Raw genomic sequence first — 144179 nt, forward strand, 5'->3', positions numbered from 1 at the left:
AATGAGATGTCTGGCAGATGACTGAGTAAATGTCTCAGCTGTGATAATAGTAAGAGACTCCAGAGCCCACCGTGAGAAACTGCATTGTGCTAATCTTGCTCACCCGTGAAAAGTATTTATGAAATATTTCTGCATGTATTGTTTTGCTCAGTACTATAAGGAAACAGTTACATTGAGAAAGACACTATTTGCTATAAGATTAAAAACTGAAGCCATACTGATGTGGACCGACAGAAAGCTTTAACTAGTGATTTTTGGTGCCTGGGGCAAGCAGCATTAAACTAAATTTTAAGCTAGGTAGAAGAAGGTAGGAGAAGACTACATGTACACATACACATACACATACACACATACAAATATACATATGTATATTCCATTTACAAGGGGGGAGAACTAAGTAGAGATGAGCCTGGGAGAAGCTCACAAAGTGGTCAGATGGTAGAGGTGGAAAGGAAGCTTGCCAATTGGTGGATTCCCAGTTTAATATATTGATTTTGCTAACTAGTTTTTATAAAGCAGAAGTGAAAATACTGTCAAAATAGCAATATTTAAAATTGTACAATCTATAAAATTTTGTCCCCTCTAAATTTCAGTATGCTGGAAAAAAAACTCCAGTTCAACCCTAGTTCTCTGGCTCTAGACCCACACATTTAAAAGAGAAAAAAAATTTGAATATAGATGCAAAGCCTGTATGGTATACCCAATATAGGTGCATTTTAGTAATGGTCACAGTGATAAATGAAGTGGAAAGAGAACTCTGGAGAGCAGGCTCCAGAGTTTCATGATTATACTATGTAGTTCTTTTAAAGCAATGTGGTAATAACATAGATAAATTAATGGACATGGAGTCATGGTGACCTAGGTTAAAATTTCACCTCACAGATTATTTTTGTGACTATGGCCAAGTCTTTTAACCTCTATGAGCCTCATCTCTACAGATGTTTTCACATCCGTAAAATGTGGGGGTTAAACTAGACAAACTGTAAAAGTCTGTTCTAGCACTACATTTTTAATCTGGGAGTAGGGTGGGGACAAAATTCATCATCATTATTCCCTCATTAGAGTACCGATGCATGCTGGTAAAAATATGTATTATTATGGCATTTTGGTTAAACATTTGGGAAAGAATGAATGGAAAAGGCCACAAATGCATGCTGCTGAACCTAAGGAATGATTCACTCCCTAGACAACACAGTCATTTCACTTTGCCATGTCATAGACAAAAGTATGAGAAAAAGAGCTTCATTTGTTTTGACCTATAGGTCTGTCTGAATTCTGGAAACATTTTTCTGTCATTCTGGTGATGTCTAGCTTCGAAGGATAATGCCTAGCAATAACAGAGAATTATGATCTGACATTAATGAGGGGGGCGGCCTGGTCAAATACAACTAGGTCCCAATAGTACGAATAATAAATTCCCTAAAGTGGGAATTAGAATTCATGTGGTTCACAGTTATAATTATGTAAAACAAGGTCATTGATTCTAGCTCAATGGAAATATGCAGTGACAACTGAAATAATGACATCACTTTAGAGATTCATTATTTGCATTAATTGGGACCTAGCTGTACTCTTTCTGAATTTTGGATGGTATGCATTGAAGATATAGAATTTTGCAAGAGAATGCTAAATGCATATTGAATGTAGAATCAGATTACCTGGTTTATCAAATCCTAGCTCTGCTAATGACTACTTTTGTAATTCCCAGAAAAAGATTTGGTTTTTCTCTGACTCAGTTTGCTCCTCTGAAAAACAAGAAGGTTATACCAGGTGACGTTCAAGGTCTAGATTTCAGGATCCTATTTAAGCCCAATGTCTGGCTAGGTACTGCTTGGCTGAGGCTACAGGGGCTGGTGACCTATCCTTGACCTTCAATTGCAGTTTGGCCAGTGTTTAAATCTGGTGAGGCCAGACCTCTTAATAAGGGAAGTAAGCTGCCAGCTCTCACTGTCACTAGCTCTTAACTATGCTTCTTCCCCTCATTCCAGAGACAATTCTATTTTTTCCTCTTATCTAATATTTCCTCAAAATGTGGGGAAGAGAGAGTCAAAGAAGTGCCCAATGAATTCTCTGAATCAGGTAGGGGATGGGTTGCATGATAAATCGAACCATTAACAGAATGACTTAAAAAAGGACTTAGAATGCAACTGGCAGCCTAGTTACACTGTGCTGGGATACAAGGGATGGCTGACTATAAATTTCATCAGACACAGTACAGTTTGGTAATGCTTCTAATTCACCATATCATGTTTTACATGTACTGAATATGGTCCAGTCAGGTGCCATACATGAGTAGGCCCTGCCTCTACCTCAAAGCTCATTCTTTATGTAGAGCCTACATCAGATTGCATGCTGTGTTGAGGCAGGGGGTAGGGGAGGGAAGGGATGGAGGGGGAGAAAATTTGGAACTCAAAATTTTATGGAAGCGAATAAATAAATAAATGTTTTGGTTTTTTAAAATAAAAGCTCATTCTTTTTTTGATGCCAACCTGGGGCTGCTGCAATCACAACTGACCACTCTAATGGACACTGAAGCCGCTGCCTCATAGGCTTCCAGGTCCTCAAGACTTTCTGAAACTCACAAGGTCTCCTGGTCTTGTCCATCTTGAAGTTGCTGCCCAATCACATGAGTAAGAAAACAGTGGGGGAAAAAAGAAGTAACCCCATGCCAAGCAAAGGGTTGCCCTGGTAGAGCATGTGCTCAGGACATTCATTGTATGACTGTGTGGGGTTAGATAGAGGCTAAGGCTTCTACCATTCTCCCCACACCATCTCTCCCATAACTCTCAGAATAGTCCACTCACTATGATCCAGAAAAGAAAAGCAGCCTGAGAGCCATCTGATTTTTGGCTCAGCAAGCCATGGGGGACACAAACCAGCATTGAGTCATACTTAGCTGGAAGCAGGCAGACTCAAGTTTCCCTGTGGTCACCAGAAATGGGGATTGAGTATGCTCCAAAAAGGAGGGTAAAGGCACCCAATTCAGTTTGAGCTCTGTTAGGTTTCATTTAACCCCTGGCATTTTGATTTTCTCTATGTGTATCTTATAATACACGATACAATTCCTGTCCCTTAACCATTCCAGCATTGCTTCTAAAAACTGCAATCTGAATACCAAATGAGAAATTGTGTGACCACTTCCTTTAAACACACTTTAAAAAATTAAGGATTTTCTGGCCCTTCTTTGGGTATGATTAAGGAAATCAGAAGAAATACTATTCTTAAGAGATAGCCCCTATCATCTGAGAAAATAAGACCTTTTTCTTAAGATTAAAAAATCTCTTTGTTGTTGTTAAATAATTAACTTTGTTTAAACATCCTTGCTTTTCATAAAAACTGCTAGTGCTTTAAAAAAAGGCAGTTTGCTCAATCATCAACCTAGCTTTAACTTGAAGGATGTAATTGAAATCAGCTGGGCTAGTGGCTTCATCCATATGCACACACATCTATAAAAATGGCAACTCAGAGGGTATATGTTTAATCTCCTCCCAGAAGCAGAGAGAAGACTCATCCAGAGATCTTGAAAAAGACAAGTCTGATTAAGAATGAAGAAGCATGGAAGGGTATTTTTTTTAATTTAAAAAAATTGTTTATTCCAGGCACAGAATATCAGTAAGGGCTAAAAGCGCAGGTATACTGGCAAATGTTTAAAGCTCTGTTTAAAGGATATACTTTTTTAGTTTAATTTGAATTATTAACATTCTTCCTATCACTTTATTAAGCCTAGGCAATCAACAAAACAATAACTCAATCCCTGATTTGGAATGTTTGCTGATTCTGGAAGTGTACATAACCACACCACAAATTTAAACCCACTAATATTTCCAGCTGACTTCAGCACACCCTGAACTGAAAAAGGATCTCAGGGGTCATCTAACTGAATCCTCACGTGCAAGGACAATGTAATTCATATTGCTTTATGAGCTTATTACATAGATGGAAAGATCAGATGAGATACAAATAAAACAAACCCTACAGTATAAGGCATTCTATGACAAATGCTATGAAAGGTGTGGCAATAATGGTTACATTTGCATAATCACAGTTGTATCTCATTTACCTAATATAGTTAATAAAACCTACGATGCTTACCTCACAGGGTTATTGTGAGATCAAATGGAGTTAGGCATACAAAGAATGTTGTCAACTACATAAATTTTAGTAATTATCATTATTATAGCAATTATTAATCCCAGTGCTATGTACATAATAAAAGAAATAAACTCCAGTGGTTTCCTGTTACCTCCAGATCAAATATAACATCTTATTTTGCTTTCAAAGCCCTTTATGACCTGATCTTTTTCTACCTTTCCAAGTCTTCTTAACCCTTTCTCCCTTCCATTTACCCTTCAATCCTGAGGCCTGGGCCTCCTTACTGTTCTTGAAACAAGACATGTTATCTCTAAATTCCAGGATTCTTTACTGGCTGTCCCCCATGACTGGCATTTTCTTCCTCCTCATCTCTGCCTCCTGGCTTCTTCCAGTTTAAGTTTCACTTTCTGCAACTTCCATTTCTCTAGTCCTCCTTAAGATCAATGCTTTTTTTTCCTGAGATTATCCCCAATTTATCTTGTATATATCTTGTTTGTACATATTTATGCATAAATGTACATACATACTTATAATTTGTACATAGCATATCATTTTTCCCATTAGACTTTGAGCTTCTTGAGAGAGGGACTTAAGGATTTTGATTTTTTTTTATCTTTTCTCTGTATTTTCAGTGCTTAGCAGATTGCCTGCATAGAGTAAGTGCTTAATAAATGCACGCTGACTTGACTTGACCTCAATGACCTATTGGTACATTTAACTTAATCTTTATCCTGGTCGCTCCTCAGGGTCTCCCCTTGTCTTATCCTCCTTCTGTTAATGGTATGACTCATCTCCTAATGGCCTAGAACCCATCCCTCCAAGTCATTTACGATGCTTCCCTTACCCATCCACCATCCATCTCTCACTCTGCTTGATTCCCCTTTCCAAATGTCTTTTCCATCTGTCTCTTCTGCAAATACCCTAATCAGGCCCTATTACCTCATGCCTGAGCTATTGTACTAACCTCAATCCAGCCTACACACCACTGAGAGATAAATCTTCCTGCAGTACTCTTTTGATCCTGTCACTTCCTTGCTCAAAATTTTTTTAATAGTTCCACATTGCCTACAGATGAAATCCAAACTCTGGAACCTGGCGTTTCAAGCCTCCATACAGCCTGGACCCAATTTTTCTTTCCAGTCTTATTTACTAAAAATCATTACATGAAAGAGCTACTCTCTTCCTCTTAAAATACACCTTGAGTTTTTCTAACTCTGTGACTCCCATTCTCCCAGGCTTCCATGGTCTCCCTTTTCCTCTATCATAATCAGACTCTACTTCAAGGCCCAGATTGAATCAAACCTCTTCAGTGAAAATTTGCATAAACATTCCATTCAGAAATATTCATATTCCTCTGAAATACTGGAGAAAGAAGAAGTCATGGAGTTGAAAAAGCATTCTAGATCATGAACGAGAAGGCCTGAGTTCCATTTATGATTCCTCCTTTTATTTGCCATGTGACTCTGGGCAAGTTTGCTCATCTGTAAAGTGAGAATAATTAAGTCCTGTCTGCCTCACATGGCTGTGAAAATCAAAAGTTATACAAGTATAAAGCATTATATGTTTATTCATCAAACATTATTAAAGGTTTACTATGGGGGACAGAGGGTGTGACATTGTCACACTTGTGCTTTAAGAAGATCAACTTAACAGTTGAGTGGAAAGCAAGGAGGTGAAGCAGCAGGCTATTGCAGTAGTCCAAGCCTGATGAGGTTCATAAGGGCCTGAACCAAGAGTGGAAGGGTTGTGAGAGTAGAGAAGAAGACAGATGCGAAAAATGTCATGAGGACAGAATGTTCAGTGGGCAGTCAGAGACAGAGGACTTCCCAAGGGAAGATTGTGCTTTTAAATGGAGGTTGAATGAAGCCTTTTTGAGAAAGCAGACTAGTTCTTTAGAAAACTCTACAGAAGCAGATGATTAGAACATTCCTGACATTGTAGCCATTAACACAGCAATGAGTAGAAAAGAAAAAAAAAAGAAAACATAAAACAGTGATCATTTGGAATTCTCCATAGGATTGGGATTTTAAGACAACAGGACAGCAGCTGTGAACATTATACTGTGGGGTATACGTGGCAGTGAGTCAAGGCTGGCCAGGAGAATTGGGACCAGAAGTCTAGCTCTCAGGAAAGGTCATGGGAGCATAGGACTTTAGATGTAGGGCTTATAAGCTTTGCCCCATGGACCCCTGTGGTAATCTGGTGAAGCTTATGGGATTTATTCTGAGAATGATGTATTTAAATGCATAAAAGGCCTAGGATTACCAAGGAAACCAATTATACTGAAATACATTTATCAAAATATTTTAAAATTAAAAACCCCTCAAAATTAAAAAAAATGTTAAAAATTATCTTTACATGTAAATGGGAGAAAATAAAATATTATTAAAAAGATTTATAAAAACCTTTTTCATTGACCCCAAGTTAAGCATATCTGGTTTAGAGCTTGGTAGGACCTAAGAGACAGTCTGGTCTGGATTCATCATCTCATTTTTTAGATGTGGTCCAGAGACTTAAAGTGTCTTTCTCCAATCAAACTTACCATAGATAGCTGAGCCAATATTGGCTTAAAACCCCATCTCCTCTGTCTCCAAACCCAGAGGTCTTTGTATATTATACCAACCTGCTTAGAAGATCCTACAAGTCTAAGAAGAGGAGGTCTAATGATGATAGCTTGCATTTATAAAGCATTTTTTAGAATGTAGTCTTCACAACTACCTTGTGGAAAAGGTATTGAAAAAATTAAAATACCCGTTTTTCAAATGAGGTTATGATTTGGCCAAGGCCAAACTGAAAATAAAATAAATGGAGGACTAGAACCTTGTAACAACAATTCTACTTGCAGCTGCTGTGGTGGTGTAAGACCAATGACAACAACACACAGGAGGGTTGCTAGCACAGATTCTTTGATCTGCTTTTCTAAAGGAGAGCAACTTTAAAGGGGTCAACAATCTTACTTTAATTGAACAAATGTATTATGAAAAGTCAGCACCCTGAACTTCAGAGAAAACACATACAGAAATTACAAACAGAAATAAAGACCAACAGACAGGGTTTATGTCTGAAAAATTAGCACAGATTAACAGACATATATAACTGTCTGACCAACATCATACATACATAGTTAGCAGAGAGAGAAGCACCATGGGTTTTCAAAGGGGGGGGGTGGTGTCCTTAATGGCTACCCAGAGTGTCCTCTGACCAAATCACAGGAATATTCTTCCAATGAGTGAGCCCCAAAGGAAAATGCTAACCTCAGAATATATATAGATGGAGAGGGAGAGGGAGAGAGAGGGGAGGGGTCTAGCTGAAACATCCATTCCTCAACTTTTCCATTTGCAGACTAAAGGACCATGATTTCTTTCTTTTTTCTTCATAGGCTGTTTGTGTGTGTGTGTGTGTGTGTGTGTGTGTGTGTGTGTGTGTGTGTGTGTGTGTGTGTTCATTCCATAGACCCCAAGTCCCTTTCTCTTTCATATTTCTCCGAATATTCTTTAGATCATTAACACTGTTACCAATGTTAACATATCAATGAAGGGATTTCTTGTAGATACTTTATTATGTTTGCCTCTCCCTGGGCAGTTTCTTAGTTATTAATCACATTTCAATTTAATATTTTTATTTTAGGACCTATTGATTCTTTTTTAACTAAGATGTGAAAATAACTAGATGGTCTTTTTCTAAGTTCTATATGTGTCTTTGACTAATTTTGTGGACTGTATCTATAACTTGCTCTTCTGGAAAATGTCCATGTTTTTACCCGTATAGATCATTCTATGGCCGTGTGCCCATGCTTATAAAATGTGCCTTGGACTAGAAGAGAAAGTAGGCTAGAATAAGGTAAGTGACAGGCAGTTCCAACTTTATTAAAACATGAAATATAACAAGAAGGATCAGAGAAAGGAAGGACGGCTCCAGGTGATTTGTTTTCCCTTTCGGAGAAATTTTCCACAAAGAACTGAAAGAGTTTAAGTGATTCCACAGTGTTCCAAGCCTTCTGAATTTGTAAATTTCCTTATTGATAGTGAGGAAGAAGAAATATTCATGAGACAATAAAACCTTCATTTTATAAGGATTTAAATACACGTCAAACGTTTTCTTTTATATGGTGATGAAACGTTGCCTCCTGGATTAAGGTGAACCATTCTTTCTCAAAGCATGGAAACTAGCTGGGTCCCAATTCAGTCAAGGTGACTAAGGCTGGGGACGAGAATTGAAACTTGTTGGGCAGTGAGCAAAAAGTCCCAAATTAGGAGTTAAGAGACCCTAAAATTCAGATCCTGACTTTGCCTTGGGCAGGTTACTTCACTTCTCTGGGTCTCAGTTTCTTCATTTGTGAAAGGAGTGAGTTGGTTTTTGTTTTTTTTTGTTTTGTTTTATGACCTTTTAAACAATGATCCTTTCAGATCCTCTGAATTCTGGTCCAGTACGGGCCTGCTAAAGTCCAGAAAATTGGAAGTTCCAAATCTGGTCCCACTCGCACCGAAGCCAGTCCCTACTTGCCCACCCCGCCTCCTTTTTTCACTCCCCTCCCCAGGCACTCAGAATTGCTTCCCTGAGTCCAGGCAGATCTGCGTGCTCTGCTACACGTAGCTGCCGCCAGCTCTTTAAATAATGTCCGCAGTGAGCAAATACAACCCAGACACCGGGAATGGAAAGTGAATGGGAGGGAGACAGACATGCCCCACACCCACCCACCCACCGACCGCCCAAGCGCACCCGGAGAAACTTACACAGACGTTTCACTGTCAGTCCGGCGGCCAATAGCCGGGAGGGAGGCGGTTGAACTGCACCGGGATGGGGGAGGGGAGTGTAAAGGAGGGGATGGACAGCCTAGGCTCTGACCCCTCCCACTCTCGCCAGGGAAAGTTATAAGTTACCCTTCCTCAGGGAACCAGGAGGTTGGAAGTTAGCCTTTGCCTGTTGCACCCAGCTAGGCTGGGGGAGATATTTCTACCTTTTGCAGACAGGACTAAGTCATCTGACTCTACCTACCCGCCCCGTCCCCATATCCTTCAGTCTCCCCCATTCCCATTCTCGGCTCCTGAACCAAGGGGTGGGCAACGCTTGCAGCCCGCCTCTCGCACCCCACCCAGAGGCTACACAGCTGGACGCCAGCAGCTGTCAGAAGGGCCGGCGGGCGGACTTGGGGGTGGGGTGGGGTGGAGTGGGGGGACCTTGTCTCGCGAGAAGTACAGCAAAGTAGGGGAGTAGGGGGGGCTTAGGAGAGCTCCCGGGCTGCTCCAGCTGCTCATCGCACACCCGAGGTGGACCTCTCCCTCCGGAGGGGCGAACATGGCGAGAGACAAGCTCAAGCCCCCCATTATTCTCTTGGCCCTTTCCTTACACCTCGTGAAGCCCTGCGCTGCTGCGGAAGACCAGAAGCCGTCCATCATCCCCACAGGTGAGTGCTCCCCACCTTCTTGGGGAGGGGGAGCTCATGCACTCCCCGGCTGCTGCTGCGGCGCAGCTTAGAAGGGAGCGCTCTTCTGGAGGTGATGCGATGGGTTTCACCACCCAGGTGATGTCTGCAACTCTACTCTTGGGAAACCTGGCCGACTCCAGATGTGGAGGCGAAGTAAAATACCTAAGTGATGCCTGACTTTGCCTGGAGGGTTCCATATGAACCACAGCTGGGAGGCTTTCATTCAAGTCTTCCTGTCCCCAGGACGCACATGCCTCTTCTGGTCCCTTCCTCTTGTCTCCTCTTTCTGCTGTCTTTTTTGGTCGTGGGGTAACACGCAGCAAAACCCCCTTTCTCCAATTTATTATACACGCCTCGCCTTGCCCAGAGGCCTTAAACTTGGGAGATCAATGAGCTGATTGATGGTGACACATTCCTCCCGGCGCCCCAGGAAGCAGCTTGTAACACTTAGCTCTTGCCAAGAACAACCCTCACCACAGGGCTTGTTTTCTTGTTAGGCTGCCTTGCTTCCCATCACCTAGCCGCCGCGGTTTAGCTCCTGGGGGACCCGGCTGGCTGGAGTGGAGACTCTCTACCCCTCCTTCCTCCCTCCGACCTTTATTTTATTTCTTTCTCTAAGGCTTGGATTGTAGCTTGCCTTCTTCCTCCCCCCTCTCCTCTCCTCCTTCCCCTCTTTCATTCTCCCCCTCTCCCTCTAATTTTCTCCTCTTTTACTTCCCCTTCCCCCATTACTATCCTTGTTCACAGGAGCTAGATTACAAGCGAAGAATCCAGTCCAGTGCATGTAAAATAAAACTTTCTGCATTCATGTAGTTTAAAGGGAAGCGCCCAACACATGTTTGTCAAAACATGTCCCTGTGCCATTTGTTGGCTGTGTGAAATCGGCGGAGTTCCCTGCCTTTTCCCCAGCTCCTCAGAACTCCAACTTTCAACCCCGATCCATTTCTGAAATTAGATCTCATTTAAAAATACTTCTCAGCTGCACTGATTTTTTTTTCAAATCTGGTAATACTTTCTGACCCAGTCTTTTATGGAAGTTAATAAGGGCTCTTGTCTGCTGAAGCAGTCTTTAAACATGAGGAAGGAAACTTCAATTTCAGGGTTATTTAGTAGGTAGCATATGGGCTAATACATGTTGCAGTCACTTTTTGTTCGTTTGCAAAGGATCCCGAAGACATGAATGAACTCAACTGTTCATTCTTCTACATTCCTGACCCACAGTGCCAACTTTGTTTGCCCTGAGGGACTCTAGGTTTCCTCTGAGAGCTCCTTGGGTTAAAATACCCCCTCCCTCACAACTCACCCCCCCCACCTTGGCAGTTGTATGTAGCAGTTTCTGAACCTCTCATGGCTCGCATAAAAATAATCGAGTTTCCATGTGAAAATTTATCAGTGTTAAACCTAAAAGATTTACAGGTAAATACCTTCAGAAGTTCAGATGCAGAATTGTTATATCAAAACTAGTTTGATAAAGAATAAACCACTTCACAGGATCTCAAATTTACAACACACTCAAATTCTATCCAATACAACCAATTGGATGGATATTATCACCTTTTTTAATTCTCTTTACCTATGTATACAGACATATATGTAAATATTTGTAAATAAAGTTTAGATGTTAACTTCCAACTATAATGTTCTATGATTTATAGGTTTATAGTGTCTGTCTGTGTGTCTCTCTCTCCCTCTGTCCCTCTCTCTCTCAATCTCTCTCTCCCTCTCTCTCTCTCTCTCTCTCTCTCTCTCTCTCTCTCTCTCCCAACATATATATGTATATATATGTGTGCATATCTATCTGTTATGTCAAAAGTTCCATATATCTATGTATCTGTATCTGTGTGTATATAGACATATATGTATATGTGTACATATGTGTGTGTATGTATATATATGTATATATATTAATTAGTGCATCCCTTTGTGGCAGTTTCTGGGTTCATGGGTATTGTCAAAATTAATCACCTTTTCCCTGATCTTTTCATCTTCTCTCCTTCCCCCGCTCCCTCCCCTTCTATACAATAATTATAACATATTTATAAAGAGCTTACTATGTATTAGGCACTATGCAAAACACTTTACAATTATCTCACAATTATCTTACCCCAGGAGCTAGGTGCTGTTATTACCCCCATTTTACAGATGATGGAACTGAGGCAAAGAGGAGTTAAGTGACTTGTTCAGTCACAGGAAGTCAGGTTTGAACTCAGGTCTTCCTCACTCCAGGTGGGTGGTCAGGTCAAGTGACTTAACTCCACGGATTCATCCAGATTTTTAAATCTAGGTGTGATAGTGAATTAAATTGCCTTATGTTAGAATACCCAGAGCAAAGGAATTTCAGAGATGAGGGCTATCCAGAGATAATGAATGTATTTAGAACGTGTTAAAAGTCTTACAATTGGTAACAATTTAGTGAGAAAATTAAATTATGGTTCAGCATCCAGGAAAATAATGATCAATTGTATAAAGCACAGTTCGTAACAGTAGCCAGTGATAAGAAAAACGGATATTTTATCCAAACATATATGTGTGTGTTTAAGTATGTGTATATAGTATTACATTAAAAGTTTGACAAACTAATGAATTATAAAACATGCACACTAATATAGCCTGTAAGAGGTCCATTGTATTGCATTTCCTTCCAGGGCATAATTGTAATATTCAGTATTTATAAATTTAGTATTTATCATTATTAGATGAGAGCTAAGTAGTTATATAGATCATGAAACTGTGACTATTTTCCTACTCTCTCAAAATGGGAGTAACCCTGGGTCTTGAATATAGAACAAGCTCCAAATGGGTATGATTTCATTTTTTTCCTTTTTTGACCCCTCAAGCCACTTTCAGCTGTACTTGAGACATCTCTCATCTGTAAAATAAAGGGGTTGGGTTAGATGTTCACTTCCAAATATAATGTTCTATGGTTCTATAGTATCATGGGAAAGATAAAAATAATTTTTTAAAGCATATATTATCTGTTGCAAACCTCCCCCATATTAGAATATGTTCTGTTCTTTTACATGTATTCCATAGTAGGTTCCTGTAACTACTAATTACAGTGCTGTGAGTCACTGACTGAGTAGTTTTATATTTTACTTAATGAAAGTTTTGTTGTTTTCCGAAAGATTTAGTTTTTTTTTTCCTGTCGTCTCCAATTCTCTTCTTCTGTATGTTCTCTATTAGAATGGAAAATAGTCTAAAGAGAATAACAGGTTAGATCATCCTTAAGGAGTCAGAGTTGCTGGATTAGAAGTCTCTTAAGACTTTGGTTCCAGTCCTATGTCAGAATATCACTAGTTGGGTGACCCAGGGAAAATCACCAAATTTTTCTTGACCTCAACTTCCTAACCTACAAAATGTCATTGATAACAGCTGTATCACTTTATATTGTTGTCTTCAAGGATCAAATCAAATAATGTATGTAAGGTGCTTTACAAATTTTAAACTATGTAAATGTCCATTGTTATGAATATTATTAATAAGCAATAATATTTTCTTCCAGAATTTTTTATAAGTATGGCATAAAAAAGAATGAGTTTCTGGCACCATTTTATAAAGTGTTTTTCCAGACAAGAGTCTTTGAAGCTGATTCTCTGTGGATCAGGTTCCACTTCCACCTTTTTTGCTCTTTCCAGACGTTATTGGAAGAGAGTAGGAGGGCACAGACTTGTTTCATTCAGACAAAGCATTTGAAACATATCTGTCTCCTATGTCCTGGGTCACCGGGCATATTCACTGACTCAACCTTCTTGACTGTGTCTCATAAGATCTGGGTAGATGTTTAAAATGATTAGAACAAAAATGGAAGAGAATTTCAGACATTTATTTCAAAGCAAGTTCATCTTTAAACTTTGAAATATGATGTAGTATCCTTAGAACCATAGACATTTATAGCTGGAAGAAATCTTAGAGATCGTTGAATCTAACCCCTTTGAGAGGGAAGAAAGGGAAAGCTTACCCATACCTAGTAATGAAAACTGGCAACTAAGATTTGAGGGATATAAGTGAGATGTGAGGGGATCTGGAGACAAGTTTATGTTTCAGCGTCTACCCACTGTTTGGGCTGATGGCATGCAACCAAGAAGAGGAACTTAGAGTCCTAATTTGCTGGTCCAGACTTTGTCCACGTCACCATGTTTTACTCTTACACTTTTCTCTCTTTGCAGAGCAAGGCAACATATTGATGTACTCTGTCACCCTAAATGAGAAAGATGGCTATAGTATCTTCTTAGAACTCTGGATTCTGGATACCTAGATTGCTTTGGTGGGGATATGGGAATGAAGAACATAGAGGGCAAATCAAAGACCAAATAGTGCCAAGTGATGCTTGAAAAAAAGTAGAAAATGGAAGGATGATCTAGACGGTAGCATTCTGGCTCTGGGCAATTAGAAAGCCTGTTTTTCATTTTGGGTTTTTCCAGTGCTTCTGATGACTTTTTGCCTTCAAACATAGTGTCTCTGTTTCATCTTCTGAAAGGGAGTTTTTACTCAAATTTGCTGTTTACTCAGGTTTCCCTACTGGTGTTCTCATGATTAAAAGGTTGTGTATCGTCTTGATCTCTGGGTAAAAGGGGCCTCAAAGTGTTTATGTCTAATGAAAATTGGGTTAATATGGCCAGTGTTCTCCATTTCAGGAAAAACCAATTAGTACATTTTTTTTTCAGTTAGGGTCTTTTTTATCACCCTCATAATTAGTATGAACTGAGTTCTTTGGGTCTTTAGTAGTCAGAAGTGCCTTTTAGTACAAATATTTCTGAACTTCACACATTTATTTAAATGTCATATTCTTGAATTCATTGCAGGAAAATACCTTCAGTCAATATGATCTGGGTTAATGAGAACAGTGATCAAAGCACAGGGTCTTGCTTCAGCTGAGTTACCCATCCTCAGCCAGAAAACTGCATGCAACACCCTGCTTAATGAACAGGTTAATTGTTTTTTCCATCTTATCCAGTATTTGTCCTTGTTCTGTCTCTGTTCATGATATCCATCATCACTATCCTTTGTGTTTGATAATGATGTTATTGACGTATCTACATTTTGTGGTGGAAGGAAGGTTATTGAATGAATGCTGTTTGTAGTTCAAATGGTCTGTTTGTAGTTGTATAATAAGCTTCCCTTATATAGCTTTAATGTTTTAAACATTTCCTTGCCCTTTTTGAACATTTAAAGTTGGCAGTGATAATTGTAGCATCTAAGTCACCACAGATGTGAAGTTTAAATGACATCAGGTATGTAAACTACTTTTCATAGGTTAAAGCTGTATAGGAATGATGACCATTACTGTAATTACAATAACAAAGGGTTTTTCAGTTAGTGAGATTTCAGCAGGTTGCTATAATAGTTCTGGGCGAGGAATAATTGATGGTTTTTCTTCTTATTTATGAATGAAATACAAGCTAAGGCCCTTCTAGCTCTTTTCCTGAATTACTTGTTTTTATTAATGTGTGTGTATATATATATATGCAATATATATACACACACAAATACACATATACATACATACATGTGCATATGCGTATGTGTGTGTGTTTGGGGCTTTTTTTTAACAAAGCAGAGTAAAAAGAAAGTTCTTGGGAGAAGAATGTATTCCTCTGGGGGAAAGAAATTACTAACAATTTTAGACTAGTATACTACAGTTTCAATTTTAAGGGGTACTATGTCCATGGATCATTTGTACAGGAAAAAGAAATCGGAAGAGAAAAAGTCAGAAGTGCTTTCTAAAGATGAGGTATGGGAGAAATGGAAGAAGGGTTGATTCTCAGTATGTTTTTCCAAGTTGCAAAGTACAAATTTCAGTTTTCTTCTTTCTTCTTTGGTCCCTATTATACTGTGGAAGGGTTGAATGATTATTAAGTTGTTCCAAACCAATGTGATTCAACTGTTTAGACTCATCATCATTGATACATTGATTAAGCAACTTACTATATGTTAGATGCTCAGAACAGAGAGAAGCATCACAAATACTCTGTCCCTTACTCTTTAGAGAAGAGATTCTTAACCTGATGACTGTTGATGACTATTTTAGTAAATTGGTTTTCTTTATAATCCAATACATTTAAAACATCATTCTGAGAAGGGGCTCAAAGGCATCACCAGACTGCCCAAAGGGGTCCATGGGATAAAAATGGTTAAGAACCACTAGTTCAGAGGTTTACAATCGGGGTCTTTACCAAAAGTAAAGAAATTTTGTTTTGATTTTAATAGTTAATATTCCCCCTTGCTACACTGTGAGTTCCATGAAGGCAGGGACTACATCTTGACCATTTTTCTATTTTTTCACTGGAATCAAAACAGAATAACTCAAAGGCAGAATAACACAGTAGAACAATGATGGTATCAGGGCCTGGAGCCTAATGACTGTGAAAAGACCACTATTTATTTGCCAGGGTGCCCCCACCTCCATGAGTTAGGATAATTGTTTCATTTTGTTTTCTTTTCCTGAAAGGCAATATAACTCTCCCTCCCTGGTTACATATATGTGGATTCCTGGTCACCTAATGGCATTAAAAGGCCCACCCGCCTGGAGCTGAGTCCCTGCCTTGCTGATCAGATGAGTTTCTGTGTGGAGTATAAAAGAGGGGAGGAGGACAGTGTCTACTCAAGCTATGTGCTGGACTAATCTTGTTGAATATTTTTTCTGTGTTATGGCTAAGTAAACCTCCTTTTGTTAACTGTTGAAGGACCTGCAAGTGCCTCATTTCTGACATCAACCTGAACTGGCCCTCAACAGTGACTTTGGGCAAATCATCTCACTGCTCTGTGCCTCGGTTTCCTCATCTGTAAAAATAAATAAGGGGGTTGACTTCCATACCTCCCTCTCCCCTTCTACCTCCAGTTTCCATTCTAGCCTGAATTCAATGATTTATGATCTTAGGTGATAGCCATTTAGGAAGTGGTTGGTAACTGATTCAATATTACTGGAAAAATGATTTAATTTGCAAAGTTGACAAGCATTTATTGAATGTTTACTATGTGCTAGGCTTTGAACTATGTGTGTATATACCAGTAGAAAAGAAAGACAAACCTTGCTGTCAAGGAGCTTATATTCTAAAGAGGGAAACCACACATAAAAGGGAGCTGAAAAGTAGAGGGGTGGGGCAGGGTGTCAGAGACTAGCAAGTCACTAGCAGAGGATGTGAGGCCTAGGCCCTTCCTCAAAATGAAGGTTCTAGGAGGAGTTCATGAGTGGGAGAAGGGGGATGGAGAATGGAAGGATGTTTCATGGTGATGAGGGCAGAGGGCTGTAGGAGCTGAGGGAATTTCTGGGGGAACAAGGCAGCTACACACACACACACACACACACACAAACAAACACACGCATGCGCGCGCGCGTGCGCGCGCAAATTGAGGTACTATGAGAACTGTGAAGATTTGGCTTTCTCACCTCTGAACACATACTGGCTGTAGATCACATAAACGCTCAGTGCCTATGACTTTATGAAGGTTACAGAAAGTGAACTGACCTGGGCAGTAGACAGCATTTCCTCTTTGGGGAATTCCCCATTGAAAAAAAATGCTTTAGTATATTTGGAAAAGCCAGTCTTGGGATTGTTATATGATTATATGTTAGTGATTGTGATTTGTTATATATTGCTAAATTTTGAAGATGGATAAGGGATCCATTATAATTAAACATAATATACTGGCTTAAAATTTATTTAATTTGCTTGGTTATTTTCTGATTAGGTAATAATTATAATCATTAGCTATGTAAATATCCTGAATACTTTATCAAAAATGTTTCTATTGATGATTATTATACTATTTTTTTTCTTTTTGAGGGAGGAAGGCAGGGCAATTGGGGTTAAGTGAGTTGTCCAAGGTCACACAGCTACTGTGTCAAGTGTCTGAGGCCGGATTTGAACTCAGGTCCTCCTGACTCCAGTACCTGTGTTCTACTCACTGCACCACCTAGCTGCCCCTGTACTGTGTTTAAAAAAAATTAATGACCCTATTTGAGAATAGGCCTTTGTTGCTAATGCTGCTTTTGTTTCCAAATATGTTAGGTTATTGAATGTATTAATTATTTAAAATGAATAAAAAACCAGCTTTTTAAATTAACTTTGTAAAATCTAAAAGAAAGCAAGTGAGACTTGTGAGGAAGTACAGAACAAAAAGGAAATTGGGAGTGATGCTCTCTTTGACACCTTCTTGCTTGTGAGATTTCTATTTTTCCCCCACCCCCAGGCCTAGCATTTGTTATGCTGATTCTTTGTAGGTATCTGACTTTGACCGATGTGAGTGAGTGTCAGAGCCATACCTGCTATGCAAGGTGGAAGCTGTTAAAGGTCGTTGTGCTGTCAATTGCCAAACACTAATGAAATAGCATCAAGATTTTGCAGAGGGCAGCTTACATCCAGACAGAAGCAGTTCTCCATGCAGAATGATAAAATTTACATGGGGTGGTTTGAGGGAAAGAAGGAGAAGGCTTAATTTAAAATGTATTTACTGTAATTAATTTTTAAGAGGGTAGATGCATGGAAAATATATACATATGCACACACATATAGAAATATATCATATGCATAAGAAAATATTTGTTCTTTTGCATAAGATAAATTTTTTCCTGATATCTGATGCTTAGTTTATTAAATAAAAATTTATGGATGGTTAGTTCTCATTAAGGAATGTTAGGAAGCAAAATTGTAACTTATACTTAAAAAAATCTGGGTTCTAATCCTATCTCTGACGTGTTACCCTGGGCAACTCATTTAAACTCATAGCCTTTGTTCTTTTATTTGTAAAAGAGAAAAAGAGAGATAGTAAAATTTCGACTGCTTTAACTCATAGGGCATAATGAATAAAGCCCCTTGTAAACCCAAAGTTTCTCTGTAATATTTATTTGTTCACGACATAGACAAAGTGACATGATATTTGTTTTTTCACTGTTAGTGTGGGCACAGCAGAGCAGACCAGTTGAGGAACCTAAAAAGTATGCTACTATTATTAGCCTACTGTTAGCCAGTCACAGAGATTTGGCCGCAGACACAGTCAAACCTCAAAAACAAGCATAAGATATGTTATCACTTGGGTTGGCAGATTGAAAATTATGATATGATTGGTCTTTGACTTGTGGTCATCCATGCAGCATGTGTCGGAGAGGAAGGATTTGAAGCCAGATTTTTCTGATTGCATGATTGCCAAGTCAAGTCAGCTGTGTATTCTGCTGCCACCCTATTTGATGTATTAGCTTTAAAACTGATCTTTTATGTTCATTTATTTTAAATTCTACAAATATGAGAGAGGTCTTTCTGATTCTGCAAATAAAGCAGCAATGATTGTGTATGATTCTCTCTTCTTTCCTCACCTCTGTCTTCCTATAAGGCCTTGAAATTCCCAATATTATGGCCGTGAATATAGTTGCTTTTCCAATAAAGATTAATTGAACTTCTGTATATAATTAAATAGTAGTGTTGCTTTCACTAGTTTGTTCACTAGTAGTTGGGTGGATGTGAGATTTTCAATTTTGACATTAAAGAGTTGAAGTGAAAGAAGTGAGTCTAAAAAAAAAGCATTCCTACAACGTTATGGAATTGACGTCATTATTTTCTTCTGTCCGATTAAATTAAAACTTTAGATGCATTCACTCCATCTTTAATTAAAAAAAATAGGTTCCAAGCCTGCGATAATGTTTGAAGAGCAGTTTGCAGGATGTTTTAAATGAAAATAGGAGGCCCTTATGAAAAGCAGTGGAGTCTGTGCAGCAGGGAAGGAGAAAAGTTTGGGGAAGAGGTTAGAATGTTTTCAGGCAGTCTTGGAAGAAAATTACTAGCTGTACTTATGTATCAACCCAAGGAGAATTGAACTATAATCATCCAACCGACAGCTGTCCCACCAATGAGGTCAGATTGGGATTCTTTGGAAACCTGGCCATCTTTATATATTATGCAGAGTAAACTGCCCGGTTGGGACTAACATGGTTTCCGCAGTTGGACACTGCCAGATTTATTGTTATGGGCAGTTCGTTGTGTCAGTCAATAAACATTAAATACTTATTATCTTCCTGGCACCGTGCTAAGCACTAGGGATGCAAAGAAAGGTAAAAGATAGCCCCTGCCTTCAAGGTGCTCACAGTCTAATGAGTCAGACAACACAAGTACTATGTGGCACAGTGAACGGAGTGCTGGGCCTGAAGTCAGCAAGACCTGAGTTCAAATACAGCCTCAGTTGCTTAGTAGCTGTTTGACCTCGGGCAAGTCACTTAACCTCTGTTTGCCTCAGTTTCTACATCTGAAAAACAAGGACCGTAGTAGCACCTACTTCCCCAGCGTTGTTGTGAGAATCAAATGAAATAATAATTGTAAGGCTTTTAGCACGGTGCCTGGCACACAGTAGGCGTTGTGTAAATGTTAGCTATTATTATGCAAACAAGTATGTACAAACAATCAATATGCAGGATAAATTGGAGATAATGGAGGGAAGACACTAGCATTAAGGGGGTAGCATGACTGATAAATGTCTTGGCAGGCCATATAATAATGATTGTAATTATAATAGTGAGCATTTTTCATAGTGTTTTAATGTTTGCAAAAGGCTTTACACATGTTAGTTAACTCATTTGATCCTGACAATAACCCTGTGAGATAAGTGCTACAGTTAGATAGGGAATCTGAGACGCTGAGAATTGCCAAGAGTCGCACAGCTAGAAGTAAGTGCCTGGGCAGGATTTGAACTCATGTCTGACTCCAGGCCCTGCCTTCTATCCCCTGCATGTCCTTGCTGATGTATGTTGTGAGGACTGCCTGCAATGATATGAGTTGGTTGTTTTTATCATACTCTGTTAACTATCTGTAGAAAGATACAACCATTAGAGATGCGAGGCAGGGAAAAGGGGATGGAGGAGAGAAACCGCCAGTCAAGATTTCAGATTACATCTGAGTGAATGATTTCATCATCTTGGGAGCTGGGTGCCTGCTTTAGTTTAATTTTGCTGAGGATTGATTGTGGAAGGCGTGGGGCAGTCCTCCACCATGCACAAATGATATTGCGAGGGGCTTTTTTATATCCGTGTAAGAGAGGGTACAGACTGGAAAGGTTCACCATCTTACAAGACTGAAGGCTTTGTCTGCTTAGCCAAGAATCAAGAGCATCTTTGTTCTTGCCTTTTTTTTTAAACTAAAGGGACAGGCGGTTTTCTTTAAGTACCAACATTTCTATACTATGTTTATACACAAACTGCCTTGTAGTTCAACAGCAGTTGTTTGAACTAGCACTGTGGTATTAAGTGCAGCATGGATATCTTTAATGTCATTAGTATTCCCAGTGCCTGGCCTATAGTGGGTGTTCAGTAAGTACTTGTTGATAGATGGACAGATGGATGAATGGACTATACCCTATGGTATAGGAGCCTTCACTCAAGGCTTCCTCTGAAGCCCGATCAGGATGAGGCTACCCCTGAGTTCTTCAGGTTTAGGCCAGTAGAGCACAAGGTCCAGCTTGGCCCGACAAACTGGAATGTGTCCCAATGGATGGAAGAGGAAGCATGCTTATTGCTAATCAGGGAACCTTTAATTCTGTGTTCTCTCATCTCCCTACATTGGCAGATGCTGTTCCATTTGTCCAGAATGGACTTCCTCCTGCATCCTCACCTAATGAAATCCTTCTCTTCTTTTGAAGACCCTCTTAGCCAACTCTCCTTTGTGATTTACACCCACCCCACCCCCAAGATAGAAGTGATATCTCTTTTCTTGGATCTCTATTCAACATCTCCTATGTAAATTTCATATTTTAGTTTATATTCCAGTTATTTGGATTTCTTCCCCCTGCCGATCCCCTCTCATCCCTCTTTCCCTAATTCTTCTCTGCACTGCTTTCTCCCAGATCATATTGTAAATTCCTTGAGAGGAGGTGGTGTGTTTTTTCATTTGCATAATCAACTTCTAACTCAGTACACGGAGCAGATTAGACACTAAATATGTTTGTTGAATTGAATTATCCATACCTTCTGTTTAATTGGAATGGTTTTTCTTTCTCTCTTTCGACTACTCCAATTCTACATCCCTTTCTACTCTTACTCCTTCATCCCTCCTTGATCATCCTGTCCTTTGATCTCTTATACTTGGGATCCTTTGGATTACATAGTTAAATATTGGATTATTTAACTCAATACATACCATGTTCAGGAATATTCTTCTGTATAGTATAAGGCTAAAAACAAAGAGAAGGAGCTCAGTGGATGCTTACTGATTAATTTCCTTGTGGTTTACTACTACAGACACTATGCTAGATCCTGGGATGGAAAGATTCAGAAATGTTTTCTGTTTTCAAGGAATTTACAGTGAATTTCATCATCACTGAAAAGAATCCTTAAAACAAAGCAAAACAAAACAAAAAAAAACAAATAGGAGGGCATAAAATTAAGCAGAACACCCTCAAATCTTGAGTAATACAGGTAATTTAATGGAGAATTTATCTCGGTAAATATTTTTCCCCAGGTTCAATCAAGTGAGCCTTATAATTTATGGCTGAAGTTACTCTGCCATTTTCTTCTAAATACAGAATTTTTGTATTTTCTTAATTTCCTCAGAACTCAGTGCTTACATAAGGAAAGCATCTGAATTCTCAACCATTTCTTAACTGATGGGCTAAAATCACCCTTGAGAGATGAAGTAATTGTGATTTTTGTAGGCTTTCTCATATTTATGGAGGTCAGAGATAGTTAAAGTGTCCACCTCAGACTTGGCGGAAATTGGTTGCCCAAGCTTTCTGCGAAACCCTAACAACAATTTAGTGGGTAACAAGTCACTGTGCTTTCTTGTTAGTTAAATAATGAATGGTATTTAAAAGAAGTTAAGAATATTGTGTCACTTCATACAACCTCTCTACATGTATTTTATGTGTTTATTGAAACCAGAATTCCTATGCTAGCTTGTGTCTGGAGTCATTTCTTGCTGTGGAAATTTACAAGTCACTTAATCCTGTTTGCCTCAGTTCCCTCATCTGTAAAATAAGCCAGAGATGGAAATGGCAAACTTCTCCAGCATCTTTGACAAGAAAACCCCAAAAAGGGGTCGGGAAGAGTGAGACATGACTGAAATGACTCAGCAAGAAAGTCTTACTCCATGATATTACTGGGCAAGTCCCACTCTTTTTGGGGCTCAACACATAGCTCTTGTTGGATTTTATGGCACTGATGTCCAGCTTATTATTCTGGGAGGTATATATCTACTTTAAAATTAAAGATAAGGAGTAGGCCTGTAATAGCATTTTTATATATGTAACTGCTGGGAGAAGAGGTTCACTCTATCAGTGCAGACAGTCATCTTTGTGAATTGATAGTTTTTGAGAGCAGCCTAGGGCAGAGGTGTCAAACTCCCATGGTGCCTGCAAAGTTCCTGAGTGCAGCTCCAACTAGATTAAAATGTAATTGGAAAATGTTTAACTAAATAAATAAAAATACAATACAGCATAGATAACATTAATTTATGGTTTTCTAAGTCAATATGCAGCCTGCAGAGATTGACATCTCTGGCCTGGGATACTGTGAACTTAAGTGACATTGGTCCTTGTGAAGAAAACAGTACCCTGTATTATTGACTTCAATAACAATTTTACAAAAGATTAATAAATTATCTTTAAATAAAATAAAAAGAGCGTATTATTGAGCTATAATTCAGTGAATACATTTCTGAGAAGAGCTGGGATTTTTGCTCTTGTATTTTGTTTTCTAATAAAACAGTGATGGATTTGTAGAACTCAGAAAATGGTTGGTGAAAATGTGTATTAGATTTTGTAAACATCATATATTTTTATGTTGGTTTCTGACAGGTGCTAGAAGAAGCACAGTCAAGTTGAAAATTTCTAGCAAGTAGACATAGTGTTTCTATTGTCATTGGTTAAGCAGCAATGTGCCATAGATGCCAGATGTGAAAGAATCAAAGTTGTATTGAGTGTGAAGATTTAAGAACGAGGCTGGTTTTAACAACCTGACAGGCTAACCCACTTCAACACAGAAACCTACAGATAGGCACTTAAAAAAGGAAAAAAAAGAAAGAAGTTGTAACTGTTCTTAGGCCCCATGTATTTCTGTAATTTACATTCTTATTAAGTACCTAGTTCAGAAAATTTCTGCTCTAGGTGCTATAAGGACCAATGCAGAGTCAGAATTTGGACACAGGTTTTCCAGCCTCCAAGCCCAGCACTCAAGCCGCAATGTCACTCTGCCTCTAGTAGAGAAGATAATACAGACATACTAGTGCTTACAGTACAAAGTAGTATTATATGAATTCCATAAGAAGTACACATTGCCATGAGATTTTAGAGAAGGAATCATTGTTGGCTGGAGATAAAGAGCTGGAAATTAAGCTGGAATTCATTAACCCTAATAGAACACAGAATTCATTAAGTTCTGTGGAAATCAAACTCAACCATTCCAACTCCAGATGAACAGTACTATCTTAAATCTTTCAGGAGGAATATGCCTTTTTTTTTTCTTCACTGTTGGCTCCCTGAGGATTTAGACTCTGCAAGGCTGTTGGAGCAGCTGGGTAAAGACAATACAAGCCCAGCTTTCCAATCAGTTTATCCTTATTTCTTGCAACAATATTTTCCCAATCAGCTGCTGACTCTTCTTCTAGATTGGGGTGACCTAATTGGCAAGAACACACTGACACCAGTATAGATTTACATTACTGAAAATCAGCCAGAGGAATGAGAATTTTATCTTATGAACATTTGGTTTAAATAGATTTTGTTTATAGTCACTCCCAATCCCTTCCCCCCTTTCTGTAATGCAGTGGTAGAGTCCTGAGTAAGTAGTTTTGCTGACACTGGGAGAAATAAACACTCCTTGGCCTCAAACTAAACCCAGGCACTTTTCTGGAGTCTGGCCGAGACTGGGGGTCTACACATGGAAAAACTCAGTTATTTCATGGATGGACACATAGATCAGGGTAAATTTGGATGCTGGAGATTAGTTCCCAGGGAAAGAAACTATTTAGAAAAGATAGCATCTTTAAATTTCTGACTCTCTGCAACATTTAGTGAGGCTGGCCTGTCATAAAGGAATCTCTTTGGGTAAGTGCTTTAATGATGTAATCACCTAACTATCCTTTACCAATTCTTTTCTTTAGGGTAGATGTTTAACCCTTATTGCTATTCTCTAATTTCAGTTTTATATTGGTGAGATTGTAGATTTAGAAGTAACAGGGACCTTCAAGATCATCTAATCTGGAAGTTGTTGGCTTGGGGTCCTTTATCTTGTTTTAAATATATTTTGATGAGTATTTTAAATTTAATTTATTATTTTTAAACCAAGCAAAACCCCGGTTTTTGTGATGCTCTTCACTTCATTCTGCATCAGTTCACACAAAACTTCCCAGGTTTCTCTAAAACTATCCTCATTATCATTTCTCATAGCGCAAGAGTGTTCTATCACATTTATATACCATAAGTTGTTTAACCATTTCCCAATTGATAGGTATCCCATTAGAAAAAAACTGTAAATATTTTTGTATGTTCTTAAGGAGAATTTGTTTTATTTAGGAGTGTGTGTGAGTGTGTGAGTGTGTGTGTGTGTGTGTTCCTTCCTTTGACCAGTTCAATTGAGAGAGCTGTTCGAATATCAGATGCCCTCTCCTTTTGTATACACTTTTACTTGTACATCCCTGATTATATAAGATAATTTCCCTTAAATTTCCTTTTCCTTTCTCTCTCGCCCCTGAGCATATTTCCCTTCTCTATTCCTTCTATCCTTCTAAGATCATCAAGGTATAATCACTCACAGGCCATCTGTCCAATTAAACTTCCTCTCTGACCCCTGGTAATGATAGAGTTTGGAGGGAATGTAAATAATTTTACCATATTTAAATTAATGATTTCCTCATCATTTAGTCCACTCATTGTTAGTTTATATACATCTTTTTTAAAAAATATTTCTCTTAACTCCTATGTTTATACTTGCAAGTTTCCATGCAGCTCTGGTCTTTTTGTCTGGAATGCTTGGAAGTTCCCTATTTTGTTAAAGGTTAAGTTTTTCTCTCCATTTGATTAGTCTCAATATGCCTAGGTGATTTATTCTTGGCTGTAATCCTATTTCTTTTGCCTCCTGGAATATTGTACTTCAAGCTCTCCTTTCCTTTATAGTGGTGGCTGCTAATTCATATGCAATCCTGACTGGCTCCTGGCTACTTGAATTACTTCTTTATGAACTGTTGCAGTGTTTTCTTTTTTGATTTGCAAACTCTGGATTTTGGCTAGAATATTCCTGGAAATTTTCATTTTGGTGTATCTTTCAGGATGTTATTATTGGATTTGTTCTATTTCCATTTTGCCCTCTCATTCTAAGAGATCTGGAAATTTTTTAAGACTCCTGAAATATGTCTAGGTTCTTTTTTTGTTGCTGTTGTTTTTCTTTGTCATGTTTTTCATGGAGTCCAGTCTTAATTTTTTTTCTCTTTAATTTGTTTTCAGTTCAGTTGTTTTTGCTGAGATACCTTACATTTTCTTCTATTTTTTTAATTTGTTGATTTTGTTTTAATATTTCTTGTTGTCTCATAAAATCATGGTCTATTCTAATTTTCAGGGAGTTTGTTGCTTGGGCAAGGTTTTGTGTCTTGTACCAAGATTTAAATTTTTGTTCCATTTCTTTACTAAGTACAGATGACTGGCATCTCAAGGTTACGTATCTAGCCACCTCATCTAGTTCAGGCAGAATTAACTGACAACTAGAAAGTAAGTTAAAAAACAGAAGCCTTTATTCTTCCAATTTAGACATCACAAAATTCAAAGAAAAGCCTGTCAGGCACTGATCTCATCTACATCCTTTTAACCCTTGTTAGTTAATGACAGAGCTGCTGGCTGGCACCCATTCTGGCATCTTGCATTACATCTCCATGCCACAGTATGAATTCGGTCTGAAGTGTTCTCTTTGTCAAGGCCTGGCCAGACTCCTTCACAAGTCATCTCTGCCTCTCTATGCCAACCTGGGCTGGAAATTGTGGCCCTGTGCAAATTATTCTTGAATATCTCTACCAGGAATTTGGCTGGTGCCTTTTCTAAATCTGTTTTGAGGAGTTTAGGGAGGGGAGGAGCTATTGTACTTCTTCCTGCTACTCACCATCTTGGCTCCAATGCTAACTATATTTCAGTATAATTTGTTTCCTTTGCTTTATGCATTTAAAAATATTACTCTAACAAGAGGTCCATAGGCTTCACCATATTGCTAAAAGGATCTGTGATATAGCAAAAGATTACAATTTCTTATCTAGTCTACCAAGCCCTGAATTTTATGGAAGAGGAGACAGATTCATGGGAACTAAGTGACTTGGTCAAGGTTCACTCAGGTGGTAAGATGAAAAAGCGGGATTTGACCTCATGTACTTTTAACTCCAAATTTAATATACTTTCCACTGTCCAATGCTATGTCTCATAAAATCTAATCTGTTGCCTCATTGTGCTATGGAGATGACCCAGGGTTCTTGAAAGGTAACCTCCAGCAGTTTCTGCCGTGATGGAAGGACTTTGAAAATTGGCCCAATGTAAGACATGTCTATTGTCCAAGGACTGACCTTGCCCCGTTATTTTAGGCTTATAACCAGGTTGGTTGTAAAGTTGATGAGTTTTGGGGCCACAACAATTTTCCAGGTGCTGATAATGCGTTGTAAAAGAGTTTTGGTCCCTTTTGTTCCAGGGACTACCAACATGAATGAAATTGTAGGTCCTTGAAGTATTTTGACATTAGCCCATTGATATATTTAGCTGTGATTCATTCATCATAAAATTAGATAAAAATGATCTTGTAAACTCTTGTGTATACTATAATTCTATGTGTGTTTGGTTACTTCTGGTTTGCAGTGTTGGCACCATGAAAATGGGCCACCTTGGCAGGGCTAGACAAGGCCAGGGGTAACAGATTCTATGGCCCATCACAGATCACATTCTAGTTATAATGTGCATGGGCGTGGGATGGTAGCATATGACCACACATTAATAAGATGCTGGTGACCTTAAGCTTAGAACCAAAAGGCATTCTTAGGCCAGGTAGTCAAAACCCCTCATTTTATGGATGAACAAACTGAGACTCAGAGAGTTTAAATGACTTCTACAAGGTGACATAGTTACAGTAGTTGCATAGATACTTATATACAGCTCCTAGAAGCAAATCAAGTCAACAAGAGTTTATTAAATGCCTACTATGTTCTAGGCACAGTGTTAAGCATTGGGGATGCAAAGAAAGGCAAATCATCCTTTCCCTCCAGGAACTTAGATCCACTGTCTCCAAAGCTTCATAATAAGAGACTTTTCTAGGACACCCAGAGGTTAAATAATTTGCACAAGGTCACATGATCAATAGTGTTAAAAGTCTTGAATTCTGACTCTGAGGCCCTCTATCCACTCCATCCCATTGTTAACATGTTAACAGTTAACATGGATATAATGCTTTAAGATTGGCAAAGTGACTTACATAAGTCAACTCGTTTGATCTCAACAATCTTAGGAATTAGGTGCTATCATTATTCTCATTTTACAGATAGGAAAGTTGAGACACAGGTTAAGTAACTTGTCCAGGAGTCACCCCAAGAGTAAGTGGCCAAGCCAGGATTCAAAATTCAAAACTCCAAGTTTAGTTCTCTTATCCTTACACTGTGTTACCTCTCCTTGCCTGTTTTCTTCCCATCCCCTTTGAGAATATTCTTGATTTCATTACTTATCTCCTGACCAGTCCCTCCCATGTCCCACCTCTCCATTTCTTAGCACTCAGCCATCTCAGCACCCACCTTATTATAATCTCAGGTATCTGATAAAGACCCATTTCAAACTTTTGAAGCAATAATGATGATGAAGAAGAAAGCCATTTTAAAGTTTTGCAGAAGGAATTGGAAATTGAGGGGATGCCCATCTGTTGAGGAATGGCTGAACAAGTTGTGGTATATGAATGATGGAATAATATTGTGCAGCGCTTTATTGTGGGTCAGACCTCATATGGGGTTGCAAAAAATTTGGCAACAGTAGAGGGTTTCTGAATGTGCAACGGCCAAATATTAGTCAAAAAATCAAACGTGTAATGAATCCGATGTGTTTCTGGCAGCACTTGCCCCATGTTGCATGGTGCCACTTCCGTGCAGCTTTGATTCTGACCACAAAGCACGACCCCAGGCAACACAATGCCAATGGCCAATGAATGCTGTCAAAACTGAGAAAGTGGAAAAAGTTTAAGAAACCCTGCTATAAGAAATGATGATCAGGCAGATTTCAGAAAAACCTAGAAAGACTTACATGTACTGATGCTGAGTGAAGCAAGCAAAACCAGGAAAACACTGTACATCGTAACAGCAACATTGTACAAAGATTAACTGTGATAGATTTAGTTCTTCTCAGCAATACAGTGATCTTAGACAATTTCAAAAGATTCATGATGGGAAATGCTGTACACATTCAGAGAGAGAACTGTGGAGTCTGAATGCAGATTGAAGCATACAGTTTTCTCTCTCTTTTTAAATTTATTTTTCTTTCTCATAGCTTTTCCCTTTTGTTCTGATTCTTCTTTCACAGCCTGAGTAATGTGGAAATATGATTAATATGATTGTATAGATATAACCTATATCAGATTGCATGCCATCTTGGGAGGGGGAAGGGAAGGGAGAGAGAAAAAAAATTGGAACTCAAAATCTTGTAAAAGTATATGTTGAAAACTATCTTTACATGTAATTGGAAAAAAAATAAAAAATAAAGGTTTTCAGAACATTTTCTATACATTATCTCCTCATAGTCCTGTGAAATCACTATTGCAGATATGAGTATCTTGATTTTACTAATGGAGAAACTGAGGCTTAGAGTGATTAAGCTACTTGCCATAATAATCACCTAGTAAGTGTCAGAGGCAAGGTTTGAACCCAGGATTCTTTTGACTCCAAGTCCACGCTTTTAATGCAATAATACCCTGCCTTCCTGGTAATAGTAGGTCAGGAACATGTCTTCTTTTAATAATGAGTGAAAAAGATCAGAGAACTGAGAAGGGTGGCTCAAGGCACTCAGAACCTTAGAAGACTGCTAAAATGATGAAGTGAAAGTCCCCTTAGAATTTGAGAACCATTGGCTTAGATACACAGTGCACAAATGAAAGCTATACCTTCTTTGACCTTCTCATGTCTGCACTTGGAGAATTTTTACTCCTTGGATACATAAAATAATATCATGCACATTAATTATGGTTTTAACATTTTTTGAAAAATATACCCTCTTTCCCATTCCAATAATCAGACCAACATCACAAGGAAACCTTTAGAATGTTTTTTAAAATAATGATTGTACCAAGTAAGTTTTTCTTTCAAACTATTTTAATTAATTACAGATTTCGTTATCCAATGAGGCTTTAGTTTATTTTTACTGTATAGATTTTTATATACTACAGCTGCTTGCCAGTTCAAGATTTCATTACATTTTAAATCAACCATATGTTTCTCCTTCTTCACTTTGTTCAGAAAATGCTGGAGACTAGCCTACATTTTCCAGGATATAATCCAGAGAAAAAGGTCATCTGTTCTATAGATTGCATGAAGTTAACCTGAGAATGCATGCTTTTTTTGTATCACAGAGAAAATACCATAGTGAGTAGCTACTTCTAAAAAGGAGTATTTCCATGACAGACCAATTAAACTGGAATTGACTCCTTGGACTCATCTTGTACTTTCTTATTCCCAGGCTGCCCTGTACCTAATAGATCTTGGCACAGCTGACTGGCATCTCTAGTGGCATATCTAGTGATCTCAACCAGTTCAAACAAAATTAACTGAGAACTAGAAAGTAAGTTAAAAAACTGAAGCTTTTGAGCTTCCCAATTTGGATATCATGAAATCTAAAGGAGAGTTTATCAAGTTCTCCTCCCCTACCAACCCTTGGGTTTGGACACTATTTTAATCTATTTGTTTTTAGTAGTTTAAAAGTTAGAAGATAAGATAAAGCAGGGACATTGACAGTAGTTCCTGAAAACTAACTAGCTGACAATGTGCAAAGATACTATTTAAATTGGTATAAGAAGTTTAAAGAAGATGGCTGGTTTGGATTGTTTTGTGTAAAGGCCTCAATATATCCCAGCAGCCAGAGGCAGGTAGAACTATGGGGAAAGAGCTTTGAATTTAGAATCAGACATCATGGATGTGAATTCTCCCAAATTATCTGCTTTCACTTTTGCAGGCCATTGTTTTCTCACCTGCAGAAAGAAGGGCTTAGGTAAGACCAGAAGTGTCAAACACTCGGTAAGCCTTGTGGCTGCGATGCTCCAGAGTTCTGCCCAACCAGATTCAAATGTAATTGGGAAATACAGTAGACAAGTTAATAATTGTTTTTTTTTTAAATCAATATGCAATTTGCTGGGATCCTCGTGTATGTGCTTCTATTTGAGTTTGACACCACTGAATTAAATGACCTCTAAAATCTTGTCTAGCCCTAAATCCATGTTCATAACCATTACCATGAGCTTTGAAGGAAAGGAAGGAAAAGAATCAAAGATAATATCAAGTATTCATTCAAGGTGACATCTTCTTTATCCACAGATGTTTTCACTTTACCTTCTTTGTTTTCCAAGTTGAACTGGCTTTTCTGATACAATGGTGAAGCAATTGGAACAGGGAGCTAATCACTAACAGAGATACCATCAATAGACATAATACAGTCTCTCACCTCATCAATCAAAAAGCAATTTATTAAGCACTTATTATGTGCAGAGTAGAGGGGCGGTAGGTGATTCATTGGCTGGAGCAATAGAACAGGCCTGGAGTCAGGAAGATCTGAGTTCAAATATGGCCTCAGACACTTACTAGCTGTGTGACTCTGAGCAAGTCACAACTCCTATTTGCCTCAGTTCCTCATCTTTAAAATAGGAATACACTGGAGAAGGAAATGGCAAACCGCTCCAGTATCTTTGCCTGGAAAACCCCATGGACAAAGTCCATGAGATCAGGTAGACTCAGATAAAAGTGAATGACCGAAACCTAGGTAATGATGATAGATACTGGGAAAACAAAAGCAGAGCCAAAATAATTCCTTTCGTCAAAGAGCTTGTAAACTATCTTGGGAAATAACACATACCCATTTAAGTAAACACAAAGCCTATCAAAGGTAAATTCAAATTAAGTTGGGGGTAGTGACTTTAATAGTTAGAAGGTTCAGGAAATGTCTCCTTTAGAGGTAACCCTTGAGCTGAGCTTGGAAGGGAGTTAAGGATTTATTCTGAGGAGGGGAGGGGAAGAGAAATACATGATAGGCATGGAAATACCCTGTGCAAAAGCCCAGAAATGGGAGGTGGGCTGTTGTGTGTGATGGACCATAGAGTATATAGGGGAAAGGTATGCTGGAGCCAAGTTACATTTGGCTTGCAATGCCAAGCAGAGGCATTCATATTTAACCCACAGAGGAGAATGTATCCAGTTGAGGTGGGTAGTCAGCAATCTTATATACTGTAGAAAGGTATGAGGACTAAAGAAATCATTAGTTTGGCAATCGAAAAATTGTTGGGAACTTTGCATAGAGCCCATTCATTTGAGGTGTGAAGTAAGAATTCAGGGAGGTGAGAAAAGAGTGAAAGGAAGAGTCTAGATGACAAAACACAAAGTGTTGACAGTTTTTTGTTTGTTTACTTTTTTTTTTTTTAGCTATTTGGCTGGGAAATGGAAGGGGGAATGATAGGATCAAATGAAAGGATTGTTAATTTTTTGTTTGTTTGTTTAAGGATAGGGAAAGCCTAGGCTTGTCTCTTGGATCTTGCAGCCTAGGAGTAGAATAAGACTCTTAAAGGAGATACCAGTAATATGCAATATTACATCATCAGTGCATTAGAATAGTCAACAGTTTTTCCCCCCCTCCTTTTGTATTAACCCTTTTCCCTTTCTCTGAAATAAGGATGGTGTAAGTGGTGGAGTACTGGTTTGAGATTTGGAATAAATAGGAAGTCTTATACTGTACTTTGTAAATTTTGGTGGGGGTGGGGCAGGGGGAACACCTAAGTGCAAAATGAGGGAATTATGGTTCAATAGAAGTTCATCTGAAGCAAAAGATCTCAGGATTTCAGTGGACTGATGGCTCAAAATAAGTCAACAATACGAATGATCACTAAAGCGGATGCAAATTTAGGCTGAATTTAAAGGCACAGTGTCTTTCAGGACTGAGAAGAGAATCACTCCTTTTCGCCCTGCCAGATCATCGTATTCAGTTGTTGTTACCACGTTTTAGGGAGGATATAAAAATGGAGATGTTTATCCTTAGAAGATAATGATGGTAGGAGTGATATGACAGGTGCTTTCAAGTATTGGATGTTCTGTCATGTGGAAGATGGATTAGGTTTGTTTTTCCTGGTCTCAGAATGCAAGAACTTGGCACACTGAATGGAAGTTTAAATGAGGGAACATAAATAAGGTAACAACAAACTCCCATCACAACCTATCACCAATCATAAACTAGCAGTAACACCCTTTCTAATAATCAAAGCTATTAAAAAGTCAAATGAGCCTTCTGCTGTGGCTGCCTTTGGGGCTACGCGCCGCAGCCATGGCCATCCGATACCCCATGGCCGTGGGCCTCAACAAGGGCCACAAAGTTACCAAAAACGTTTCGAAGCCGGGACACTGCCGCTGCCGTGGGCGCTTGACCAAACACACCAAGTTTGTGAGAGATATGATCCGGAAGTGTGTGGATTTGCCCCTTATGAGAGGCGTGCCATGGAATTGTTAAAGGTCTCTAAGGATAAGAGAGCCCTTAAGTTCATCAAAAAAAGGGTGGGAACTCACATCCGGGCCAAGAGGAAGAGAGAGGAGCTCAGCAACGTCCTAGCTGCCATGAGGAAGGCTGCTGCCAAGAAGGACTAAACTGGACCCTGCCAATCTTTCCCACTTACCCAATAAAGATTTGACAAATAAAAAAAAAATGTCAAATGAGCCTCATAGATAGTGAAGGAAGTCTTCAAATAAAGTCTGGATGTCTACTTGCTACGTGTATTATGGAGAATAGTCTCATGAAGGTAAAGGTTGGACTAAGGTTTTTTATAATTCTGAGATTCTGTGTTATATGTTCCTTTCTCACCTTTGATACTTAATGGTTGATTGGCCTTGGTCAAGTCCCTTCAACTCTTTGTGGCTCAGTTTCCTCATTTGTAAAATGAGAGGGTTGCACTAGATAACCTCTAAGAATCTTTACATGTCTAAACTGTATTAACGTTGCACTTTCTTAGATTTATTAAAGAAGATCATCTTTGCAGTTCCACAGGGTAAGTGTGTAGTGTGGTGTGGTGGTAATTATAAACCTGAAAAATAAAGTGGGAAAACTTTAGGATATTGAGAAGACTGGACTGAAGGGAAGCATATGAACATGGTTCATATAACGGTTGGTAGTCTAGAAGAAGTCGGTAAAGCAGGAGACCGAGAAAGCCAAACTGAAGGGCCATGTAGGACTGTGGTCCAGATAATAGTCAGGAGGCTAGAAGTCAGTCAAGTCAAGGTAAACAAAATCAAGCATGGTGAGCCAAAGCAAGGCTTGGCCACCATGAAGTCTGGGTGTTAAGCCAATGGTGATCTTGGAAACAGGCATACTTAGACTCCAGTAACCTGGGACAAAGTTTCAGACAATTTGACCTAAGTGCCAGGTCACCCCTCTTTGACCTGTTGGGGGCTATATAACTGCTCCACTCCTTTGGGGATCTTGATGCACCCATTCTTTGCCATGTCCAGGATTTGATGCCAAACTACCTCTTTTAAAACAACCTCAGCCAGACATTTTTCTTCAGGTTGCATGTTTCTTTCCAGAAACCCTTTTCTTTAAGCAAGAGGATTAGAAATATTATCATCTGAGTTTTCAAATCACAGATGCCTTTTGGGTGTGAGAGTAAGCAATATTGTTTGTGCCTACTTGGATGAGAGCCATCAGACTGTAGTTACCGGGTCAGAGTAATCTCAACAAACTCTCAATTACATCTTGAATACAGATTTCTGGCATACAGTATGTGTTCCCTGACGCAGCATCTGGACAGCAGCTGGATTACTATGGCCCACTCAGAGAACTGTTGATTATAACTATTTCCTTTTTCTTTCTGAAAGTTTCTGTCTCTGATCACTTGGAATCCATAGTGTAAAATTCCTCTGCTTATAGCAGAGGAAGGTCTTCCCTTTGTTATTAAAATGGAATGCTTGGTCGTGGAGCCTTATGAGAATAGGGTTGAATGGTACCTTACAGTCATGTAACCTCCCATCCAGTGCTGAAGCAAGCCGTATATGATTCCTGATCGCTTTTCATCTAGCTTGCACTTGACTGAATCCACCATCTCACAAAACAAACTATTACATTTTTTTTTTCCTCTGGAAGGTTTTGCTCTTCTAATAATGAAGAGTCCAAATTCTTTCCTTTTGCAATGTCTATCCCTCGGTACTAGCTGCACTCTAGAGACTGTTAGTAAGTCAGTTAACCTATGCAGAGCCTATTTCATCCTGTGCAAGAGGAGAATCCACAAATGCTCTCTGCTTTACGGGGTTATTGTGAGGATCCAATACAATAATGTGTGCAAGGCATTTTGTAAACCTTAAAGTGCCACATAAATGCCAGCTATTATTTTGTTATTATTTTTGCTGTTCTTACTATTACTCTCTGAAAGGAATCACAACATAGATTTAATTTTTCATCAATATGATAGCTCTTCAAATATGAGGACTGCTGTAACATGCCCCGCTTCTTCCTGTCTTGTCCTGCCTAAACAGTTATTTTCAGTGGTGGTCTATTGAATGATAGAATTTCTTTACCAACCTGGTCATTCCCCTTTGGATAGATTTATCCTTGGATTATGACATCCATGAATTCATACACTATTATATATGTGGGCTGGTCAGTTCGGAGCATATTAGTACTTACATGTCCCTTAGTCCAGATGCAAATGCCTTGTATCTTTTGGATAGCTGCCTTACGTGTTTGGATGATGCTGAACTTAAATTCATGTAAAATCCATAGGTTTTTTTTCATATAACCTATTGTTGTCTTGTATTCCCTATGCTGTTCACATACTGTTGACTTTTTGACACTGTTTAAAAACTACATTTATTCCCACTAAAGTTCATTTGTTAGCTCTTGTCCTTTGTGTTATTGGAAAGAGGATTAGAACATTGAGTGCTTCTAGACCATGGACCATCAGCCAGTGTTCTTTCCCTTTTTATCTACTGAGTGGTAGCTTTCTGGAAGTTGTCCATTAGGCAACATCAATCACACTCTTGCGTTGTTTCTTACCTTCAGGAACCTACTGCTTGTAGCTTTTCATGGCTCTACTTGGTCCAGAATTCAAGGGTCTCAGGCTTCCATGCTAACATGGATGAAGATTTTCTGGAAACATTAGAGGTTGGGAGCATTTCTGTATTTTGAAGCCTTTTTTGTAGTTTTTCTCTTTCTTTGCAGTGAACTTTCCCATGAATCTTTTGCTGTCTCCCTCCCATCTCTTTTTTAGTCTCTATCCTTGTCTGAGTTTCAGCCTAGATTGCTTTTGAGTAATTCATGCCTTGAGTTTTCCTCAATCATTTCACAACATAAAATTTATTCTTTCGACACCCACATTATATGCTAGCCTCTGTCGTTGTCTGAGTTTCAGACTAGATTGCTTTTGAGTAATTCATGTCTTGAATTTTTCTCAGTCATTTCACAACATAAAATTTATTCTTTTGCCATTCAGATTATACGGCACTAGTTCATTTGCTTCAATGTTTGGGTGACTCATTAATTAGGAAAGCAGTAAGATGAATGAACAAATACTTAGACGGTCTGGGTTTTAATCTTCATTCTATCATCCCCTCTCTGGCCTTTAGTTTTCATTTCTTTAAAATGTGAGGATTGAAATAGGTGATCTCTAAGGTTACTAATAGCTTTAAAATTCAATTTATTTTTCCTAAATTTTGTCTAGGGAGCTTCCAATGAAGAAATTCCTTTTGCCAGTACAGATTGTACATATCGGTGAAATCACAGGTTTGCCCCTCTAGCTCCCCCCCCCCCCCCCCCACCAAATCAGTCCATCAGAGGATGTGTTTATTACCTGGCTTTTCCAGAGCATTGCATACTTTTTCTTTGAAGTCTGCCATATGAGCTCCTCAGTTTATTGTATTTCCTCTTTCACTAGACATGTCAGTGTGTTCCCTCAGCTTCTCTTTTGCTAGAACCCCAGGTGAACCTGCTGCTTGGTCCTAGCCCCATTCCTTCTCAGAATCTCAGAGCTGGAAGGCATAGAGAGTCCATACGATCTAATCTATACTTGAAAAAGTATTTCTGTAACTTACTTAGTGCTTTTCCAGGTTTTGTTTGAAGACTCTGTGTGCATACGTGCGTGTGCGTGCGTGCGTGTGCGTGCGTGTGCATGTGTGTGTGTGTGTGTGTGTGTGTGTGTGTACACGTTTTTTGAAGGGTTGAAGGGCATGAGGGGAACCTTTCTTATTTCACTTACATTATTCCAAATTGTAAAAATCCAGATTTCTTTTTTTCCTTTTTTCTTTTCTTTTTTTTTAAGGACTACTATCCATTTCAGTGTGGCAGAACCAAGGGCAGCTATATCAGCACGCAAATACTTAAAGAAGTGGTTCTAATTGTTAGGAAGTTTTACTCATTTCACTCCTACCTCTCTTCTTTCATTTCCATTTCATTGGTGCAGGGAGCGCCTGTAAGGTACATTCTTTACCGCTGCAAATTTATGCCTTTTCTGCACTTATAGCATTAGATTGTTGCCTGGGACCCTCAGAGGTAAAAAGTAACTTGCCAAGGGACACAGGAAAAAAGTATGTGGCAAAGGCAAGATTTGAACCCAGGTGTTCTTGACTTGGGGGCCGTGATTCCACAGTGACTTCCTTGAAATCGAGTAATTGATTGAGCCAACCCATCACCAAGCCATCCAAGGCAAAGCTGCTTCATAGGAGACATAAAATCACAGCCATTCTATACCTAAAGTCCATTGGGGTTTCTAGACTTGTTCTCCCATTGTCTCCAATAGGAAATCCATAGAATGTGTTGTTGTTGTTTGGGGTTTTCTTGGCAAAGATACCACAGTGATTTGTCATTTCCTTCTCCAGCTCATTTTTCAGATGGGAAACTGAGGCAAACAGGATCAAGTGACTTGCCCAGGGTCACCCAGCTACAAAGTATCCGAGGCCAGATTTGAATTCAGGAAGACGAGTCTTCCTGATTTCCAGTCCAGTATTCTATCCACCGTACCACAAATACAGAAAACATATATGAAGCATGTAGGAATAGGGACTGTTCTGAAATTTCTACCTGGGCATGTGCTTAGCAATTTATAGGCTGAGAGAGTTACTTAGAATAATAGGGAGGCTAAGGGTCTTGTCTGGGGTCACACATTAAGTGCAGGTCAGAAGTGAGACTGGAACCCAGGTGGTCCTGGCTCCTGTGCCAGCTTTCTACTGCATCATGCTGCTTTTTCACCTTTTTAATAACAAGCCTAAATTTATCTCTCTTGACTTCCCCTGCTTGTCCCTAATTGAATAAATGAATGAATGAATAGCATTTATTAAGAGATTATCATAGTCAAAGGAATGGGCGAAGCATAGTCCCTATCCTTAGGAATCTTATATTCTAATGGAGAAGACCTATGAGAGTGGTAGCCAAAGAAGACACTTAATTCCTGGGAAGTCATAAAGGTGATGAGGGGATACTAAGATGGTCCTTTGTTAGGATCCTTCCTGCTCACCCGGAAAGATGTTCAAAGTGGGAGAAGGGCTGGAGACTCATCAGCCAGGTGGTAAATGTAGGGTGTACAATGAAGATACAGCATCTCACAGAGAGCATAGAGCTCTATGGCTTAGCTCCTCCCAGGCATAGTTTTTGGTGGTCTTTTTCTGTGCTCCGCAGCTAAGCCAAAAAAATCTAAACCTTCTTTCCCACAAGAGCCCTTCAAATGCTTGGTAACAATTTTGTCACCCTTCCCTGAGAGGTTTCCTTGTTCTTTATAGCTGACTCAAGATGTATGGGAAGTGGGACAATCCAGTAAAAGGGGCAGATGGAGAATGCTGTCTTCAGGCCTCACCTGCATCATTAAACTAAAAACTCCTCGAGAGCAGAGGCCATGTTTTATTTTAGCTTTGTATCTCTCAGCATAGTGTTCTGTACATTCTGTGTGCTTGATATATGTTTGTTTTATTTGTAGTGTGGTCATATTCTATGGATTTCCTGTTAAAGACAATGGGGGAAAAGTCTAGAAACCCCCATGATCTAGAATGGCTGTGCTTCTATGTTTCCCTATGAAGCAGCATCGCTCTAGATGGCTTAGTGATGGGTTGCGTCAATCAATAATCAAACATTTACTAGGTACTTCCTGTATGTCAGGCACCATGCTAAGCACCAGGGATACAAAAGAGGCAAAAGTTAGTCCCTGCTCTCAAGGATCTTACAATCTAATGGGGGAGAGTAGCATCCATCTCAGGAACCCAGTCAGAGCCACCCCTAGTGCTCAGGGTTGGGGGTGCCCCTGGGGGAGAGGGCATGTATACCAAATGTGTACCAAACAAGCCATACGTAGGAAAAAATAGGATATAATTAATAGAGGGAAAGCTCTAGAATTAAGAATGTGAATTAAGAGGGGTTGGGAAAGGCTTCCTGTAAAAGATGGGATTTTAGTTGGGACTTAAAGGAAGCCTGGGAAGTCAGCAGGTGGAATTAATGAGGAAAAGAATTCCAGGCATGGAGGATAGTCAGAAAAAATGCCTGGAGCTGTGAGATGGATCCTCTTTTTCATAGAACAGCCAGGAGGCCAGAGTCACTGAATTGAAGAATACAGGTTGGGGAGGAAGGTATAAGAACATAGGAAAGGTGGGAGGGCACCAGGTTATGAAGGGCTTTGAATGCCAAATGGAGCACTTTGTTTTTTATCCCACAGGGAGCCACTGAAATCTATTTAGTGCTTCAGCAATGGACATCCTTGTACTAAAGAGTCTGAGTTTAGGAGTCTGAACTGGCTTCCCTGACACACTCTGGAGATAGAAGTGTCAGAATAGCTGGCCTAGCAGAAATTCAGTGTACAGAAAAAGGGAGATGATAATCCTGCTTTACCCATTCCTGTTAAGACAACATTTGTAGTGGCATGTTCATTCCTAGAAACAGTATTAAAGATCTGGGCTGTGTGTGGGGCTGGGGGGAGGGGTTGAAAAGTATGGACATTTTCACATGAAGAACAGTTGAACCAATTGGGCATATTCAGCCTAAAGAAGAGACAATTTAGTGGAGACACAGTAGTCTTCAAATATATGCTGAATTATAATTTGGAAGACAGATCAGACTTATTGAACCAGTCTTCCTGGTCATGCAGATTTATTATGTCCCTTGCGTTACTCGTAAAAACCTAGATGGATCTTTTTTATTTTTTATTTTTATATTTTAGGACTGCTATCTATTTCAGTGTGGCAGAACTAAGGACAGCTGTATTAGCAGGCAAATACTTAAAGGAGAAGTGGTTCATTAAAAATTCTTATTGGATTTCACGTAGGTCATTCTGATACCACTTTGACTGTCAAAGACATAAAAGGATTGGCAAAAAAAAATCTCATTTCTTTGTTATGATTTGATTTTGACAACAGAACTAGACTAACTACTGGATCCTGCATACATGCCAGCAGTTGTTTTGCTTTTGAAAAACCTTGAATTTTATTAGATTTGTTATGCTACCAAAAAGGGCAACTAGGTGGCATAGTGCATAGAGCACAGGACCTGGAGTCAGGAGAGATTTGAGTTCAAATCTGGCCTCAGACACTTACTAGCTGTATGATCCTAGGCAAGCCAGTCAACCCTGCTTGCCGCAGTTTCCACATCTGTAAAATGAGCTGGAGAAGGAAATGACAAATCACTCCAGTATCTTTGCCAAGAAAAGGGTTAAGTGACTTGCCCAGAGTCCCACAGCTATTTGAAGGGAGGAAAACATTCCTATCTTTGCATGGAGCTAAGTTTTTACATTATTTGTTTTCTTTCTATATGACTCATGTTGGAAGGTTAGAGTAAGATTTTACATTATATGAAATTATAGCTCCTGGAAATGATTTGTGTTTTCTTCACCTAATTGGAGTGAGGTAGGTATTATCTAAGGACAGGGTCAGAGACTTGTTAATTTAGACTCTTGCTTTGGGGAAAAAAAGGTTATGAACTAGATTTCCTAGTAGGTTAAATATTACGTCTGCCACGGTTTTTCCTTCAGATAATATGCAAAGTTGGGAATTTCATTTCATGTTATAATAAAGAAGCTGAATAGCTATGTAAATGAAAGCAGATGACATTGTATAGTATAATAATAGCCTTCATAAAAATGCTTGTTTTTTTCCTAAGAATCATGTCTATCTATCGGTTTACAAAAAAAGAGCAAGACCCCTAATTGCAGTAGAATTCTAGACACTCTGTCAGAGTAACTTAGTTTTTTTTCTTTGCCTTCTGAGTCATTCAATTGGGTAATATCGTCTAGCCAACATTGCTGTCTGTCTTAGTTATGACGAAATCTTTAATGTCAACCTTATACTGCAAATGGTAGGTGTAAAAATGTGTCTGCTCAGTGTCTGTGGTTACAACTAATTCCCAAGAATTAGGAAATTTTCAATAAGAGATTCATCTAGCTCTGAAATATAATCTGCATTTATAGGGTGGAAATTTTCAGTGCCAGACTTTCCAATCAAAACAATATGCTACTTTTGCTAGAGAAAATACAGTTTTATTCATCCTGAAATATATAGTTAATTTATGAAGAAAAATCAATTAGTACTCATTAAATTCAACAAAGTTCTGAACTGTATTGTTTTAGAGTAGTGTTCATATGAAAATATTACTCTAGAATATTTCCCTTGACCATGAATATATGAAGAAAATAGAAATTTTCTTTTAAGTTTTTTTTTAATTTGCAATTCTCTGAAATGGTTCAGTGGAAAAAAAATACAGATTTTTTTCACTGAAATTTCGAGTGGAAAATGTAGTAATCATATTTTGGAAGGAAACTGTTTTTGTCATATTCTATTAATATTACTTGGATGTTTGAGTCACTTTTATTTTCTTATACTTTCAGTATATATGAAAGACCAAATAGCAAAATCTATTTTAAAGTGGATATAGTATTATCTTTAAAATATGTGTATATAGGTAAAGATAGTATACCTTAGTGGATAGATTCTTTTACCTGGAACCAAGAAGATATGGGTCAGATCCTTCCTGTCACACTTACCATAGGTGTGTAAACTGGGGAATTCACTGTCTATCTCAGACAACTCCCTAGAACTCACCCTTCAAGTCATTCATTAATATGCACTTTGGCTATACCTTGGTGAAGAGATGAAGATGGTTCTTGTAGGAGAGTTGACAAAATAATGACAAAACCACAGGATTTTTGCATGTTAAGGTGAGTGTGTGTGTGTGTGTGTGTTTGTGTGTTTGTATGTGTGTATGTGTGTTTACACGTATGGGATAATTAGGAATTCTTGAACCTGGGGCAAATTCAGATAAGGAGGTAGTGGAGGTAGTATCACTGGGATGTTTCTCCTGGGGCTAGCAGGCCAAGGGACATGGTTTAGTTACAGTTCCGTTTGTGTAGGTGTGGATACATGTGGTCTGGGATTTTAGGTATGGAAACCCATTTTACCAATCTAGATCTTAACCTACTAATGACTTAATACATAACTCCTAGGGTATTAGTAGCCTGGGACCTTTGAAAGTTAGGTGGCTTGAAGTCATCACATGTTGTAGTCTTTCCATACAAAATACACACACACACACACACACACACACACACACATATATATGTATATATATATATATATGTATATATATATATATATATATACACACACACACACACATATACACACACACACATACATTTGTGGAATATATGGATCTGGGCATCTGTATATGGATTATTCCTCAATTCCTTTGGTCCCAAGCTGATATGATTTCACAAACTTATTTCACAAACTATTTCTTAAGCACCTACTGTATGCATGGCATTTTGCTAAAAACAATCCACTTCCTCAAGACTTTTGCGTTGTAGAGGATATAGCTTCTAGCTAGGTGAGTAAATCCAATGTAATTTGAGGAGGGTGAGAGCACCAACAAGTAGAGGAGTCATGAAAGGGTTCTTTAAATAGATAAAGAGGGAGTTGATCCTGGAAAGAAGCTTGGGATTCTAAGATTTTAGGCACCAAAGAGAGCCAACCAAAAGCCTGCAGGCAGGAGACATTACTGACTTCAGAGAACAGTAAGTAGATAAGATTGGCTGGAAGAAAGAGGAATTTGAAGGAATGGAAGAATGTCAATAGGTGGAGATGACCGGGAATGGTGGAAGGGGTTTTCTTTCTAGAATAGGGTGGTGTACAACAAGGCACAGAGGGAAGAGGAGGGGACAACACAAAATTGGGAAACAAAGAATGTTATGTGACAGTTACATAATAGGAATATAGTTAATTTAGAGTATACTAATTACTTAAATATTTTCTGAGCATGTCTGTGTTAGCAGAGGGAATTTGCTTTGAGCATACACTGGGCTCCAGGACTCGTTGATACACATTTTATGTCTCATGCATAGGTAGGCAAGCAACTGATGGTTTAGTTGCTGTCTGGTGTTGGTGACATCAGTTTTAGAGTGGCCTGTGTGTGGACTGAACTAAAACTAAGAAGACTTTTCACTTAAAGTTCACCGATGTTACAATTTTCCCCCTTAATCTTATCTTCTTCTATTAAAATGTTTTTTGTATTAGTATGTATTTTGCCAAAGTAACAAAATTAAATTAAACTGTTATTAACAGTTAGCATTTTGTTCACAGCACATTTTCCACTTTTAACACTGACCTTTGTCCTAGTCTGATTCATAATCCATGGTACTTTGATGACTCCAATGTGATCTATAGTCATTTGTAATGAACAGTGAAATAAATGCATTTAGTTTAGCAGCTCACTACCCCTTCTGATGATGTTTTCTTCTATATTCGCAGATAAATTATTAGTCATAACTGTAGCAACCAAAGAAACCGATGGATATCATCGATTTATGCAAGCAGCCAAGTACTTCAATTATACTGTGAAGGTAATGTATCACCTTTAAATTTATGGGAAATGTTGGAAAATGTGCCTCTAAGATTAAAATAACTAGGAACCAAAGAAAACAATCAAGCGTTAGTTGTTATTGGTTAATGTATAATTTTTAAAAATAATCTTGAGGTGCCTAGTAGAGAACCTTGTGTGCAGTAACAGCTTAATAAATATTCAATGAGAAACTAGGGCTTTACCATTTGGAGGTTTTATTTGAAATCATTTCTCATACCTACAGTGCTTTCCAGTTTTTCTTCTTTCAAGAGTGCCTTTCTTGGATGTTGCTTGATTTCTCTGACATCAACCTGCCCCAAAATTTAGTACTTCCCCTTTCTTTTTCAGCTTCCTTTTGTAATGTTGTCTTCCTCCATTGGATTGTAAGTTCCTTGAGGGCTGAGACTGTCTTTTTTTGTATTTGTATCCCCAGGATTTAGCATAGTGTCTGGCACATTTTTGATAAGCAGTTTCAGTCGAGTCCAACTCTCCATGACCCCGTTTGAGGTTTTCTTGGCAGAGATTCTGGAGTGGTTTGTCATTTCTTTCTCCACCTCATTTGACAGTTCAGGAAACTGAGGCAAACAGGATTAAGTGACTTGCCCAAGGTCACAGAGCTAGTAAGTGTCTGAGGCCAGATTTTGTACTCAGGTTCTCCTAACTCCAGAGCCAGCACTCTATCTGCTCTGCCACCTAGCTGAGGTGTTTATTGGCTATTGACTATAGTTTAGAATTGAGAACATAATTGCAAGGGAAATTATGCCTTTGATATTGTATTTTTAAGGTCTTATTATTATTTTGTTGTGAATGAGCTTTAAAAAGTCATTTGTGAGGAATCATGTATTTAAAAGTATTTATAAGTAAAAGATACTTGTGTATATGTGCACATGTATATTTGTATATGTATTTATCTGCATACATATATGTATATATGTGATATATAGATCATCAATATATATTTATATGTGATATATCTGATATATCTATATCTATCTATATATCCTATCTATATCTATAAATCTATCTATAAATCTATCTATATTTATATCTATCTCTGTCTCCATATATCTGCCTATATTTATAGCTATCTAAATCTATATCTATATCGATAGATAGATATGATTGATAGGGACTGAACCTGTAATTTTACTGGCATAGGGAACTCCTAGGTTAGGGAAACTCCACAAGGGCAGGTCATCACTTTCTCTGCAGTTTAGAGTCTTAGAGAAAGCTGCCTCAGGCTCTGGGGGTTTAAGTGATTTGTCCAAGGTCATATGACCAGTATGTATTAAAGATGCGTGAGGCCGGTGACTTTGCACAGCCTTCCTTCGCTTAAATCCAATTCACTTGCATGTCCTGGCATCACCTCCCTGATGTCATGGTCCTCTTTGAGAACAAAGGACCAACAACAACAAGGACTGGACTTGAACCCAGGTCTTAAAGCAAGCTTTCTATCCACTATTCTCCATACCTTCTCGACATGTCTGTATGTGTATTAGTGGGCAGCTAAGTGGTACAGGGAAGCTAGGTGGTACAGAGGATGGAGTACTGGGCCTGGAGTCAGGTAGACCTGAGTTCAAATCCAGCCTCTGACATTTACTATCTGTGTGACCCTGGGAAAATAACTTAACCTTCTTTGCCTCAGTTTCTTCATCTGTAAAATGAGATAGAGAAGGAAATGGCAAAGCACTCCAGTATCTTAGCCAAAAAACTCCTAAGTGGGGTTCTGAGGAATTGGACACAACTGAAATGACTGAACAAAATATTTATATACATACACAGATTATAATGTTAGGTACTTCCCACTTGTAATCTGATACATTCTCTCTAGACTAAAGCAAGTATTTGTAAATGTTTAGGGCCCCAGCTTCAAATTTTTACATTTTCTGCCCTAAATTTCCTCAGTTCTTTTAAGATAATGATATAGGTTCTCCAAGGCTAATGATTTAGACTCTCAGGATCCCCTTCCTTCCCATAGCCATGGTTTCTCCTCCTAAGCTGGTTCTTTTTTTTAATTTAAATTTATTTATTTAATATATTTGGTTTTCAGCATTGATTTTCACAACAGTTTGAATTACAAATTTTCTCCCCATTTCTACCCTCCCCCCCACTCCAAGATGGCTTATATTCTGGTTGCCCTGTTCCCCAGTCAGCCCTCCCCTCTATCACCCCCCTCCCGTCTCATCCCCTTTTCCCTTCCTTTCTTGTAGGGCAAGATAAATTTCTACGCCCCATTGCCTGTGTATCTTATTTTTTAGTTGCATACAAAAAGTTTTTTTGTTTTTGAACATCTGATTTTAAAACTTTGAGTTCCAAATTCTCTCCCCTCTTCCCTTCCCACCCACCCTCCCTAAGAAACCGAGCAATTCAACCTAGGCCACACATGTATTATTATGTATAACCCTTCCACAATACTCATGTTGTGAAAGGCTAAATACATTTTGCTTCTTCCCAACCCATCCCGCTTTATTGAATTTTCTCCCTTGACCCTGTCCCCTTCCCAAAGTATTTGTTTTGATTACCTCCACCCCCATCTGCCCTCCCCTCCATCATCCCCCCGCCTTTTATTTTTTTTTATTTATCTTCCTCCCTCTTCTTTCCTGCGGGATAAGATACCCAACTGAGTATGTATGGTATTCCCCCTCAGGCCAAATCTGATGAGAGCAAGGTTCACTCATTCCCCCCTCACCTGCCCTCTCCCCTCCTCCCATAGAACTGCTTCCTCTTGCCACCTTTATGCGAGATAATCCACCCCATTCTATCTCTCCCTATCTCCCTCTCTCAGTATGTTGCTCTCTCATCCCTTAATTTCATTTTATTTTTTTTTAGATATCTTCCCTTCATCTTCAACTCACCCTGTGTCTGCTCTCTCTCTTTTACATATATATATAAACACATATATATATATACACACATACATACACATACATACACATACACATAGATATATACATACATACACATTCACTTATATATATACATAAACATATATGCATATTCCCTTCAACTACCCTAATACTGAGGTCTCATGAATCATACACATCATCTTTCCATGTAGGAATGTAAACAAAACAGTTCAACTTTAGTAAGTCCCTTGCAATTTCCGTTTCTTGATTACCTTTTCATGCTTCTCTTGATTCTTGTGTTTGAAAGTCAAATTTTCTATTCAGTTCTGGTCTTTTCACTGAGAAAGCTTGAAAGTCCTCTATTTTATTGAAACTCCATATTTTGCCTTGGAACATGATACTCAGTTTTGCTGGGTAGGTGATTCTAGGTTTTAATCCTAGTTCCATTGACCTCCGGAATATTGCATTCCAAGCCCTTCGATCTCTTAATGTAGAAGCTGCCAGATCTCGGGTTATTCTGATTGGGTTTCCACAATACTCAAATTGTTTCTTTCTGGCTGCTTGCAGTATTTTCTCCTTGATCTGGGAGCTCTGGAATTTGGCAACAATATTCCTAGGAGATTTCTTTTTGGGATCTATTTGCGGAGGCGATCGATGGATTCTTTCAATTTCTATTTTGCCCTGTGGCTCTAGAATATCAGGGCAGTTCTCCTTGATAATTTCTTGAAAGATGGTATCTAGGCTCTTTTTTTGACCATGGCTTTCAGGTAGTCCAATAATTTTTAAATTATCTCTCCTGGATCTATTTTCCAGGTCAGTGGTTTTTCCAAGGAGATATTTCACATTGTCTTCCATTTTTTCATTCCTTTGGTTCTGTTTTATAATATCCTGATTTCTCATAAAGTCACTAGCTTCCACTTGCTCCAGTCTAATTTTTAAAGTAGTATTTTCTTCAGTGATCTTTTGGATCTCCTTTTCCATTTGGCTAATTCTGCCTTTCAAGGCATTCTTCTCCTCATTGGCTTTTTGGAGCTCTTTTGCCATTTGAGTTAGTCTGTTTTTTAAGGTGTTGTTTTCTTCAGTGTATTTTTCAGTATTTTTTTGGGTCTCCTTTAGCAAGTCATTGAGTTGTTTTTCATGGTTTTCTCGCATCTTTCTCATTTCTCTTCCCAATTTTTCCTCTACTTCTCTAACTTTCTTTTCCAAATCCTTTTTGAGTTCTTCTATGGCCTGGGGCCAGTTCATGTTTTTCTTGGAGGCTTTTGTTGTAGGCTCTATGACTTTGTTGTCTTCTTTAGGCTGTATGTTTTGGTTTTCTTTGTCACCAAAGAAAGAATCCAAAGTCTGAGACTGAATCTGGGCACGTTTTCGCTGCCTGGCCATATTCCCAACCAACTAACTTGACCCTTGAGTTTTTCAATGGGGTATGACTGCTTGTAGACTAACGAGTTCTATGTTCTATGTTTGGGGGGGAGGTGCCAGCTCTGTCAGAGCCACACTCCTCCTTCCCCAAGGACCACCAGTCCAGACTGGGCTTAGATCTTCAGCAGGCTGTTGCACTCCTGCTCTGATCCGCCACTTAATTCCTCCCACCAGGTGGGCCTGGAGCCGGAAGTAACAACAGCTGTAGCTGCCCCACCTCCGCTGCCCCCGGGGCTAGAAGCCGATCTGTGAACTCCTTCCACTCCTGCAGCTTTTCCCACTAACCTTCTCCGCAGTCCTTGGTGTTTGTGGGTCGAGGGGTCTGGTAACTGCCGCAGCTCACATATTCAGGGCGCTAGGGCCCCCTCCGCCCGGCTTCTGGTCTGGATGGTCCACGTCGCTCAGGCTGGGCTCTGCTTTACTCTGTTCCCAGCTCCCAGCTCCCAGCTCAGTGCGGGATGGACCTCACCCAGAGACCATCCAGGCTGTCCTGGGCTGGAGCCCCGTTTCCCTCTGCTGTTCTGTGGGTTCTGCCGTTCTAGAATTGGTTCAGAGCCATTTTTTATAGGTTTTTGGAGGGACTCGGAGCTCACTCTAGTCCGTGCTTACCAGCTGCCATCTTGGCTCCGCCCCCAAGCTGGTTCTTTTAACAGTACAAACTTTCTAGCACAAAAATATCCCTCAATAACCCACCCACCCTGAAATCGCACTTTGTGTCCTTTCTTTCTTTCTTTTTAAAAAATAGTTTGTCTGCTTTGTGTGTTTCCCAATGTTATATTAGATTGGAACAACATTTTCCCTTGGGTTATACAGTATTTTAGCTGCACTGTGAGCTAAGTAGACAGACATTTGTAGGCCAGCCTGCTAACCATTTTATAACTGGTTCTTTGGGGAGATGCTTTCTGCATTCCAAACAATCTCATACAGCTAGTTGAATAATGGATGCTAGTGATATGGAGAAAGAGCACCATCCTAGGTTTCAGAAAACCTACATTCTAATTCTACTTATTCCATTAACTCAGAAGCATAGGTTAGAGATGAAAACGGCCAAAGTCAATGCCTTTGTTTTTGCTTTTGTACAGTTGTGTCCAACTTCTCATGAACCCATTTGAGGTTTTCTTGGCAAAGATATATCAGTAGTTTGCCATTTCCTTCTTCAGTTCATTTTACAGATGAGGAAACTGAGGCAAAGAGAGTTAAGTGACTTGCCCAGGGTCACACAGCTAGCAAGTATCTAAGCCTAGATTTGAACTTCCTGACTCCAGGCCTGGAGCTCTATCCACTGCACTACCAGAAGCCCAGAGAAGTTGAGGGACTTGCTCCAGTTCATATAGTTCATAAATGACTGATCTGGGAATCAAGCTCAGGTCCTCTGACTCCAAACGTGGCACTTTTTTCCATTGTATTACGTTGCTTCCCAGAATTAAAGGGAGTTACTGGTTGGGAGGAGTAGGTAATTACAAAGGAATAAGTCAAAGAAAGGGAATTTGTGGCCCAAGGATCCCACCAGACTTGGCAGTGGTGCTAATATTCACCCTAGGCTATAAATTAAGGATTTATTCAGCAGCATATACTGGAAACATTATTGGAGTGAAGGTGAAGAAAAGGAATCCTGTAGGTTAACTGCTAGTTAGAGGATGGCCAGACATACAGGGAAGGTAGAGGCTGAGTCTTTGTCCTATGAGGACCTTTGTTCCTATTATTGTTCTTCTTATGGTGCTTTTTGTTTATTTTCCCATTATTTACTAGGATCTGTCCACTGGTTCACTCATCAACTATTTATCAATCATCCAATGTATAAAATATGGTGCTTGGGAAGATACGTTAACAAATAACAGGTTTTCTGCCCTCATTTCCACTTAAAAAGTATTAGCCAGTTTAGGTTGAATTTGGAGATTTTTTTTTTCTTTTTCCTATAGGTCAGACTGTTTAGGGGCTTATTCCTCCCCTTTGCAGCAGCTGGACTTTCCCTTCTAGAGTAGAGAACTGGTCAGTTGATGAAGCTGGGGACAAACCGAGCCAGCAGGAAACATTGATTCCTTTTAGCCTAGCAATTCCCTTGAGACAATAAAATTTCATTAAGCTTTTGAAAGTTAGAGGAGGCTGTGGTTAAGATTTATAAGGACAGAAGGGTGGAATTTTGTTTGATGGCCTCAATTGTAACCTGAATGATCCATTTTAGGTCAGCAGGAAAATAGCTTAAGGCCTAAAAGTTGCTTTGCTTTTATCCAGATTCTATATCTAATTGAAGAAAGTATGGTCAATTTTTTTTTTACATTTTCTTTTTTACACTTAATTTATACCAATGTCTATCTATGGAAGAAAATAACCTTTATTTCTTTTTACTTTTAAAAGTTCTTTTTTTCCCAAATGTTTTTGGGAGCAGTCTTTAAAAAAATTAAATGTTATACTTTATAATTAACATTGAACGGCAACATGATCAACTAAATTTAGCTTGGCAAATACACATTGAAATGGCCAAAAGATCCCGATAATTTTTTTTCATCATTTCTTCTGCATTCTTAGCAAGATTTTTCATTTTTTCTATTCATACACATTTACTTTTCTTCTTAGATTGTCATAGTCTATCTGCTCCAGGCTTTGCGTTCTGTTTTCTGCACCCCATTTAGAAATCCTGAATGCATTCCCAGACATCTCTGTGTCCCTCATTTTACCTTCATTATTCTTTTTTTCTAATTGTTACATGATTATATTACAGCATTTCATTAATGTACTAATATTTAAATGAAAATGTCTTCTTGTAGCAAAACCTTCAAAGATTTATGTCAAGGAATAGAAAGTTCTTTTTTCTTTTTACTAGAATGATTGATTATATATAATTTGAGTTTCTTTTACATATGTTTTTCATTTTTGGTTGTAGTTCAGCAGTAGTGTTGATTTTGTTTACAGGTCCTTGGTAAAGGGGAAGAATGGAGAGGTGGAGACAAGGCAAACAGTATTGGTGGAGGTCAGAAAGTGAGATTACTAAAAGAAGCCATGGGAAGTTATGCTGACCAAGAAGATTTGGTTGTATTCTTTACTCAATGGTAGGAAAATCTCTATTATTTTCACCCTTCTTAATTTGTAACGCACTCAGAAAATGTGAAGATGTGGCAAGCTTGTTGATAGTTTACATTCTGGTAGTATTTGTTTTGAATTGTTATATTAGCAATTGAAAATAAAACATTTACTCAGTCTAAAAACTGTGGCCCATCATGGAGATAAAGTGTGACAGGAGCCTCCCTATGAGACATGGTATGAATTGATGCTATTTCAAATGTCTTTTCTCATTTTGCTTCAGAGATGTAGCAAAGATCTCTGGAGGCTTCTCTGCTATTGTTGAATATATGTGCTATTAGTCTTAACTGATAATCTATACCATTCACAACTGGAAAGAATGAGATCTTATTAAAAGAAAATTGAAAATAGAAGCTGGAGCAGTGGGAAGCATATCTATGCACATACGGGAGGAGAGAAATGGTACTCTCCAAGCTACCATCACCTAATTTCACTCTCTTGACCCTCTCTTGTCTTTACTGTCATCTGTAAGGCAAAAATGCTGTTATACTCTATACTCTAATAGGACTTTCTGGGGGCCAGTGGAAGGAACTATTCTCAACCTCCGTCTTCTTTCTTGGGATTTTGCAAACCTCCTTTTCCTCTATCATTGCTTAGTTCTCAGATAATTCTGTCCCAAGCAGCCTGACTGACATGCATTACATATACATGAAAGTATGTATAAAAAGAGTATTTAAGAGTATGCATGAATATATGTGTGTATATGTATGTATATATATTGAGAGAGAGGATATTAAAGAGGACATATGAATACATGCATAAATGTGTATATTCATACTGAGAACCTATTCATATGTACATATATGCAAATAAACACATATGAATATGTATGCATATATACTCTACTCTCTTCCTCTCATTCAGTTCTTAACCTGTGACTTCAGAAACAGCATCCTCCCCGCCACTCCTTCCACTTATGAACCCCTAACTCCGACTGCTTTCCACAGTAACAGTGCTCAGTGTATGATTAGAGAAAAGGAATGCCTTACATTTTTTTTATGTCATGTGGATTTTTTTTTAATTTTTATTTTTAGTTTACAACATTCGGTTCTACATAATTTTGAGTTCCAGATTTTCTTCCCTCCCTCTTCCCCTCCCTCGCTTAGACGGCATGGAATCCTATATAGCTTCCATGTATAACTTCACATTGAATTAATTTACACACTAGTCAAGTTATGGAGAAGAACTGTGATCAATGAAATGAGTCATGCGAGAGAAGAAACAGGACCAAAAAAAAAAAACCTACCCAAAAACAAAAATAAAAGAGAGACAAGGAAAAAAAAATGGGGGGGGGGCGGAAAGGCTATCATGAAGTGTGCCTGAATCTGCATTCATACTTCACAGTTCTTTCTCTGGATGTAGATAGCATTCTCCATCATGAGTCCTTTGGAGTTGTCTTTGTACCTTGTGTTGCTGAGAAGAGTGAAGTCTGTCAGGGTTGGTCTTCACAGAATTCATATATCTGTGGTTGTGTATAATGTTCTCCTGGCTCTGCTCCGCTCACTCAGCATTATGTCATGTAGGTTTTTCCAGGTTATTATGAAGTCCATATCATCCCCATTTCTTATAGCACAATAGTATTCCATTACCTTCATATACCACAGCTTGTTCAGCCATTCCCCAATTGATGGGCATCCCTTTGATTTCCAATTCTTAGCTACCACAAAAAGAGCCGCTATAAATATTTTTGTGCATATGGGTCCTTTTCCTGCTTGTGTGATTTCTTTGGGATACAACCCTAGAAGTGGTATTGCTGGGTCAAAGGGTATGAACATTTTTATAGCCCTTTGGGCGTAGTTCCAAATTACTCTCCAAAATGGCTGGATCATCTCACAACTCCACCAGCAATGTAACAATGTTCCAATTTTCCCACATCCTCTCCAGCATTTATCATTTTCCTGTTTTGTTATTTTGGCCAATCTGACAGGAGAGATGTGGTATCTAAGAGTTGTTTTGATTTGCATTTCTCTAATCAGTAGTGATTTAGAGCATTTTTTCATATGCCTATAGATATCTTTAATTTCTTCCTCTGAAAACTACCTGTTCATATCCTTTGACCATTTCTCAATTGGGGAGTGGCTTGTATTCCTATATATTTGGCTCAGTTCCCTGTATATTTTAGAAACGAGGCCTTTATCAGAGATACTAGTTGTAAAGATTTTCTCCCAATTTTCTGCTTCCCTCCTAATTTTTGTTGCATTGGGTTTTTTTTGTAGAAAAACATTTCAATTTAACATAATCAAAATTATCCATTTTGGAATGCCTTACATTTTGAAGTGAAATTGGATATAATAAAGAACTGGTGTCATCAATCTTTAAAGACACTAAAGTCACCGATAATCTCTTTCAGAGCTTCCACAAGTTTACATTTCCTTTCCTATCTTGAACTGAGTAAATCAATCTTTTCTAATAATTTTAAATAGAAATTCAGGAAATGTAAATAGATATTTCTCGTTTAATTGATTTTTAAAACATTGAATCACTACTACTTCAAACACTGTCTTATTTTATGCATACTTTTCATTATGATTTTATGGTATTTCAGTAGGACTGTGAGTGAGCCTGGGAAACACTTTATAGTATTCTTTGTTAGGAGAGATTCTCTCTGAGCTCCATATAACCAATTCACAAAGGAAGCTGTATGGCCCAGCTTTTATGTGATGGAGGCTTTGAATACGTGTGCTCTATTTATGTTGTAGATTTGTGAATATATTTATATGTAGATGCACATTGAGAGGTAGCAAGGTCTCTAGAGTAGATGATGGGCTGACTTTGGAGCTACGCTGGACAGGGTTCAGGTCCAGCCCCTGATACATATTTTCATTGTGGCCTTGAATATATGGTTTAACTGTAGGCAGCTCTCTTAAGACAGTAAGTTGACAGAGAAGTTACTGATCTGAATTGTTGGAGGGAGTTTCCATGTCAGAAATATTGAAATCAGAGATTCAGTAGGGTCTATTTATTCAGCCTCCAGTTCTCCGTGATCCAATTAGAATAGCCTTCTCTCTTTTCCTCACACTTGACGTTCCATGGCCTGTCTTTGAGACTTTTCATTAGCTGTCTGCTATGCATGGAATGTCCTCCCTCCTCATCTCTGCCTTCTACACTACTTCTCTTCTTTCATGCTGCAGCTTAAGCGCCATCTTTTACAGGGAGCCTTTCTTGATTCTTCCCCAACTACTGGCATTCTTCTTCCTCATCTCATATTTATTCTGTGTGTATGTGTGTGTACGTGTGTGTGTGTGTGTGTGTGTGTATGTGTGTGTGTGTGTACGTGTGTGTTTGTATAGGATTTGGAGTCAGGAAGACTTCAGTTCAAATCTCCCTGGGTCACTTACAAGTTCTATGTACCTGGACAAGTCTTTTAAACTCCCTTCAGCCTCAGTTTCCTAATGTGTAAAAGAAGAATCATACTAGCATCTACCTCACAGGGTTATTGTAAAGATCAAATGAGATACATGTACAACACTTAGAAAACCTTAAAAATACTACATAAATGCTATTTGTTATTAGAGTGAAATGCTATTTGTTATTAGAGTGCATGTGTTTGTGTATACACATACACACACATGCACATTCACACACCCACTCCACACACACACAACTGCCTGTTAGATTGCAAGTTCCCAATCAGAATAGAGATTGTTCAATTATTTGTATTTCTATCCCTAGCACTGAGAACAGCATGTAGTAGGTGCACACAAAGTTTTAGTGATTGATTAATGATTGGTTGATGCAGATCCCTCCAAATGTATAACATCCATGTGCTGTTGTTGTAAAATATTGTATTATGTATCCAGCCTGAAATGATTTTTTTTACAAAGAAGAAAGAGAGGGCCATTGTTCCACCATTGCATAAACCTTGTAAGTTTGGAGACAGCTAGTTTGTGTTTTAAGAGTGTCTTCAAACTTTGTCAAATACTTGTTGTGGCCTACACTAAATATATCTTACCGACTCACCATAGAAATGTCAGAGATTTTCTTTCCTCTTGAAACCACTCCTTTGTATTAGATGAGAACATGAATAGCATAATATTATCAAGACTGAACTAAAATAGTAATTTACATGAGTGATTTAAGTGAATTTTGCTATTTCTGTGTGGGAAATGTTTCAGTCTAATCCTGGGAGGCCAGAAACACTGGATATTAGAAGGTTCTGGGCTATATTCCTATATCTACTTGTATGTCCAAAGTTCTGTGATTTCCTCAGGGTCCAGATCCACACAGCAAAATGGAGCCTCTAAGTTTGGTAAACTGAGGTTTGGATTTTAAGTTGACCTTAGGCCTTGTCAAATCTTTGTTATCTTCTAGGTTGCATATGTATTGCAGCCAAGCAATGTGCAACAGCATGTTTGATGTGTGCATTTTATTTTGGTCTGGCTCTGATTTTATCATTTGATGTCAATGGACATTTGATGTTGAAACTTCCTCCCTCACTTCAAAACAGCTATAACTTAGAGGTGTAGATTGCTTCTCACGGTATTGGGAGGTTATGTGATTGGCCCATTCTCATACAGATAGAAGAATAGTTGACATTTTCTGACTTAGAGAAATTCTGAAATCACATGATGTAGCTAGCACCAGAGAGCTCATAGTATGAAAGATCTGCTCAAGAAGTAGGTTTTGGTGACCATACATGGCTAATTGGTAGAGAAGGCACAGATTCAGTGGGACACAGAATCAAGGTATATGAGACTTTCACATTACAAAGTATTACATAGAATTGTCATGCAGCCACTCTCCTTACTGATAACCTGGTTTGATTCATTTTGAAGACCGTATGTAAGATTCTCCCTATGTTGGCTCGATATTCTTTCAGACTGATATGTATGTATGGTAGGCAGTTTTTCAAAATGATGATATACCTAAGAGAGGCAATAAATGATATCTTTAATTCCTCCTGTTAGTAAAACAACTGTTTCCCAATGCCTACATAAACTTGATGTATTAAGGGGATTTTTCTGAGGAGGGTATATTCTATAGTGAGACACAAAATGTGGGATTTTCCCACACCAAAGCTATCCAGCAATTAAAAACAGTGTTATTACATTGGTATAGTTATTACAGTGTATGTTTTCTTATGGACATTTGTTTTAGAGCTTTACAAAGAAACTCTTTCCAAAAAAATAGAAACATAGAATATGTATTAAGATTTAAATTTAGCCAAAATATAGACAGTCAATTTAAATAGAGTCTTGAAAAATAATACCTTTTGTTCAAATACTGGTGTGTTTTATTTAAAGAAACCAAGATAAATAATTGGAATTTATGTAATAGAAAAACTGGAAGTAATTTACAAAAAAAAGTTTTATTTACAAAACCATCTCTGATAGATTCCTTTATATAATAAGTATTATTACTTATAAATTTTGCCTTTCTTTGTGTACCCAGGGCTTAGCACAGTGCCTGGCACATGATAAGCCCTTAGAAATGCTTGTTGAGTGATACATGGACATAGATACACACATCTATGTATGTGTCATATAAATGCATATATTATACACAGACACAAATGGGACAACCAGGAATAGTCAGAAGATCTCTGGATGAGGAATCAGGAGACCTAGGTTCAAGGTCTAACTTTGTCACTAATTAGTTAGCTGTGCAAGCTTGGGGAGGTTACTTATCCTCTCTGGGTCTCAGATTCTTTATCTGTAAAATAAACATTTAGATTAGACAGATCTCTAAGGACCCTTCTAGCTCTTAAGAATCTGTGAATCTGTGTAAGTGTTTGTGACAGCTCATTAGTTGCTTGACAGTGATGCCTGGGGCAAAGAAATTTTAAACTGAAAATTAGAAACTTGTGAACTGAAAAGCTATAAGAAATAGAGATAAGATACATCTAAGATTTAATCAGAAAAATGATCTAGCTCTAAATACATCTTTTAAAAGAAGATACTAAAGTAAGGAACATCTGTATTTTTGGTTTTATAGACTTGGCAATGTACCAACTTGACTAAATTTGAAGGGACTCATCATCAGAAGACTGGTCACCAGGTGGTAGAATTTTTGGCCATGCCAACTCATGATGACTGAATTTTATTTTATGTTAGTAGTAGAAATACTTACTATGACTAAATCATAGAATTTTGGGTATATTACAGTATTTATGTGAAAATAGTCAAGAATCTTCTAAATTTGCAGTCTTTATGGGCTCCCAGAATTAGTCTGAAACAACATTTCTGGCTGAGCAATGGAGGGAAAGATAATCTTAGAAACCCAAATAAATTTCTATAGTAGTTCAGTTTGGGCCACATACTGCCTAATTTATGAGATCATATAATATAAAGCAGTGGTTACAAAAGGGGAAAAAAACACTGGTATTTCTATGACTACTTGGAAGATGTCAGACACCATTAAGATGGTTTTAATTTTACTTTTCCTTAGAAGTTGTAAAAATTACTTTTAAAGGTAGGAAAGTGTTGAAATTTTCCAAAGCTACATCCTTTAGAATAATAAGGTGTTTCTTGTTTTGGGAGGTGCCATGATGGCATTGTTTCTGGTTTCTCATCTGTGTTAGCCAATGTTTATTTCTGTCTGGGCATTTTATAAACTGCTGTTTAGCTGAAATTGTTAGATTAATGAATCATACTTTTTTTAGCCAAAGAAAAACAAAGTTTATTAAAGATTTGTCAAAATGGTTAGATACTTAGGGAGTCTGAGTATTGGTGATGCTAATGCCAGTGGGGCAGATTGAATATAAACTATCTACCTTGAATCTGAGTGCCTTCATGGAGGCAAGATGGTTCTTATATACAGAAAGATTGTGGGAGGGATCTAGGAATGGCCAAGTAGTTTGGGGTGATTAGAGGAGGGGTCTAGGGAGGGTCTTGAGGAGGAGTCTAAGGAGGATCTTGATGGGACTGGAGTGAGCAACCAAGAGAATGGGATTTTGCTGGGATCAAGGGTGAGAAGCAGTCAGAAGCAATGGGGAGGTAACAGACAATGCAGGGCTAGGCTAGTTTAAGGGTAACAGAGATTTAGGTCTAGTGATAATGGAAGGTTTATGGCCTCAGGAGAAGGCCAGATCAAGTGGAAAGAATGAATCATATTTTTAATGCATAAATTCTAAAAAGATAAAGATTAAAAAAGTTATTAATCTCTCTTGAAGACAAATAGACTAACGCTAAGAGTTTAGGTAACTCTTAACACAGAATCATTTAGCCTTTCTTTTAATTAAACATGCTGTTTAATGTTTCTGGATGTCTAGTAATGAAAATTTATAGTATATGGGTTTTGGGTATCTCTGCAGTAGTGGTGATAAGCAGTATTATCGATCTGCAGTACTACACAGGTAAGAGCCAGTGTGGCATGGTGGATAGAGAGTTGGCCTTGGAGTCAGGAAGACAGGTTTGAATCCAGTTGCTGACATTTACTGGCTATGTGATCCTAGCCCAGTCACTTTAATTTCTAAGTGCCCTATGCAACTTAAGACAAACAGAATTAGGCCATGGAGAGACCCAAATTCAAATCCCAGCTAAGCTTTGTCACTTTGAGCAGATCACTTAACCTTCTGGGCCTTGACTTATTGTGCAAATGAGTGGATTGGACCAAATGACCACTGAGGTCTCTTCCAGTTCTGGAACTGTGATCCTATTAACATGGTAAGACCATGACTTGCAGAAAAATTTCCAATTAGCACCAGTAGAGGAAGATTTCTCACTGGGAATTTCTTAAGCTGACTGATGAAATCATAGAATTAAAAAAAAAGACGGAACAACAAAAACAATTTTAAAAAACCCAACCGTACAGGTAAAAAGAAGTTCAATTTGCTTCCTCTCTGGTAACTTCTCACCTATAAAACTAGATTTTTGTCTAGGATTATTCACATTGCCACTGAGGCATCTGTCTTTTTAAAGGTTAAATGGGAGATAGAGAGTGAAAGAATTCTGAAAGCAGTAATTTTCTGTTGAAACATCTATAATTTTAACTAAGGAAAATAGACTTTTTTTTTCTTACTGACAGGGACAGCAGATTAAGCATGCACACACAAAGAACCTAGTCATTAGTTATGGACAACATTTCATTATATTAGTGTGATGGCAAGACCAAATACATTCTAGCCCCTGATATCTGTTATTATTTTGGGGCTAAGGACTGTTCCATTTAAGTTATCACTAATGATTGATTGTATTTTCTGTATGTTCTGTATGTTCTGCTATCTACCTTATTTGGTGAGGTATAAAAAATATGAAATGTTTAAGAATGAGCAGGACACAAATAAATAGTTCTTGTGTGCTGATCTTCTGCCCCATGTAGTTAATGCAGTCTATGCATATGCAAAATGAATACTTTGTAGTGCAATTTTGTATAAGTGAATTGATTGTTACTCTTTGCATTAGATGATCTCTAAGATTTCTTCCAACTCTAAAAATTTATGATAAAATTGCTATAGAAGAGGGGCCTTAAATCTCTTGCTTCACCAATCAATAATCCACACAGATGCAAAAGGGATATTACCAAAACAGGAGTCTGAATCCAGTTGTTAACTACTGAGAATGAAGGACAAATAACAATCAAAATTCTGTGAGTAGTAATAGCTGCCCCACTGGGGACCCAGTTGGGCCACACAGATCCTTCTTCCCTCCTTCCTTCCCTCCATTCTTCCAAACATCTCTCCCTCCCTCCTCTCTCTCTGTCCACATAGGGTATCATACCCTTACCTGTGGGTGCTCTGCCCAAAGGGATATAAACTTTGATTGCTGAAGCCTAGCAAGGTATCTTGGGATTTGTGCTTTTGATTTTTTTTTTAAGGACCATGCCTTAAATCTGAATCTCTCTGGCTGTCATTGGTTGGCCAGCAATAGGTACCAACCCAATCCTCACTTGGTCATTAATTGGACTCTGTTGACTCTGAGTGAGTGTAAATAGCAATTGTTTCTGTTTTGGCCAGAGACCCTGAGAGTCTTTCCCTCCAATATTGATTTTTTTTTGACTAAGTAAAAGAGGCCATTTCATTCTTTGCCTCATTTCTTACCTAGCCTTAATCACTGAATGGGTGTTACCCTAGTCATACTGAGACCTGGGAAAGATCTTAGCTTAAAAAGACCAAGGTATCCCTGTATTATATATACAGGGCCATCTCCAGTCATCCTGATCTATATCTTGCCATTGGACCCAGATGGCTCTGAAAGAGAGAGTGAGGCTGGTGACTTCACAGAGCCCTGCCTCACTTAAATCCAGTTCACTTACAGGTCATGACATCACCTTCCTCATGTCATGGTCCTCTTCCAGAACGAAGGACAGACATTAACAGACTCCTTATATCCCTCAACTAAGATGCATCGAACCATGAGTTGACAATATTATTAACACTTTTTAATCTAGTCTTGAAACCTTCCTGTAACAAGTTTCTTGTTTACTTCCAATATTGTTGCTACCTAACAAAGTTACCACAGAACCAATTGGTGTTGTGGTTGGGCAAGATTTGCCTGTATAAAGTATAAGACATGATCCCTGTCCTCACGGAACTACCTCAAAATCTAGTTGGAGAGGCCAGAGGTGTACACAAAATTATAAATAATTCAAGATAATATAAATGCCAAGTGAATTGGGAAACAACTAATTGCTTTATATGATCAAAAAGGTCATGGATTTTTCGAGTTGAAATAGATTGGAGAACACCTAATTTATCCAGTCACAATTAATTCACGTATGGAAGATTGCACTATAGTGTATTCATTTTGAACACACACTCACGCACACACACACTCCCCACATTTGCCAAGTGCACATGGTGCAAGCCCACTTAAATAGTTATTACAATACCAGAATTCAAATGTAAGAATTAACCATTTTTATTATTCCTAAATATTGCTCATATATTTTATTTTTCAAGATAAAGCAGATAATCAAATCTATTTAGCCCATAGCCTCTACCCATGATGGGCATGAAGGTGAATACTGAGAATATAGAAAGCAAGATCTTTTTCACTCAGTGTGACACACTTTGTTTGTATCACTCGCTGGAGGGGAGCTCAGCTAAAATCAACCAGATCAGACCAGTGATGGTTTTGGTTGTAAAGGTGATTCTTCCTCTACTCCCATCCCTCTTCTTCCCCCCTCCCTGCCCCAGCATGAATTTGTTTGGGGGAAAACTAGTCACCAAAGTCAGGCAAAGAGTGAAAAGTAAACTTGAACCCAAGAAATTCAATATGATATATGCTCTTAAAATTGTTACCATATTATATATTTTCAAATTCTTAGAAAATTGTTTAATCCACTTTCACTGATTTTACTCTCCCCTGCCATTTTTATTAGAGTTTTAAAATTTTTTCTTCATTCATTGAATATTTATTCATCATTCTCCCAAGCTTCTTTCTTCTCTTTAATTCTCTGTTCCTGTATATCACCAGTATTCTCCCATTCTTACTACAGGCATCTTTGTCTTCCCTCTTTCCCATTAATCTAATTAGAAAGCAGTTCATTGATCCTATGTCAGAAGTACCTTTCTTCTGTTCTCTTTTATAGCACCCCTTACCTGTATTATTGTAGTAACAATGACAGGTTTTCAGCTCTCTGATCCATCCTACACACAGCTGTCTTATTAATCTTCCTAATATATGATCGATCTGGTCACATTATTTCCATCGGCCGCCTCTGTGATTGAATTAGGTCCAAATTCCTTGTCCTTTTAAAGGTTCTCTGTTATCTCTTTTCAAGCTGCCTTCACCATCCCCCACAGACATTTCTCATTCTTTATACCATGCCTGTGCAATACTTTTGCTCACTATCCCCATGCTTGGAATGCCCTACCCACAAACTCTTCCAGACTTCCATCTGTCCACATCTATATTTTAAGGCCCAGCTCCAGTTAGGATAGATTTTTCAGCATCGTGTTGTTACCAATGAAAAAAATGGGACATAACTATGAACAACGAAGGGAAGTTGTACAGAGGCACATTCTAGCTTAGTATAAAATGAAAACTTCCTAAAATCTGAAACAGTTTAAAAGTGAAATGCATTCACTCAGGAGCTGGTAGGCTGCCAGTCACTGGAAGTCTTCATGTGGAAGCTAGGATACTGATTGTTGTAGATGTTTTAAAGGGATTCTCTCTTTTAGCCCAGACTGAACCAGATGATTTCTGATGTCCCTTAGTACAGTTACAGACATACGCACACACACACACACACACACACCAGTTTTCTACATATCAGTTTTCTCTAAGTAACAGGCACTTGTTAGGTACAAGGGATGATTGGCCTTGAATATCACATACTTTACTTAGTAATGGGATATAATTAAAAGTTTCTGAATATGGGAAATGACACAGAGATCTTTGTAGTTTAAGATTACTAGAGTCGTGATATTGGGATTATAGTCAATAAGCATTTATTAAGCACCTACAATGTCATACACTTGGAACTAGAAAGGATCTTTAGAATCTGAGTTCAAATATTTTATTTTGTACATGACAAATCTGAGTGATGACCAGACTGGGAATGAGCTGAATTAAGTGACTTTTTAAAAATATGTATTTTATGGTCTGAATGTATTGCCCACTTTAAATGCCAACTCTAGAAGCTATTTTTTAAGTAAATTAAAAGAAAGATTCAATAGTTTTGCCGCTATTTGGATATCTCTAGTATGGTAGATAGAAGGTGGGACTTGAAGTCAGGAAGGTCTCAGTTCAAAGCCTGCTTCTGGTACTTCCTAAATCTTTGGGCCTCAGTTTCAATGTCTGTAAAATGGGGGATAATAATGCAGCTCAGTGGCAAAGTAATTAGAGTGCTGGGCCTAGAATTAGGAAGCACTGGTTTCAAAATCAGTCCTCAGATACTTACTAGCTGTATGACCCTGGGCAAGTCACTTAACCTCTATCTGCCTCATTTCACTTAACTGGAAAATAGGGATCATCATAGCTCCCACCTCCTGGGGTTGTTGTGAGGATCAAATGACTTAATACAGCATTTTTAAAGTGCTTGGCACAGTACCTGGCACATAGTAGGTAAAGGGCCAGTGAGGGAGGGCTGTACAAGATCACCAGCCTTACTTTCTCCTCCAGAGCCATCTGGGTCCAGTAGCCTGATATTCATCAGGATGACTGGAAATGGCCCAGGGTGCAATGAGAGACCCTGGCCCTTTCAAACTAAGGCCCTTTCAAGTTCTAGCTTTGAGTGAGGTAGCGCCCATTCAGTGAATAGGCGTTTTTTAAGGGGTGAGTCAAGGGATGGCCCCTTTAATCAGAAAAAAGAGAAAAAAAATCAAACTGGGAGAGGAATACCCTGAGGTTGCTGGTCCAAAGAGAAACAGTTACCACTGATATTCACTCTGAGCCAGGAGGGCCCAAAACATGGCCATTAATTGGAGCTTGGGCAGGGACCAATTGGGGTTCAGTCTAGGAGTTTCAGAGGGAAGGCAGAAAAGAAGGAAGGAGGGAGGGAGGGAGAGAGGAAGGAAGGAAGGAAGGAAGGAAGGAAGGGAAGGAAGGAAGGAAGGAAGGAAGGAAGGAAGGAAGGAAGGAAGGAAGGAAGGAAGGAATCAAGGAAGGAATCTAGCCAGTAAACCCCAAGTTAACTGGGGAGCTACCAGCCATCAAAATTACCTCCTTTTAGAGAGGAGAAGGAGAGGTTGAATTGAGTTACCCAATTGGCTGGGTCCCCTTTCAGGCAGCTCAGACTATTCACAAGTTGTGTTTGTCCTTCATTTTCAAAGAGGACCATGACATTTTATTAAATATTAATGCTTTAAATTTTAGCTGATAATATGACTTTTAATTCACCTCATCCTGAAAGTGTTGGAGAATAACTGGATTGGAGGAAGAGGGAGAAATTGAGTCTGGTATGTTTTCACCTTGACAAGCCCAGTGATATTTTAGCTTTCGGTTAGTAGTAGCCTTGTTAGAGATGAAGCTGTGACATGCATGCTGGAGGCCTTAACTTTGCCACCTAACTTGGCAGTCTGATGTTTCCACAGTATATAGAAACACAAGATGTAAGGAATGGAATTCCCGCCCCCCCCCATATTTAAACAGACTTGATTCTCTTGGGAATGAAGTTGTGCATTTTTAATTGTTGAATTTGGCTATTTGTAACTCTGAGTAGCCAAAATTGCTTTAAGAAGAAAAACAGACCTCTGATCCTTTGTCAAAGTTTAACATCACTAAAAGGATTTTAGGTAATTCTCCTGAGATGAATTACTGAAAGAGGTCAGTTGTCACAAATGTCACACCTGTACTTATAAGGTTTTAAAATAAGAGGATGCCAAAAATTCCTCTAAAATTGACAGGATTTTAAAAGCTTTAATAATTTAATTTTCAGGCAAGCACTGGTAATGTTTATAATTTATACCCTAAGTAACATTTTCCTGAGACTTGCCAATTTTCTTCTGTTTACCTCCAAATTTTTAACCAAAATTTCTAACTAGTCTAGCACTAGAATATACTGGGCAAAAATGATACTGTGCATCATTTTAAGTTCAGATTTGAATGCAAGAGTGGTGTATGTGATGCATTTTTTTTCATTTAAATTAGGAAACCAAAGAAAGATGAATGAAATTTTGCTGCTGCTCCAATATCTTTTGTGCTCCAGCTATTTTAGACTTTAATGCTTGAGATTAGAAGCATTTGCTTTAGAAATGTGGTGCTTTACATAGAAACCATTTCTGCCTCAGTGGGTTTTTTTATTATTATTTTTGTTCCTCTACTCTCCTTTTGCTCATCTATTCAGATTAGTGTCATGCTCTCCAATATTGCTGGGAATGTGGGATTTTTACCCACAGTATTACAATTTTCATAAGTAATTTGTATTGAGAAAGAGGTGACAGTTGGAAGGGATGGGGAAATCTTAGAACGCACAAGCTTTAAGCAGGATTGTTGAATATGCTTTTATGTATTGAAAGAGAGCAACTAGAGAAAGAATAGAGAACTAGGAGAGATTTGTAAAGCCATTCCTAGTCCATTCTTACTTAGTTTTCTATTTTGGATTCAAGTTTCTTGAGCGTTTCGCCTCTAAGCCAACTGTAAAAACAATGGACTATAGGATCATAGATTTAAACCAGGAAGGAGCTTTGAGGAACTTGGTCAATTTTAAAGTTTCCTCAGGGAGTTTGATGAACCCAGTTATTGCTAAGTGTATACTCCTAGCAAGGAGTTTTGTTTGGGCTGAAATCCTTGAGAGTATTTCCAACATAGTTATTCAAGAATTAAGAGAAATTTACATGGTGACCCTTATGCCATTTTAGCGTCAGATTTGGAGATGGGGTTGTTATACATGATACATTTTCCATTTTCCATTAGAAAACCAAGGAAAATAGAAATGAAATTTTGCTGCTACTTTGATATCTTTGTGCTCCAACTACCTTAGACTTTAATGTTTAAAATGAGAGTCATTGGCTTTAGAAGACTTATTACTTGGGTTTGATTTTTTTTTGTCATAGTTAAAAAATCAGTTTATATTCTCGCTTTAACCTAACACTTTTTCAGTACTATATGTCCTCTGTTTTAAACATATAGGCAGGCTGATTTTTAAAGTGACAGTGGAGGTTTTCTTCATAAGTAGGGACAAATGCCACACACTAGGGCATAGATATCATTAGATGAACCTCTTAAAAATAAAATCTGTGACAAGCCACAATCCAGCCACCCTGACTTACTGTTCCTCAAACAACAACCTTTTGTTTCAGTGCCTGTGCATTGGCTGTCTCCCATTCCTGGAATTCTCTCCTCCCGTACTGCTTCCTGCCCTTTTTAGCTTCCTTCAAGACTCAGATCAAATTTCCCTTCTTTCTGAAGGTGGACTTCCCAGCCCTTTTCCAGCTACCAATCCCTTCCCTTTGAGATTATCTTTATCCTCTCTCTCTCTCTCTCTCTCTCTCTCTCTCTCTCTCTCTCTCTCTCTCTCTCTGTCTCTCTGTTTCTCTCTCTCCGCACATACAAACACATATACACACATGTATGTGTATGTTTGTATATAAGTATGGTTCTCTCTTTAACCCATTTCTCATGAGAGTAGAGATCCTGAACTACTAGCCCTCCTCCACCATCTAAGTCCTGTGTGTCAGTTTTTTCCTCTCTCACCTCCTTTGTATGAGATAATTACTCTTTTTACCTTTTCCTAAATGGTTTTACTTTTTAAAATCACATCATACTCAGGTCTACCCCAATCTTTCTTTTGAACTGCCCAATTACTAATGACAATCTTACACAGATATTTAATATTTCATCATATAAAAAGTAAACAGTGTGCCCTTATTGAGTCCCTTGTAATTAATCTTTGATATGGACCTTATATTTCTCTTGTATGTCAGATTTTCTATTAAGTTCAGGAAGTTTCGCAACAAAATATTGAAAGTCTGGCAATTCATTCACTATCCATTTTTTTCCATTCAGGATTATGCTTAACTTTGCTGGGGTATGATATTTTTGGCTGTAACCCCAGTTCTTTTGCTCTTCAGTATATACTTTTCCAAGACCTGTGGTCTTTTAGTGTCACCACGGGTAGGTCTTGTATGATTCTAATTGTGGCTCCATCATATTTGAATTATTTTTCTCTTGTTGCTCATAATATTTTCTCCTTGAGCTGGGGGTTTCCAAATTTAACTATGCTATTCCTGTAGGTTTTCCTTGTAGGATCTCTTTTGGGTAATGATTGGTGGATTTTTTTCTATTTCTACTTTCGCTTCTTGTTCTAATGATTCAGGACATTTTTCTTTAATTATTTCTTATATTTTTGTATCAAGATTCTTTTTTTATTGTAGCTTTCAGGTAGTCTGATTGTTCTTGTTTTCTCTTCTTGATCTGTTCTCCAGAGCCGTTGTTTTTCTGATGAGATGTTTCACATTCTCTTCTATTTTTTTCATTCTATATATTTTGTTTTATTATTTCTTGTTCTCTTATAACTTCTCTGGCTTCCCCTTGCCCAATTCTAATTTTCAAGGAGTCATTTTCTTTCTTAAGATTCTAGATCTCATATCAGATTACATACTGTCTTGGGGAGGGAGAGGGGAAGGAGGAGGAGAAAATTTAAAACTTATGGAAGTGAATGTTGAAAACTGAAAATAAATAAATTAATAAGTTGGGGGAAAAAAAGATTCTGGATCTCCTTTTCCAGTTGGTTGACTTTCTTTTCATAATCTTCTAGTTTTTTCTTGGATTGTTCTTATTTAAAAAAATCCTCAGTCTCTCTCATTTGATTTTTAAAATCTTTTTAAAAGTTCTTTTGTGAATTCTTTTTGGGAAGGTGACCATTTGACATTACTCTGGGATAAGAGAGGCTTTTTCTGACCTAATATCCTTCTCTAAAGATGAGCCCCAGTTTTTTTCTATTCCCATAGTAACTTTCTATAGTTGAATTTTTTCTCCTTTGCCTGCTCTTTTTTTATAAATTTGTAGCAGCTTATTATCATAATTACCTCTTGTCATGGGGTATGAGGGATGGCGCCTCTGGCCTCAGATCCTCCTTCAGTTTTCCCCTCTAGCTTGGAATCAAAACCAAGAACTCTGCCCTCCTGTAAGTGCCCTTTGGTGTCCCTGCCCTGTGTGCTGGTTCCTTCTCGCCCAGTGCCTGTGTCTTGGCAGCACCCTTGGGTCTGAGGTTCTCTCCATCTTCGCCCCACTCAGACGCCTGACTCCCCACACTGTCTGGGAGGTGAAATTCCTGTGGCTGGGGCTGAGGCTACCTCCCAACCTAGCTAGCCCAGGGCTCACCACTTGCTGTTTTAGTGGAACTAGCCTGGAGATGTTTACTCTTCACAGCCACCAAATCTTGGTCCTGGGATTTTTTGGTCCTGGAATTTTTCTTTGGATCTTCTCTGGTTGTCCCAGGAGGACTACTGCTATGCCCCAACTCTTATTTTTACAAGTCTACCTTTGCCATAAGGCGCTAATTTGTCTTGTTTGTGGGGGAAATCTGAAGCTTGGAATTTTCTGACCTACTCCATCATCTTCCCAGAATCCTCTCTGTTTTATTAAAAAATGTATTTATTTAAGCAGGATCTATGATTTTATTTCTAAGAGAAGCTTTGGATGAGAAACTTATTTTCCCAATGCAGATCTGTATTGGCCATATCATTATTCTCTTAGAGAGTTGCTTGGGGTGCACTGAGAAGTCAAATGACTTACACAAATTCTTGTAGTAAATAATGTGTAAGAGTTAGGACATGACTCTAAGTCTTCCTGATTGTGAGCCCAGTTCTCTATCCACTGTTGTGTGTGTGTGTGTGTGTGTGTGTGTGTGTGTGTGAGAGAGAGAGAGAGAGAGAGAGAGAGAGAAACAGAGACAGAGAGACAGAGACAGATAAAGATGTGTTTATTGACTGAATAAAGTGAGAAAACATGGAAAAGAAAAAGGAATAAGCATTTATGTACTGCCTACTGCATGCCCAGCCCTGTGCTTAAGCACCTTAAAAGTATTGTCTGGTTTGATCCTCACAACAATCCTGTGAAGTAAGTACAGATATTATCCCCATTTACAATTGAGGAGACCTAGGCATACAGATGTTAAATGACTTGCCTCAGGATCACAGAGCTAGTGAGTGTCTGAGGCTGAATTTGAACTCAGGTCCTCACGACTTCAAGTCCAGTGCACTATCTACTGTGCCATTTGGTTCAACAACTTAATATCTCAATTTTTTATATATTTCCCTCTATCTTTGATTTTTGATGAAATCAGAGAGAAGTTCCATCATCCATCCTCCCCTTTATTGTTGCCTAAATCTCTCTGTGAATGTTATCCTCTTAAACCCTCCGATTCTCTCATTCTGCTACCTCTATTCTGGCCACATTCCTCTACTCACAGTTTTTAGTTAACCATATTAGTCAGTCAATTCCAAAAGGTACAGTTCTTCGTGCTTCAATCTCTTGTTCTTGGCTGTTCATACCCTATCAACTTTGCTACTCACCAGATGCTGGGTATTTATCCTGAGGAGCTCATGAGACTAGGAATATTACAGACACATGCTATCTAACCTCATCTGAGCTCTCACCACTGCATGGTAATGCATCGATTCACCTCTGATGGAGGATCATGCTTCCCACAGCTGCTACTCCAGACCTTTTTTTCCCCCCTAGCAGATCCACCTAAGCCTAAAAGGCTTTAAATATGGCCCAGCTACTGTTTTCCAAGGATCAGCCTAGCTAACTGTGGTTAGATTCATTCCTTGGACACCAGGCAACGAATCCTTATGTCCAGAGTATTTCAGGAAAATACCTTCTACTAAGAACCACGAGGGTTTGTGACCTGCATTGTGGGAGGAAGAAGGACATATGCTGATAGGATCATGGACTTTTGAAATAATCCTTGATTTCAGAGGTGATAGTATACAAAGACTATTAATAGAATCCACAGAATTTGTGTGATAAAAAATTTGTTCTGTGTGCTTTGGGACATATTTTCCTTTATATGGGGTGTCCCAAAAGTCTTAGTGCTATTAAAGCTTAAAGCAATTTTTGGGACATCCTATAGAGTATCAAGATTACAGAAGGTATCCTCATTCAGTTCCTAAAGCAATGTTAGGATGAGGGGTATTGACCTTTTTTTTCTTTTTCCTTAGCTATGATGTCATCTTTGCTGGAGGCCCTGAAGAGCTATTGAAGAAGTTCCAAAAGCTCAACCACAAAGTGGTATTTTCAGCAGATGGAATATTATGGCCAGATAAAAGGCTAGCAGACAAGTATCCCATGGTCCACATTGGAAAACGCTTCCTAAACTCAGGAGGTGGGTGGCAGTAATTCAATTTCAGTCATAAAGAGTCATGAAAAGTAACAAATGCAGGTATAATAGACATATAACTTGATTCTGTATATGAGAACAAGGGAGATACGAAAAACTAAGTTGAAATCATTTTCTCTGTTAGAAGAAAAAAGACAATTTGCAGCACCTTTGGTAATAGAGCGGACACAGAACACGAGCCTGAAGATTTGTGTTTGGACCTTTGTTCTGGCAAGAATTAGCAATGGGACTCAGGACAAGTCATGTGATCTTGGCTCCTCAGTTCTCTCTTATGTGAAAAGAAGCCATTTGAGTGGAGGATCTCAAAAATCCCTAACAATTAAACAGACTTCTTTTGAGTGACTAAATTCTGTTTTGCAATTCTAGATCTAATTATGATCTTTTTTTATAAAAGGTTGGTTTTAGTGACAAAGTTTTATCTTTGTCCTCAGATTTTAGGATTTCCTTATTCCTTCCATTCCTCCCTCCCTTCCTCCATTATCCTTACCTTATTCCCTTTCTCCCTCTTTGCTTTTTTTAAATAAAACATTTGCCTTTGGAAATTACCAGTATTTTTTCAGTTTTTTCCCTTATTGCTCTTTTAATTTCTCCTCTTTGCTTTTCAGTTTTCCTTCAGTACTAGACATTTTATTTTCGTGAGGTTGCTACACAGTTGCTTGGCATGACTTTGAATTCTTGATAGTCATTTTAGATGGAAGTTTTGGTCATGGCTGGGAAGTTGGTTTACATGTGAGAAACAGGGTAAGGATAAACTAGCCCCTTTTTGGATGGAGATGTTTTAACATTTGCATAAAAGAATTTGTTCCAATTGTATAATTTGAGGAAATTTGATACATTTAAATAGACGTGAGGGAATATTGTAGGTAGAAATTGATGTATATGGTAACAGTTCAGTAGATGGTCTTTTATATAGAGGGATTGCATGGTGACATCTCTGTGGCTTTAATGATACTTTGCTTGGGATATAGGATATGGATGATTGGTTGGCAGGGATTGTAGGGAGCTCTCCCTTTGTTGTAGAAATGAGAATAAATGTTCCAAGTAAATGTCAAATGAACTATCTGAAGAGCTAGGCGGGTTTCACCCACCTTGGAAGTCTTCGAAAAGAGGGCTGGATGTCTGCACGTTGGGTATGTGGTAGTGGGGATTTTTTTTTTGTATTGGTCCAGATGGGTGCTAGATCCCTTTTACCTCTCAAATTGTCACTCAAAGTGACTGTAACTGCAGGCCAGTGGAAAAGGAATACATTTTTGAAAATAGCAAAATAAGGAAAAAAGGTTATCAGTAAAAGGACGTAGGAGACATTTTGTCGAGGCATCAACTTGGTAATATGCTCTATAGCCAAAAAGCCAAAGGAATGTTGGCCTCACCCATAAATACTGGAAGCAATTTGGAAAAAGACTTTCTGTCCTGTTATTTCAATGACTGGTCAGAGGAACAGAAAGTAGTTGTTGTTCCATGAGCTATGTCAAGTTTATAAGATCATGCTTCCTAGCAAGAGACACACCTGATTCTTTTTTTTTCTTCCTTTTCCTTTTAGCTGTGTTTTCTCAAAGGAAGGGAAAGTGTCTTAGAATTCTCCTTCTGCTTTCTTACATTTTGATGGATACATCTTCCTATTGAGGAAAAATAAGGGAGGCTTCGGTATCTTACTTCATAGAAACAAACCTAGTCTCCATTTATAACTGTTTGAGGCATTGTTTCATAGCCTCAGGAAAGGAATTGAACCAGGGGGTAGAGATGATTCTAGCATTCGTTACTTTAATAGACAAATGTTACTGGCAGGTTGCATGCTTTTGCCATTAAGGACACGGAGAGCAGGCCAACTTCAGACTTCCCTTCTTGGGTCTGGATGCAATAAATAGAGCCAAAGCAGGAGTTAGCAGCCACAGGAACAGTGAGATCAAGCATAGGAAAAAAAAATGCCAATGTCTCAGACATAAACCTCCGGCAGGATGTTCAAAGCCAGTCACCGATCCAACATTCCTTTTACTGATGCGAACATCTTTGGCATCAATCTGCTAGCGTTTCTTCCTTCCTTTCAGAAACATTGAATCCTTTGCAGAAAGGGAAAAAAGGAGATACTTTTTTATAAAATAAAAACTTTTTAGAAAAAAAAAAAGCTCAATTGGTCTCAGTCTGGTTTTATCAAATTTCAGTCACCTGTATTAATTTTGGGGATACGCTTGTCCAATAGCATGGTATATTGGAAAGATACTGGCTCTTACATTGGAGAATTTGAATTTAAATCCTGCCCCTGACGCTAGCTGTGTGATGTGAACAAATCACTGAATCTCAATTTTCTGTTCTATAAGATGATGTGTAGGGGTGGGGGTGGGGATGGGGGATGTGTACTAGATGGCCTCTGAGGTCTCTTCCAGGCCAAATCTATGACTCTAGGACAGGTAAAGGAGAGCCTAATAGAGAGATGACTTTAGACTCAGAATAACATAGGTTCAGGTCTTGACTCATGACACATACTGGCTGGATGATCCTGGAAAAGTTACTTAACCTCTCAAGGTCCCATGTAATTAGCTGTCTAAGATTGTTTGATTGGCAGAGAGTTTCCTTTGAAGCACTGTTCTAAACAAATAAAAGTACAGATTCATAATTGCACATTCCCTATCCTCTCCCTTCCCCCCACCAAAAAAAAGAAAAAAAGTAAAATTTTCCTCCCAGTAACTGATGTACAAAAGAATAGAAATAATTTAAAATGGATTTTTTAGGCTTATCCTGTTTGCCTGCTGCTATGGATCATTACTGTGCCATGAGTCTTAGTACCATATTTTGGAATCATTTGGGTTACTACATGTAATGGACAGGTCTGACTTGGTCCAGTACCCTGTTCAGACTTGATATTGGCATAAGTAAATCCTTTGACAGTTAACCAAAGGAGGTTTAGTAGCTATAGCATAGAGACATAGAAAAAGATATTCAGTAATGATGTTGCAAGCACATAGTTTGGAAAGCTGGGCTATCCTCACCTTGCTTTGAAAGTGAGACAGATCAGCAGGGCATGGAGTTTTGGGACATTTGCAAAGTTTAAAGAATGCTGATTCTGTGTAATCAGATCTTTTATGCTATGAGGTGACTAGGGAGTCCCATCAAAATGAACAGACGCAGTTAGGAGGACCCAGCCAATCAAACACCAAGGACAGCTTTGTGGCCTTTTAGGGAAAAACTACCCTGACTCCTATTGTGGGAAAAAGGTGAACCAGGGTAGAGAGTTGTCATATCATACTGTGGAAGTATTTATTTAGTACTTATTATGTTCAAAGCACTTTTCATTCTAATAGAGAGAGGTGTCCAGAATGGTGACTTAGTTCGAAAAGTCACAGGGATGGTTACTGGATCGAAAGCAGATGAGACTGACACACCATTTCTTGGAGCAGTGGCAGCATTGATTTCATTATATTTTTATATTTGAAAGTGTGTATTCAAGGGGAGGGTGGACAGTGACAAGCTGGCTGGGGTATGAGGTGAAAGGATCTGGGGCCTGCCAGATACAATGGTGGCCTTAGGAGGCGTCAGCCAGTCAGGGCAGCATGGACCCCAGAACAGGGGTCTCAGAGACAAAAGCTTAGCCTTGTTCTAGGATCTTCTTTGCTCTCCCATTGCAGGATTTGTTGGCTATGCACCCTACATAAACCGCATTGTACAGCAATGGGACCTTCAAGATAATGATGATGACCAACTTTTTTACACTAAAATTTATATTGACCCACTAAAAAGGGTAAGTAATGACCTATGCTTTGCTGTCAATTACAAATACTGTAGTTTTCTTTTCTTTTACCCCCACCCTCCCATAGAGCATTTTCTTTAGTAGTTGGAAAGGTATCACCCTTTTTATTTTAATAGTCTGGAAGTCTATTGATACCATGGTGACTAAGCTTCCTTAGGAAATAATTCAAAAGTGTTCTGTCACTGAAAATGTATTTAATAAGAAATGAGTTATGGATTAGTGAGAAGGCAAGTGATTTATAAGTGATGGACCTGTTTTCATGAAAGGCAACATGATCTAGTGGAAAGAGGTTTAGGTCCCAGACCTTCCATTTACTAGCTGTATGATCCCATTGATGTTATTCAATACATTTGAATGTCATAGAAGCCCACAGTTGGCAGGGACGTCAGAGGGAGGTCCAAGTTTCATCCATATTCAAGGAGAAATCTTCTTTGCAATATCTTCCACAAATGGTTCTCCATTGTGTCACCTTCAAAGGCAGCCAAATAGTGCTCTTGCCCTTCTGGATAGTTCTTCACTGTTAGGATAGTTTTTCCTCATACAAAGCCAAAATATGTGTTCCTGTAATTTCACTCAAAGCTCCTAGTTCTACTCCCTGGGCCAAGCCAAATAAGTCTAATTGTTCTTTCACATGATAACCCGTTTACAAAGTTCAAGATTGTCATCACGTCCCTGGAAGATTTTTTGGCCCACATTAAACACCTGCATTTTTGTCAGCTTATACACCGGAGTGTCCAGTCCCCTCACCACCGTCAACACCCTTCTCTACATATGACTTACTTTGTCAGTGCCTTTCTAAAATCATGTTACCCAGAAGTGAACACTATATTGATCAAACTAGGGCAGACTCCAGTGGGACCAGAAGATCTCATTCCACGGACTGTTCTTTGATTACTGTAAGCCCATATCTTTTTTGTTTTCTGAAAGTTTGAGCGTGCAGCCAACTAAAACCCCAATGGCTTTTTCACATGAACCGGTAACTAGTTTTAAGTCTCCCATCTTATATTTGTACAGTTGATTTAAGGGTTTTCTCACCTCTTTTTTTGCCCTCAATCTCTACCTCTCAAAGAAGGAAGAAAGTGGGGAAAATAAGAGTTGCATTATCTACCTCACTGTAATTTGTGATTAGTATCCATCACTATTAAATTTTGCATCAAAATACGGACATTTAGCTAAAACATAGATAGCTGACTGTGTATTTGTATACTGCAAAAGACAGGACAGTAGAGTGAATAGGAGGCTAGACAGGAAGCCTTGACTGGTTCAAATCCTTTCTCTGACCACAATAATAGCATTTATATAACATTTTGAGGTTTTGCCAAGTGTTTATATATTTATTTCAGTAGATATACGCACACTCCTCCCATGACCATGTCTTTCTCAGACTAAGTCCAAGGCCACAGATAAGTCACTTACCCTCACAGTGTTCTGGATAACATGAAGACTCTGTAGGTTAGACAGGAGTTGGATTTGTTGCTCTGTATTGGGAGATGGAATTTCCATGAAAGAAATTCCCTCCACTGTGGAAATCAAAGCTCCAGGCTGCCTCTTCCCCACAAAAGAAAACTGTTATAGAAATAGAGTTTTGCTGAAAAACTAACAGAATGGGTACTCTACTGCTTATTCACTTGAATGATTGGCTTTGAATTAATAACTAGCTTTTTAAACTCAAATTTTGCCGAGTACATTGACCTTGTTAAACTGAATCCATTTGATTTGTTCCGTAAAAGAAATGTGTTCTATAAAGCTAATGTGATAGCGTCAATAATGTTATTATCTCTTAAAATCTGTTTATTGTTTCCATTTTTTAGGAAGCTCTTAATATTACATTGGATCACAAGTGCAGAATTTTTCAGACGCTCAATGGAGCTATCGGTATACTTTTAAATTAGCTATTGAATGAGTGTAAACACGCTAGTACTTTCCATTACTTTATACTTTCTTCATTATTTTTAGGAAAGTGACTGGAGTTGGGGCTGGTCAAGAACAGAGGTTCTTAAGCTGGGATTGCAAACTTGATTGTGAAATATTTTGATAACTATATTTCAGTATAATCATTTTCCTTTGGAATCCTGTGTATTTTATTTTATGCATTTAAAAACATTCTTCTAAACTAGGGACCATAAGCTTCATCAGACTGTCAGGAAAGGGGAACGAAGAAAACATTAAGTCAAAGATGCTTATTAGGCTTTTAGAAGTTATGTTAACTCCTTTCACTCATTTAATAAGTGAGTTTTTTACTGTATCCCATAATGCAGGAGTTGTTACCTGGGATCCTTGAACTTTTTTTTTGTATATTTGAAAACTGTATTTCAGTATATGGTTTCCTTGGGAATCTTATGTGTTTTATCTTGTGCAATTAAAAACATTCTGAGAATGGGTTCACCAGATGGCCCAAGGAAACCAAAAAGTTTGAGAATTCCTGCCCGAGTGACTTGCATAATTAATCACAAGGGATAATGCAAAAATGGATAGAACCAGATCTAACCTAGTCTGTAGTTATTAATACCTATGGTTTCCCTTACTTTCAAACCTTTCTTCCCTCCCTCAGATGAAGTTCTTTGACATTTGAAATGGAAAAGCTAGAGCAAAAATACTTTTTATGAACATTACCAGTGGTAATTAACGGAAATGGCCCCAACTAAGTGAGTATCTGTTACTTTTGTGTATGTATAATGTGATGGTTGGTAGATTGGAGATTGATATAATGTCATATGTATATGCATGTACATATACACATAAATATGCATGTGCATTCATATATACATCCATACTACTATACATATGTACATGCACATATATACATAATTAATACACAGGTGTATACATATATACATGCATGCATGTATGCATATGTATGTTAGCATATACATACACACACTTGTCTCAACAGATATAATAGAAGTTCCCCATTGGCCGGGACTGTTGGGATTATTTGTTTGTTTGTTTGTTTGTTTGTTTTGGCTTTATATGTTTAGCACCTAGCATAGTGCCTGGCATATATTAGTTAATTAATAAGTACTTGTTGATTGTTACCATTTGCCCTCATTACATGGTTATAATTGTGCATCATCATCATCATCATCATCATCATCATCATCATCATCATAACTCACATTTATATATCAGTTGAAAAATTTCAGAGGCTGTTTCAGCAATGAGACTAACCAAATCTTGGATTTGTTGCAGGTGTTAACTTAGATGTGTTGGATTCCTAGAACTGTATATCTGTCAGTTGTATGTTTTGAGTTCTTAATACTTGAAGTTTTGAAGCAATTTTTTTAAATCAGATTGGATAAGATGTACAGAGCTTACAAACATTAAAGCTGTGTATAAATATTTATTATTATTATTATTGTTGTGTTGTTGTTGTTGTAAATACATGACCCAGTTGATTGGTTGAAAGTAACTTACAAGGAGATATCCTTACACCACAGTTTCACAGGTTGCCAGGACCATAATATTTCATCACCTATTGGCAGTGAGCTTCTCTGTACTTAGCTAGGCCGGTCTCAGCAGATCTCCATCTGTTGCCAGGACCTTGGTTGGTGATGTTCCAGTTAATCAACTGGCCAGAGCCTGTGTTTCACTGGCATAGCCCTTGGTAAGACTGGGCCAGGGCCACCTCCACACACGCCTTGACGAGATACTGGAATCGGCTTTTAGTGTGAAGCTACTGTAAGCATTTAATTTGTTCTGGTTTAAGATTATAGAGAAAGAGCTGAAAGGGACCTTGCAAATCTTCTAGTCCAACCCAGACTTCTCATGTAACAGTTGAGGAAGCAGGGATCATAAGTGACTTGCTCAAGATATCAGAGGTCCCCAGTTGGTTAAAAAGATAATGTTCACTTATCTTCATAGGTCTTCAAAATGTACAAGACATCTTGAAGTCTTAGTGGTTTTTTTTTAATGCTTGAAAATGCAGTAAGACATTTTGGACACTGTCTTTTGTCCCCACCATTAAAGTTTAAGTACTTTGAAGATCAGACTGCTTTTGCTTTATCTTTGTATATCTAGCACTCAGCACAGTGCTTGGCATGGCAATCAATAAAATCCTGTTGATTCATTATTTGATTCACTGTGCTGCTTGTTGATACATTATGGTGTATAATAATGTTGGTCCCTACTAAGAGTTTAGGATCATTGAGTCTCAAGTTGGGAGGATGTAGAGATCATCTAGTATTCCCCTATAGAACAATTATTCAAATAATATTAAGCCCCTGCCACAGTAGGAGCTGTTGAGAATACAAAGACAAAAACGAAACTATTCATACCCTCAACAGAGCTACTTTCTGCTGAAGAGATGAACACATGCAGAGATAAGTAAATGCAAATTTGTCCAAATTAATGTCAGTCAGTCATTCAGATAGTAACATTTAATAGCACTTACTATCCAAAGAGAAGTAAAAGATAGTCCTTGCTTCAAGGAGCTCAAATTGAATGGAGGAGGTGTAACAACAGTGCTGCTTGCTGCTACTGTGGCTGTGTAAGACCAACAACACCAGCACACAGGAAGGCTCCTAGTTCAGGTTCTTTCATCTGCTTTTCTAAGGAAAGCAACTTTAAGGGGTTAAAAATCTCATTTTAGTCAAACATACATATATCATTCACCTAGTTCAGGTGGAGAAAAGCCAGCACCCTGAACTTCAGAGCATATACAACAGAAATACAAACACAGACAATATAAACAGAGCAAACACACACAGTTATCAACAGACAGGCCTCTTAGCGGTCTGACCAAAGATTACATATTACCAGAGAGAGAGACACCAACATCTGGGTTTTTCAAAGCGCGGGGGCGCCAGAGGCTACCCAGAGTCTCGTTGGTCAAATCACACAACACTCTTCCAGAGAGCGGGAGCCCCAGGTAAAACACTATCCTCTAAGTTTACATACCTGTTCAGGGTCAAAGGGCATCACACATGTGACTCAAAATCATGTGAGCTTCTTCAGGACATCACAGCCATGGGACTCAAACCATATGGAACTAGTTTTCTCCCTTGAACGTAAGCAGGTCATCAAAGACTCCCAATTTAATCAAGAAACAAAGGCCAGACTCATCAAAGGCCTAAGTGCTCCAAAGACAAAAACAGTAAAAAAAATCCCTCCCTAATTACCAATACACGAGGCAACGTGCCAACAGCTCCATCTAAGCAGCTATATGCAGGACTAATTGGAAATAATCAACAGAGGGAAGGCACTAGAATGCGAATGCGTCAGGATAGGCTTCACATACAAGGCAATATTTTAGCTGGTACTTGACCAAGGAAGCTAGGAGGTGGAGATGAAATGAGAGAGCATTCCAGGCATGGGATAGAGCCAATGAAGATGCCCACAGTATGGAGTTGGAGTGCCATGTTTGAGTAATAGCAAAAGAGTGCTATATGGCTAGATCAGAGTATGTGCGTGTATGGGGCAGGATAAGAAGATTGGAAGAGGTCAGATTGTGAGGGCTCTGAATGCTAAACAGAATATTTTTATTTCATCCTGGAGGTGATAGGGGGCCATTGGAGTTTACTGAGTAAGGGAGTGGCATGGTCAGGTTGTACACATTAGAAATATCCCTTTGATACCTGAGTGGAGGAGGACTGGAATGTGGGAGAGACTTTTGCCAGGGAGACCAGGGTGAGTGCAATTTCAAAAGTTGGGGGAGTATAATAAGTAGGAGATCAGGAAAGGCTTTGTGTACAGAGATGACCCCTGCATTGTGCTTTGAAAGATGTGAGGTTTCTAAGACGTCGAGGTGAGAAGGGCATGCATACCAGATGTAGGGGGTAACCTTTGGAAAGAATGCCTGGAAATAATAATGCTATGTTGACTTGAGGTGATTGAGTGAACTGTATCAACAGATTCAGAACATTAAAGGATCATGAATTATTAAAGCTGGTTTCCTAAGTTAAATTATAAAAAAAGCTTAGAATTAGCAGTGGTTTGCAAAGCTTACTGCAGCTTTCCAAAGTGCCTACTGTATTTGGAGGTGGCCCAGGGCTGTGGCTGACACTTGGTGGCATCTGGCTCTTATAGGTTGTCTTTCCCTCATGCCATTGGTTGCCATTAGCAACTGCTGAAAATACTACTGATTGCTAGATTAAAAGAAGAAAAAAGAGAAGAAAAGGTTTTATGATGTCAACCAACCAGGGATGCAGAATTGAACCTAAACTTTAGATGCCAAGGAACAATTAGGTCCAGCTCTGTTTTCCATTGAAGTGATACGGGGCTACTCATGTGTCTGTGGTAGTGCCACTGTGTTTTCCCTACGTTCTGGAAACTGTTAGTTTCTCATGCACGCCAAGAAATCTCAACACAGGCTTATAACCAAGAATCAGAACTCATCTGTTTGTCTCTAAAATTGAGCTTTTGTCTACTCCATCAACTCTTTTACCCTTCCTTTTAATCACTACTCTTTATCTGATGTTGTGGTTCTCATCATCTCTTCCTTTCCTACCTCCAAATCGGGCAAGAGTGATTGTGTCTCCACAAAGTGGAGTGAGTAGCCCATTTCCTTCATAGATTTCAGCTTTAGAGAATGTAATGCAAAGGAAGGCAAGACTGGCTGAATTTACTTTTGGAGTTTAAATAGTCAGGGAAGGAAGTTTTATAAAGTTCCAGGTCCATTGACTGAAACAAGGCCAGACCTAGGCAAAATAGTCATTTAGGATAAGTGTTGATGTTTCCCTTCTTTTTGCTTGTCCTCTGAACCTTTTGCGCCTCCTTTGGGAGTCTTCCTATGAAAAGCAGCCTTAGAACCAGGACAACCTGAGTTACCTCATACACATGCATCCTGTGTGATATTGGGTCACAAACTCTCACTGTTCTAGGTGACCCTTTAAGACCATGAGTTGCAAAGAAGTTGTATAGGTGAGGGAATTTTCACATTTAGGACTTTTATATATCAATGGAATCCTGTGTCCAGTTTATTCTTACTTCAAGTTTTTGTACCTTGACAGGATTTTCTAGTGGTGCCATTATTTTAGGAATGATCAGTATTCCCATACTCCTTCCCAATTCATCTTTTTTTAACCTTCTCTTAGGGTTTTCCCAATCTCCCAATTAAATCACAATAATTTATCAACTTATCTAACTTAAAATGACTTTAAAGACTATTTGTAATGCTTGAAGTAGCCCAGGATTTTGATGTGTCATTGGAGTTGCTCAGATCCAACCTAAATCCTTCATACCCAGGTTGTCATGGAGACCCCATTTCAATTCCTAGAGAGTCAATCTTGATCCTTACTTGAGATAATTATAACAATAACTCGCATTTCTAGACTACTGGCAAGTTTGCGAAGTAATTTTTAGTCATACCAACATTTTAGGGCTGTAGAAGAGTAATTGTCTTTGTATTATAGATGAAGAAACTGAGACCCACAAAGTTTAATCAACTTTCCCATACCTGGATAGATCCAGGATTTTAACTCATAGGTCTCCTGACTCCCAATCCTATACTCTTTCCATTGTGGAGAGGGAATCAAGAAAGGGGAATACTTAGATTTTCAGCAAGTGTTAGGAACTTTTGTATTTTCTATAAAATATTTGTGCTTAGATCTGGTAGTGTTTCTGGGAAATTGGGCCAATATTAACATTAGTTTAGTACTTTTTCTAACTATGACTCATTCTATCTTCTATTTAAAATTTTTAAAATATTTTATTGTTTTTTGCATCACATTCTTTTCCAAATATATTCCCTCCCCCCTCTACTCAGAGAGCCATTACTTGTTATAAGGATTTTCAAAAAAGAATTGGGAACAAAGCAGTTCAGAAAAAGTGAATACTACATTGACCATATCAGTTGTATATGAGATAATTCTCTACCTCTGCAGTTCAACAAGGGAGATACATTTTCTCATGTCTCTCTTGTAATGTCAAAATATCAAATTAACTATGACTACTATTTTTTGAGGTTCAATGATCAAATTCCTAGAAGGACATTCCATATTCCTTTATCCTAGGTTAATGAGGGGGAAAACAAACTGTTTTCTGTTTGGATGAATACTCCATTTTTACTGAGCAAGAGAATGTTTGTTTTGGTTTGAAAGGGGTATCAACATGCAAATTGTTTTCTTACTCTATGGTGAACTGGATCACTTTTAGTGGATATACTATTGTATTAAAAGTGAAAATTCTCTGCCTCCACTAAAGTTCCACTCCAGTGGTTTATTATGTGAGTGAGTGAGTGACTCTGCCTTCTAAGAGGCTCTCCCCATGGGCTCCACACTGTCATAGACGAAGGTCTAATCCTAATCTAGAAGGACTTTCAGTACAGCTTAAGTTCTGAAAGACTCATCAGAAGACTGACCAAGAGAGAAATAATTTTTTTTTCAGTTGCAGCAATTTATGCAAATAGATGATCTGGAAATGGAGGGGCTGTGACCTCAACTGTGAAGGCACAACTTTATAAATAAAGTCATGGATCCTTGGGCTAGGAGTGAATGACCACTAAAGAGAAGCTATTTTCTGTTTATGATAACTCGATGAAATATAACTGTCATTAAGAGCTGGTTTAGGTTCTTATGTAGTTTAAAAAAGCATAGTCCTGAATTAAATAAAACCTTTGTCTCTCTCAGTGGGATGATTTATTAGTAATTATAATGCCCCAGATTTTACAATTCTTTTTCTTCTGACAAGGTGAGGGTACACATATCTTAGCAGCATCTTTTTGAGATACTTGAAAATTTGGATGTGGCTTCCATACTTGTTTGTAAGGGACTTAAACTAATGGAATAGAGTGGAGCAAGTATGATTGCCATTGAAAGTGACATCACATTTGGAAAGTTCTTTGGGATTGTGAAAGATGGATGAAAACATCATTTCTGAGTAGAATGGGATTGCCCAGACCCACTGTTTAACTGCATAACCAGTTTTTAGTCATTTTAATAGCTGCCAGAAAAACTGTCTGAAAGTTTTTATGAAGAAAACAGATTTTATAGCAGAGGGAAAAAATCCTACTGTTTGAATTGCATCAAAGATCCAGGAAAGGGAGTGTTCCAAGCTGTAGATTATTTTATTCTAAATAATATTTGATTATTAAATTAAGGTAGAAAGCAAATTATTGTAAAATGAAGTATTAATTAAAAAATAAAGTCAGTGCCTTTGATCCTAATATTTTCTTAAAAGGATAATTAAATTATCACAGGAGTTCTGATGCTCTTAATTATTTAATATATGAATTAAGATTGACCCATGATGAATTTAGGGTAAAAAATTATCTCAAGTTTATGTTTGGAAGTTTGAGGCAAGTTTTTGAATTATTGCTGGAATTTAGTTGTTTTTTTTAAATTTTATTTACTTATCAAAGTTATTTTGAAAAAAAATGGTTAATGAAGGATGATATTTGTGAGTTTTCTAGGAGCCCAGTTTCAATCACCACTAAATGGAATTTATCAAGAGAACTCATAAACTGTGATTTAAAAAAAATACTGCTCTTCTTTGTAGGATAAGATTTCCCTCAGCTGTGGAACATTTATTTAATGAATGGGTGGTGGGTGTCAGGTATACTTTGACATCTGGCAGTGAAAACTATATCTTTTTTGTTGTAGTGGTTTACTTAAAGGACATCAGAGTGTTTCTGTAGATGGAAAATTATTTTTAGAAGCTTGACATTTCGCTAATGAATGTAATGACTGCTTATTTCTTATCTATCATAGGAGCCTAATTCTTGAATTCCCATTGTCCTTGTAGAAATGAGGAATGCATTATTCATTGCTGTCAGGCTTTTTTCCAAGGAATAACATCCAGTTATGTAGTTGGATGCTCATATGTATGAAGATGCCTATATATGGATATACAGCCATAAAGAATGTGTTTTGTATGCATCCACACACGTATACATACATATGAGTGTAACGATTGACTTTTATACAGTGGTTTAAAGTTTATAAAATACTCTGTTTACATTATCTCCTTTGAGATTGACCTCATGTTGACCTTGACCTATAGGTTTTACATTTATTATTATTCCCATTTTATGTCTAAAGAAACCAAGGCAAAGAGCTCATGGACCATTCCACCTTGGGACAGTTCTAATTAGTAGTTGTTATTTTGGTTTTCCTGACTTCAAGCCTCAGTGGGTTGTACAGATCTAGTTTCTTCAATGGATCTCGATATGGAAAAAAACTCAAGACTCTTTACCATCCTGGTGGCCTTTTCCTCGATACTCCCCTGTTGGTGCCCTTTTTTTTAAGCCAGGGTGCCCAGACTTGAACGTATTACTGCCAGTGAAGTCTGACAAGGGCAGAGTACTGGATAGAGTACAGACTAAACTTCTCTGTGTTCCTGGAATTGATGCTCTTCCTAATGTAGCCTAAGAATGCATTAGCCTTTTCTGGCTGACATATCACATTGCCAACTCATTGAACCTGCAATATGCTAAAATCTCCAAATGCTTTTCAGAACAACTGCTGTTTCTCCAGCTAATACCTGGGAAGCTGATTTTTTTTTTTGCACCAAAGTACAAGACTTGACCTTTTTCCTCATCGAATTTTTTTCTTCTTAGATTCAACCTAGTGCCCTAGCTTGTCAAGATCCTTTCAAATGTAGATGCTGACACTATATGTGTAAAGTAATTAGCTCCTCTGGGCCTCGATTTTTTCATCTGTAAAATGGGAGAGTGGTGTTAGATTAGATGACGTCAAGTTGGTTTTTTTTTTCCAGTTCTAAATCTATGATCCTATGATAAAATAAGCCACGAGAGGCAGTGTCATATGGTAGAAGGAGTTATGACTTAAAAATCAGAGGATCCAAGTTTAAATATCAGCAATCCTACTTCAATCACCAAACATTTAGTAAGTACTGGTTGTATGCCAGGTACCATGCTAGGGAGGCAGAGACAAAAATATGAAATAGTACTCAATCATAAAGAGCTTACATTCTCTATTTGCTATCTGAGTGACCCACAGATGATTTATTTTCCTTCTCTGACTTTGGTTTCCTCGTCTGTCAAATGAGGGGGCAGAGGTCCAAGGGTTCTTCTGTCTCTAAATCCTGTAATCCTAGGTGGAAGAAAAGAAGCTATGAGGAGACAAGCAGAGAAAGAACCCATCCCATTTCCCCTTGGTAATGCTTAAGAAGCTTAGGAGATTTTTTTTTGGAGGGGTGTGTTTTTTGTGTTTTTTGGCGATCCAACAATGAACCAACATGCGTTAAGCACCTACAGTATGCCAGGCATTGTACTGAGTATTAAAGACAAAAGTGAAGTAATTCCTCCTCTCTCGAAGCTTACATTCTATCTGGGGAAACAACATGAGCACATACAATATACAAAATAAATACAAAGTAAATATAAGATGATAGCAGGGAGGAAGTTTTAGCAATTGGGGGTATCAAGAAGGGCCTCGCTTAGGTGGTGCTTGAACTGAGACCTAAGAAGAACTAGGTATCATAAGTGACATCTGCTAGTCCTGCAGGCTCTCTGGCTCCCCAACAACCTGGTGAAAATAGGGTGTGCTTGGACAGGTGGTGCCAACTTAGCATTCGCTAAAGGTGTGATGAATTAGAAAATCCCCAATAGGATAATAACCTAGTACCCTGTAAAAAATGGAAACTCATGAAATTTTTGTCTCTGTCATACCTCTAAAAACATTCATCTTCCTTCAAAGTTCTTGCAACATGTGGCTGAAGAGCATTAGTCATATGGTATTCTTTTAGATCATATTTGCCCCTAAATCTGATGGTAAAAACCAGGCTGTCTTAAGTAGTCTTTTATTGGACCTTTGGGACTCGTTAACTGAATTAGGAACATTGTATGTCATCTCTCTCTAACTCCTACATTTCTCTCTTTTATCTTACTACTATGTTCCAGTAAATTATTTTATTGTTCTTTAAATGAAGAGGGAACACACTCCTATCTGTGATGACTTTTTTTTTGGCTCATCCACCTATATTTATCTTATTTTGTGCTGAAGTGAAAGTTTAGTACTCTAGATGGTATGAAAAGTAGTCAACTGGTTTTTTTTTAGGAATTCTTAAAAGGTATAAAACTGACTTTAAAAATAAGTGATTTGGGGTTGAGAGAAAATAGTTGGAAAATAGTTTTCCATTATTAAAAGGATTTTTTCTTTCATTTACTAGATTCAACTAAACTATTTTGGAAATTATATCCCTAATGCTTGGACACAGGAAAATGGATGTATTCTTTGTGATTTGGATGTCATTGACCTCTCAACTTTAGAAGTAAGTATAATGGTACATGTAATGTGCATATAAACTATGACTCATCATTGCTTACTGATATATTTGGAGGAAAACAATCAGTTGAATTATTTTTTATTCTTGTTTGTTGATGTGGTTGTTTCTTCTGTTGCTGCTGTTGTTCCTACAGACCTGTGAGTTCATCACTGTTGAGGCTTTAGAGTGGAGAAATTCCCTCCATCATTACTAAACCGATAATTTTAGAGAGTTGCTTGTGGTCCTAAGGAGTTATATGATTTGCATACAGTATGTATCAGATGCAGAGCTTGGACCCAAGTCTTCTTAAACTCAAAAGTCAGCCCCCTATTCTCTATGCTGGCCTACTTCTCTAATAAGGTGGATGTCAAAACATCAAATGTAATCTTTTAAATAGAGCTGATAGGTGAGAGACTGAGTTTCTGGGTAAATTAAAATTAGTTATATTGACTATGTCTAAAAAGTATTCAACAAAAACTGGCTCATTGTCCCCATGGTAGCCAAAGACTGAATCTCTTGAACCTTTGATATTTATAAAGTCTTTTGAAAAAGGGGTGAAAAATCTACTGAAGGTGAAAATCAACTCTAATTGGTCAACAAGAGATTGCATAATATAATGGGAGGTATACTATATATTAAAATGAGGGTCTTGGGTTTGGTGTCTTGGATCACCAAAATCTTTACTTAAGGAGATTTATCACTTCTCCATATCACCTACATGACAAAAGACAGAATCAACACTTCCCAGACCTGTCTGAGCAAACAAGTTGTGTTTGTCCTTCATTTTCGAGGAGGACCATGACATCAGGGAAATGATGACATGACTTGCAGTTGACTTTAGTTTGAATGAGGGAGGGCTGTGCGGTCACCAGCCTCACTTTCTCCTCCAGAGCCATCTGGGTCCAGTGGCCTGATATTCACCAAGACAGCTGGAGATGACCCAGGATACAGTGGAAGACCCTGGCCCTTTTAGGCTCAGGCCTTTTCATGTACTCACTTAGAGTGAAGTAATGCCCATTCAGTGGATAGGCCTCTGAATAAGAATGCACCCATTAGATTAAAATTAGAATTCCTTTAGCTGTCTGATTAGACCTTGACCAGGGTAAATCTTTTAAGAGAGACTTCTTCCTACACTGGTTGATTTCTGAATGAGGAAGTTGAAAAGGGGAAAAAAAAAGAAAAAAAACAAACCCTCAGTCCTGATTCAATAAATAGTTTTTCACATTTCACATTTCATTTTTCACATAGGTTTTCTAACTTTAAATATGCCAGTTTCTTGTAGGTCTAGCTATTCTTTCCATCTGAGTTACTTCACAAGTTTGGCTGAAATACCCAAGCTCCAACATGAGCTTGGCTGTTTGCTTCGAGTTAATAAATACTATGTTAGTTAGCTGTCAATTTGGTCATACTTATTAAGGAGAAAAAAGGTGTAAAAAACACTTAGGACCATTTTTTAAATCAAATGTTTTTAGTTTGTAGATTTTCAGAAGTATTTTCCCTATGGACTTTAGTTACCTTTATTTTTCAGCCAATATTTCAAATGAATAGGCAACCTTCTAGAAATAGTGATTGTTTATTCATAGTTTTTTTCTTCAGACCTAATACTGTTGTGATCCAGAGAAGTGAAGAGTTTCAAGATATAATATAGCAACGTTTTGCTTCAAGCAAATCCCTTTGATGACTTGGAAGAGTACCAACTTCCATGGGGAGTATATGGTAGAAAGAGTATAAAGTCATGGAAATTTACAGGAATGCAGTTCTACAAACTGCTGGCCTCATCAGTTAGGAATTATGCAAGAGAAAAAAAAACTCAAATAAAGTCAGGATTCCAAGAGTAAATAATTTGTATTCTTACCGATACCTAAAGGTGGATGTAAAAAAAATAAGTTGTTCACATTTAAGAGCTACTGAACAGGGCCGTGTTTTATTTGAAAATAAGACATTTTGGCCAGCTTCTTAAACAACAAATTGAGTGTTCCTACCCAGAAAGAATGCCAGAATATTTCTGGATAGAGGTATGATGAAGAGATGTTTTAAAATGATATTTTTTGCAGAACTTAATGTTCTACCCTTATAAAAGAGAGCTACTTCTCCTACTTGTTTCATCACCATTTATTTTAACTGTCTCAGATAGGAATTAAAAATAAAGTTGTTTCCTTTCTACTTTATCCAGATGAAAACCCCTTGATTCTTAAAACAACTGTAGTCTCAGAACAGTTTAAAAATAGCGTTGGCAAATCAAAGTAACAAGCAATATTAAATCATTAAAATCTTCATCTCAAAGTTAATATAACTAGTTGGTAGAGTATAGAGTATATAGAGTCCTGGATTTGGAGTCAAGAAGGCCTGACTTCTAATGCAGCTTCAGATATTTCCTAGCTGTGTGACTCTGAGCAAATCACTTAACCTCGGTCTGCCTGCCTTTCCTCATCTGTAAAATGGGGATAATGAGAGCACCTACTTCCTAGTATTATCACAAGGATAAAATAAGATAATATTTGTAAAGGTCTTTGCAAATCTTTAAATACTATATAAATACTAGCAAATTTATATGATGATTATTATTTTTAGTATTGTTGTCATTATCAACTAAATTCAATATTTAAAATAACTATTTAGGGTAATTGTATGTGTTTAGCCTCCTAGTCTACTTTGAAGATTATCCTTGGGAATTGTTTTGCCTCCCTGTAATCTCTTTCAGATTTAAAGCTCTTAGGGATAAGTATCCATCTCTCTGTCTCTTTCTCTCTGTCTGTCTCTGTCTCTTTCTCTCATGAGTATGTGTATATTTGTGTACACAAATGTGTATATATATGTGTACACACATGTGTATGTGTGTGTTCATACCACACTAAATAGATGGATTTATTATGACTTGAATATTCTAGTCATCTTTAAATAATGTGGCCAGTTTAATTACAAAGATTGCCCTGACAACCCTAAATGTGTTAGGCACACACACTCAGAGGAGCTTAGTAACTGCACCAATATGGTTCCGTCAGCAGCAGGAAGTAGCATCATGTCCCAAAGCCTTGGTTCCAATCCCAGCACTCCTACTTTATATCTGTGTGATCTTAGGCAAGCCACTTGCCTTCCTCAGGCCTATCTTTCTTCACCTAAACAAGGGGTTGAAATTGAACGGTCTCTGATTCCTTTAATTTTCAACATTTTACAATCTAAGTTTCTGATGTTTAAACGGAAGGTTTTTACTTTAAACAATACATCTGTATAATACAAATAATGTGATATCCCCTCACCATCCCTACCTCCCCCCCCTTTTATTGGTATAGAGGGGAAATTTAAGGGTTATGCAAACATCTAACATAGCTGGAAACCACTCTGAAAAAATCCAAGACCAAATAAACCTTATGCTGATTCCATGCTTTGTAGAGTCATGCACAGTGAAAATATGTTGTGTGTGTGTATTTTTTTCTTGTCAACTTCCTTTCTTATTTGTTTAATAGGCTGAAGGGCATCATTTCCCTATCTACAAACCTAGAATTAGCCCAAGTTGGAGCCTACTTGAATAAAGGTACATTTCACTGCCTTTTTCTAGGACTATCCAAGGGTGACAGTTTGGTATTTTCATTGAGCAGCCAACTCCTTTCCTACCTCGATTTCTAGACCTGTTGTTGACACTGGATTACCCCAAAGAAGCTCTCAATTCTTCATTCATAACAGTGTAAGTATTTGGATGGTGAGTTATATGGTGGAGGGCGAGGGCTGGGCAGTCCTCAGAAGGATGGATAGTCAGTAATAGCTTATACACAAGAAATGATGCTTTAAAATCACCAAGATAGTCAGGGGGGAAAATGAGACTTCTTACTCTGGGAAGGCAGAGACTAAGTAATAACATAAAAAAATGTAAATCTATGATGGACCTGGATAGGGCGAAGTTGGATAAATCAATAGAATCCTGGAAAATTAGAACTAAAGAAGACGCCTGAAGTTTGAAAAAGAATTTCAGGATGCAAGGACTAGTAACTTCTGAAACTCATTATATCCAGATTGTGGAAAAAAAAATTGCCTGGAAAAAAATTCATTGGTTAGTTGCCGTTTTACAAGTAATACAGCTATTCATGAGTTGAAAAGAGTCTTGGATATTAGGACTAACATTCTTGTTGACATCTCTGAAGGAAAACATCCTGCATCCAAAAAGTTCCTCAGTGTCTTTGTTAGAGAGAGGATACATGGCGGAAGGAACCATTAGCCTGGCCTAATGTGGAATTTATTATGTTGTTAAAATTTATTTTCTTTTGTCTGTGGAACTGTGGATAAAAATACAATATATGATCCCATCTCTTCAGGATTTACAAGGGAAACACACTACTAATATATTTTTTTAAAGATCTGGGATATCCTCTTTACAAAAGACATGATAATTCCAATCATGACCGAGTTGATTAAGAGATCTTTTTTTGATGACACACTTTAAACAACTCCCATGTTTCAATTAAACTGGTAATAATGTCCACTAACACAGTTGGTGATAATCAAATGTTGCAGGCAATCTCTGTGCTTATCATCAAAATATAAGTGATAAAATGTCTATTTTTATGTGGATATGAATAGAAAAAAGCAATATATTGCCTCAAAGTATCATGAGGATAATGGTATTATGTGTGTTTTGTATTTTCAGCTTTTTAGATCTTTTGTAGTATGTTTCTGGAATTCCAGAATGTCTTCTAGAACACAACATTGAAGGCATTTTTTCTTCTTTTGACTTATTGAGCTTATGGTCCAAATCTTTATATCTGAGGAAAGTCTCTGTGTATATAATTGGAAGTTTTTAAATGGTGTCTTTTTAAATAATGCTAAAATGCATATTTCACAGTACACACCTGTTACATTTGAACAATAGTAAATGCAATATTTACTAAATGAACTCATTTTGTTATGACAATCCTTTGCAACGCATGGCGTGTTGCTTAAATAGCATTTCAAAATATGTTCACCTCCCCTCACCTCTCTTCTTTGCTTTCATTTCTTTAATTGTGAATTTTATTAATATGTTACAGGAGGTCTATCATGAAAAAGCCATCAAGGATTTTGGGAAAAAGCTAAAGATGTGATCAAGAATATAAAAAATTGTTGGTCCAGAGGAAAATCTAAGTCAGCAGAAGCCAGAAATATGGGGATGTATGTTTTGCAATTTTAAAATTTATTTATACAAAAAGAGTAACCAAAGAACTTAGAGAAAATAATGATTTTTTTACAGAAAATAAATATTAACAGTTCTGTTCAGCCCTGAGTCCTATAGGCCATATGGTAATAGTTTAGAAGGCTATGGATATATGCTAAATTTGTGGGGGGTTTTGTTTCTGACTAGGTTAGATTAACCTGTTTAAGCAAGCCATCATATTTATTTCCTTGAAGACCCTAAAAATAAATGTGCAGATTTGAATGAGCATAGAAAACTGGTATGGCAGTGATTTAATTGTAGAGTATACTAGGCAAAAATTGTATGTGTGCTAACAGTAAAAAATAGATATAACTACACAGACACAAACATGGAGTAGTAATTCCTTCCTTACCTGGAGTTCACTTAGCCTAGAACTTCAACTTTCTAGACTAAAGACAGTAACCCAATAAAAAGCACTTTATTTTTTGAGCAGCTCCAAGTGTTCAGGTATCCTAAAGTTAATACACATATAACTCAAAGGAAATCTGCTTTATATCTCTGATAACAATATTTTACATTTTACATACGTTTGTTGCACCCTTTGTTGCCTGGTTTGTAAGCCTTAGCAGATGAGCAACAACAAATTACCACAGAGGGAAGGACAGGAGCAGGAGGTATTACACATGCTAGAAGCCTCTAGAAGGAACACCTGGAAGTCTATCAATGAGGAAGGAGACTGAAAATCTTAATAAAGCTTGTACAAGAATGCAGAGCACTGGAGGATAGGACCAGGGAGTCTAGTAACAAACGGTCTTCTCCATTTCAATAAGGTTCTGAAGCTTCATTTGTAAAATACAAGAATTATATTCCTAATGATGATCCCGAATTGTTGTAGTCGATATATTCTGCTAAGTGTCTTAGGAAGATTTTTACGTGGGAAATTGTCCAAATTTGAAAAAAAAAGGTTTTGGACATTTAAAGGAATTAATTATAATTACATGGGGAAAAAAAAGAAACACCTTAATCTCTACTTAGGTAGTACTGTATGTATGTGTATATATGTATACGTGTGTGCATATATGTGCGTGTACATACATAATACACGCATACATATACACATATATAATATCCACAAAAATAATTTTTGTAAGGTTACAGTTATACAGTTAAAAAAACAAAAACCAAACAAAATTACAAAAGCATTTTGGTTCATAAAACAAATTGTTCAAAAAGAGCAAATTTTCGTCTATTAATGAGTTATATAATGTATTTTAATCACGGTCAGAGTTAAGTGCAGAACTAACGTGACATTCAAACAGGACATATATATGACATAATAATAACAATAATGCTGTTGTTCTGTCATGTCCAACTCTTGGTTACCCCATTTGGGATTTTCTTGGCAAAGATACTGGAGTGGTTAGCCATTCCCTTCTCCAGCATATTTTACAGATGAGGAAAGTGAGGCAAACAGGGTTGAGTGACTTGCCCAGGGTCACACAACTAGTAAGTGTATCTGAGGCCAGATTTGAACTGAGGAAGATGCATCTTCCTGATTCCAGGCCTAGCACTCTAGGCACTATGGCGCCATCTAGTTGCCCCAATAACAATAATATCTAGCATTTAGATAATACTTTAAAGTCTGAAAAAAAAGCCAACAAAGTATTATTATGAATATACTCGTCATTCAGAAATGGTTAAGTTTGTATCTGCAGCTAGGTCCTGCAGTGGTTAGAGAATGGGAATTGGAGTCAGGAAGACATTAGTTCCAATACTGCTTTGGACATTTACTAACAGTGTGACTCCGGGCGAGTAACTTAAAATGGAGATCATAATAGCACCTGTCTCCTTAGTTGTTGTGGGCTAACATGTAAAGCACTTTTCATCCTCTAAGCCCCACATAAATGCTACATATCATCAATTAGTGGCAAGGACAGAGTATACGGTCTATAAAATCAATAACAAGCATTCTTAGAGTTGGTGTTTCTTTCGAATTTTCATGGGCCATCTCAGATCAGCTTAAAAAGTGAAGAGCACTTTGTGGAAAGCTAATTATACTTATGGGTATTATCCTGAAGCTTTTTTATACAGAAATGATTAACTGTCCCATGGCAGTTCTAAAACTGACTCTGATATTTTTGTTTGTTTCAGGGATCTCTGTCGTCAAGATGACAAGTGTGATTATTACTCTTAGCCTTGATGCAGATGTTGTTCTGACCAATCCAAAGACTTTGAAGATATTGATAGAGCAAAACAGGTACTCAGTAAGATCTGCTGGGACCCCTATTCAAAGGTCATCCTCACGTAGAGTTCTCTTTGAGATTTAAAACCATATACCACGTGCTAATCAGTGTATTTAGTTCAACAGATATTTATCAAATGATTAATATTTGCAAGGCACTATGCGAGGTGTTGCAGAGTTAGGTATAGTATCGACACTTCACAGAGAGCTTAGAGTCCAATGGAGAATGTGTATACAAATAATTAAGATCTAAGTATGATAAATTTGAAGAAAGTGTGAACGCACTCCACTTGTGGAAAGGGTTATTATATCAGGGAAACTTCACAAAGGAAATTCAAATTGAAACTTAAAATAAGGCAAGGATTTTAACAGGTAGAGTGATATAGAGGGAATAGATTTCAGTCTCTGCATTTAGGCTAAAGGGTACAAAGCGCAATCCGGGCACAAGTGAGCTTGGCTAGTTGAATCCTTGGTATTTCCAGTAAGGAATTGATTTAAATTTGGCAGGTTGAGAGCCCACAGCTAGTATTTTGAGGGTACACATCCATCTGATGCAGTTACTGGCTCCAAGCCATGTCCAAAGCCATGTTGGCCATAGAGGCAACAAATCAATCAACAACACTGAAGTGCCTACTATGTGCCAGGCATTGTGATAGGCTCTGAGAATACAAAGAAAGTCAACTAATTAATAAAGCTTGATTATGATACATAATCTCAGAACCTAAAGGCAACAAATCAGCCATATTATTGAGATGCCTTGAGGAATTTGACTATTTGTATAGGGTATTTATTTGCCTTTGCACAATTAATCTCATGCAGATATTAACCAAGGTTGATATTTTCTTTTTGTTTTTTAATATTTTCCTGACATTTAGAAAATTTACTTATATAGTTACCTTGGTAAGTACTTGATCAGCTTAACGTACCAGTATTTATTGAGGGCCTCTTTTGAGATTAGCAGTTTTTATGCGTTGTGAAGCTCTTTGTAAACCTTAAAACACTAAATACATGCTGGCTTTTAAATTATTGTTATTATTTGTTTAGTTATTTGTTTGATTAGGTATGTTACGTTTTATGTTTGTTTATCTAGGTATCTGGGTGATGCAATAGTGGATATAGAGTTGGGCCTGGAGTCAGGAATCCTAGGTGTGTGACCCTGGGCAAGTCACTTAACCACTATCTGCCTCAGTTTCCTCATTTATAAAAGGGAGATGATAATAGATTGCCTATCTCACAGAGTTGTTTGATAATATTTGTAAAGCACTTAGCATAGCGCCTTGGCATATGGTGAGTCCTTCTGTTCTGGTCTGTATAAAATATCTGAACATGACTATTTTTGTAAAGGATAAATTTTTAGTCTTGCTAGTTGGTAGACCATTGCTGAAAATAATTTTAATAAGTGGAGCCCAATGAATCAGAGAGATCAGTTGTTTGGCCAGTTGCTATTTACATTTATAGTTATATCTTATATATGCATAGATGGCATACTTATCAAATATGCAAGGTTCAAAAGCTGAGAGAATAGCTAACACGTCAGATTAATTCTGGATACCAAAAGATCTTTATAAGCTCAAATATGCAGGTTGACTGGAATAAAATGGAATTTGATAGGGATAAATGTAAAGTCTTACAACAAGTTTCAAAAAATCAACTTCACAAACAGCAGATACAAGAAAAATGGCTAGATCACCATTCATATGAAAAAAAAAGGCTTGGGATATTTAGTGGATTGCAAGTTCCCTGAATAAGCAGTGATATAGCAGCCAGAAAAAGCTAATGGCCCATTCAACTACATTAGAGAAATACAATGTCCAGACTGAGAGAAGTAGGACACCATGGTTTGAGTACCTTGGTAGTATTGTATTTAATTCAGTTTTATGCAGGACATTGATAATATACACAACATCCACAAGAGGGCAACCAGGATGGTGCAATGGCTTAGGGTCATGAAGACCACTGGAGCACTCAGAATTTATAGTCTGGAGGAAAGATAATTGTGTGGGACGTGACAGTTCTCTTTAGTTTATTTGAAGGCTGTCATGTGGAAGACAATTAAATTTGTTTGCTTGGCCTCAGAGGGCCATTTGAAAGAAACTAGAGAGAGACAGATTTAGGTCTGATGTCAAGAGAACCTTCTTGCAATATCTCTAATTAGAGCTCTCCAGAAAGATTGTGATGCCTCAGGAGGTAGTCATTTTCTTTTTACAATAAGTCTTCAAGTGAGTGATTGGATGTAGATTTTTCCTGTGATTTCTCCCAAATCTGAAATTCTATAGTTTTTGTGAACAAAATTTTGGGGTGAATGCATCTTTAGTTAATTACTCATTCAAAAAAATTTGTTTAGTACTTAGTATGTAGAAGGCATCGTGCTAAGCCCTAAAGGAGATGCAGAGATAAATACAACCGGCCCCTGTTTCTCAATGAGCCCAGATCCTTTTTCAGATGAAAATTTGTCTAGTCATTCCTTCTCTATCTTGTATCATTCATTCAATAAACATTTAGTTAATACCTATTATCTATAAGGTAGTTAGATAGATAGATAGATAGATAGACTGACAGATTAATAGACTGACAGATGGATAGACAGATGGGTGGAGAATTTATTAAACACAGTGTATCAGGTGCTGTCTAACAAGCAGGCAAGTCATTTTTTGCCCTTAAGGAGCTAACATTCTAATGGATGGGGGGAGTGTACGACAATACATAAAGAGGAGCTGGAAATGGGAGGGTATACCAGTGGCATGGAGGTGGCCATGGAGTACTGTTGTGGCCTTGGCCCCAGCTAGATAAGTCTAAAACTAACTGTCAGAGCCAGGGGGACACAGGGTAAAGCTGAACAGTTGCAATAGGGAAGAGGAAGAGATGGTGGTAAAGGAGCTACAAAGATGAAGAATCTTACAAATAGGAAATATGAGGCATTTATAGCAATAAATATAATGCAAAGTCCAGCTTGATAATTGCCTAAGAGAGCAGAATTTCATGAGAGTTTAGTGATGGAGGAAATCGCTTCTGGCTTCATAGAATTCATGGGGTAAGTGGCATTTGAATGGGTCTTGGAGTGTGGATAGGATTTCAATAGTAGAAAATAGTGTGTTGGTGGGGGGTGAGAATTACAATCTAGGCAAAGGGAATACCTGAACAAAATCATGATATAGGATTTGTTCAACAAAAAAGGCATGAGCTAGATAGATTTAGGGACTGTGAGGCAAAGAAGAAAAAAGTAGATTGTGGAAAGCCTTCACTGACACAATAAGGAACGTGGCCCTAATATAACAGGCAGTGTGGGAACCACACATATAGTGTTGGAGCATGAGGTTGGCAAATATGGTACTGGGTATTTACGATCTTTATTGGATAAAAATGATTCTAGGTAGAGATCAGTAAGTTAGGAGACCACTGCAAAAATCCAACCCCACCCCCCAAATAAAACCCAAATGATAGACCTGGCAAAATGACAATTTAAGCTATAGTGATGTTAGCAGAGAAAAGGAGTCGTCTATGTGAAAGGTGAATTGATAGGATTTGTCAGCAACTGGTTGGAGGAAGAAGAGAGGGGTAAAAAAAAGTGAAACACTTCAATAGATATCTGATCTCATCAATCCAGCATTCAATCTAATTGAGACATCAGCCATGCCCAAAATTATATGCGGAATTTGTTTCTGATTTATTTAATGATGGCCATTGGTAAAGCACACTGTTATCAACTTAGGAAACCTGAGTAAGGCAACTATATTAATAAATAGCTTTATTTTTACTCCTATTTTAAAAGTTACTCTTTAGTTTTATTGGTGTTATTCTTTTAAATTAATGTAATTATGTTTGCATAGATAGTTTTTGATCTACAAAACCCCATTATTTAATTTGTCCTCTCCTGCCCAAACTAGTTATTCCGATGTTTATTGTCTTAACCACTTCTTTTGGGAGAAGAAAAAACAGGTTGCCTGCCAACAGAAAAATCTATTGAAATGCCTCTAGATATTTATTTTTACAATTGGGCAGTCTTTTTATTTGATGAAGCAGGTTTGTCTAAGAATTGGAAAGTTGAATGCTCCTTTACAAGGATGAGTTTTGAATTACAAGGAGTTTTATTCTACTCTGCAGCTAATGACTTTTTTTTACATTGGGAATTTTTCAAAGACCATGCTAAGGTGGTTAATGCTTTTTAAATCTGTTTGAGAATCAGATGTGGTTTTTGAAAGCTGGAGAGAATTTATAATTTAGATTCTGTTCCCTAACCAAAGAAAGATTTGACTAATTTGTGATTATTCCCTTTTAATTCATCTGCAATAGCTGCAGACAGTGTAGGTTTCCATCATCAATTGTTATTTCTTGTAAATTCTGCTGTTTGGAAATCAGATAGTTACATTACTTCCTTAACAAAGGCTCCTTGTACCTTTGGCCTTAGTCACTTACATGCATGACTGAGAAACCCTGGAAATAGAGCTGTGTGTCAAATGAACTTCCATAAAGGAGTATGCTCTGCTCAACCGAAGTGGAGAACAAACTGAGCTCAGGTTGGGAGGGTCCTAATCAGTTTGGGAAAGATACTAATCCCACACCCACACAATGGAAGTATTATTCAGAAACTGTATTTCCGAGAGGGGGGATTTCCCTTCTTGTACCACAAACAGCTTTCAAAAACAAAGTTGGGATTTCTTCTTTCCTTCATTGGGGTTAAATGACCTGCCCAAGGTCACATAGCTACTAAGTGTCTGAGACCACATTTGAATTGAGGTCCTCCTGACTCCTGGGCCAGCGCTCCACCCACTGCACTACCTAGCTGCCCCATTTCTCTTCCTTTCTAAGCCAGACTTCTGGGCCTCCATATTGATGGGAAGAGCTTATTTTTCATGTGCCTGATATTTGTGTGGGGAAGATATACAACTGACATTTCCTTGCCATTATTCTCCCTCGAAGTGGTTTGTATTGGGCAGAGTTAGAGAAGTAGTACAAGGCCACAAATCAAACCTGTGGTCATTTCTTGCCTCTTGTTATCTGATTCATGGAAAGGCTATAGAACTTCTTTTGCATTTAAGAGATTCAGGAGATTGCTTAATTTAAGCTTTAGGTAGTTTAAATAACCCAGATCTTCACATTGGTTTCTGGAATGCCCACCTTCCTCATTACTGCCTCTTTGTTGCCTTAGCTTCAAATTTCACCTCATGCGGGAGGCCTTTGTTATCCTCCTTCACCCAGAGGCTAGTGCCTAACCCTCTGAGGTTTCCCCCCATCTATTATAAATGTATCTCATCTATACATGTTTTCTCCTTCATCAGAATGTGAGCTCTTTGAGATTAGGGACTGTTTTAGCCTTTCTCCATATGCTCAGGACTTCACAGAGGACCTGGCACATAAGAAAGACTTGTTATGCTTCTTTATTAAGTGACTGACATTTTGAGATCCTAAAGAAATGCTACATGTTTGTGCACAGAGACCTGCTTCTAAGGAACTGGAATCTTGGCTCAGATTAGCCTCTCTGAGCGTCTACCTCATTATGGTGTGGCAAGGATCATGAGTTCACCAAGGCTATGCCTGTGGAACACTAGTTAAGTCAAATGAACAAGCACTTTTTATGCATCTACTATGTGCCAGGCATTCTGCTAAGCTTTTTTTATAGATGGAAAAATTTCAAGCATGGCCTGCCATTGGTTTCTATGGCTAATTTTAGAGATTTGCCAATAGAAATTGTCCATTAAGCAATAAATTTTGTTGGATGCAGCAGCTTATGAAGAAAAGTCATGAAGGCAGAGATGGTTTGTAATTGTACTAGTAGAAGGAGTTTATTCTCATGAAATAACTGCTCTTTTGACATGCTGAAATAAAAGCAGACCAGATAAATGTACATTAATGTGCATGAAGTATGAGAAAATTGAAATAGTGCTGGATATAGAACCAAAGATCCTGGGTTTAAATCATACCTCTGCTATTGACCACTACATGTATAAACTAGATAAGTCTTTCAATGTCTCTGGTCCTCAGTTATCTCTTTTGCGAAATGAACAGGTTAAACGGGATGACCTGGAAGGTTCCTTCCATCTTGAAATCAATGATGACGGCCAAATCTTCAAGGAACATACCTTGTACTTTAAGAAATGCAGCCTGTACAGAATTATGTACTCACAAATATATACAAGCTAGATTTTAAATATTGTTGTTTTAAAAAATTAAATGTTACATTAACTTTTTCTTTTCCCCCTCTCCAGAAAATCATTGCCCCTCTTGTAACTCGGCATGGAAAGCTGTGGTCCAACTTCTGGGGAGCACTAAGTCCTGATGGATATTATGCTCGATCAGAAGATTATGTAGACATTGTGCAAGGCGGCAGAGTGTAAGTTGAATCATTTAATTATTAACATTAAATACAAAATCATAGGATCTTCATATAAGAATTGTTATTAATCACAAAATGTTTCAAAAAATTTTCATATTTTATGGACAAATGGAAAACTTCTGACCTTCTGGGAGCTCCTATACACCACTGCTGAATACGGCCTTTTCACTGGTCTTCTTAATGTTGTTTTTCTAAATTATTCCAGCTCAGAATTTTGTTTGAAAAAAAAATAATGAATAGCTTCGAATAGACGTCATAAAACTTTTTGGCTGGTATTTCACATAGCGCATGAAAAGTTCTGTATTTTAAAATGCTATATAAACAGAATTTTCTCAGTTAATTTTCTGAGATGTAGACAAGGGATCTAAGATTGATAAGGGTTTCTGATAGGAAATGGCAATAGTCATAGCTCATGTGCATATGTTGATGTAAGTTTTGCAAAGTGCTTTATGTATCTTCTCCTTTTGGATTCTCACAACAGTTCTGTAGAGTAAGGTCTACTATTATTCCTCTTTGACATTTGAGAAAATAGAGGCTCAGAAAAGTTAAGTGATTTGCTCAGGGTCACGCAACTACTAAGTGACTAAGATGGAATTTGAACTCAGCTCTTTTCTAACTACAAATCAAGAGAGAGAGAGAGAGAGAGAGGAGAGAGAGACAGCGAGAGAGAGAGAGAGGAGAGAGAGAGAGAGAGAGAGAGAGAGAGAGAGGAAGAGAGAGAGAGAGAGAGAGAGAGAGAGAGAGAGAGGAAGAGAGAGAGAGAGAGAGATTTATTGGAAATATGTAAAATAGTTTGCTTAAACAGCTAAATTCCTCAAACTTTAATGGGGATAGGGACTGTGATTTTATTGGTTAGCTGTGATTCAGCAAGCTGTGATTGCATTGGTTAAAGGGAACTCTTTCCACCAATGCAGATGGACACTTTTTTCTGCAGTTTGTATTCTTAGAGAATTGCCTAGAGCGCTGAGAGGTTCAGTGACTCCCAGGCCATAACTGTTGCAGGCAGAACTTGAAGAAAGGTCTTGCTGTTTCTAGGGACAGTTCTCTATCTACCATGCCAGGCTTATGTATAATGAATAATAGTGATAATGATAGTAGTGATGACAACTCACATTTGTATAGTGAGTACTTTCATATTTGAATTTCTAGGTATAAGAAGTTAGATCCTTACAATGTAAATATGATTGATGATTCATTTAAATAGTTTAGAAAATTTGTTTCCCATGTGTTTTTCTTCTCAGAAGAATTTACATACTAAGCTCTTTTTTTTTTGCTTTTTGCTTTATAAACTTTTATTTAGTGTGAATACATATCCATTTGCCGATAAGGAAATAAATGGATAAAATTCAATTAACTACCTGAATTCTCACAATCATTTCAGCCCTACTTAGAGAGAGAAGCACAAAATTCCACAATTACAAAGAAATTCATATTTTGTGGGGTTTTTTCCCCTGTACAGTAGAATAGTTAAAAATCACAGGATCCTGGGTTTAAAGGTAGGCAGCTAGGTGGTGCAGTGGATAGAGCACCCAGGATGGAGTCAGGAAAACACATCTTCCTGAGTTCAAATCTGGCCTCAGACACTTATTTTGACCCTGGGCAATCCACTTAACACTATTTGCCTCAATTTCCTTATCTGTAAGATGAGCTCTCCAGTGTCTTTCACAAGAAAATCCCAAATGTGGTGATGAAGGGTTGGCACAACTGAAAATGAGTGAACCACAAAAGGTTTAAAGGTAGAGGTCATCTTATCCACTGCCCTCATTTTGCAGCTGAGCAAACTGAAGAAGTAGTTGTGAAATTCTTAGGAGGTTAAAGGACTTGCCCGAAGGCACACTGGTAATGAATGGCAATACTAGGATTCAAACCCAGGTCTTTTGACTTTGAATCCAGAGTTCTTTCTGTGGTGTCATGTTGCCTCTTCTTTATGTGTTTTTCCTTCTCTCAGTGTAGAAAAGGTTTACACTGAAATACATATAAGTGTTATTAAAAATACTTTTGAAAGTTGTTCCTGGAAAGCCGTCAGGTACCACCAGTGTAATGTGAAGATTCCACTTCATTATAATATTAAGTAATCTTTTGTTGACACTTGTATTGCTTTTATAAGCTGCAGCCTGATATGAGCAGTGGGTAGCAGCAGGGTTAGAAGTTCATAGCTGTAGGAACCTAGAGCAGAGAGTTCCAATTTGCATTTAAATTATTCTAGGCCCCAGCTCTGTTTGTTTTATTTTGTCTTTGTTCCTTGATGCAGTGACATAAAACTTTTTGATAAATGGCCTTGATATAATTAATAAAAATAATATTTCATATCTAAAATCCACATTGGCAAAGTCTTAGCATAACAAAGATATCATGGTGTCAATTCATCAGTTTTATTAAAATTGAATTATCACGTATTGTTACAATGATTAATTTTTCTGAATCCAGTTGTGAGATTTTAAAAGATATGTTGTGAGGGTTTTTTTAATGTATAATTCCTTTGCCTCCAGAAAGCCCTAATCCTTCAGTCAGAATGTATATGTCTTTCTTTTTAATACTGTTATACACGTATAGGTTTAGTTAATGGGCTAGTATTAGATAAAACAATATTGAGCAAGGAATCAATTGATTACAATACTGTTATAATTGGAAAATCCATTCTTTCACAACCAGCATTTGGACTATAAAATCTTAGAAGGGCCCTTTTCTGGAGACCTGAGAATGGTCCCATCTGAACTAGGAAAAATTTCATGGATACCCTTAACAGACCTGAAGACTGGAGATCTGATATCTTTGAGTCATTGTTATGACCCAGCATATTTGTGGAAGCTATTGGAATATTAGAATGTGTATGTGCTGAAAAAAAAAGAGTGGGAAGGCAGAGAAACCTTTTCCTCCCTAAAGATTAGAGAATTAATCTCTAATTTATGATCTAGCTAGAGACAACTCTCCTGAGTTTATACAGAGTTTGAAAAAAAAATCCTTTGTTGACAGTGGGGAAAGTACACTCCATCTCAAAAGAATGGAAAGCAAAGGAAAAAATACAGAGAGCTTTCTGTCAAGCTGCAAAAGGCAGAGGGTGAGGAAATACAGCTGGATGTTGGGGATTTGGGAACCAGCCCCTGGCCCCCTCCTCACCTCTTTTTAAAAGGCTGGAGGGATGGGATGACCAATGGTACAGTGACTTTGAACTTGAAGAAGTTGGGCTAAAAGTTTGGTTAATATCGTGTTTTGTGATTTCTTTGAATTCTAGAAGTATTACAATAGTTAACTTCTTACTCTCTATTTTGCAAACAAGGCTGTTACTGACAGGTTAAGGGCCCTGGCGCTTTCCATTAAATTGTTTCTTTCATATTTAAGTACCCAAGGAAAGGATAAACTAAACTGGGATGCCATTCAGTAGAGCCTGGCTTTGGATTTGACCTTAATTATGCATATTAACGGTGTTATTGGAAAACAACTATGGTAGGGTATACCTGGGGCTAATTATACATATTTTTTTCAATTCAGTTAAATTCAACAAAAATATTAAATGACTGTTATAAGATACTATGCTAGATGTTGGAGCTGTAAAATTGAAAAAAAAAATGACATATTTCTTGCCCACAAGAGGTTTAAGTCATGTAGTTATATTAAGGAGTAGGGCTTTAAACACACACATAAACATATATATATGTATATTTATATCTTTTATATTATATATATTTTATAGAGAGAGAGGCAGTTGGTTGCCTCAGTGGATAGAGCTGCAGGCCTAGTGAGGAAGACGTGAATTCAAATCTGGCCTCAGACACTTTACTGGCCATGTCACCTTGGGCATGTCACTTAACCCTGTTTGCTTCAACTTCCTCATCTGTCAAACTGAAATTCTAAATGCACAGGAGAGGTTAGACAGAAAGGCGTGAAAGACTCCAAGAAGTGGATTCACTTCCAGCTGAGGAAAGTCAGAGAAGGCTTTGGGGAGAAAAAGACATCTGAAATGAACCTCGGGAAAGTGAAACTCTTCCGTTCTTGTTCTCTAAAGCATGAGTCACAACCTTTTGGAGACAGAGGCTTTCCTATCCTTGTATTTCACTCAATCGGTCCAAACATGGAGTGAGCTAGAAAGAACAGCAGAAAACAATGCATATTAAATTCTCTGTCATTACAAATGCTAACCCTGGGGTGGGGTGAGCTTGCTATATGGCATGGCTCATGCCTTCTGCCCAGAGAATGCCTCACATACTTGCTGAAAAACACATTCTCTTCCATAGCCTGTTTCAGTGTGCATACTTTTAAGGGATAAGCGAGGTATGTTATTTATTCAAGCTGTCAGGCAGGAATTCCAAACTGGAATTTCTCCAAGAGGCCTACAATTGCTATTGTTTTTTTTTAACTTATTGTAAAATATCAGTGAGTATTTTATGGGGTCTTTTGGGTGATATGGTGGAAGCAAGGATTGATTCTGAAGTCCAAGAACTAGATTCAAACGCTAATCTCCAAAACTCAGTGACCTAGAGAGTAAGTCACAGCTTCTCCATGCCTCAGTCTCTTTATCTACACATTGAAGCTGGAGGCTTCTGAAGTTTCTGCTCTGATTCTAGGATTCTAGTGACCTTATTTACACATGAAAGCTGTGATGTTATCAGTACAAATAGATGAAATACATCCTGGAATGTTTTGCATTTGTGATCTTAAAGAATGTCTCCTGTTTACTTTCATAGAGGGGTATGGAATATCCCATACATGGCTAATGTGTACTTGATTAAAGGGCAGACTCTCCGATCCGAGATGAATGAAAGGAACTATTTTGTCCGTGATAAATTGGACCCTGATATGGCCCTTTGCCGAAATGCAAGGGAAATGGTAAGGTGCCCAATGGCAGTTAGCTTTATTCTCTCTTGGCTCTTGTTGTTGTCATGTTTGAATTGTATGTATGTCTTTCTACTTATGAGTACTAGCCAATTTTTTTGAAATACCTTTCTAGAAAAACAGAATGATTTTGGCAGATTACTTTTTAAGGATAAAATTTTTCTCTTTCAATCCCAAAGAGAAAAATAATAGAAATGGGTTGGAGTAATTTATCACTAATAGTTACAGGGCAGAAAGTTTCAAATTATCTAATTCCTTGAACTTGCTATCATATCTCTGGCCTCCATGCCTGTCCACAGGTTATCCTCTATCCCTGGAATATGCTCCCTTCTTATCTCTGCCCCTTAGAATCTTCAGTTTTTCTTGAGGTTTAACTCAGGTGCCACCCTCTACTGCAAGCCTTGTCTCTGTTCCTTTTGGGTCGTTAGTGCCTTCTGCCTCCTCAAATTATCCTGTGCTTATTAAAGTGTGCAGAAACTGTGTCCCCTAGAAGAATGTCCGTTCCTTGAAAGCAGGGATTGTTTTTTTTGTTTGCCTTTGTGTCACTGGCACCTACCACCAGTGCTCTTGGGCATAGTTGGAATTTCACAAATGCTTGTTGGATTGGCTTTATGAGTGTCCTATATCTGAATGCACAGTCAAGACCCTGTTACTGGGGCCACGGCCAATGGCCACCATAACGAATGAGTGAGTCTTGCCTTATTATTGTGCTCCTGACATCATCATCATCCCCACTGACAGTTTCACAGCCATTGAAAGTTTGCACATCTCATTTAATTCTCATAATAGCCATGTAAAATAAATATTTCAGTATATCTATGGTAGTATTATTATCCTGATTTCTAGAGATGCAGATGGAGTCAAAAGGAGTTGAGTGGTTTTCTCAGGGCCACACAGCCAGTGAGCTTCGAAAGTTGGTTTCAAATCTAGGTTTCTCGTGGTTCAGAAACCATCCTTCTTTCCACCCAGAGGTGTCACATTTGTCACCAGTGACAAATTTAAACTCCCCATTGCCATTGAGCTGGATTAAAACGTAATTGGAAAATGTTTAAGCAAATAAATAAGGATACAACATAGATAATGTTAATTTATGTTTTTTTTTAATAATCAATCTGTGTTCTGCCAGGGTCCATTTCTTTTTGAGTTTGATACCACTGCAGTACACCAGAATGCCTAGCTGTACAAGGAATCCTTGAGTCTTTTAGTGACAAGCAATCCCCTTGGCTGGATCCGATAAGCATTTCATTGCCTTTTTTTTGGCAGAACGGAGTTGTCTTCCTCAACAAATATTTATTGAACAGTGGCCATGGGTTTGCTACTGTATTGGCCACTTACTTGGGGTAGATAAATTCTCAACAATCCTAGCTTTGGCTTGGAGTACTTTTGGCAAGAGGGGAAAAGATGTTTTACATACCCTAGTAGCTAGCTCACAAATATCATATGAAATATTATGTTATGTCTGACATAAAATATATTAAAATTTTTAGTTGGTCTGACTAGAAATAGTTGTGACTATACACCTAGCAATTTTACTGTGCCAGGATGTAGGTTTCCTTATGAATTTTCAGTCTATTGATATAATGGACGGTAGGGATGTATTACTCAACAGGCAGGTCCCAAAATACTTGGTTGTGTTGTTTAAGTTCATATACAAGGTTTTTCTTTTTTAAATTCAGAAAACATTTCCTCTTAGAAACAGTATCATGTATACTTTTATTGTCTAGCCCAAGTATTTCGCCATCACTTATTACATTTTCTTTCTGTAGGAAGATGTATTTCAAGGCTCAAACAAATGATTAGCAGTTAGAGTTTTTGGAAGACGATCCATTTATAAATTGGGGGCCCACATAGTCATTGGCCCAGACCACATAGTCATTGGTCTCCTATTTCAATGTCAGCACATTTCATGGCAATTACTATAAAACAATATTTCTTTTTATATCACTTATAAATGTTTACTTTTATTGTTTAGACTTTTTTTTCCCAAAGACTATGTCTCCCTGACTCAACCAGTCTATAAGTACAGGAGCTATTCCTGATCTGTTCACACTCTTGATTGACCTGGGACTTTAACCTGCTTCATTTTCAACCTGTGCTAATTCACTTCTCCCTAGGGAACCTTGTGGCTCCCCTCTTTTCAGGGCTCATCATATTAATTCTGAACTTAGTAAGGATACCTGATTAGTTAAGTTCACTTCAGCTCAGGATCCCCAAGATGGTTACCAACTAGGTAGAGGCAATCCATCATTTAAGTACCTACTATATGGCAAGCACTGCACTTCATGCAGGAGGTGGCATTTGAGTTGGACGGTTTGGGAGTCATTTGGCTTTATCTTAGCATATAAAATGATAAGTTAAATGTTCAAAAAAGTTGGCAAGTACTTTTTTAAAATTTAACCAAGGCATGTGGTGTTCTATGTTGTTTTTCATACAAAATTGAATTCATTGTGATATTCATTGAATCTTCTTAGCTCTAGCAGTTGCAATCTTTGCACGAAACGTGCTCATATTCAGCTAATCTGACTTCACAGCGCCTCACAGAATGGCCTTCTCTTTCGTCTTCCATCTGTTTCTTAACCCCACGCCTCAAAACAAAACTACTACAGCACGAGCTTTGTTATTACATATGAACAGAAATGGGGGCTGGAGTTGTGTCTTTGTCCTGTTGTGAGCTTGGCTTGTTACTGCATGTTGTCCGTGTGGGACATTTCAGAATGTCAGCTTTTGATCAAAGGCTGTTATTTTCTGTTTATCTAAGAATACCTGAGAGAGAGGATGGCAGGTCAACTTACACGATGCTTCTCCTTCATTTTAGACTATACAAAGGGAAAAAGACTCCCCTACTCCGGAAACATTCCAAATGCTCAGCCCCCCAAAGGTGTCATTTTATTTTATTTTATCTTTAGTTAATGTCAGATATAGCATATTGTCTTATAGTAAATATCTTTTCTTCTGTCTTCTTAGTTTGGTATATGTATATTTTTTTTAACATTGTGGTTTTAGACTATGTTAATTTGGGTGGGGGGGACTTGCTTTTTGCAATGAACCGTTATGAAAGTCTGGAAAGTTGATGGAGTGTGGAACTGGCTGCCAAGGACCCTGGGTTTCCATTAGTGATCCTACATTGATTTGGTATTTGTGGTTTAGAAATTTAAATGACTTTTCTCTCACATTTTCCCCTTCTGTAAATCATGTTAATAATGTACTTGCCAATAGCTTTTCCTGGGCATAGCTATTACAACCAGCTGTTGCTTGGAACTGGGTATGATATGGTTTCATTTGGTACAGTCTGGTATAGTTAGTGAAAGCTCCGCTGTCAGACATGGTGTTCAGCATTTATTAATGTGCTTGTGAAGACATCAAGATTGCCTGTATGGCTTAAGTCAGTGTATGGATCTGTTTTTTATTGCTGTTGAGGATTGTAATTTTCTGAAAGCCTGTTATTTTAGTGATTGAGAAATGAAGGAATAAAACAGGAAACATATTATTTACAAAGAATTAGGCACAGTTGATATTGGTTTGTTGGTATGCAGTTTTCTTAGTTGAGCTTGGGTTAATATTTCTTTTTCGTGTGAGGGGGCCCAGCAGATGGAAGCAACAAACATGAGGCTGGACAGACTTTGGGAAATAGTGGAAGTTAGGAGGGCCTGGAATGCTATAGTCCATGGGGTCATGGAGAGTTGGACATGACTGAACAGCTGTTTGCCCATGTAGTCATATTTTGATAGCTCAAAATGATGCAGAGGTGACCCTTAGGCCATAGCACTTATTTTTGTCAAGTTCTAGAAAAATGGAAAGTCTTTTTGCGTAGTTCTAAAGTTGCCTGGACAGAGGATCAGCCCAGGTATGTTCAGAGAGGCTCATCACCAGTAGGTATTTATAGGGATTTGATATTCTCTTGACTGCAGTAACTCATGTGATGGTCTGCTAAGTCAAGGGTGAGCTGCTGTCTGCATTGGTAGAGGGTATATCTACACCCGTGAATCTCAAGTCATAGAAGAACTAAATGAAATAAGTATAAGAGTTGTTTGTTTGCTTAGGGGTAGTTAAAGGAGACATACAAGACAGAAGAGCAGAAAGATTGTATTTGTTTATAAGAGGAATCTTTTTGTTATAAAACAGTGTTAGTAGTCTAGTTTCTGTAATATTTTCACACTGCACCACCTAATTTTGATGGAAAAGATTGAGAATTAAACACAATTTAATGTATTTGCCATAATTATGTTATTTGAACATTTTTTTCAGCCTCAAAATTGTCTTTTAAAGTCTTGGTTTTCCCCACCATGAAGAAAATAATAACAAAAATTAAAACAAAACAAAATAAAAAAAACAAGAAACCGTATATAATTCTGGGATGAGTGGAGGATTAGAGATATGGGACAGATGCAGTACCAAGAAACAGTTAAAAAGTTATTTTTTTCCAAACACGCTTGAGAGGCTGAAAAAAATAGTTACTTAAAAGGAAAACATTTCTTTTGGAAACATTTGCTTTATACTTGATATACTTTATGGTAGCCTTCTTCTAACATGATTATCTCCATGTATGTGTTGGTGACACAGTCAACTCTTGATTATTTGGAGTCTAATGGGCAATTTTGTGTTCTCTGCTCAATATCATGTTTGTTATTGGACAAAAAGAAGAAGAAGCAGAGAAAGCTAAATTTAAATCAACCCCTTTTGATATTCTTTGTAACTAAAAGAGTGACGGAATGACTATGACAGATCAGAGATTTGACTAAAATGAGGAGGAAACATGAATTAGTCCCATTTGTTGATGATGTAATTCTAGTTACGTCCCATTAAATAAATACTCAAGAGTTGATTATTGAGTAGTGTGCTTAATTTGAGGGTATGACTCTTTCTTTAACTAGTAGTAGTGGTAGCCTGCTTTCTCATGATCTGTGATTTCGTAGGTGTACAATGACAAACTGTTGTGCGATAATTTGTTATTTTAATGCTTTTTCTTTTTTCACAGAATTTGTTCTATTTGAAAGAGAGAGGAAACAAAAGATATAGGCACCGTGTTTGCCTTTGATTTCTTTATAAGTAACTTTTTTTTTAAAGCAGTAGGGACTGAACCTGTGATTTCATCAGTAGAGGGAACTTCCCCTACCAATGCATGTCAGCACCTTTTCTGTGATTTATCATCTTAGAGAGTTGTCTAGTGCTCTGAGAGCTCCTGTGACTTGCACAAAGCTCAGATGTATCAGGTCTTGAATCCAGCTCTTCCTAGTTTCAAAGCCAGCTCTTAATCTGCTTTACCAAGATGCCACTGTTCATTAAGATAAGAATCCACTTTCTGATATCTGGTTTTAGAAGTCAATGAGAGAGGAGTAAAAACATTCCATTCTTTTTTTAAAACTTTTTTAAAAGTTTTTTTAAAAGTTGCATGTGAATGATGCCAACTGTTAGTTTGTGTGTTTGATTAAAAAGAAAACCAGCAAAATAATAGACGTTATTTTGTTTATTTTAATCGTGTGTGCATTTGAGCAAAAATGAAGATGCATGCTTATGTGTGAAATACAAAAAGGAAAATGTTCTTACTTAAAATGTTTTTCTTCCCTAGCTTAAGTTAATTCCCTTGCTGTTTTCATCTAAAATTGCTAATATTATTCTCTTTGCTACATAGGGTGTGTTCATGTACATTTCTAACAGACATGAGTTTGGAAGGCTATTATCCACTGCTAATTACAATACTTCCCATTATAATAATGACCTGTGGCAGATTTTTGAAAATCCTGTGGTATGTATCTGAGTCAACAGTGACTTGATTTTACCTATAATGTTGAATGGGTATAACACATATGGATAATTAATGAGTAATAGGTACAAGATGAAGTACGTGTTCCTTTGTGTATACATATTGTTCAGGTAATGGTCCAGCCTAGATATTTAATGCCATTCCGAGCTAGCCCAGAACTGACCCTGAGTTCTCTATGACATGTGACAATTAAATTTAACTGGGATTAACCATTCCTTCAGGCTGGATGGTTTTCACCAATCTGGAAGGCATCAATATTTTGTTCCCTAAAAAGCATCCTCCCATTTTTCATCTCCAGCACTCAGAGGAAGCTTGTTTGAGCAAGCGCAACATGACAGATTGTACTTTGATGCACATGAGTAGAATTCCAGACGCTGCTTTGGAAAACTCATACTTAATCTTGCTCTTCTAAAACACATGTCATAGTGCTTACGAAGTTGCATGAAGAGTTGCCAAGAAACATTTCATGGACAGGGAGCTGTCTCATTCAGAATATGAGGAAAGTCTGGGTTTGGGGAAGACAATACTACTTGAACTCCTTTTTCCCCTTTGACAAAGCTTCTTTCTTTCTTTCTTTCTTTCTTTCTTTCTTTCTTTCTTTCTTTCTTTCTTTCTCTCTTTCTTTGTCTCTCTTTCTCTGTCTTTTTCTTTTTTTTCTTTCTTTCTTTCTTTCTTTTTCTTTCTTTCTTTCTCTCTGTCTTTCTCTTTCTTCTTTCCTTCCTTCCTTCCCCTTCCTTCCTTCCTTCCTTCCTTTCTTTTCTTCTCTCCCTCTCTCCCTCCCTCTCCCTCTCCCTGTCCCTTCCTTCCTTCCTGGGACAAACCCTCTACTGTCTCAATGACTGCATGACAAGCTTTTCATTAGGCAAGTTGGCACACCTCTATAAGGGAAAGAATTGACTTTTAGCGTCCATGAATTATCAGCCTTTATAGTTTATTTGTCCTTATTATCATCTTAACTCAATTTCAGTCTGTCTGATGAAAACTGCCTTTCATTTTCAGTTTTTGTAGGGGCAGTCAGCATCAAGGGAATAGTAATATCTGACCATACTCATGTATTCTGCTGAATAGAGCAGGGATCTCCTTTGAAGTCTTGGGACATTCAAATACTTTTTGTTCACTTTTGTTGTCTCTCTCTCATCTTAAAGAGAGCAGGACTGAAAGGGGGCTTTCCCTAGTGGGGATAAAATTACCCATTTTACTTATTTTTAAATAGTTTGTAATTTTGGAGGGTTGAATTATCAGGACCCTTGGGGAATTTCTTTGTAGTACCCTAAAATATGGCAGGGACTGTAAAATTTCAGATTAGCATCCAAATTCTCTGGAGGAGGTATATAGTAGGAGCCATAGGAACTAGGCAGGAACTACTCTTTTCCTCCTCCTCACTTCAGGAGCTTTATTTGTCTGAGGTAAGATTATCCTGGTTAAAATGGCTCCAAGTGAAATAATTAGTGTTTGGGTTTCCCACAATGATGAGACAGAAAACAATTGAAGACACAGTCTAAAAGTTCCTCATACCTTATGCTAGATAGAATTAATGCATCAATCTAAAATCTCGTTGAAAACTCAACAATCTGTGTGAGATAAATCACATGCCTATTATATTAGAGTCCATTCTTCATGGGGGAAAAAGTTTTAAATATTTTCCAAATGTTATAATTTTTTACTGCTCATGACCATCAAATAAGAAGATAAAGAAAGTTTTCGTCCTGGTGTATAAATGAAGCTTTCAATACCTGTATATCGTATCTACTTGGGGAAAATAAGGTAAAGGACTAAGGTAGATGTCTGAATTATTTAAAGATGGAGGAGGGAAGGGGAAGGGAAGAAGCATCTATTAAATACCCACCATGTGCCAGGCACTGTGCTGAGCACTTTATAGATCCTTTCTAATTTGTCTTCACAACAATCTTTTGAAGTAGATCTTATTATGATCTCTATTTTACAGTTAAGGAAATTGACAGAGAAACATCAAGTGACTTTGCCAGGGTCATACATTTTCTGAGGCTGGATTTGAACTCAGGTCTTCTTCTTGATTCCACGCCAAACTCTCTAGTCACTGTGCCACCTCAGAACTGTCTCTAAGTGGGAGATTCCCAAATGCTTGGGTCTCAAATATCTATATATTTCAGATGAAATTGTTTGGGTTTGCTTTGGTTTGGGTTATTTGGATATGTCCTTGCCACTTCATTTGGCACAATGACACCTAGTTCTTGTGTGGCCACATTTTACTTCTGTATATAGCTAGAAATATGATTAAATAGAGCAAAGGGTCACAAGAAAAGAGATACATTGAATTCTGCTGCTTTGATCCCCTTTTAATGACTGCTATTTTTATATTTTCAAATAACCCAGTGTTTAGATTAAATGGGGCATTTTCCTTATAATAAAATGTTTGGAATGGGTGCAGGTAGCTATTATGCCTAAATATAAAACAGATAAGATTTAGGATACACATTTTTGAGCTTTAAATCCCTAAGCTATAATTACGGGTATCAATATATGGAAATATTTGTTGAATGAACTTAATAGTTACATTTATTTTGTGTATTTCCATATGTATGTAATAATTAGAGATAGCATTTATATAGCACTTTTAAGTTTTGCCAGGCTTTTTACAAATATTTGATTTAATCCTCATAACATCCCTGGGAAGAGGTGTTATTATTATTTACATTTATAAATAAGGTAACTTAGGTGCAGAGGTTAAGTTACATGCTCAGTGTGATGTAACTAGTATGTGTCTCTGGGTACATTTGAATTCTGGTTCTCCTGATGCCAGACTCAGTGATGTTCTTTTTGCCTCCCCAGACAGAAGACGTCAGAGACTATTTCATTTTTTTGTCTTTGTATCTTTAGTACTTATGGCAATGCCTCACACAAATGATCAAGAACCACATGAAAAAATGCTGATAATAAGAGAAATGCAAATCAGAATTAGCAAATCAGGTTTCACCTCATACCCTGCAAAGTGACGATGATGACAAGAGATGGAAATACTTAATAAGTGGTTCTTGATTAAATTAATAATTCACTTGTAGGAACTAGTAATTATGATGTTTGTGGTAAACAAATCAGAGAAAGAAAGAAGTGATTAGATCTGACAATAGAAATATAAACAATAAAATTTAGGTAAGTGGTCACCAGTGGTATGGACTTTTGGTCCAACATGTTTATTTAGCCTTAGCTATCAAATGTATATACACACACGTGCCCCTTCCTTACCCCCCCATCTTCCTATATATCGATCAGCATTCATTTATAGGCTGTCTATTATTATATAGAGAGCACTGTCAGAAACATTCTTCCTTGGAAGATTCTATGACTGTGAAACTCTAGGAGACTTAGTTAAACATTTGTCATCTTATAGAATGAGGCAACGAGCATTTAAGTCAAAATATCAAATGTGTCCCATTGTCGCCATACATTTAGATCATACTCATGGCAGGCAGTCATTGTATAAATAGCATAAATGTTCTGTAAAATGCTTGATCTTCATATTTGTCTGGTGATATGCCTATCTGAAATATGCCTGATTTAATCTGCTTAATTGGTTCCTTGCAGGACTGGAAGGAAAAATATATAAACCCTAACTATTCCAAGATCTTCACGGAAAATTTAGTGGAGCAGGTTTGTGGTGGTGAACAAAATGTAGGGGCTTTGCCATTTTTTCAGGAGGGGTATTAGTACTTCATTACCTTGAATGGTGGTGGCAGGATTGGGGAGATTGCTTATGGAAATGGACTTATGTTCTTTTGGGAAAATTTACTGGTAATAGTCAATTAAGAATGTGAGTTAAGAGTGACTATAGCTTATGGCAAAAAGCAATGAAATCGATTTTTTGAAAAATGCTGAATTCTGATTTTTATGTAGTTTGTTCTTAAGAACATAGCAACTGGAAACAATTTAAGAACATCTTATCGTGACAATGTAAAGTGCTCTGCCAGCTTTAAAGTGAAATATAGATATTAGCTTTTATTATATCATATGTCATTTTAGTAGTCTTCTAACTTTTAAAAAATCTATCTGCAACCACTTTGTTTAAAGGTACATTTTAGCACTAACGAGCCTTTTGGAGCTTGATTCTGTGATCCCACTGTGGCCTTCCTTTACTACAGCTCAGAATGCTTCTGGTTGCTTAAAGACAGAGGAGAAACCCTTAACTTTTATTTCTCACCTTGGCCCAGCTAAGCTGGAGCAGCTCTATATAATCAGCTTTGCCAAATTGAATTCTGGCAAGACCTGGCATGCAGTCCTCCGAATGTGACAGTTTTTTTTTTCTAAATCCCTCCCTTGGCTCTGTTTTTACAAACCTCTTACAGCCACCAAGCCACTGCTGCTTTTTTTTTAAACTTCTTACCCTTTTTTCTATATGTGTGAGCCATACTGTACTTTCTTTAGGAGAGAGTTGCCTGTGTTACTTCACTGGCCCCCTCCACCTCTATGGACTCATTCATGGGTCTCTTGTCATGATTAACACCTGACTTTGGCACAAGAGTGGATGTCTATCACAAGATGAGTGCCTCACTGCGATTCTCTCCCAATGAGTAAAAGCATGATGTTGACACCAGCTATGCTCCCCTTTATGAGTGCCCCCGATGTAGTACAACTATCCAAAGTTTTGTTTAAAGACATTGTTTCAAGCCCTTTCAGAGTAGAGCCATTCATTATCTCTCCAGAATACCAAGTTATTAAAAAACCCAACTTTCTACTGTTAAACATTGTATGCTTTACTCATCTTTAACACTGTCAGCAATTTGGGAAAAAAAGGATTTTAAAGTGTTTTATATTATAGTAGCAATTAGTGCTTGTATATTCTCTCATTCTTTTTACTTTTGAATTTTCAATTAATAGTCAAAACCCCACTAAACACATGACATGAAAATTCCACTGATCTTGATGATTTTCTTTCCTTTTATAGCCTTGCCCAGATGTCTTTTGGTTCCCCATATTTTCTGAAAAAGCCTGTGATGAATTGGTTGAAGAAATGGAACACTATGGACAGTGGTCTGGGGGAAAACACCATGTATGCTGCAACTTTTAATATAAAATACTCTATCTGATGCATATGAATAATTGAACCAATTATTATAAGCAGGAGAAGATGAGGAAGTCAGATCTGAGTTTCTGTTTGTATAAGGCCAGATCAAAAATGTTAAAAATTTTTAGTTATTTCATAGCATGATGAGAGAGGTACTTCACTGGAAATCAGCTAGGAGCTCTAGTTTCTCTCTGTCACTAACTAGCTATGCGATCTTAGGTGAATCACTTTGCTTTGGTAATGAGAGGCAGCTTCAGGTAGTGGACAGAGCACAGGACTTGGTGTCATTAAGACCTGAGTTCGAATCTCTTCTCAGGCACATTATAGTTGTGTGATTATGAGCAAGGGACTTAATTTCTCTCCTTGGTTTCCTTTCCTGTAAGATGGTAATAAGTAAACACCTAACTCAAGGTTTTGTTTTGTTTTTTGTTTGTTTCTTTGTAATGATGGAAGAGGATGACATGTAAAGTGCCTTACAAACTTTAGATTACATTATAAGTATCAATTATTCTTTAGCCTGCAGTTTCTTTGCCAGCACTAAACTCAAAGGAGAGGTAGAATCCATCAGTTCAGGTATTTCTTTTGCTTTCTGCAATGCCAACTTTCTAAAAGAACTTAGTGGATAGCTTGTTGGCCTTAAGAGTCAAGATGTTGGAGTCAGCCATTCCATGAGCTGGAAAATAAAGATATCTGGTACACCCCAAAGTCTGGATTTGAACCCAGATCTTGACAACAAATATGGCCTTGCCACTACATCACTTTGTGAGTCTGAAAGGAAATAATGAGGAAGACTGTAGGGACAGCTTTGCTGTGGCAGCTAATTCAAAATACTGATGCTCTTAATGAAAGGTAAGCTATTTAGAATGTAACTATGCAGTAACAAACTAGAAGAACCATCTAAGAAAAAATGCTTCTCCTTACTTTTTAGTGACCCCCTCATGTAGATTTTTTTAAAAATTGGAGATTATTCTGTGTCATTATGGCTAGATCATTTGGGTAGCTATGGAAATCCAGTTGTTAAGGAAGCTATTTTGAGGTTGTAATTTTAGGGCATATGGCAGGTCATTACTGAGCAGCTGGCTGTTTTACTGTCTGTTAAGATTTTGTTGTTGGAAAACTTGCAAGAAATTTTAAATGCAAATGGTACATAGGTCAGACTTTATGTTGATGGCGATGATGTTGTTATTAGGATAGCCGTATATCTGGTGGTTATGAAAATGTCCCAACTGATGATATCCACATGAAGCAAGTTGGATTGGAAAATGAATGGCTTCATTTTATCAGAGAATTTATTGCACCAGTTACACTGAAAGTCTTTGCTGGCTACTATACAAAGGTATTTAAGTCCCTTCCTATCCCACCCCTACCCCCACAGCCAAGTTTTCTATAGAGGATGTGAGTGTTAAAGCAGATATTGACAAAGATTCTTCTGGCTTATTCTGTTGTCTCAGGGATTTGCATTGCTGAATTTTGTTGTTAAATATTCTCCTGACCGACAGCGTTCCCTCAGACCCCATCATGACTCATCTACTTTTACAATCAATATTGCTCTCAACAGCGTGGGAGAAGACTTTCAGGTAATTTAGAAACTTCGTAATTTAATTTTTTGAAATAGAAAAAGGCCTGTTCTTGCCCAAAACCTTTCCTTTAATTTTCCAAAATAGTTTTCTTACTCAGACAATGTGGTTGAAATTATAGCATTCCTCAGAAAGTAAAATGATTTCACTGAAATACTTCTCTGTTCTTTTCATCGTAGGGAGGTGGCTGCAAATTTCTAAGGTACAATTGCTCTATTGAATCACCCAGAAAAGGCTGGAGCTTCATGCATCCTGGAAGACTTACTCATTTACACGAAGGACTTCCTGTTACAAATGGAACAAGATACATTGCAGTGTCATTTATTGATCCATAAATTATTTTCCTCCCATCAAACCAGCTTACCTTTTATTTTTGGATGGCCGTTCTACAAAAAAAAGGAAGAAAGAAAAAAGTTTCTTTTCAAGTTATCAGCGAGAAGAAAAGAGAATTATTTAAATAACTTCTACAAAGCGGCTTCACTTGGGATAAAAAAGTCTCAAAAAAAGCTTTTCTTTTAATTATTCCATACTCACATACAAATGTCTGCTCTGAGCCTTAAGAAAAAAAGGAAACAAAAAGTTCCTACGCTGCTCTCGGAGAGAATGAAAGAATTAATTTTGAATTGGTTGTTTTAGTTACTAAATGATTTAGATACCAAGGTACAAGTGAAGTTTGTGGTTTGCAATGTTTGTTTTCTAATTTAGAAAAGCAGTCCCAGAAGAATTGTGTTTACTGCTGTTTGGGGGAGACAATGTAAGTGCATGCGATAGACACAGCAACATTGAAATCCCAAAGGGTGTAGGATCCCATTGTGGGGCTGCTTCCTGGCACATTTCTCTTTCACTTATGCCTTAAAATTCAGAAGCCATCTTCTTTCTGGTGATGCTCTTAGAAGAAGCTTACTGTTTAAATGGCCTGAAGAAGAGAACTACAGAGAGTGCCTGTTACCTCAAGTATATATCATTGAGTGTGTGTCATCATGAAAGTGAACTGAGTTTCTTATGATCACCAAGTGTCCTTCAATCCAAATGTTATTTTTGAAAAGCCAGAAAATAGTAAAAAAAAAATAAAAAGTAGAAAAATTGCATCCAGACTATAGGTAAATTTTATAAATAACATTTCTTGTTTCAAGTACTTGAATTTTTTATCAGGAAAATGAAGTTGTTGAGCCCACCTTCTTTCTCTTTATCCCTGTCTTTTTTGGTCTTTCTACCCCTCCTCTACTTTGTTTCTTTGGGGTTTTTTTTGCCTCTATTCTTTATTCCTGTTTTCTCCCTTTTCTACTTTCTTTTTAACCTCTTTTTGAAGTTTGGGGTGGGGGAAGATGGTGGATTCTTCAAAATAAGTGTGTTGTCTTAATTTTTCCATCTAGTTTAATCAATGAGGTTTAAGAATTCTTACTGTAGCTACTGTTTGTAATTTAAAGGTTAAACTTGAAAAAAAAAACAAAAAAAAGAACTCTAAGTCATGGTGCCAAAGACCATTATTCTAACACCATGTGTTAGAAACTTGTGATAAATAATAAAAAAAGAAAGACAAAAATGTTGGTGCTTTTTTAAAAAAAGATATTATTAAAGTTTTACCCTTCTGAGTTTGTTTGTATGTTTGATAGACACACACACAGTAATCAAAGAATGAAAGAAGAATATCTATTCTTTGCTATTTATACACAGTGCCACAGAAAGGTAAGTGTACTGCCTTTTCATGATTTTTAAATTCTATATTCAGCATATTTAGTGCTATTAAAACACAAGCAAATACTTTCATCAGAAAAAAAAGTTCATAGAATTTCTAGATAGTTAAGTTTGTATTGGACCTTAGAGGTCACCTAGTCTAATGCCGTCCATTTTGTAGATGACAAAATTGAAGGCCAGATAGGAATTGGTAACTTGCCCAACCATTTTTGTAAGAAATAAATCAGAGAAATGAGATTTGAATTCCCACGTCTAACTTATAATTTAGTGCTATCTGTTATCTGCTAGTGACACAGAGCCAAGCCACATCTGTATCATAGAGCAACCAGACTGAGGAAACCTCCCTACTGATGCTTTATGAAGTACGATATCATGGGGTCATTTAGAAGTAGCTATTCTTATATGAGTATCTTGATTGCCATTTTCATATTCACTCTTAATGACTTTATTGTGAAGTCCCAAAATTTGTAGTTTTTGATGTTACTGCACTTAGTGTTTCACCCAAAGTGTATATATGTTTGTACATTGTAAATTGAGTAGTAAGAATTTCTTTTTCTTACCCCTGCAGGCTGCCACATGCCCATATTCATTTTCATCTTTGAATGTTCTAGCTAGCCGTGGCATCAATGATACTTTACCAGGAAGGGAAATGGACACTCTGAAACAGATGTGTAGTAATTTTAAATTGATCAATAAATCAACAAACATTTATTAAGCATGAGCTATGCATTGTACTACAGTCCCCTGCCTTCAAGGAGCCTGCAAAAGTCTTTCTTGGACACAGATATCTTCAGTCTCCATCTCTGTGTCTGTCAGACTCTGTCGTCCCTCCTTCTCTCCTCTCCCCTCTTCCCTCTCTCCTCTGCTCTCCCTCGCTCTCTCTCTGAACCAAATTTAATCTTGACTTTAGGCCAGTCGGTAACCTCTCAATCTGTTTCATCACCTATTTAAAAAGATAGATATCTGTACTACCTCATGGATTTCTTGGGATATCATAGCATAGGATTTGGAACTGGAAGGATGTTAGAGGCCATCTAGTCCAGCCATATAGTCTTTATAGATGAAGAAACTGGGGAACAGATCAAGAAATGCCCTATTCAAAGTCACATAGCTCTTGAATTGAAGAACCAGGATTTTAACCCAGGTTTCTTGAATTTCAGATACAGTGACCTTCCCAGAATACTATATGGCTACTATTCCATGTAAACCTACCTCAGATGATGTATGTGAAAATGCCTAATTAATTGTAAAGCACTCGGTAAATATAAACTGTTACCATTAGTCCTGGCTTTCTGCCAACCTTACAGAGACGTCCATTTTTCTTTCTGTTAATCTGTGAAGCTCGTCTTTGTATGAAATTTCTGCAACCTGTTGAAAATTTTTCGAGCAGCTTGTGTGAGGATCTTGGTTCCGTCAGGGATTCTCCAAGCTGTATAACCACAGAGATGTTTTCAACACATTTAAGATTGAGTCAGCTAATGGCTCCTTTTGAAAAGATGTTGGCCAGGTTGGAAAGTTAAGGAAGTCTTTCCGACTCTATGAAAGCAGCCTTTGTTAACCAGCTCAGAGAGGGGTGTGTGTGTGTGTGTGTGTGTGTGTGTGTGTGCGCGCGCGTGTGTCCTCGCTGTGGTCCATTAGGGTAACATGGTACAGATGTCTGCTTTTAAACAAATTACTATTTTTTAAAAAAAGGAAATATTGAAAGGGAGGGAGAAGAAAAATTTTAGAAATATTTAGGACAGATGAATATGGACTAAAATCTGTAGAAAAACTATATTCACAATTAGCCATTGTTAAGAGAACGCATTGTTAATTTAGTTTCAAAATAACAAGATCCATCTCATATAAGTTGGCATAATAGATATAGAGTTAAAAAGAGATCTTAGAGACCATCTAGTCTAATCCTTTGATTTTAAAGGTGACCAGGTGGAGACTTAGAGAGATTGACTTATGCAAGATCATGTAACTAATTAGTAGCAAAATTAGGATTTATTCTAAAGCTGCATCACAAATTAGTACATATTTGGATGTCTATCAATATCAGTATATAGTGCTAGACCTAGTGTTAAGAAAAACTGTGTTCAAATCCTGTCTCAAATACTGGTTTTGTAATACTGGGCAAGTCACCCTCCCCAGGCCTCAGTTTCCCCATATGTAAAATGCAAGGGAAGGCTAGACTAGATTACCTCCCAGGTCCATTCTAACTCTGAATCTGTTATTCAAATTCGGTCCTCCACCGTACCAGATTGTCTCCTTTGAATCCTTTTAGTGCCTTACACATTTAGAAATGTTCCTTGGTGTACTTGTGTAGATTTAAAGAATTTCCAGTATATGATTTGTGAATTATACATGTAACATGTCAAACATGATTTATCCAAATGAATTAGTAGTAAACTTTTTGCAGAATATTTTTGTTGTTGTTGTTTTACTTTGCCTAGTGAGCATAAGTTTTTTGGGGTATGTGTGTGTGTGTGTGTGTTTTGAGAGATTATCACTTTGGTGTACTAATCTGCTTTGGCTGAAAAGCATGAAATGCATATTTATATTTTGAATCTGCATAGTAGATCAGCGGGAAAGAGCTAATGGATTTTTAAAAATCCAAATTTGCAAATATTTGCCTTTTTGAAGAATAAATTTTCCAAATGGAATATGAGAATACTATAACTCCCAAATATTACTTTTAGGTAAAAAAAATAGACTAAACAGCAGAAGAATAAATAATGAAGAAAAAAATAAGTTGTAGATTACAAAGATCTCCATTTGATCCCAAAATATTCAGTGATTCCTATTTTTAACTACTTTTTAAACACTAACAGTGATTTGTAGAAACTTGAGATGGTGACATTTTAGGAACTCAGGAATTTAAGATGATAATACAGTTGGAACATTACTAAAGAAGTCACATTACAGGTACCCAACAATGCTCTGAGATACTTTGGGATTTTTTTTACGTGGGAGACTCTAAGAGACTAAGTTAGGTAAAGACAGCCTGAGTCATGACAAAATTAGGTTGCTCTGAATTAAAAACTAGATAGTTTGAGAGAAATATTATAGATTTATGTAGTGCTTTAATGTTTATAAAGTGCTTTCTGTTTGCAAACATGAAAAAACAGAACATAGGGATTACATAAGCTTTTTTTAAATAATTTTTTCCTATGGCATTGAGAGGCTTACATATTTTTTGGTGTGTGTTTCTTTAAATTGTGCCAACATTTTTAACCCCAGTGACCCTTCTTGTGGTCAGCTGGCAAGCATATCTGAATTTTAATCAATCAACAGGTACTCTTTTGAACTTTGAGAAAATTTAAAAAAATACTTTGAATTTTCTTTAAGGTGCATTGCATATGGAGACATGGAAGAGAAAACTTTTACTATTAGGTCTTTTTTGCAATAAAAATATTAATAGTTTAACAACCTATTGTCCTTTCAATCTTGATTTCGAATAGATAAAAACAGTTGCAAATGTGTGGTCAGTATGGTAGCATGTCAAGAATGTATTACTTTGTGCCAAGCACTGTGTTAAGCTCTGGGGAAAGAAAGTCAAATCCATAGATCCTGTCCTCAAGGAGTTTGTATTTTAAAGAAATGGTAGAAATGAAATAAGTACATACAAGTTAAATGGCAGATAACCTCAGAGGGGAAGATACTTGGTTGGTGGGGTTGAAGGATTCTGGGAAAGACCTCTAGCAGATTTTGGGATTTGAGTTGAGTGTTGAAGGAAGCCAGGAGGCGAAAGGGATGAGGGGAGGTGTTCTAGGCATGGGATATGGGCAGATCCATAAAGTGGGATGTTCTCTGTGAATGCTAGTGATTAATTTGCTTTTTACTCTCCTTTGACATACTGCGATTGGCTATTTTGAGTAGAAGCATTTCATTGCACTGATAAGACAATGGCACAAAGAAGAGTCTCCATTACCGTTAATATAGTGATTAATTTGTCTAAAAGGATTCCAGAGGTTTCAGAGCTGGGGAGGCACCTTATGAAATTTTGCATATGGGGAAACTGAGTCCCAGAGAGGTGAAGTAACCTGTGTTTGCCCAGTATCACACCAGTTATAAGGAGCAGAGCTAGGATCCAAAACCAAGGCCTTTGGCTCAGTTGTCCAATGCTCTTTCCACTACAGTAGGGATTCCCAAATTTTTTAATCTCAGGGTCTCTTTATACTCTTGAAAATTATTGAAGACTCCTCCCTGCCCCAAAGAGATCTTGTTTTGTGGGTTATCGCTATCAATATTTAATGTCTCTATTAATATTTAATAGAATTAAAACTAATACATTTTTAAAATGTGTTATTTCACTTAAAATGACAAATCCATTACATATTAACATAAATAACATTTTGTGAAAAATAACTTTTCTAAAATCAGTGGGAAGAGTGGCATTATTTTTACCTATTTTTCCAAGTTTCCTTAATGCCTGGCTTAATATAATACAATTGGATTCTCATTTCTGCTTCTGCATTCAGTTTGTTGCAATATATTGCTTTGGTTAAAGTATATGAAAACAATCCAGCCTCTCATAGATATGAAACTGGGAAAAGAAGAGGCGTTTAAATAGGCAAACATTGTCTTAGTATTATTATAAAAGGTTTTTTTTTTTTATTTTATAAAAACAGTTTTCACTTCAGGTGCCCTCTGAAAGGATCTAGAGACCACAATGGTCTGTGGGCCATACTTTGAGAAAGATGCTCTGCACCATAATATTGGAGGGAAAATAAAAGTATTCTTGATATGATTAAAGCTTTTTTTTAAAGGAAACTGCCCACTCCACCAGTAGGGGGGAAGATTTGGGTGCTACATATAATAGCTTATTAGTGTTCAGTCGCGTCTGACTCTTTGTGACCCCATTTGTAGTTTTCTTGGCAAAGATACTGGAGTGATTTGCCATTTCCTTCTCCAGATCAATTTACAGATGAGAAAACTGAGGCAAATAGGGTTGAAGTGACTTATCCAAGGTCACACAGCTAAGTGTCTGAGGCCAGATTTGAATTCAGGAAGATGAGACTTCCTGACTCCAGGCCCAGCACTTTATCATTAACTTCCCCATATACTATCTTGGAGCTTGGTAAACCATTCGCATTTTTTTTAATTTGAAGAATCCTAGAAAGAATATCACTTGTAAGGGGATTTAGAAATGATCTGTCAACCTACGGTGGGGAAAAGAATCCCCTCTTTCTCCCCCCCCACCCCCATCTGACCATTGGTCATCGAGTCTTTGTTCTAAACAATATATACGGTGAAGGAGAATCCATTGCTTCTGGAGGCAGAACGTTTTACTACGAAATGGCTCTAATTCTATGTTATATCTAAATTTGTCCTGGTGACTTCCACTCATATTTCTTAGTTCCAGACCCCGTGACCGAACTGAGCAAGTACTATCCATCTCCCATGAAATGGCCTTTCAAATACATGATGACTGCTGTTATTAGCTCAAGCACACCAGTCTTTTCCAGGCTAATTAAAATGACATGATCTCCAAGCCTTTTACCATCTCCTGGCTACTCTCCAGTTTATCAAGAGTTTTCCTAAGATGCAGAAGCCAGCACTGTATGTGCTAACTTATCTTGGCTGCCAAAATCAAACTGTTCACATGCTTTCAGTCTGCCGAGTCACACCAAGCATTTCATCCACCCTCTTCACTGATGTCCTTTCTTTGATCATTCTCTTTTCTTTAATATAGAGCTACTGCTCCCTCCTCGGTTTTTGTTGTTCTTGGTTTTTCCATCTATCCTCAGATCATTCTGAGCTTTAGCCTTCCTCTTGTGCTTTTATATTAATCCTTCATATCGTCAAAACAACACATTGCCAAATTAATTTAATAAGTGAGAGGGAAAAACATCTCAGTCATGGATGCTAGTGATTCAGAATGTGGTGGAGGGGAATGATACGCAGGTGTGTGTATCGTGGTCACAATAACAAGGCTGAGTCTGTCAAAGTTACTAGAGGTCGTGAATGAAAACAGATAGTAATAACAATGATAACTTGATGGTTTATAAAGCACTTTCTCTACAACAACATTGCGTATTAGTGCACCAGAGAGGTTTAGAGGCTTGGCCAAGGCCACATGGCTAAGAAGTGTCAGAACTAGGATTTAGACAACTCTCCTGACTTCATAGCCAATGTCTTCTCTTCATGGTACAGAGACTCAGACCTGGATTTGTTTCCTGGCTGTGATACTTATTAGTTGTGTGATTATGAACAAAGCTTTATCTTTCTGGGCCTCAGTTTCCTGATTGGTAAAAATTGATGATGAAATCACTGTCTAACTCATGCGGTTATTGGCAGGAAAGTGGTTTGTAAAACTTAAAGTTCTATTGAAATGTGAGTCATGTATGGGCTATCTACTCCCTTGGGGCAATCTTTGTTCTGCAGCTGACTTCCCTGATTCCTAGATGGTCCTGGAGCAGATTCCCAATTCACTAGCAATAATGGTCCATCTCTCATCAGCATGCTTTTGTGTTGGCTACCCGCTTTGGCCAGAATGTGCTTCCTCACCTCTGTCTCCTATAAGTCTCTGGCTTCCTTCAAGACTCAGCTTCAATGCCACTGTCCGTAGGAGGCCTTTCAAGGGAATTCTAACTGCTGGTGTCTGCTCTAACATCACCTCCTATATATTTTGTACGTATCTTGCAGATATCTATTTATTCTATATTCCTGCTATCTCACTTACTAGAATTTAAGCTCCTTGACGGCAATAATTTTTTTTCTTTTTTTATACTCAGTATTTAGTGCAATAGGTGGAGTCTGGGGCTTGTTTCTTGATGGATTGATTAAAACAATCAGAGACATTTTCATAGTGTTTTAAAGTTTTCAAAACACTTTATCTGCATTGTCTCATTTGAGCCTCAAAACAACCAGGTCCTGTCAGGTCTTCAGATATCTTTATTCCCTTTTATTCTTTTAAACTAGACCTGTGATCTCACTGGAGTAAGAGTGCTCCCTCTGCCAATGTAGATTTGTCATCTGTTTTGTAACTTGTCATCTTCAGAGAGTTGCCTAGGCCACAGAGAGTTTAAGTGAGTCACCCATGGTCAAACAGCCATTATGCGTCGAAAGCAGGGCTTGTATCCAGCTTTAGACACTGAGGCTATTTCTCTATTACGTGACATTGTCTATTACTCCTGTTTTACAGGTAAGGGAAATGAATCTCAAAGACCTGCCTGCCCATCATCACCTAGGTTGTAAATATCAGGATCTGAACTCAAGTCTTCCTGAGAAGACAAACTCATCTTAAGAGAAACCAACTGCCTCGTAAGAGGGCGCAGGGTGGCACGAGTTCTGTAGTCAGGAAGCTCTCAGTTCAAATCTAGCCTCAGATACTCAGTAATTGTTTGATCCTTATTATCATGTATGGCAATGATCAAGTCACTTAAACTCTTCTTACCTCAGTTTCCTGAACTAAAAAAGGGGATAAGAATAGCATCTACCTCATAGGGTTGTTGTGAGCATCAAAAGAACTCTTTGTAAACCTTGTTACTGTTATTCAGTTATGTCCGACTCTCCGTTTCCCCATTTGGGGTTTTTGTGGCAGAGATACTGGAGTGGTTTGACATTTCCTTCTCCAGCTCATTTTACAGATGAGGAAACTGAGGCAAATAGTAACCCAGGGTCACACAGCAAGTGTCTGAGTCTAGATTTGAACTCAGGAAGAGGAGTCCGGCACTACATAAATGTTGGCTACTATCATTACTGACTACAAATACTCCATTGTTTTTTTTCTCCTACTCTGTTGTACACCTTGATCCCGGGTTAGGAGGATATGAGAGTAAGCATGTGAGTGTTGGTGTAAATGAGAGGAGAATGTCCTGGCCCATGCTCATCCCCATTAGGATGGGCACTTGAATACTGATTAAAGTTCAAGTTGTTTTTTTTAAATTTTCAAAGTAAAGTCTTTCCTAAGGGGAAACAAAAGAAAGGTCTCAGTAAAAAAAAAAAAATAGAAAGTCAATACTATGAACATAATTAGTGAAGGGGGTGGTGGAAACTGTAGAAAAATATACTGTTTGTCTATAGATTATGGGGTTATAACCTGAAAAGGGGAGGCCCCGAACTAGATGGTGCGCCTCTAAGGCACCAGCAGGAAGACTGGCAATCCGGAGCAGAAGGCTGACACTGAGAGTTACCAGAATTATAACCAACTTGCATTATGGCCCAAGCTTGGTTATTTAACTTTCCTATCCCTGACATTGCTTGGCCTTAAACAGAACTTTAATAAAGTGCATGGAGATTTTTTTGATGTCTTTTCCCTACAAGAGCATTTCCAGTTTATTCCCTGGCTGTTCCTCACCCTCCCCTCCCCCACCATTTGCTTCAAGCGGTTATCATGCATCAGGTTAGAAAGGAAACATTCGAGTGCTGCACATGTGAAAACATCAAACTGGTTGTCTTTGGGTTGTGTTTTTTCACTGAATGTCTCATTGCCATGGCTACGGTGTGCAAACACCCTGGGTGTGGCTCCCTCACTGATATTTGAGCAAGCAGGGAACCAGATACTGGCTTCCATCGTCATAGCAACCCGAGCTGGAGTGTCTGACGTAGAGTTTGTAATTATGGATGGCCCCAAGTGTGTACGGAAGGTGCCTTATTACGGACAGGTCAAGAAGAAAAGCATTCATTTGGAATTGGCATGAATGGCCTTCAAACATATTGAAATACAGATTGGTTAGGAAAATAGCACTTTATTATAAAAAAAGAAAAAGAGTCTCAAATAACTTGAAACCGCTAGGTGGCACAGTAGATAGAAGGCTGGGCCTGGAGTCAGAAAGACCCAAGCTCAAACCCAACCTAAGACACAAGCTGTGTGACCCCCAGCAAGTCATTTCACTTCTGTCTGCCTCAGTTTCCTAAAATATAAACTTCCTCAGAAGTTTGTTGTTAGGCTTAAATGAAATAATATATATGTAAAGTGCTTAGCACAGTGCCTGGCATATAGTAAGCACTTAATAAATGCTCGATGTCACTCCCTTTCCTTCCCACTTGGAGAGGGAGAAAAAGGTTGAGAAATTATTAGCTAATGTTGAACTTGCATTTTTATAATGGTAGAGTCAGTCCACATTGTTGAACTAAAAGTCACGCTAGTGGCAGAGCAGCAAGTTTCAGGAGTTGTCACTAATCGAATGTATTTCCTAATAATAATAATGCATACATTCACATAGCAATAGAATATGTTTCATAACACTTTAGAGTTGGGGAAACACTTTATATACATTATCTCATTTGATCCTCAAAACAACCTAGTTAGATAGGTCCTATTATTATAATACCCATTTTAAAGATGAGGAAACTGGGACTCAGAGAGGTTAAGAAAGTAACACAGCTAGTAAATGTTCATCCTCTGGACACGCTTAGAGTTGTCCTTAATGACAGGCTCTTAATCAAATGCCCTACCCTACCAATGGACTATACTTGAACTCAGGTCTGCTTGACCTCAAGTTCTGTGCCTTGCTGACATTCTTCAATTACTTATGATAATTAAATGTACATATAGGGTGTACACCTGTATACATATGCACACTCCATCTGCCATCCCATTCCCTAATTGCCCTTGCTGGAAAAACTTATAGATCCTGATTTGGGGAAATTTTAGTTCTTAGGATTTTGAATTTGGAGGAATAGCACATAGTCTGCACAATTTTAGAGATGGTGTTCCTTCCTTCAACACATTGTTTTCCGCAAACATTTACTCCAACATTCCCCCAAATTTTTATTTCCATATACACTAGAACAAAAATAGCTAAATGTGGCTTCTTCTTGCATGGTGTAATATATTGGCTTCAGAACTCCGCCATCTGTAGGCCATTATGCCAATCCTCATTGACAAGAGGTTGAAATAATTTCATTTTTGATCATGTTTGATTTTAAATTATGCATGCTATCTGGAGAGAAACTGAATTTAGATGCTTCTTGTTTGGAGATTATGAATCCATAAAATGGCCTTAAATGGAATGAGGCAGTTTATATCCACATCAAAGTGGAATGGTGTCTACAATTCTAAGATTTGACCACAATGGAGCGAAGTTACACCCGCAGTGTTTGAACTGATTCAAATATCAATGTTTTCACATTTCAAGGTTTTGTTTTGTTTTTTTTTCTAACATACTTTTATCTCAAGATTGGTTTCAGAACTGGAAGGGACCATAATATTCACTGAGTTCAATTCATTTCAGAGCTTAAGAAATGGAATTCTAAAGAGGCTAAATGACTTGTCCAAAGTCATTCAATAGTTCTATCTTCTCTGTTTGAAAAACTATGTGAATACTTTCTTTTTCAAAATATAAATCTTACTTATAAAATATAAAAAAAAAATTTACTGACTTTCTTGTTTTTGCATAACCTTAATTTCCTTAATGTGTCCTTCCATACATCCCTTCCCAAAGAGATTTCCTTTAATAAAAAAATTAAAAAGAATAAGTTCAGCAAAATTAACCCATATATTGAAAAAGTCCATCTTTACAGACAGTGTCAGAAGTGAGTTGAATAGATATTTAAGAGAATTATCTTTTTTCTAAAGGTTTTTTTTTCTTCCTGAGCTCTATACTCCTAGTTCTAACCTCTGCAAAGAAGTGGGGAAAGGTATTTTCTCATAGTTCTTCTTTGGGGCCGACCTTAGTCTAACTTTTCAGCATTTAGTTTTGACAATTTCACTATTGTCCTGTAAAAAGATTTTCAGCAAATCACACAGAGCCATTTTTAGTAGACCATAATCTCAAAAAAGAGATAGAACATTTCTTTTTTGTTGTTTTAATTTGCTTGGATGTATGATTTTATCCATGTAAGGAGGCTCTAGTATAGAAGCCCTCCATTGATGGAGGTCAGAAACTTCTGTGTAACTCATAGAGTATGTCACAAAAGCATGGAGAGTTGAAGTCACTTGCCTAAGTCTATATAACCAGTGTGTGCTAGAGGAAGAATTGAACCTTAAGATTTCTGACTCCAAGGTTGGTCCTCTATCCACTATACCATGAAGCTTATTGTTCTTTGGTGATCAATAAAATGTACTGAATGAATGAAACATTCTTGTTCTTTGAAAGATGAGTTACTGTTTTCTAGCTATAAGCCTAAATAAAATAGGTAATCATAATATTTTATATCAGTAGATATGAAGGGCTATAGTTTATCCCAGAAATGTGCTAAATTCTGAGAATGGGTATTATTTATCTGCTTAGATCACTATGTTTGTTTGAGCCACATCATTCGATGGCTATATGTTGAACTTGTGGGCAAATACCAACTTTTGTTTCCTCAAAAAATCTGGCATTATGATAGTTCTCCCTCATCCTATATTTCTGCATTTTTAAAAAATCTAAATGAAGGACTTGACTCTACATTGGAATTTCGTGTCTATTTGATGACTACTTTCTTAGCAACATCTTCATAATTGTTAAACAAAGAATAAAAAAGATGGATGTATGTTTGTGAAAGGTGTTTGCCACTGTCATGGAAGATGTCTCAGGCTAAGGCCTTTGTCTGGATTATGAGGTGTTCCAGATGACATTCTTTTGTGGCCAACACTGGACTTATTGCCCAATGCAGTAGCAGGGTTCCTAAAGGAAATTCATAATAACTAAAAAAGAAATTAAGTTTACTAAACCATTCATACAAGAAAAACTAAATGGATGAGACATGCTTAATCTTTAGATATGAAATTGGATGACCAAATTATTGAGTTGGTAGTCAGCAAATATATCTAGCAGGGCACTGAAAATAGACACTGAGATAGAGACACGATTGATTAGGAAGAAGAGAGAAGATTGCATTTGGGACATTTTACAATACTTATTCTGAAGTTGCTCCCTAAAACATGCCCGCGCACGCGTGCGCACACACACACACACATATACTCTTCTCATGGCAAATGTTCTCTTGGTGATGCTATACTATGCTACAGTTGTGGATCTAAGAGCACCATAATCTCCAAATAATCAAAAGTTTTATTTACCTGAAAGTCAAGGAGAGAAGTATGAATGTAAGTAGATTGCCCCATATTACTAAAAACTACCACCAGGCAAATAGTTCCTTAAGGATACACACACACATATGTATATGTACACACATGGGTGCATGAACACATGCATACATGCATGTACATGTATATGTATGCCTACGTGTACATTCACATAATGATATATAGTTATTGTATAATAAACTAAAATGTTATATTACATATATATAATTGCTATGTAATATGATAATTATAGTAGCATCAAGGAAATTTATACACATAGATATGCATATGTAAACATCTGTGTAGATGCAAGAAAAGAAGGGCCAATATAGCATGAAAGATGGACATCTTAAGAGGTATACTGACACTCCATAATTTTGCATAGGTCCTTTATGGAGAACTTATGAGAGAGCTTGGATAGAAATATTCCAGAATGAGAAGGCATTACATGGAATGTGATCTGCCTTAAGGAAAGAATCCTCACTCATTTAATACCAATAATCATGATAATATCCAAAACAGCCCTGTGACACAGCTGCTTTATTACCCCCAGTTTACAGATGAGGAAACTGAGGCTGAGATATTAAGTGAATTGCCCAGGGTCACACCTCTAATAAACGTCTGAGATCTTTCTGACTCCAAGTCTCGCCCTCTTTTCCACTGTGTCTTCTAGTTGCCTAAGGAGATCAAAGACCCCTGAAAGTATTGATGAAAGAAGTACCAGAAATTTCAGATGGGCTTTGGGGAGTCTTGTCTTCCATAACGCCATAATACATACAGTTCCCATAGTCCAACTTTCTAAAGAAGCATTTTTAAAATTTAGAAGTTTGAAAAAATGATAAAAGTAAATAAATTTTAATATTTCTATTACAGAGCCATTTATGGTAAATTTGAATCAATTGGTAAGAGAAAGAAAGTATCCTATGAACTAAAGTAGATAATTAATAACAAAATTTGTAACAGAGCTCAAGAAAGAATTTTTAAGTGTCTTCCTTAAGTTGGAATTGTAGATATAACCTCTTTAAATAAATGTCAATTCTTTTCTGGTTGGATCCCAGTGTTATTGACCTAGAAACAGTTGGTTTTAAGTAAAAAGGTATAAACAATCGGCTTTATGTTCTAAACTCTACTTCATAAACACACACACACACACACACACACACACACACATGCATTTTGGAGGTAAAAAGTACTGGAAAGATTGTTATTGAAAAGCTGTTTTCAAGATGGAACATCTGAAATGAATCACTGGTGTGTTATACTAGAAAAGCAAACAATTAAGGGTAGCTGCTGTATCGTGTCATAAGCAAAGTTGTTACTTTGTTAAGCTACTTATTAACATGTTCTGGATTGCAGAATTTCCTTTGGAATCTTCATGGTGACCTCTTTAGCGCAGTGTTTTGCATTTAGTATGGGATTTAGTCATTTTTTGCAGATGACTCCTGTAACTTAACTGTTGGTACTCTAAATCTCAGATCTTGGTCAAATGGTTGGTCTTACTACAATAGGAAATGAATGAAATCAATTTTAACTATCTGGGTAGTTGTAAGTAACTCATTCAAATTAGCTCTTTTATTGCTTACTAGCCAATAATCACATGACTGGAGTCAAAATAAGATATTTGAGAATTATTCCAGGGCCCATTTTGCTGCAAAATTTCCATCCTCTCCTAAGTTGAAAAATGGCCACCATAATTCCTATAGATCTTTGTTTTTCCCTCAGCTCATTGTTAGAGTATTGGGTACATTTTTATTTTTATCCTTGAGCTCTAGCTCCTACATAACTACGAACAATCCTAGAAAGCCATTATCCTTTCTCTCTCTGTCTCTCTGTTTCTCTGTTTCTCTCTCTCTCTCTCTGTCTCTCTCTCTCTCCCCCTCCCCCCTTCTTTCCTCACCCCCCTCCTTTCTCTCCCCTCCCCCAACAGATGGTTTACAACAGATTTTAATGGCTTCTATGACTGAATCAGGAACAAGTGACAGAGATGACAGCTACTTAAGACATTGAAAGATTAAAGTTCATCTTTGGAGACACTTTTGACCTGTTCCAATCACTTAGTCCAGGGGATTCCTGGACTAAATTTAACTTATTTTGCAGATGAGCTGTCTTGAACTAGGTGAACTCTCAGAGCCCTTCCAGCTGTCAATCTATGATCTTATTATCCTATAGAACTCAATGAGCTATAGCTGTGTATGCAACTGCTAGCCTAAAGACCGACAACTCGTAGCCTACCTAAGATTATTGGTGCCCTAACACACTGAAAAAACAATTTTCCTTTCATTTCCAGGATTGTCAATCAAGACAACAGAGGGTCTCTTTGGACAGCTCCTACTTCTTGCCCAAGGCATTTTGATTATGATGAACAAACCAGCAGAGCCCAGTATTAGTCTTTCCTTTTATGAAATTTTCATGCCTTAGGCATAACTATTTGGAACCCTCCTCTCCCTTTTCAGAATCTTCTAGGCTCCCAGGTCCCAAATGCCCAAGTTATCTTCCTTTACACTGCATAATAACCATTTCTGTATTCTGACCACAATGTAGTTTTGTTACTATACTTTTAATCAGCTACTACATTTCCAACATCATTTGAGCTTTTCTAATGAAGAAAACATTTTAATTGTTTAAACCACTTATTAACTCCAAATTTCTTTTTTTGTTTTTTTTTTAAATTTATTTATTTAACATATTTAGTTTTCAACACTGATTTTCACAAGAGTTTGAATTACAAATTTTCTCCCCATTTCTACCCTCCCCCCCACACCAAGATGGCGTATATTCCGGTTGCCCTGTTCCCCAGTCAGCCCTCCCTTCTGTCACCCCACTCCCCTCCCATCCCCTTTTCCCTTCCTTTCTTGTAGGGCAAGATAAATTTCTACGCCCCATTGCCTGTGTATCTTATTTTCTAGTTGCATGCAAAAACTTTTTTTTTTGTTTTTGAACATCTGTTTTGAAAACTTTGAGTTCCAAATTCTCTCCCCTCTTCCCTTCCCACCCACCCTCCCTAAGAAGTCAAACAATTCAACATAGGCCACATGTGTATCATTATGTATAACCCTTCCACAATACTCATGTTGTGAAAGACTAACTATATTTTGCTCCTTCCCAACCCATCCCCCTTTATTGAATTTTCTCCCTTGACCCTATCCCCTTTCCAAAGTGTTTGTTTTTGATTACCTCCACCCCCATCTGCCCTCCCCTCCATCATCCCCCCCTTTTTTTTTCTTCTTCCCTCTTCTTTCCTGTGGGGTAAGATACCCAATTGAGTATGTATGGTATTCCCTCCTCAGGCCAAATTTGATAAGACCAAGATTCACTCCTTCCCCCCTCACGTGCCCTCTCCCCTCCTCCCACAGAACTGCTTCCTCTTGCCACCTTTATGCGAGATAATCCAGCCTATTCTATCTCTCCCTATCTCCTTCTCTCAATATATTCCTCTCTCATCCCTTAATTTGATTTTATTTCTTTTAGATATCTTCCCTTCATCTTCAACTCACCCTGTGTCCTCTCTCTCTCTCTCTATCTCTCTGTATGTATACACATTCACTTATATATATACACATAAACATACATATATATATATGCATATTCCCTTCAGCTACCCTAATACTGAGGTCTCATGAATCATACACATCATCTTTCCATGTAGGAATGTAAACAAAACAGTTGAACTTTAGTAAGTCCCTTGCAATTTACGTTTCTTGATTACCTTTTCATGCTTCTCTTGATTCTTGTGTTTGAAAGTCAAATTTTCTATTCAGCTCTGGTCTTTTCACTGAGAAAGCTTGAAAGTCCTCTATTTTATTGAAAATCCATATTTTCCCTTGGAGCATGATGCTCAGTTTTGCTGGGTAGGTGATTCTAGGTTTCAATCCTAGCTCCATTGACCTCCGGAATATCGTATTCCAAGTCCTTTGATCTCTTAATGTAGAAGCTGCCAGATCTTGGGTTATTCTGATTGTGTTTCCACAATACTCAAATTGTTTCTTTCTGGCTGCTTGCAGTATTTCCTCCTTGATCTGGGAGCTCTGGAATTTGGCGACAATATTCCTAGGAGATTTCTTTTGGGGATCTATTTGAGAAGGCGATCGATGGATTCTTTCAATTTCTATTTTGCCCTGTGGCTCTAGAATATCAGGGCAGTTCTCCTTGATAATTTCTTGAAAGATGATATCTAGGCTCTTTTTTTGACCATGGCTTTCAGGTAGTCCAAAAACTTTTAAATTATCTCTCCTGGATCTATTTTCCAGGTCAGTGGTTTTTCCAAGGAGATATTTCACATTGGCTTCCATTTTTTCATTCCTTTGGTTCTGTTTTATAATATCTTGATTTCTCCTAAAGTCACTAGCTTCCACTTGCTCCAATCTAATTTTTAAGGTAGTATTTTCTTCAGTGGTCTGTTGGACCTCCTTTTCCATTTGGCTAATTCTGCCTTTCAAGGCATTCTTCTCCTCATTGGCTTTTTGGAGCTCTTTTGCCATTTGAGTTAGTTCATTTTTTAAGGTGTTGTTTTCTTCAGTGTATTTTTCAGTATTTTTTGGGTCTCCTTTAGCAAGTCATTGACTTGTTTTTCATGGTTTTCTCGCATCCTTCTCATTTCTCTTCCCAATTTTTCCTCTACTTCTCTAACTTGCCTTTCCAAATCCTTTTTGATCTCTTCCATGGCCTGAGACCAGTTCATGTTTTTCTTGGAGGCTTTTGGTGTAGCCTCTTGCACTTTGTTGACTTCTTTAGGCTGTATGTTTTGGTCTTCTTTGTCAGCAAAGAAAGAATCCAAAGTCTGAGACTGAATCTGGGTGAGTGTTCGCTTCCTGGCCATATTCCCAACCAACTAACTTGACCTTTGAGTTTTTCAGTGGGGTATGACTGCTTGTAGACTAAAGAGTTCTATGTTCCACGTTTGGGGGGGATGTGCCAGCTCTGCCACACCAGCACTCCTCCTTCCCCAAGAACCCCGAACCCTGACTGGGCTTAGATCTTCAGCAGGCTGTGCACTCCTGCTCTGATCTGCCACTTAATTCCTCCTACCAGGTGGACCTGGGGCGGGAAGCAACTGCAGCTGTAGCTGCCCCACCTCCGCTGCCTCGGGGGCGGTGGCCGAACCGTGAACTCCTTCTACTCCCACAGCTTTTCCCACTAACCTTCTCTGCTGTCTTTGGTGTTTGTGGGTCCAGGGGTCTGGTAACTGCCGCAGCTCACTGATTCAGGGCGCTAGGGCCCACTCTGTCTGTCCCTCCGGCTCCTGGTCTGGTTGGTCGGTGCGCTCATGCTGGGCTCTGTTCCACTCTGCTCCCAGCTCCCAGCTCCGTGTGGGACAGACCTCACCTAGAGACCATCCAGGCTGTCCTGGGCTGGAGCCCTGCTTCCCTCTGCTCTTTTGTGGGTTCTGCAGTTCTAGAATTGGTTCAGAGCCATTTTTTATAGGTTTTTGAAGGGACTTGGCAGGGAGCTCATGCTAGTCCCTGCTTTCCAGCCACCATCTTGGCTCCGCCCCTCTTTTTTTTGTTTTAAAGTCTTCTAATTTTAACCTAAGCCCTCTGTATTGATGAGCCCCTATTCTTTTTGGACAATCTTTAGAGACTCCCCTCACAAGGGTAATTACTTCCCTTTCATTCCTACCATTTTTCTATGTCCTCTTTCCCTCTCTAATTCTTTTCTTTCCCCTTCCCCCCTTTTCTACTCATTTCATCTTTCATTTTTTATTAATGATTATGGAACATTCTCCTATAAACACTTAATCTTTTCCTAGACTTGTCACATTCTCATTTGAACTTTACACTGGTAGAAGTAGAGGTTTCAGTCTTTTGAGGTAGGTCAAATGAGTATAATTTCCCCATTTTTGCAAAGGAAGCTAACTCTTTAAAATAAAGTTATAGAATGTTATAACAGGAAGGAAACTTAGAAGTCACCTCTCGCCTAACTAGCCTTCTTTCGAAATTCAAATTTAACGATAGAGCCACATAAGTATTCTTTAATGCTGCTCATTGAATTCTACAATTATTCCTGAATTATTTTGTAAAGAATTTTCTAATACCTTACTCAGAACAAAGTGATAATTTTCTTTGGCACACAGAATAGCAATATTACTAGCTAGCATTTCTACAGCACTCATATGTTTATTTTTTACAAATGAGAAAACTGAGGCTAAAAACGGCTAAGTGATTGCCCAGTGTTACATAGCTAGTAAGTGGCTAAGGCAGGATTTGAATATAGGTTTTCCCGACGCACTCAGGTACTCTACCCACTATGCTACCTAACTTCCTAAGAAGTCTAAAGAATACCTGATGACTTTTAAAAACTTTTGTTGGTTTAAATTAGTTCAACATGGGGCTTCCTACAATAATTAGATGTCCTAGATCTATTCAGCTATCCTTCACATATGTAGACATCACTGATGCTGTGTTTCTAACTTCACTGAACAGATTAATGTATTATTGCTTTGCTATGGTACTTGAAGAATTAGAAAACTGGTCAATATTTTGTGGGGAAAAATCATAGTGTTCTCTGTGGATATGAAATTATATAAGAGCTGTGAAAGCACTTCGAAAATTATAAAGTGATAGATTAAATTATATTATTATTGTTGCTGTTGTTACTGTTCTCCTCCTCCTCTTCTTCCTTTTCTTCCTCCTCCTTTTGTGGAATAGACTTGCAGAATTCACTTAAATTTATGGAATAATCTTAAATTTCAATGAAATTATCCAATCCATATTAACCACTCTAAGCTTACCAATTTCAGGTGTTTGATATGGTTTGAAGGTAGTATAGCTGTTTGAATGTCTATATATTCAGTTTTAACATTGCTCCTAAAATCATCACTACCTGTCTGCTGGTATGGTATGGTTCTCTACCTGGATGGTATGATAAAGCAGCTGAGAAAGCTAATGTAATCTCAGGCTGCAATAAAATCAATCAATCAAGAATTTATGAAACACCTATTATGTATTGAGCACTGTGCTAGTACTTGGCATCCAAATATAAAGATCAGAATGATCCTTATGAGGTATAGGATGCGGGACTAGGGGAATAATAGTTTTCTGTACACTGCCGTAGGAAGATCCCATATATGGTATTGTGTTTAGTTTCGAATCCTACACTTTAGAGAGGACTTGAAGGATCAATCTGAGCATGACATGTGAAGGACAATTTGAATGAACCAGGGATATCTATCCTTGAGCAAACTTAAAGGTCATATCATAGCTGCCTTCAAGTCTTTGAAGGGCTGGAGTGTGGAAGAGGGATTCCATTCATTCTGCTTGGTGTCAGAAAGAAGGGCTAGGAACAGTGGTAGAAGTTATAGAGGCAAAATCGGGCTTGCAATATGGAAAACTCTTTCTAAAAATTAGACATCCAGAAGTAAAAGTAGCTTCTTTGAGAGGCAGTGTGCTTCTCCGCACTGGAGATCTTTGAACAAAGGCTGGCTGATTATTTCTTGGGTTGGACTATATGTTCTTTGAGATTCCTTCCAATTCTCTGATTCAGTGGCTTTCTATGTCCCATTGGCAACTCAAACTCAACTCATCCAAAATCCAATACTTTTTCCACCTGTACCTATCCTTCAAACTTATTTCTGTTATAGATGTCCCCATTCTTCCACTGACCCAGATTCAAAACCTAAGGATACTACTTGACTCTTCACTCTCATTCATTCCTCATATCTGAACATTTACCAAGGGTCATTGACTTACTTCTCCATCTCTTCCATCTATCCTTTTAACCACGACCCTGCTTCAGGCCCTTTCCAACAGAAGTATTGAAATAGTTTCTGAATAGGTCTTCCTGCCTCCAGTCTCTCGACTTTCCAGTTCATTCTCCATGAAACTGCTAAAATAATCTTTTTGAAATTTTGTCTCTGAAATAGAATACGAACTCTTTAGCCTGACACCTATGGCCCTCAACAAGCCATCTCTACCTTTCTGGGATTATTTCAAATTACTCCCCTTCATGCACTCTCTGTTCCAGTTGAGTTGCTCTATTGATTCTTCAAATTCAACATTTCATTTCCTGCTTCTGTGTATTTGCATGGACTGTGCACCATGCCTGGAATGCAATCCTTCTTTATCTCTGTTCTCAAATCCTTAGCTTCCTTCAAGGTTTAGTCTAGGTGCCCTTTCTATATGAAAACTTTTCTGACCCCACCCCACCTCCCAGTTGTTATTGCTGTCTTCCTCCTCAAAATTATTTGATAATTACATGCCTGCCTTTGTAATAGCCTCTCTGTTAAATATGAAAGCCGGGACTATTTCATTATTTCTGGAACTCTGGTATCAAGCATAATAATTTGCATATAGTTTAACAACTGTTCATTCAATGAAAAAACTGAGTCCTTATGGATGTAAAAATACCTATGTGATTTTCATTGCCTCCTCCCCCATGCTTCTAAGATAAGCTACAAACTCCTCTGTTGGATATTTAAAGGCCCCCTCCTGGGGCCTACATACACACACACACACACACACACACACACACACACATATACACACACATATATACATATATAATGTGTGTATGTATGTATGCATATGTATATATGTATATACAGGATGATTACATAGAAATATCCTTTTCCCTTCGCTTTTTATGTATTCTATTCCCCAGCCAAACTGGTCTATTGCTTTTCTCTTTCCACCTCCCGTCTGTGTGCCTTTGTACAGGCTTTCCCAAAGTCTGGAACACTCTTCCCCTTTCCCTTTGCCTCTTGGAATCTTTTCAAGCCTTGCTCAGCTGCTGCCTCCTCTGAAGGTCCCCTGACTCTCCAATTGTTAGTGCCCCAAGGGGTGGTTGGGCCCACCATTTCTCCTGCTGACTGGGACTAGTTTTCCCAAAGTCACCATGAGCTAATCTCAAACAGGGCTTACTGCCAGAACGTATTGAGTGAGGTTCAAGAGGAAACAGGAGTATTTCTTATGCCTGCCAATTGATTTTCTCCGGTGCTAACCCTTTCAGTTGAATGAAGAACAGGCCCGTGCTTTACAAGTTCTTTTGAGAAAATGCTTCCCAAAGGTATCTTTAATATACAAGAACAGTATTGTAAGTTCTGCCAGAGCTTAGATAGTGAAACATACCGAATTTTGTTTTCCTTTTTAATTACCAATGCAACAATGACAGCTATATACAAGCTTACAACTGGCTATTCTGAAGCTAGAAGGGTGAACTATTTTTATACACATGGGGGTCTATTTTCTAGGCTTAAAGTGAAATGCAGTGAACTATGAGCCTTGAGGTCCGGCTTATTCATCTTACCCCTCACTCGAAATTGAGTATATTGATATGGTAAGACTATTGGATCAGCAGTCAGGAGACTTGGATTCAAATTTATGCTCTGCCCTGAAATATCTGCGTGATCTTGAGAAAGTCACTTGCCCTGGCTCTCCATTTTGGTATCTGTAAAATGAGTGTGGCCCCTCCCCCAGCACCCTGCGTGCTGCGGCTCCCTTGATACTAACATGGCCAAGGCACCCAGCCCGCGGCAGTGGCTTCAGTGGCTCGGACTTCTGCTCCAGTTCTGGGCTCTGGCCCGGGATGGCGGCCCCGTCACTGAAATCATAAACCCGAAAAAAGATTATGGATCCTCAACCAGTCACCCTGACCGATATCCAGCAAGTTAAAAAAAAAAAAGAGGGGTGGGGAAGAGAACGCCCCTACCTCTGCTGTAGCACGTGGAAACTGAACAAGAGCAAAGTGCTTCTGGATGATTCTCCAGAGGAAGAGAGCCAGCGAGAGGGGAAAGCGCTGCCGCACTCCAGCCTCCGAGCCTACCTCATTCTCTCAGATCAAACATCAGTTACTTAAAAATGAAATTGCCTCCTCCCTGTCTGCACTTGCCACGAAGGTTCAAGGAGCCAGTTTCCGAGATTGGAAAGAAGTGACCACGATGTTTAATAAAGATGATAGCGACTACTAGAAAAATGCAAGTCCCTGAAGTTTAAAGGAACTAACTTAAGAATAAAAGAAGATATGAAGATGAGAGAAATCTGGATTTGTGGAAAGTTTGGTGTTAAAACAGAATAAACCACATAAGAAATCAGACAAGATGGAGGGTTGGGAGCCACCTCAGATTACGCTTGAAGATCCAGCCACTGATGTAGGTGACTCTTCTAGGGACGATCTCTCCTGGCCAGGTTGGGAAGATGAGACTAAAGGTTCCACTAAATACAACAACCTGACCATCTCAGGAAACAGTTCCAGGTGGAGTATCAAGTCATCTGGAAAATCGGTCTGCATTAGACTGTAAAGCAAAGGTAATCTTACTGATAACTGGGAAGGATTAGAATGATAATGGCACTTTGAAGTACTTCAGAAATGAAAATGTTTCTTGAACTCTAGGTATGGTCAAACCAAAATTTACTCAATATTGCACCGGTATGCTTAGTTTTGTTCAGATTCTTATAAATATTTTCTGTTACTTTTAATTAGCATATCAACAGATAATTCATTTGAAAAGAATGGAAAACCTCTTTTGTGCCTATTTTTCACGTTTGGATTTTTCCATTATGTCAGATTGTTGAGATAACAAAAAATACTGTACTTCCTTTGTGAATATATACACTGGTTTTGAATTTGACTTCCTTATCTAGAAACTTCTAGGCTCTTTGGATCCCAAGACTTCTTTAGTTACAGATGTTAATTTTGGATGACTTCCATTAAAAAGGCAGTGTTGATTTGTTAAAAAAAAAAAAAGAGAGAGAGAGAAAGAAAGAAAAAGAAAGAAATAAGTATGATGGACTATGTGATGCCTAAGAATTGTAGGGCTGTTATTTTAGTTAGATGAGGATTTGTGTTTTCTGGAAAGAAGACGATAGAAGGTTTTGAAAAAATCCACACAATTAAAAAGTTTGTTTTATAAAAATTAATTTGCATGTCTAGAGAAGCTCATGTAAGAACTAGGTTTTCTCTCCTAGCTTTGATGAGAAATTGTGATACTGTTTTAGGCAGTTTGATGACATAGTACATAGAGCAAAGAGCTTGGAGTCTGAAAGACTGGAATTCAAATCTTGCCTCAAATCCTTAAATTGTGTTTCTGGGCAATTCATTTGTCTTCTCTAAGTCTCAGTTTTTCAATCTATAAAATGTGGATAATTATAGCATGTACTTCTCAGGGTTCTTATGAGGATCAAATGAGGTAACAGGTAAAGGGATTTGCAAACCGTATTACAGTGGCTGGCACAAAGCAGTTGCTTAATAAATGTTTGTGAATCGATTTTGAAAAACCCTTAAAGCACCATACATATTTTTGAAAATAAGAAATCTGAACTGAAACTAATTTTCTTTTTTAATTTTTTTGAATTTAATTTTATTTTAGACTCAAGGGCTAGAACACTAATGCAGAATAGAGAAAAGGAACAATACATATCATAAACTTAAATATGGAAACTTAAATAAAAAGTAAGAAAGAAAAAAAAGCATATGTGCATAACAGAATGTAAGAGAAGATTCAAAATGTGTAACAATAGATTTTCATTTCAAGAAAGCCTGTATGATAAATAATACATGTTGTGTTGAGAATTGTCTATCTTTTCTTTGCTTCCTTGTGGGTTTTCTTTTGTTTTCTGCTGTGCACTTTTTTGCTTTGTTCTTTTTCCCCTCCCCAACCCCCAAAGGCTATAGTAAAGTTTAGATATGTTTCTCTATAGCTACAGATATATACATACACATATAAATATATACATACATATATTGACATATGCTTTCCCAAGCATACCCTACTTCTGATTTTTGTTTTTATATTTGTGCACATCTGTTTCCTATCCCTCCTGATTCCTCTACTTTACTTCTACTGACTACCTATGCCCTCTTATTACTTGCCTACTTCCCTCCAAGAATTCTTCCCCTATCCTCCTATTCCCATAAATCTAAACATACTTCTATACCCCCTTTTACCTATTCCCTCATTCTCCCCTCTAAAAATTCCTCCCCTGCCCTCTTCCCCTCTATACCCCTGCCATTTTATTTCTTCTAAACTTAGAAAATTTTTATACTCTTCTAAATATATATATATATGTATACATACATATATACATATATATTGTTCCCTCTTAAACCCAATCCTGATGAAAGTAAGTTACCAGAACTACCAGCCCTCCTCCCCCATCTAATTCATATCCTTTCATCCTCTTGCACCTCATTTGTATAAAATAGTTGCTTTTTTTCGCTGTTTTTAAATGGTTTTAATTTTTAAATTCATATCATAGTCAGGTTTACTTCCCTCTTTCTTATGAGCTCACCAATTATTAATAAGACTCTTGGACATACATTTTACTTTTTGCATTATATAAAAGGTAAACAGTCTGTCCTTATGAATCCCTTACAGTCAAGCTTTGGTATGTACCTTAAGGTTTTCTTGGTCTTTCTATGTCGAATCTTCTATTAAGTTCAGGATCTTTTTAAACAAAATCTTGAAAGTCTGAGAGTTTATGAAATATCCATTTTTTTCATTCAAGATGATATTTAAATTTTCAGGGTATGATATTTTCCCCCGGAACTCCTGGTCTCTTGCTCTTCAATATATTGTGTTCCAAGACCTGTGGTCTTTTAAGGTCTCTGTTGCTAGGTCTTGTGTAATTCTGATTGTGGCACCATCATATTTAAATCTAAGCTCATCTGTCTTCTTGACTTGCTGCAGTCTGACTTCTGACCTCACCATTCAGTGGAAACTGATCTCTCTAAAGTTATTATGATCTCTTATTTGCCCAATATAATGACCCTTTCTCATGCCTCATCCTTCTTGACCTCTCTGCAGACTACTGATTACTCTTCTTTTTGATGCTCTTTGTAGGTTTTTTTGACACTGTTCTCTCCTGTTCTACTCTTACATTTCCTTTGCGGAATCTTTATCCAGACCATTCCTACTAAGCATGGATGTCCCCTAAGGCTCGTTCCTTGACCTTCTTTCCCCTTTGTACTATTTTATTTGGCGATCTCATCAGCTGACATGGGTTCAATGACCATCTCTATGCAGATGGTTCTCAGATCTGTTTATCCAGCCCTAACCTCTCTCCTCATCCCAAGTCTTCTGTCCTCAACTATCTATAAAACTGCATGGTCACTAGATATCTTAAACTTGACATGTCTGAAATTGAAATCATTATCTTTTCCTAATAACCCTCACATTCTCTTAACTTCCCTTTTACCGTTGAGATCCCCACCATCCTCTGTCACACCTGTTTGCAACCTAGATGTCATCCTCAAATATTCTTTCTCTCTCATCCCTCATATCCCACTAGCTGTCAAATCTTATCATATTTCTACCTTCATAACACCTCAGGTATATGCCATTTTCTCTCCTCAAATACTATCACTACCATCATACATGCCTTTATCATCTCATGTCTGAATTATTGCAATAGATTACTGGTTGCTCTCCCTTCCTCATGTCTCTTACCATGCCAGTCCATCCTTCCCTCAGAAAATCTGTAAATCTGACTGTGTCAGTTAATTCCAGTGGTTCCCTATTACCTTGAGGGCCAAAGATAGACTCCTCTGTCATTTAAATCACTTCATAACCTGACTTCCTCTTATCTTTTCAGTCTTCTTATGCCTTGCTTCCTACCACAAATTCTTTGAACCGTTGACTCTGACCTCCTTATTCTTCCTTGCATAAGTTATTCTATCTGCTCCCTGTAGTCATTGGCTGTCCCTCATGGTTGGAAAACTCTCCTTCCTCATCACCACCACTTCTCTTCCTTCAAATGTCACATAAAATCCGACCTTATACAAGAAGCTTTCCATCCTGTCCCTTGAGTACTAGTGTTGGGTTTTGAGTTTTTTTGGTTGTTTCCTATTTATGCTGTATATGGTTTGGTTTTTTACATGTTTGCTCCTGTATTACAACGTGAGCTCTTTGAAGGTGGGAACAACGCCCCCCCCCCCACTTCTTTATTTTGTCAGCTCCCAGGGCCTAGCACATAGTACTTAATAAATTCTTGGTGAATTGACTTGACTTCAGCTTTGTAATTTTAATGAATAAGCTTGGCTCTGATGAAGATCTGATGCCTTCCTCCTCTTGTTGGACAGGTGTGGAAATAGTGTAAGACAGCCAGTGATGGTTCATGTGTTCATTTTTTTGCGTAACTATTGTTACAGTTTTTAAAAATTTTGTCACAAGGGAAGGCTCCATAGATACGGTGGAGAGATAGGAAGTGGGTATATGTATAAATGATTGTAATATAAAAACAAAACGCCAAGTTTTTCTGAAAGCTGTG

The 144179-nt window shown here is 37.8% G+C and overlaps 1 protein-coding gene and 2 pseudogenes across 1 annotated transcript; all 3 read left to right on the forward strand.

The window, feature by feature from the left end:
* The first annotated feature begins 9271 nt into the window (after window positions 1-9271).
* Window positions 9272-116697, forward strand: PLOD2 (procollagen-lysine,2-oxoglutarate 5-dioxygenase 2). Its single transcript, XM_036755999.1, is given in 25 exon segments — window positions 9272-9496; window positions 43432-43523; window positions 50701-50837; window positions 69359-69522; window positions 73158-73270; window positions 75091-75154; window positions 75831-75881; window positions 75884-75924; window positions 85346-85447; window positions 88998-89018; window positions 89020-89101; window positions 89104-89123; window positions 90460-90484; window positions 90487-90580; window positions 92715-92751; window positions 92753-92821; window positions 99009-99133; window positions 103819-103960; window positions 106782-106844; window positions 109596-109709; window positions 113289-113354; window positions 114646-114750; window positions 115955-116101; window positions 116217-116342; window positions 116522-116697. Coding segments are annotated over 25 exon segments (2265 nt in total). The 5' UTR covers window positions 9272-9387; the 3' UTR covers window positions 116678-116697.
* On the forward strand, window positions 32993-33377 carry LOC118847500 (annotated as a pseudogene).
* Window positions 116698-139542: 22845 nt separating the features above from the next.
* Window positions 139543-140254, forward strand: LOC118847085 (annotated as a pseudogene).
* The last annotated feature ends 3925 nt before the right edge of the window (window positions 140255-144179 follow it).

This window comes from Trichosurus vulpecula, chromosome 4 (genome assembly GCF_011100635.1).
Source record: "Trichosurus vulpecula isolate mTriVul1 chromosome 4, mTriVul1.pri, whole genome shotgun sequence".
Taxonomy (NCBI): domain Eukaryota; kingdom Metazoa; phylum Chordata; class Mammalia; order Diprotodontia; family Phalangeridae; genus Trichosurus; species Trichosurus vulpecula.